Source organism: Lygodium microphyllum, chromosome 20 (genome assembly GCF_053477565.2).
Source record: "Lygodium microphyllum isolate KBCC chromosome 20, Lygodium_microphyllum_v1.1.10, whole genome shotgun sequence".
Classification (NCBI taxonomy): domain Eukaryota; kingdom Viridiplantae; phylum Streptophyta; class Polypodiopsida; order Schizaeales; family Lygodiaceae; genus Lygodium; species Lygodium microphyllum.
The window spans coordinates 42200977-42345155 of NC_141154.1; the positions used below are offsets into that span (position 1 = coordinate 42200977).

A 144179-nucleotide genomic window follows, 5' to 3' on the forward strand; every position below is an offset into this window, starting at 1 on the left:
ATGATGTCTCTTAACTCTTTGACAAACTAAACATTCAGAAACAAAGTTAGATACATCAGTGTCCATATGTGGCCAATAAAAATCTTCAGTCAATGTACGCAAAGTAGATATAATATCTTTATGACCTTGATATGGAGGACAATGAATCTCATTCAAAAAAAAAAGATCTAAATGGAACTGTAACACATAATCTCTTTTCATAAAACATGAATCCATCATTGTAAGACAGTGAATCAATAGGAATCTAGTTATTTGCAACTAATTTATTCCAATCAGCTTGAAAAGTAATATCCTGATGATAAGTATCTTTCATAGGGATAAGGGAATCAAATGATATGATAGAAATATTATGAATGATCGGTCTTCTACTTAAAGCATCAGCTACTACATTTTCTTTTCCTGGTTGATATTGGATAAGTGGATGAAAACTTTGAATGAAAGCTGCCCATTTGATATGTCGGTCAGAGATTTGGGGTTGACTAAGGAGATGTCTAATGCTTTGTTGGTCAGTCTTAATCATAAACTCAGAACCCATTAAGTAATGTTTCCATTGACGTAAAGCTTGTACAATAGCTAACAATTCTTTATCATATGTAGAATATTTAAGTTCAGATGGTTTCAGTTTACAGCTAGAGTAGGTATGGGATGATTATCTTGCATAAGTACGGCTCCTATTCCAGATCCGCTAGCATCAGTAACTACTAAAAAGAATGGTCTATTGAAATCAGGTAGTTGTAATACAGGAGCATGGGTTAATGCATGTTTCAATAAATCAAAAGATTTTTGTTGATTATTAGTCCATTTATAAACAATACCCTTCTTTAAAAGTTTAGTCAAAGGCAAAGCAAGTAATGTAAAAATTTCGCACAAACTTTCTATAAAAGCTAGCAAGACCTAGAAAAGTACGTAGCTCATACACATTTTTGGGTATGGGCCAATTCAATATTGCTTCTATCTTCTTAGGGTCAACCTTAATACCTTCTGATGACATAATATGACCTAGATATTCAATTTCTATTTGAAAGAATTCACTCTTTACAATTGATTATCTTTCAACAACTTGAAAACCAAAGACAGATGTTCATAATGCTCATTCTCATTTTTACTGAATAGCAAGATATCATCAAAGAATACTATAACACAATGCTGATATTTCAAAAATATGTGATTCATCATTCAACTAAATGTAGCAGGTGCATTAGTCAATCCAAAAGGCATCACTAGAAATTCATAATGCCCAAATTGTGTTCTAAATGCAGTTTTGAATATATCAGATTTATCTAATCTCACTTGATGATAACCAGATTTAAGATTTATCTTATTGAATATGGCAGAACCTTGTAGTTTATCCATAAGATCATCTACCCTAGAAATTGGATATCTATTCTTTACAATAATTTTATTCAGGGCACGATAATCGATGCACATGCAATAAGTATTCTTCTTCTTCTTAACCAGCAAAACAGATGCGCCAAATGGAGAACTACTAGGTCTAATTAATCCTCTGTTTAATAATTCTTCTACTTGATTTTGAATTTCTTTCTAGTCAATCTGGTTATGCCTATATGGTGATTTACATGGTGGTTGTGTACCAGGAATTAAATCTATTTTGTGATCTTCAGGACGTGAAGGAGATAGTCCGGGTGGTAAATCATCAACAAAACAATCTTTAAATTGAGCAAGGAATTGTTTATGCCTAGGATGCATATGTTTTTCTTTAGCTTGAAGTTCATTCACCCAAATTAAATAAGATTTTCTACTTTTACTTAATGAACGTTTAGCTTGAGTATGAGTAAGCAGTGGAAAATTATTGGATGCGTACATACCATGCAATGTAATTTGTTTTCCTTGAAAATAAATTTTAATTGAATGCGTGGAATAATCTATGTCAGGATTATACTGATGATGCCAAGGCATACCTAGGATAATATCACTAGACTGCAAAGGTACAACTAGGAAATTCCTTCATTCAGTGTATTCACCAATTTTAATTTCTAAGTCATGCACCTCTTGTGTTCCATTATATCTTGTGCCTAAGAATGCTGCTTTAATGCGATAATGTGTAGAAACAGTTTGTAATTTCAATTCTTTCACTAACTTTGCAGAAATAAAATCATGTGTACTACCATCATCATGCAAAATAATCTTTTCTTTACCATGCACTAAACATTTCATTGTCAACAAAGAATGTGGAGTTGGCATACCTGGTAAAGTATCTGAGAAGGAGTAGCAATGTTGACTTCATCTTCCTCACGTTCTTCATCTTCCATTGCTCCAAGATAATTGATATGGACAGGTGGTTTTTTCGATTGGCAATTGGCTGCTAGATGTCCAGGTTGGTGGCATTTAGATACATTGTTGGCAATGGCTGGAAGTCTAGGAATGTTAGGATTTGGCTGTGAGGATGGCTTAGGGTTTTGATTGGTATTTGATGGCAAAGCAGGTGGTTTTGTCCAAGACTTACGGAATGATGATGAAGGAAAATGACTTGGATTGAATCTTCTAAAATTTGAATTGAATTGCTTGGAACCATAGTTACCATTTGCTTGAAGTTGTTGTGGACGCTTGTCTCTTCCTCGAATCTTGTCTTCAGTGTCATGAGCCAAAGAAATTGCATCTTCAAGGGTTGTAGGCTTGAACGTATTGACTTCAGCATAGTAATGTCCAAGTAAGCCAGACATAAACTTGCGTTTGTGAGCCGCCTCAGGTACGTCTTCTAGCATTTGGAGTTGCAGTAGGGCATTCCAAAAATGTTCGGTGTATTGGGAAATAGGCTCACGATCTCTTTGATGTAGAAGATCCCATTGCTTTATGGCTTTTTCATGGAATTGAGGAGGAAGGAAATTCTGCAAAACTTCTTTTTGAAACTCTCCCAAGTAGTGGGACAATCAATGCTCTTGCGAACCACGGTCCACCAAAGAGATGCTCGATCGACTAAATGATTAATGGCACATTTAATTTTGTCTTTTTCAACGTATGTCTCTTCATGAAAGTAGTCATCAAACTGACTGATAAATGCAAGTACAGTCTTTCCATCTCGAGTTCCATTGAAAGTACGAAATTTGAAATTTCTTTTACTTATCTTTGTTTCTTTGCAGATGGATTGAGCTTCGAGCGTCGCATCGATGGTACATCGGATAAGATCTTCGGGTTGCGGTCCATCTTTGTCGGTAGCAGATCGTTGTAGATTGGCCAATTGAACTTGCAAAGCTTGTCGGGCTCTTCGTTCTTCATCAAGCTGCATCATAATTGAATCCAATTTTTGTTCCATCGTAGGTTCAGGAAGATCACCTTCAACCTAAATCATCCATGTTTTGTTCCGTCATCCTGTAAAAATCCAAAAGACCTCACACTCTCAAAATCCAATTAGCGGGATGAGCGTAGCTCAAAGTCGGGTATACAAGGCTTATAGATTTTTGTTTGGCTTTTATGGTCTTTGTCTTTTGCGATTGCGGGATTTGTAGTCTTTGTAAAAACTGTGTATGACCTTCTGCGTGTGCTGAAACTGGTTCAACAAGTCTACGTATGTGAACAGAGTCTTCTAGGGAGCAATTTTGTAGTTCTGTGCTTCTGCGCAGGAACAATCTTTATGGGAGTAATTGGAGTTCGTATGTTTTGACTTGTGGGAACTTACTGGACTTGCAAAGTTAAGTAAGTTAAAACTTGCAGTACTTGAATGATTAAGCTTGTTTAAAGCTTAGATAACTTAGGCTTAAGAAGACTTAAGCTAATGTTGACTGTCAACGAATCGAATTTAAGAGGGGGTAGCTATTTTTCATTGCCGAATCCGTCCAGGAGATGCCGCGATACCAGATGGAAGAATTTAGGCCCCTTAAGCTTTTTAAATAAGCTTATTAAGCTTACTTAAGCTTTTGACTTAAGCTTAAACTTTTTAAAGATATGGAGGCTTATCTGTTGACTGTGGAAAAACGACTTGATGAAGGAGATGTTGACGTGGTCCTTTGCCTCCTCAGACCGGTCCTTTGCGATCAGAGCTTGTAGACAGAGGTTCTTGACCGCCAGGAATCCACTCGTATTGACAGTTCGCGATGAAACTCACAATAGAGCTCGATCGTTCCAAGAGCTCCGCCTTCGCGCAAGATGGGTAGCGATTGGAAGCTCTCGATCTCAGCTTCGCTCTGATACCACTGGTGCACAGATCAGATGTCGTAAGCACGCGTAGTGAGCGTCAGAAGGCCCCCAAGAACAAAAGAACTCTACTTTTTGCATAAAACTCAATGTAGAAAGCATGCACGACATGAACAAGAGACCAATTGGGTGCAATCTCCCCCCATGCCTTGTGTAAGCGCTCCACAAAGCATGTATTTTATGTATTAATCATCTTCAAGATCAAATAATAGCCCAAATTACAAAATAGCACGATTTTGGCTTTTGAGTTTGCTTTAGTGCCAAATAGAAATAAAGCTAATGGGCAGGCGCCCAAGAAGTCAGGCATACCCAATACAATGTCCAAATACAAATATCATAATCGTGCGTCCATGCGCATACAAAAATAATAAATAAATATCCAACACCTTAATAAATAGGCGCGATAAAATATAGGCACCATGCCTAAGGTATGCGCCCATCAAAATATAGATGATAACTCGAATACATGCTATCCTCCAATGCTTTTCTCCACCACTGCTGATATCTCTACACATCAACTGAAGCATTCACAATCGTTAGTAAAATAATACAATTAAACCAACAAAAGTGAATACCTAGCAGTCTTCAGCTACATAAATAAATCAATTGGTTAGAAATCAATCCTAACCTTAATTTATCACGAGTGCACACTCTAAACTCATAAACGTTTATTAATTTAATATGTATTTTGCGGAATCACCCATGTACACACTAAATTAACGAAACGCCCGTAAAGGATAGGCATCCCCATCGACTTCTCGCACAAAGAATCCACTTTGTGTATGAGCCCCGATAATAAAAGTTTATGAAATCCACCGTAAAACCTCACGGAATCCACCGTGGCACGGAATCCACCGTGAAATATGCCTCCTGCCATCACATGATCAAGGAAAGAAGCTGATATAATCAAGGGATAGAGGCTGCTAGCCTTGGCACCTCCCGCAATCATAAGTCTACCACGAGTGATCTTCCATGCAGAGTCTCCAAAAGATACATGATAACATGTGTCATCAAGCTGTCCAGCTGACATGAGACTGCGTGTCAAAGCAGGTACATGATGTACATCCTGCATAACAAAACTGCTGCCAGAAGGAAACTGCATCCTAACATCACCAATGCCCACAATATCAAGAGAGCTGTCATCACCCAAGCGCACAGAACCCGAAACAGTATGGTATGAATGAAACCACTCTCGGTAAGGTGTCACATGAAAGGACGCACTTGAGTCCAAGAGCCAACACTGTGCATACATAGAGTGTATCTCTGTCATCTGCGAAGCACTAAAAGAAGCTGCAAGGATATAATCATCATCATCATCAACATCCTCAGGCTGCATAACATTGATCTCTTCAATTTTAATACTGGACTTTGCAGGCACTATGCTCTGATCAGAAGACTTATCCTGTACTTTGTCTTTTCCCTTATCTTTGCACCTTTCATTGCGCAGTTCATGGCATTGTGGCCTAATATGGCCCTTTTTTCCACAATGGTGACAAGTAACATCTGCATTCCTGCCACAGGATTTGCTACGTGACTTTCCACGAGACTTGGACTTAAAGCTCCCGATTGGCAAGACTGAGGAGCTCTATAGCCCCTTCTTTTATAGGTATTGGAGGGTGACTAAAGATCTTCTAGAATATTCCATGATGATATCATCGATGATTCAAACAATGGCATGGCATATCTTGTAGAAGGTGCTATGATGACATGGCAAGGGCGGGTTCCCATGGTTGGCTTGAGGATGTCCTGTTAAGGGTGCCTTCTTATGGGGTGGATTCATATGGCATGGGCAAGATTTAATCCGTACACTTGATCATGCCAAGTTCGTGACACTTAGTACATCAGTGGTCATTATGATTCTCATACGGCTACTAACTTATCACTTATTCTATTTAGTTTGTTGCATCTACCTATAACTGGCATAGTTATAGTACTAGTCAATTAGTATAGTTAGTTATGCACTATTTGACTTAGTTTGCTACTTTCCTTTATGTTGTATCTTATCTATACTTTGTGTACATTATATTATGGGTAGAAGAAGAAGAAGAAGAAACCAATAAGAAAACTTTTTGGGCCTCCATCTCTCTTCTTGTGTTCTTAAGTGAGTTTCCTCTTGTGTGTATAGTGTGTGTTTGGTGTAGCAACTCAAGCAAGTCCCCCCACCAAGAAATTCTTGATAGAAGGTTGTGGCATAATCATCACCATAGTTACAGCCATGACCTTGCTATGTAGGCCGAAGTACTTGCTGGACCTACCTTTGTCATCGTCAACACCATCGTATCATCACTTCTATCATATCATCACCATAATCACCCAGCCTCTCATACCCATCATCCCACCACTGCTACTCCATCCCTATCACCGCCATCATCTCAACCAAAGCATCGGTCAACCAGAGGTGTAGTTGTGGTAAAATCCTATACCCTTGTAGCCATTTGTTTGTATGGTGCGGGTGCGTTTGATGGTTTTCTGTTTTAGTGTTACATTGGATAGGTCTGAAAAAGTGCCTAGAGGGAGTCTCCTGCTGCACAAAAGCTTTTTGTGGCCAAGCCCAAGTGTTATTCTTCATTTCTTTTTACCCCTTAATCTAAATGTATATGTGTTTGTGGGAAATTTTCTTCTTTTAGGGACCAACAAGTCAAGGCATGAAGTCCCATGGTTTGGTTTGGTATATTTGGGGGAGGTCTAAGCAATTTTCCACTTCTTGTAAAGACATTATTGGGCACTCTAAGAGCTATTTTTGTGAGTAGTTCTAGTGAACATATCTTACTAGCCCGCTAGACGGCTGTTTCTAGAAACTTCTAGTGGTTATGAGGCAAATAGAGAAGCCTACCAAAAAAACAAACATAAGAAACAATGGATATATCTGTAAATATATGATATGAAGATGTGTAAAAAGGGATTCTAACCCCTAAAATAAGAAAATAAAGGAAACAAAAATCCAAGAGCATATGATCATTGCCTTGGAAAGGCCTGGTAGGTTCCTGGGGATGAGTCAAAGGACCTGATACCTTGTCTTTATGGGAATGGCATTTTCCTGAGAAAAAAATAAGGATAGTTGGAGTGAAAATAAAAGTGAGCAAAAGAAAAGGATTTAGTGTCGCCTTGCGAGAGCTTGGTAGGTTCTTGGATACTGAGACAGGACCTGAGACCGATGCCCTATTCTCCTTGGGTCACAATATGGTCAACTTCCTCCTTTTTACATGCTCGAGTATCAAGTCTTGAAGTATAAAAAAGTGATAAATTAAAAAGTATTTGGAAATAGAAGACCAGGCTATAGGAGTCCTCACCTAGTAGGAGTTCTTGTTGTCCTAGGTCTGATTGGCAGGTCAGGACTACTACTTAGGATGACTCCTTTGATAGTTCTTTTTAGTCGATGGTTAGTGACTAGCTCTAGATCTCTGTCAAGTTAGCCTTAGTCTATCCCTTGTGGCTCTTCATATTATGGTCTCGTAAGAGGGCAGGTTGAGAGCTATGTTGGTGTTTTGTTGCGTATTCTTCTTTGTAGCAACTTGATACTCTTTATGGTTCCTAAATGTATAGATCAATTCATGGATTCAATGGGCTAAGTTTCCCTATCCCATGGTCACCAATGAAAGTAGGATTTTAAGCCCAGAAAAGAGCCAGAAATGTGTCAAATTTTCTTAACTTGAGGTGGAAATAGAAGCTTGCTTAAAGCCGCTAGACCCGACAATTTTAAGCAGCTGTGGAATGCAAGATTTAAACGGGCTTTTGAAGACATCTCACAATAATCTTGAATTTTAGTAAATTTTCAAGTGTTGGAATGAAGTGGAACAAGTTCCAAGTAGTATGGGACTCCGAGAGGTCATGCCAAAATTTTCAGACTTTGATTTGCTCGACGAAAACTAGAGTTGCGGATGTCCAAGTGAGAAGGGTTTAAAAGAAGAATGTGAAGAGACATTGAAGGGATGTGACCCTTAGGACCTTCCCACCCCCAATTTTTTACACGACCCGGGGGGGCCGGGGGGGGGGGGAAGGGGGGCTAGATAGTCAAAGAACACTCATACCAACTGATTACGTTAGCCTATTCCCTCATTTTTTCACTTTGAATCACTGCCTCCGCCTTCGCAAATGATGAACTAATCAGGGAGATACAAAATGAGTCTTTCTCTCTCCTCCCTCTCTCTCCTCTTGTGGACTATTCATGTGGGAATTTTTATATGAGAAGATCGAGACGGAGATCGATTGTCCTGAACTGGATTGATGTGGGACTATGCCGATGCCAATGTGGTGATGACTAGTGCCATTCAAAGACTAATGGTAGGTCCTATCACTATTTGTAAAATTAATTCTTAAGACTCGAAACATGAAAAATAGCGGTAAGCCTATTTTTAATTTGAAATTTGGATTCTTTTTGGCATTTCATGGCTCAAATCATGTTCATATCTGATGAGATTTCATTTGAAACTTGATTGTGATGTATACGATGGCTGAAAACATGCAAAATTTGTCTTTGTAATTGTGAGTTATTAATTTTTAAAAATCCACAATGCGTGTTTTAAGAGAATAAATGATGTTTTTCTTGGTTTCGGGTGATCATGTTCATATGGGATGATATTAAAGGTGAGGATGGATCAAAGTTTGAATTGATTTCTTGAATCTAAAAAATTTAGAAAATGTAGCATTTTATATAAAGAAAATAAGAAAAAATACCCAAACTGGGATTTTGAGACAAAGAAAATTAGGAAAAAATAGTTTTTATGTGCGAAAATTTATGGAAATTTAGGATTACATTTGTGCAAGTATAATGGACATAAAGCATGAAGACTTGCCTTAGTTTACCCCCATTTATATGTTTTAGTGCATATTTATTGCTTACATTATATGAAGGAGCATATATGAAAACACCTCTTAACCTACCATCATAAATAAAACCCTAAATGGTACGGAGAGAGGGGGTTTTATATGCTGAATATGGTTCAAAAGCTGATTTATTTGCTACATTTTTCATATAGATTTTGATCTTATTTTAAGTATTAAGAGATATAATGGCACGGAGTAGTTCGACTACTCCCTTATCATCGCAGTAAAGCCATTAGTGAAGGAAAATCGTGGAAAGAATGTTTGAGCATAGTCACAATGCTAATTTCACTTCAGTACAATGTTTGTGCACTTAAAGTCATCCACTTTGCATTGCATTCCATCGACATGGTATAAAGAGAACTATCTTCTAAATGCATAGCACTTGGTTTCAAATTATTAACTCACAATGAGTGTGAGGCAACTCCCTATGCTATAGGTTAGTATAATCGTTTCCTTGGGGACCGATTTGGTGAGGAATATACTATCTCCTAAAATAAATATTGCCAAGAGTGGACTTTGTGCATATGTGTTATATGTTGAGATGACACATCCTTGGGCCAATCCCTGGGGTGTAGGAGAGTCATAATGGGGCCAACCAATAAGATGGGGGTGCTCCCTTTGTCTATGTTACGAGGTGCTAGCCACCTATATGTTTGGGTACCCTCTCTGCTTGGAGTCTGGAAGGCATCACATTGGACTACCATCTAGAGATTGTATCTACAAATGCATTCTTTTGATAAATCAATTCATAGTGTCTATACGCTCTTGACTGTGAGACCATGGGGTTTTTTGGGTGAGTATAGGAGCCTCGGCTAGAGCCCTAGAGCCAATGTTAGGTCTGTTTTAGGTCCCGACAGTGATAGAGGACAAGTCTATTGAACTTGTCAAGATCTCAACTAATAAAAATCCTACAAATTTGCTCACGAAAAGTCTCTCAACGGAATTTTTTGCCTTGCTTAGAAAGATTATGGTGGTGACATATATTTCTCACTCTATTGTACTTTATGTTCATTTGTACTTTGTCACGTTTTCTTCTTCTCTCCTTACTAGATATACATTTGCCTTTAAGTGGGTGGTTGTTGGGGGTAAAGGTACCTATATCTATGCCACCCTTTATTTACTTCACAAATTGTGACCACATACCTATACACTATAAGTGATCAAGGCCCATCATTGTCACTTTATACTTTATTCTTTCAATGACCATTAAAGAAGGGAAGATCGGCCATACATTATGATTGTCGAAGTTCCCACATATAGTGTGTCTCTCTCTCTTGCTCTCTTACTCCATCAGCCATAGCTCTTGCTTTGCTCTTACTTCTACTTGTGTGTACTTTCACTCGAGCTCTACCTTTCGCAAACATATTTATACCCTCTCAACCCACTCTTCCTATGCTAATCCATACGACATTTTGGAGTGCAAGCTCCTATTCTACCACTCAATGAAAAGAGTGTATGCCTTGTCAATTAATTTCGTCATTGGTTTTGGCACTAAAACCAAAATATAAAAGCTTTCTCAAGCTTGATATTGAACTTGACGAAATGCTTATTGCTTCAAGTGCTTTGATTGACATGTATGGTTACTTCTCACATAACCATTACACATTCTCATGCATACCATATCAAAATCATTGATTTACCTCCTCATTTTTATCTATCCATGAAGACTCCTTTGATAGCTCCACAACCCAAGTGATGCACCTCAAACACATTTCATCACTTTAGCTTTGATGGCTCCAAACTTGCTTTGTGAAGAAGAAGAATAAGAAGAAGAGAATAGGAAATGGAAAGAACTTCACACATTCGTTGTCAAGCATTTTCATGAAAACTCGATTCGACTTAAACATGTTGGAAATCTTCCCTAGATGAATAATTCAAGGTTATAGTGGCATGGCCTGAGAACTTTAAGATATAATTCTAACATCTACGGGAATGTCTATTTACCCATGCCTGAGGTTTCCATTTTTTAGGTTTTAAAAAAACTAATTGCAATTAAAATCAGGATAATAGTGTTTAAGCTTTTTATAAAACGTTGGCATTGGCAAAACTATGATTGCAAGGTTGTCTTTAACCGTTGGTTCTTTCTAGTATGATAGCTAGTGTGAAAGATAGGAGGCAATCTAGTAACTGTGTTGTTGTAGATTAAAGGAGGTGGTGGTTAATTCATCCTTTATGATGACGAGGGTTGCGGTTTCTAGAGAGCTCGATGGAGGGATAATTGTTTTCGAAAGAGGTTTTATATGTAAATCTCTAGATTTTATTATGTCAGATGTAGAGGTTGATATATCAGTGATCCAATTAAAGGATGATGATCACTGGGATAACACAAAATCTTCAACGATAGAGGGGGGTAGCATGTGTTTCATGAGATTCATCATCAAAAGAATCTAATGTTATAGTGGAGGAATATGGCGAATTTTGCATTACAAGGATTTGAAGAGATTCATGCATTACAATGATAGTGGGAGGTAGCACTTTATTTTGTTGTACTAGATGGCCTACGTATTTTTTTAGAGGAATAGTGGAGGAGCACTTTATTTTGTTGTACTAGATGGCCTACAAATTTTTTCAGAGGATCAAGAGGGTATGACTAAATTTTTTGTCAAATTTGGAAACTTGAATGACTATGATTGAGTTGGGCTTCATTATGTTTCAAAGGGTTGATGCCAATGGTACATAACAATTGTAAGCTTATGAGGAGCTTTGCCTCAGAGAAGATGAGACGTGGTTCTCTCAAAACACCACACAAGCAATTCTGATGAACAACCATGGCCATACCTTGACTTGTTTGTGGAGATTATAATTCATGTGGTGATTGCTAATTGCTGTGAAGTATTGAAGTTGATTTTCTAGCCCCTTAGAGTAGGACCTTATGTGCTTGTAAGAGATTACTCTAAGTATTGTATTTTTGTATGAAATAGGGGGGACAATTTGAGTTACGCTGAGTTTGTTTTTTTTGGAGATCATTGCTCGATTTATAATCCACTTTTAAGAAGGATTCACTTGAAGAATTGTCAAATGTGGAGGACATTATTGATCTATGATGTTGATGAATGGGTGGTGGTGTTCAAATGTCCTTTTTCCTATGGTTTTTTGTGTTCTTGAAGGTTGTTAGTGATGCCAGGAGGCATATTTCACGGTGGATTCCGTGCCACGGTGGATTCCGTGAGGTTTTACGGTGGATTCCGTAAACTTTGACGATTGGGGCTCATATACAAAGTGGATTCTTTGTGCGAGAAGTTGATGGGGACGCCTGTCCTTTTCAGGCGTTTCATTAATTTAGTGTGTACATGGGTGATTCCATAGCGGGTGATTCCACAAAATGCATATTAAATTAATAAACCTTTATGAGTTTAGAGTGCGCACTTGTAATAAATTAAGGTTATGATTGATTTCTAACCACTTGATTTATTTATGTAGCTGAAGACTGCTAGGTATTCACTTTTGTCGGTTTAATTGTATTATTTTACTAACGATTGTGAATGCTTCAGTTGATGTGTAGAGATAGCAGCAGTGGCGGAGGAAAGCATTGGAGGATAACGAGTATTTGATTTATTGATTATATTTTGATGGGCGCATACCTTAGGCATGGCGCCTATATTTTGTCACGCCTATTTATTGAGGCATTGGATATTTATTATTATTTTGTATGCGCATGGGCGCACGATTATGTTATTTCTATTTGGACATTGTATTGGGCATGCCAGACTCTTTGGGCACCGCCCACTAGCTTTATTCCTATTTTGTGTTAAAGCAAACTCAAAAGCTAAAAGCTTGCTATTTTGTAATTTGGGCTATTATTTGAGCTTGAAGATGATTAATACAAAAAAATACATGCTTTGTGGAGCGCTCACACAAGGCATGGGGGGAGATTGCACCCAATTGGTCTCTTGTTCATGTCGTTCATGCTTTTTACATTGAATTTTGTGCAAAAAGTAGAGTTCTATTGTTTGGGGACCTTCCGGCATTCGCTACGCAAGCGTACAGCATCCGATCTGCGCACTAGTGGTATCAGAGCGAAGCTGAGATCAAGAGCTTCCAATCGCTACCCATCTTGAGCGAAGGCGGAGCTCCTGGAACGATCAGGCTCTACGGCCAATCTCATCGCGAACGGTTGATACAGGCAGATTCCTGGCGATCAAGAACCCCTGTTTCCATCATCAGACTGCGAAGGACCAGCCTACAGAGGTGGAGGACCACTTCTATCTCTTCTTCATCAAGTCGTCAAAAACCAGAGAGATAAGTCTTCTAATCATAAGTTTAAAAGCTTGAGAAGCTTAGCTTAAGCTTAAAGAAGCTTTAAGCTTCACAAAATTGCATCGCGAGGTCTCTGAATGTGTCGCAAAATTTGCGCCGCCTGATTGAAAAACGGCCCACCCCCCCCACGATTTCGCCGTTTCTGATAGATTAAGCTTATAAGCTTAATCACTTAAGCTTCAATCAGTCAAGTCATATCAAAACTCCAGGTCACACACAACCAATCAGATTCTGCAAGTTCTTTCAAGTCAAGTTCTGCAAGTCACATAAAGCAACCAAGTTCTGCAAGTCTACAAACTCTGCAAGTCACATTAGTCTGGTACTCTGCAAGTCAGACAAGTCAACTGGAGTCAAAACTGACTTCTGTTCAAAACTCATAGAAGGGTTGTTCCTGCGCAAAAATTCCGAACTGCAAAGTTGTTCATTGGAAGGTACTCTACGCATACGCAGGTTTGCTGAAGCATTTTCAGCATACGAAGAAGGATAAAACGCAGATTTTTCGAAGATTGTGAAAGCCATACCCAAAAATATATAAGCCTTGTATTCCCGAACTTGAGCTACGCTCATCCCGCTAACTTGATTTTGAGAGTGAGAGGTCTTTTGAGTTTTACAGGATGACGGAACCACATATGGATGATTTAATGGCTGAAGGCGACCTACCTGAATCTACGATGGAGCAAAAGCTGGACTTAATTATGATGCAATTGGATGAAGAACGACGAGCTAGGCAAGCATTGCAAGTTCAATTGGCTAATTTACAAAGATCGTCTACCGACAAAGAAGAACCTCAATCTGAAGATCTTATCCGACGTACCATTGAGCAACTCTTGAAGCTCAAACCATCCGCAAGGAATCGAAGATAAGTAAAAGAAATTTCAAATTCCGTACTTTCAATGGCACTCGAGAGGGAAAAACTGTTCTTGCATTCATTAGTCAGTTTGATGACTATTTTCATGAGGAAACCTATGCAGAAAAAGATAAAATCAAGTGTGTCACTAATCATTTAGTGGATAGAGCATCTCTTTGGTGGACAGTGATTCGTAAAAGTATAGATTGTCCCACTACCTGGGAGAATTTCAAGAAGAAGTTTATGCAGAATTTCCTTCCTCCACAATTTCATGAAAAAGCCATAAAGCAATGGGATCTTCTTCAGCAACGGGATCGTGAGCTTATTCCTCAGTACACAGAACGCTTTTGGAATGTACTACTCCAGTTACGCATGCTTGAAGACGTACCTGAAGCGACACACAAGCGCAAGTATATGTCTGCACTCCTTGGGCATTACTACGCTGAAGATAATATGTTCAAGCCTGCTACTCTTGAAGACACAATTTCATTAGCTCATGACACTGAAGACAAGCTACGAGGTAGAGACAGACATCCATAGCAATTCCAAGCCAATAGTAACTATGGATCTAAACAATTCAACTCAAATTTTAGAAGATTTAATCAAGGTCGTTTCACTTCATCATCTTTCCGTAAGAATTGGGCAAAACCACCTGCTTTACCATCTAATGTCAATCAAAACCCTAAGCCTATTCCACAGCCAAATCCTAATGTCCCTAGACTTCCTCCCATTTCAAACAATGTAACCAAAGCCAAGCCTATAGTATGCTATAAATGCCACCAGACTGGACATCTAGCAGCAAATTGCCATTCAAAGAAGCCACCTATCCATATCAACTACCTTGGAGCAATGGAAGATGACGAACATGAAGATATGCATGATTTCACGGAAGATGAGGACGACACTAATACTCCTTCGGATACTTTACCGGTATGCCAACTCCACATTCTTTATTGACTATGAAATGTTTAGTGCATGGAAAGGAAAAGATTATTTTGCATGATGACGGTAGTACTCATGATTTTATTTCTGCCAAGCTAGTAAAGGAATTGAAGTTACAGACTGTACCTACGCATTATCACATCAAAGCAGCATTCTTAGGCACTAGGTATAATGGTACACAGGAAGTGCATGACTTAGAGATTCAAATTGGTCAATACACTGAAAGAATAAATTTTCTAGATGTTCCATTACAGTCGAGTGACATTATTTTAGGTATGCCTTGGTGTCATCAGCATAACCCAGATATAGATTATTCCATGCATTCAATTAATATTCAATTGCAAGGAAAACATATTACATTGTATGGTATGCATGCATCTAATGCTTTTCCACTGCTTTCGCATACTCAAGCTAAACGTGCATTACGCAAAATTAGTAAATCTTATCTCATTTGGGTGAATGAACTGCAAGTCAAAGAAAATTATATGCATCCTAGGCATAAAGAATTTCTTGCATATTTTAAAGACTATTTTGCCGAAGATCTACCACCTGGTTTACCTCCTTCACGTCCAGAAGACCATAAGATAGATTTGATTCCTGGTACCTAACCACCTTGTAAAGCACCATATAGGCATAACCAGATAGAGCAAAAAGAAATTCAAAGTCAAGTTGAGGAATTACTAAATAGAGGATTGATTAGACCTAGTAGTTCTCCATTTGGTGCACCTGTTCTATTAGTCAAGAAAAAGAATAATACCTATCGTATGTGCATTGACTATCGAGCTTCAAATAAGATCACCGTAAAGAATAGGTATCCAATTCCTAGAGTCGATGACCTTATGGACAAACTGCAAGGATCTGCTATATTTAGTAAAATAGACCTTAAGTCTGGTTATCATCAGGTGAGACTAGATAAGTCTGACATATTCAAGACTGCATTTAGGACATAGTTTGGTCATTATGAATTTTTAGTGATGCCATTTGGATTGACTAATGCACCTGCTACATTTAGTAGAATGATGAACCGTATATTTTTGAAGTATCAGTATTGTGTTATTGTCTTCTTTGATGATGTTTTGGTGTTTAGTCAAAATGAGAAAGAACATTATGAGCATTTGTCATTGGTTTTTCAGTTATTAAAAGATAATCAACTGTATGCAAATCCTGAAAAGAGTGAATTCTTTAAAACAGAAATTGAATATTTAGGTCATATTGTATCATCTGATGGTATTAAAGTTGACCCTAAGAAAATAGATGCAATATTGAATTGGCTTGTACCTAAAAATGTGCAGGAATTACGATCATTCCTTGGTCTTGCTAGTTTCTATAGGAAGTTTGTACGTAATTTTTCATTACTTGCTTTACCACTGACTAAACTTCTAAATAAAGGTATTGTCTATCATTGGTCCGATAATCAACAGAAATCCTTTGACTTATTGAAACATGCATTAACCCATGCTCCTGTATTACAGTTGCCTGATTTTAATAGACCATTATTTTTAGTAGTGACCGATGCTAGTGGATCAGGAATAGGAGCTGTACTTATGCAAGACAATCATCCTATAGCCTATTCTAGTTGTAAGCTGAAACCCTCTGAACTGAAATATTCCACATATGACAAAGAATTATTAGCTGTTGTACAAGCCTTAAGACAGTGGAAACACTACTTAATGGGCTCTGAATTTATGATTAAGACCGATCAGCAAAGTATTAGACATTTACTTAGCCAACCCCAAATATATGACCGACATATCAAATGGGCTGCCTTTATTCAAAGTTTTCATTCTATAATTCAATATCAACCCGGTAAAGAAAATGTAGTGACTGATACATTAAGTAGAAGACCTGCCATTCATAATATTTCTGTTATATCTTTTGATTCTTTGATTGCTATGAAAGATACTTATCATCAGGATATTACTTTTCATGCTGATTGGAATAAATTAGTTCAAAATAACTTGATTCCTATTGATTCATTATCTTATAATGATGGATTTATGTTTTATGAAAAGAGATTATGTGTTATAGTTCCATTCCGATCTTTTGTTTTGAATGAGATTCATTGTCCTCCATATCAAGGTCATAGAGGTATCATATCTACTTTACGTATATTAACTGAAGATTTTTATTGGCCACATATGGACACTGATGTATCTAACTTTATTTCTGAATGTTTGATTTGTCAAAGAGTTAAGAGACATCATGGTAAACAGTATGGATTACTTATGCCTTTGTCTATTCCATCAAGACCATGGGAACAAATTTCTATGGATTTTATTACTGGTTTACCTAATACTAAATCTAACCATGATATGATTTGGACAGTAGTAGATAGGTTTAGTAAACAAGCATATTTCATTCCATGTAAGAAAACTTTAACAGCATCACAGGCAGCACAATTGTTTTTGAAAACTGTTTTTACTAACCATGGATTACCAAAAGTTATTATTTCTGATTGTGATTCTAGATTTTGTAACAACTTTTGGATTACTCTGTTTACTAACCTAGGCACAAAAATTGATTTCTCATCTGCATTTCATCCTGAAACTAATGGACAAATAGAAGCCACTAATAGTACTATTTTAGATCTTTTACGTGCTTATACTATTTCTAAACCACAGACATGGGATACACATTTGCATTTATTACAGTTTGCATATAACAATATACCACACACATCTACAAAGAAAGCACCGTTTGAAGTGATTTATGGTTATAGATTGTCTACACCTGTTGCATCTTTGTCAAATAGAATTCAGAGTGCTGATGATATTGCTAGTATGCATAATACTATTTTTGATGAGGTTAAAGACATGATTGCCAAAGCCCAGCAATCATATACCAAGCAAGCCAATAAGAAAAGACAAGCAATGAATTTCAAAGTTGATGACTATGTTTGGTTGAGAATAGAAAAACGTAGATTACAAAGTGTAGATAGACACCCATTAATGACAATGCATTCAAGTTAGAATTACCACCTCACTGGAAAATTCACAACACATTTCACATTAGTTTATTACGACCATTTAGAGGCCAATTACCTGTACACCCTATTTATGAAAACCCACCTTTGTTAGAGGAAGAGACTGAAATACTTGAACCTGAAGCTATCATAGATACTAATTTTATGACCACTAGAACTGGCCGAAGATATTCTAGATATCTAGTTAAATTTAAAAACCATCCTGTAGAGGAAGCACAATGGATGCACGCTAGAGACTTAAATGCTTTCCCCACTCTGTTAGCTCCACATTGAGCTAATAGCAATTGAGGTCAATTGCTATCCCACCCTGGGGGTATGATGCCAGGAGGCATATTTCACGGTGGATTCCGTGCCACGGTGGATTCCGTGAGGTTTTACGGTGGATTCCGTAAATTTTGACGACTGGGGCTCATACACAAAGTGGATTCTTTGTGTGAGAAGTTGATGGGGACGCCTGTCCTTTTCGGGCGTTTCATTAATTTAGTGTGTACATGGGTGATTCCATAGCGGGTGATTCCACAAAATGCATATTAAATTAATAAACCTTTATGAGTTTAGAGTGCGCACTCGTAATAAATTAAGGTTAGGATTGATTTCTAACCACTTGATTTATTTATGTAGCTGAAGACTGCTAGGTATTCACTTTTGTCGGTTTAATTGTATTATTTTACTAACAATTGTGAATGCTTCAGTTGATGTGTAGAGATAGCAGCAGTGGCGGAGGAAAGCATTGGAGGATAGCGAGTATTTGATTTATTGATTATATTTTGATGGGCGCATACCTTAGGCATGGCGCCTATATTTTGTCACGCCTATTTATTGAGACATTGGATATTTATTATTATTTTGTATGCGCATGGGCGCACGATTATGTTATTTCTATTTGGACATTGTATTGGGCATGCCAGACTCTTTGGGCACCGCCCACTAGCTTTATTCCTATTTTGTGTTAAAGCAAACTCAAAAGCTAAAAGCTTGCTATTTTGTAATTTGGGCTATTATTTGAGCTTGAAGATGATTAATACAAAAAAATACATGCTTTGTGGAGCGCTCACACAAGGCATGGGGGGAGATTGCACCCAATTGGTCTCTTGTTCATGTCGTTCATGCTTTTTACATTGAATTTTGTGCAAAAAGTAGAGTTCTATTGTTCTTGGGGACCTTCCGGCATTCACTACGCAAGCGTACAGCATCCGATCTGTGCATCAGTTAGAAAGAGTGGTGTAGTCAAGAGTTGAGCAATTTCAGGCTTTGCACTAAGCCATGAAATTATACCGATGCTCCTTTTGTTTTTGTGTCTTGTGTTGTGAGAGGGTTATCCTCAATCATTGCTCGTGATACATCTTTTTTGGTGCCCCCATTGACGAGCACCAAAAAGTGGTTTGGCATTAATCTTTAGTAGCTATTGATCACTAGGGATGGTGACTTTCCATGGGAGATTGGATGAAGACATGTATGCTTGGGTTGAATATGTGGACTAGTGTATATACATGTTTCATATTGTGGATGATGAAAATATGGTGAATTTTGCATTACAAGGATTTGAAGACTATGCCTTGGAAGTTATCAGTTGTGTCCCAAATGATATTATCAGCAGTTGGGAAAGCTTCTCATTGTTTATACATAGTTTTTTCTTTGTTCATTCTACAAGTTTTGGTACGAGTGATCAAACACATAGGAAGTTTCAAGGATTATACCAGCTTTGACTCAAAGACATTAAAGTGATGGGATGCTATTACGAGGATTACATGAATGTGTTGGATCCAATTTTGCAAAAGGTACAAGATTTGGCATATGGGGTATATCAGCAAAGCAATGCTCAGTATGTTGAAGAGAAGGCATGCATGCATACATAAGAGAGGGAAAGAGGTATATCAATGGATTATTTTTTAGCTTTGGAGAAACCTCTTTTTTTTCCAAGTATGATAGTCTTTGAGAGTGATAACAGAGAAGAGGAGGAGGGCTTCTATGAGTCTCCTACATCTTATGGTGATACAGGAGGTGTTATGTCTACTTACTTTGGTTTGGACTCCTTGGTTGGCAATGAGGATCTTGATGTTTCTTTTGGATTTGGTGAAGTGTTGAGTGACGTTGTTAGTCATCATGATGAAGTGATCCATCATGATTGTAGTGATGTATCTAATATTGATGGTGATGAGTTGGTTGCTGAGATGGTAGATAAAGGAAGTAGACTAGAGCACCTATCTTGTATGCTAGAGGATGAGGGGATTCTTGATGAGTATTTCTTGAAGTTGGATGATGCTTCTAGTATTGAGAAGATGTTTTTGGATAGTTTGGGAAGTGATGATGATAATGAGCTTGTTGTATATCAAGAGCTGATGCAAAGTGATGTGCATGGAGCATAATTTCCACTTGCTATCTTTTCCTCTACTTGTGTGATGAAGATATGTTTTATGACTTGTACTTGCATGATATGCTGTTAGATGACTATATAGATGGTGGTTTTGGAAAAGAACTTGCTATGGATATTTATTGTGGAGGCTCTCATCTATTGGAGTATGTTCTTGAGAATGTTGAGTGGGATGATGGTACTATCATCTTGTTGGAAAAAGCAGCGCAGGATATGTCTATCAAAGGGGACCAAGTATGCTGATAGAAGAGGCTAGTCCCAGTTTTTGGCAAAGTATTTGTTGGATGTATGTAGAAATGTGCGGTGTTCAAAATATCAAGGAAGACTACATGGTGAACCCATTGAAATTGCTTCTTGATGAGGAAGTAATGTCAGATTTAAGGTGTGATCATGTCTATTGCTTTGTGGAGTCCAAGTCAAGGGAAGCAATTATACTGATTGGTATGTACATGCCTTCAAGGATGCACAAATTAGATAATAACTTCTTGAATTTCTTATTTGGATATATACATATATTTGCCAAGCTTGCAGGTTTTGAGAAAGAGGATATGAAGTTTGGAGGCAAGGATTGGAGTTAGCAAGATGATGAGGCAATTTTTGTGAACATGTGTTATATGAAGCATATTGCTTGGGATGCTAGATTGGAGTATTCATATGCATATGAGTTATATGTTTTTTCTTCAGGACTAGAAAAGTAGCTTGCATGGGATGAAAAGGATATAATCTATGTGTTTGATCCAAGAGTTTAGGTAGAATGCTTTATAGGGGAGTTTGATGAGAGCAGAATTATCTTTGTATTCGATCAAGGTACCTAAAAAATCATTCTTGTTGGTCAACATGGTGAGAGTCAGATTATTTTTTCTTTGATCTAGATGGAATGATTTAAGCTAAATCAAAATCCCAAAGTCATTGAGAGGGCAAAGCATGACTAAAATTTTCGTCAAATTTGGCAACTTGAATGACCATGACTGAGCTGGCCATCATTAGGTTTCAAAGGGCTGATGCCAATGATACATAACAATTGTAAGCTTATGAGGAGCTTCACTTCAGAGAAGACAAGACATGGTTCTACCAAAACACCACACGAGTAGTTTAGATGAACAACCATTGCCATACCTTGACTTGTTTGTGGAGATTATAATTCATGTGGTGATTGCCAATTGATGTGAACTATTGAAGCCGATCTACTAGCCCCTTAAAGTAGGACCTTATGTGCTTGCAAGAGATTACTCTAAGTATTGCATTTTTGTATGTGGTTGGGTGGTGGTGTTGGGATAGATTTTGTCCTTTGTCTTGTGTTTTTCGCATTCTTGAAGGTTGCTAGAAAGAGTGGTGTAGTCAAGAGTTGAGCAATTTCACGCTTTGCGCTAAGCCATGAAATTATACCGACACTCTTTTTGTTTTCGTGTCTTGGGTTGTGTGAGAGGGCTATACTTGATCACCACTTGCGATACATCATCTCTCTCTCACTCTCTCCACACAAGCAAGAAGGTGAAAGCAAGGAGCAAGAAGAGAGCTTTCTCAAGATTGCACACCACTAGAATGAGATTATCTATTCACCTCCAATTCTTATACATAATGTCAAATTAGGCACCCTACTCCTCTTTTTGGGCAAAAACTGGATCTCCTTTGATTTATGTATGCTTCTTAGTTTAATTGTTCTTTTTCAATCTAAAATAAGCAGAAGCTCAAATAGCCTCAACACCTCATGTCTATTATAGCGAATTGTCCTAAATTCAAAATATTTTACAATTTGCATAGGAGCAAGTTGCTCTCTTTAAAAATATAATTATAACATAATATTCTTCAAAATATAAGAAAATTCCAAAAATCTTGACTTGAAAAGTAATATTGGCATGGCTTAAAAATAATATACACTTACTTCTAGTACTTGTGCTTTTGTTTTCTTGACTTCTTGAATACCTTCATGAAAAGATGTTAATATCTTTGAAAGTAGAGAAATTGTATGCTAGAAGCCAATCACATGAAGAATTGGAGTACATATGCCAGATGTTGATTACATTAAGATCCTATGCTCTAGCCCCTTCATTGATGGTGATAATGTTAATGAACCACTTACATTCCAATTAAGGAATAGAAACATTTGACCTACTAATCACATAATCTCACTAGTTGTACACACATCTTAGAGAAATCTTTTGTTTCAAAAGCAAAGTTCTTTCATGCTACCAAGGAAGAAGATTTTCGTTTATCCATGGGGCCTTTACATGACATAATATGTAGTGTGGAAAAAATTTGTTGAATGAATTGGGCAAGATACTTCAAAAAGAAACAATCAAATTTTAGGAAATTTCGAAGCATGACATATAGAAGAAGATTAAATAAAAGTTGAAATGGTATAACAATGCAGATGAGGAAGAACAAGATATTGCCCTCATGCCTATATTTTACTCTTCTTGCCATGCTCCAAATTAGGCATGTGCACAACATCTTGCACATGCGCGCGCGCGCACAGAGAGAGAGAGAGAGAGAGAGAGAGAGAGAGAGAGAGAGAGAGAGAGAGAGAGAGAGAGAGATGCTTTACGTTGTCCATGTGCCCCTCTTTGAATCAAAATACACATGCCTAAGTTTATGTCAAGATTATAAGACTTCTTTTCAAAGTTGTGTCTTGCATTACCTTATGAAACCTCATTGTTGACTCAAGAAAGAGAGCAATATGTTGGTTACGATTTTTAAAATTCATAATTTAATCATTTTATAAATTTTCTTTACATGTGTAGCTAATGAGAATTCAAAAAAATATTTTTTCTCATCTTACAGTATATTTTGACATTTTCTTATCAATTTTGTTACTTTTCCCAAACAAAACTTTCAAAATGTAGACGTGCTGATCCACTTCTCACAAACAATGCACTAGACCCACTTTTTGAGGTCCACACCATCCTCAATATTCATGGCTAGAAAAGGGGAGTGCTCATGGGTGAAGCTAGAGTGGCAGGGGCTAGCGGAAGCCCCACCAACACCAATAGCAAAACACCATGAGGCCCTTCACCTCCAACAAGTAGTATTGGGTAATCTTGTCATTCACCAAAGCTTCCATCATAGTTATCATTGGAAAAGCATATCTCTATCTTGAAACATAGCCTTAAAAATGGTGGCTTTGCCTTAATAGCATGAAGAGAAGAATATGAAAAATCTTCTCGGCAATTAGTGATGGTACCACCATCATGTGAAAGAGAGAAGAATGATGGACAAGAGAGACATACAAAAATAAGAGAGCATCATCAACTCTTGAATTAGTTTTCAATTACTGTAGCTTGAAAGGATTGAAGTATTATGTTAGCATTGTAGCTCATGATGGAGGAGGAGGCAGTGATAGAGATGGATGTGTGGTGAAGATGAGAGGTTTCATTCAAAAGTGATGCTATACAAGGGGCATGACAACATGCAATCGAGAGGGTTGAGGTAAAGGTACATGTCGAATGAAGATGGCAAAGAAGCAATGGAGGGCACATGCTTGAGGATGTTTGGGTGCATGGACAACAACCTTTTTTAATGGTCATCCATGACATCTTGTTTAATACAAAGTTTATAACCTTATAAATGATAAAGCCTATAACCCTATTTCTTTAGAGACTTGTCACATGAGGGGTTGGGGCAGGTCCAAGGAAAGAACCCAATGTGCACGTCACAATGAGTGGTTTTGCAATGAAGAGCTTGAGCAAAAACAACATAAAATAATCGCTCTTATGTTAGATTACCCTCTTGGATTGGCTTCTCCATAGACCATTTGATGGTAACAAGGTAGAAGATGGGATGCTGTAGAGGGCCATGGAGGAATATGAGTTGTGCCATATCTGGAAAGGCCAAGACCCTATAATAGTTTTGGAAAGTGGGGCAAGCCATGATATCATGCTTCAAGTTGTAAGGTGTAATGTAGGTATTGTTACCAATGTTGGAGCACAAGAAGATATTGTGTTGGAACAAGAAGCTTGCAAGGTGAGGCTTTGGATGTAAGGAGGAATTAAAGTTGTTGAGTCCCATCCATGTCCTTGACAAGCTAAGAGACGTTGAATATGATTTGGTGGAGGTGGGTAGAAGCTACAAATGCAACACTACTATCACTAGTAGTGCTAGCTATGATAGCTCATGAACTCCTTGAGTCGATTGTAATAAAGGATGTAGACAAGATTGAAAAAGTCACAATGTAGGTTCAGAAACTTGGAGGGCTTCTCGAACCTATCTCCTTCTCTCTCTCTCTCCCTCTCCTCTTTCCCTAAGCCTTTCCTCTCTCTCAATCAAATCAAACATTTTTCAATTAACCTCTCTCTCTCTCTCTCTCTCTCCCATTAAACCCTCCCTCTCTCACATGTACTTTCTCTCTCTCTCTTTTAATTAAAGCAAACTTTTTACAAACTCTCTTTCTCCCCTTTCTAAATCAAAAGTTTCTCTCTCTATTAATTAAATATTTTAATTAAATTAAAATTTTTAATTTAAAATTTTCCCTCTCTTTTAATTAAATATTTTTAAAAACCTTAAAAAAAAATTCATCCCCTTTTAATCAAATCTCCCCTTTCATGTGTACTCTCTCTCTCTTTTAATTAAATCAAATATTTAAAAACATATATTTCTCTCCCTTTTTAAATCAAAAGCTCCTTTCTCTCTTCTCCCTCTCTTTTAATTAAACATTTTAAAAAGTACTTTTAATTTAATTTGTTTGACAGTTTTAAACATACTTTGAGAGAGAGAGAGAGAGAGAGAGAGAGAGAGAGAGAGAGAGAGAGAGAGAGAGAGAGAGAGAGAGAGAGAGAGAGAGAGAGAGAGAGAGAGAGAGAGAGAGAGAGAGAGAGATATTTGATTTGCGCTTCAAACTTTGAGGTTTAATTGGTATCAACTTTGTGTATGGACGAAATTTTATAAGTTTGATGCATAAAATAGATTGTATGTATATTTGGTGTTCTATATTACAAATTTTATAGATTTCTTTTAGGTTTAAGTTTGATGAGAGAGAGAGAGAGAGAGAGAGAGAGAGAGAGAGAGAGAGAGAGAGAGAGAGAGAGAGAGAGAGAGAGAGAGAGAGAGAGAGAGAGAGAGAGAGAGAGAGAGAGAGAGAGAGAGATTAAAGTTGCTGTGTTACCTTTGCTTGCCGCTTAAGGTGCCACGAAGCGGCTAGTTTAAGCAACATAGCTCTATGTTTTTATTCTCTTCTACTCTTGGTGTATGATTGTCACATGAAAATTACATTGTGATGTGAAAGTTATCGTTTTTTAGGCTCTAAGTAACATTTGTTTTCTCCTTTCTAGGTACTACTTATGAAGAGGATAACAATAGCTTCCATGTAACAATATATTCGAAATTTCTTCACTTCATTTTGTGGTCAGTGCTTTGCAGTCACTACAAATATAAACAAAATCAAAATTTATGCAAGTTATTTATCTTCAAGTATAAAATAGTAAAGTGAGCATAAATATCAATAAACATATTATAAAATCAAAATTTGTTAAAAGTTTGATTGCATGCGTCTTAATAGTTTCTAATTTATGTGCTAAGAAAAAGAAATAGTGTAGTCTCTTAATTTAAAGACAAAGAAAGTAAGAAAAGAAATGATGGAAGACAAGAAGCGCACTCAACCCTTACAAACACATATATACTCAGCATCATCGTCCAGAAGCAGACACACACACCCGATTCCCGAACTGGTCGTCTCAAACCCTAGGAGCGAGACGCATGCCAGCCGATTTCTTCTCTGCTGACAGTATCCCGTGAATTCTCTGCCACTCTACCCCATTCGTTTATCCACTGATCCATCATGAATCCTCAGGGCGGTGATCGATCGAATCAAGGGAGGAGGCGGACGGTGCATCCCTCAGGCTTTCCATCGGAATTCGGGCATCCTTTTGCAGGCATGGGGATGCCAATGATGGGCATGAGCATGTTCGGCAGTGGTGGAAGCGTCTTCGATGACTTCTTCACCCGAAACCCTTTCGATGATCCCTTCATCAACAGGCCCTTTGGCAGCATGTTTGGCTCCACGGGCGGGCTCTTTGGACCAGGTGGATTCATGGGCATGGGGGGTCTCTTCGATAATGGCAGCTTCTTCGACCGCCCGCAGAGTGGGAGCTTCTTCTTGGAGCAGCAGCAGCAGCAACAACAACGACAGCACCAGCACCGCATGCCTCACATCCAATCTGTTAGTTCCACTCATCTCCTCCTAGGAAATGTGCAAATCTGCATTGAATCAAGTTAACTGTTGTACAGGTCTTAACTAGTGCCTCCTAAAGCAGGGGCCATGTAGTTGCCAGGTTGAAAAAAATTTGTAACTTGTGCTAGAATAACTCAAAGGGAATTTTTTGCAATTGTTTGATAGCCCTTGATGGAGATGGCCCTATCCTCTCGCAGGTTATGCAGTCCACAACAAGGGTTCCAAAACCCTCATGAGAAATGTGATTGCCGCAAATGCAATATAAATATGAGTTGAAGTCAGTGAACGTGCTAACTGTCATGTTGGTTGAATGGCAAGAACGTAAGCAAGGGCAAGATCAGGACGAGTCTACTGCTAAAGCATTGTCCTTAGTAGGCGAAAAGCTGCTCTTCAATCGCTCTTCCATTGTTTACTTGTTACTTGTCCTCCGGTGGCCATTATGCCTAGAGCTGCTGCTGCTATTGCACCCATCTGAATACCATATTAGTGTCCCAATTGGGGTCCTAGAAAGGGCCATTTAGAGAGATTCCATAAAAAGTTTAATGTACTTGATATGGAGGAATCTTTGAATGAAAATGTTTAGAACATATGTGTTGCACTAGAAGGGGATAGAATCAATGGTTGCATGCTACAATGCCTTTGTTAATGGAACTTCAAATCCTCCAAATTAAGTTGCAACAATACCCAACATTAAGCAAGATTTAGGTAACAATGGTGTAGGGGACATGAGAGCTTGCTAACAGTACATAGGATAGGTGATGATTGCTAGCGGTTGTTAGGTAAGGTCTCTAGCTAAGGGTTATAGGTAACGTGAGAACTCTCTAGCAATAATATAGGTTAGGTGATGATTACTAGTAATTGTTAGGTAAGATCTCTAGCTAAGGGCTTCAAGGTGGCCTTGAGTGGATGTGTTGTACATGTACCCCTTGTGGATGGGTTGTAGTTGTACAAGTTGTACATGTATTGCTTGTATGTGCTCTATTATCTTGATTCCACTAGTTCAAGCATGCTTGTTATTCTTGTCTTAGTGTGAACTAGGGGTTAAATTTCATGTAGTGATTTTTACCTAGTTTTCTTTTGTACAATTGACAATTTTGTTGGTGATAAGGGTGGAGGATTTGTGTCTGTTGTCTAATAAACCATAAAGCTTCTTATTTGAATGGTGATTGAACGGGCATATTTGTTAGGCCTTTGATCTCATTGTGGTAACTCCTTTTGCGTGAATCGGATTATATAGAGATCATCAAGTACTTTGTGGTTGCTATATTTTGGCTTGCCTTTGTGAAGTTGTCGATATAAATATTATATGTATTGTGTTTTGTCAAGATGAATCTCATGTGTATGCTTAGAGGTATGGAAGACGAACCTATGTTGTTGGAACATTGTCTATTGCACATGGTGTAAAGAATGTAGAATCGGTTTATTCCTTAAAAGACAAAAAAGCCCTTTTTAAAGTAACTTGAAACCAGTCTTCCTTTTATGGATGGGTGGTAATTCCTTGAGTGCAACTTAATTACAGCAGCAACATACAAAACCAAGAAATGCAAATTAACTCACAATTTGGATAATGGACACCTTGTTGGTCCCAAAATTGGTACTTCTTTCGATATTACTTTAAATTAATTGAAGAATAAGTAGATGTACAATGGGATTTTCCCTATTTCTTTAGATATTCCAACTCCCCTTGCTGTTCAAAATGACCAGTAAGTCTTCAATCTGCCCCTTGATTCAGGCAGTCAATTGGTCTTTACCTGCCCTTGTCCCACTACCCATCCAATGCCTATAGGGCTCGTATTGACAATGAGGATGATAGGCCTTCCATCCGAATAATTCGTCTTCTTCAAGGTTGGTGTAGAATTCAACAACTTCTTTAGCTTTTAAATAGCCTTTGTATCTGTCTTTCCCCAACGAGTCTTTTGCCCCTTTCTTAATAATTGATAAAGGCTTTCAGCCACATGCGTGAAATGAGGGATCTGTATTATATAGAAGATGCATGTACCAAAAAACCTCTTGATTTTTGATACATTGGAGCATACCTCCTATATCTTGCTAATCCCATCAATCTTAAGTGGTGAAGGCTTTCGATTGTAGGGGATCACACATATGTTCTACAATTAGCACCTCTCCTTAACATCAAAGATAGATTTTACACCCGACAAAGTGAGATGCACTTTCTCTAATCAAGCCAAAATCTTCTCGCTATGAGTTATATGGTTAGCAAGAAACATCCTGTAATCCCTGTTATCCAACTTCTCATTTTTTTCTTGCACTTGATAGCCCTTAGTAGGAACATCGTCAAGAAAGGGTATCGTGAGTTGTGGGATATAGTCTCTCAAGATCTTATGCATCGAATTCATCATGTGGGCAATTGAGTTAGTCGCTGACAGAGATTTTGTTGAGCTGAGAGTGAATGTAACAAATAACACACACAGAGAGAGTAGAGAGCCATAGAGAGGAGAGTGAGCACAGCACACTTGATGTTCGGTACAAATACTAGCATACCACTTTTTAGGTTTTTATAATATATATAAAGTACAAGTGTAAGGGTGCATTCACATCCGAACACAGTAAAAGGCACGGTGAGCCTTTATTCCCAACAATCTCCCACCTAAAGGCAACGTGCCTAAAGGAAGAGAAAAGAATCAGCTAAGTCTATGTATGTACAAAGCTGAAACACACAGATACTATCCAACCTCCATCATTTGGCTGCAATGAGCAAACTGCTCGGCTGGGAGACCCTTCGTGAGGTCTACAGGATTATCATCTGTATGTACCTTGACAAGCTCAATGCCCTTGCTATCAAGTACATCCCTGATAAAGTGATACTTCACTTGTATATGCTTTACCTTTGCATGAAAGACATGGTTCCATGCTAGCATGATAGCACTCTGACTGTCACAGTGGAGGATAGGAACCTTTGTAATACCAAGCTCTCTCACCAGACGTGAAAGCCATAAAGCCTCTTTGCACGTCTCTATGGCAGCCACATATTCTGCCTATGTAGTAGACAATGCAACACACTTTTGCAGCCTAGATATCCAAGAGATTGTGAAACCAGCCTTCCTTCTGTGGATGGGTGGTAAATCCCTGATTACAACTTAATTATAGGAGCAAACAATAAATGCAAATTTGAAAAGACAATTTTACCAACTGATCTTGGACAATGCACACCCTATTGGCCCCAAAATTGGCGCCCCTTTCGGTATTTCTTTAGCTTTATTGAAAAAGAAGTTGATATCCCCTTCGTAATCCAAACTCCCCTTGTTGTCCAAAGTGACCAGCAAGTCTTCAATTTGATTTGCCCCTTAATTCAGGCACTTAATTGGCCTTCACCCACTTCATAGACGATGGAAATGACCCAAATTCAATGACTGGCTAGTTCTCCACCTGAATTTTGCTGAAATTCACCTTCAGCCCTGAAAAATCCAAGTCTTCGAGCTTCCAATTTTTTGCATGCTTCTCGAGGCTGCTGCTGAACCCTAATTTCTACTGTAAATTAGGGTTTACAGCAGAGGAATTTGTAATTTCTCAGCCTCCAAGGGTCCAAATGTTGAGATCTTTGAAGCAAGGCTATGAAATGGCTGGGAGATGAGAGAGAAAGCTGTAGAGAGAGAAAATTCATAGTTTTGTTGCAAAGAATGAATGAAAATCAGTCAAATGCAGCTGTTGCCTTGCTACCACAATATTAAATGCTATCGCCTACCTCTGAGACATCCAAATCAGCTGTCACCTTGTACCTGGATGCAATCACCCAGCTGCGGAAGGCTCGAATTTGGAATATCCTCCTCAAAACTCACTCGTGGTTGGTTGCAATGGCTGAAAATAGGCAAGCCATGGCTGCTCACAGCTCTTCCACATTTGCTAGAGCAAAATGATCTCGTTTTTCCTCTTCTTCAACCTTTTACCAGCCTGTATGGGCAAATTCGCCAAGTGGTAGCCTTCCCAACTGGTTTTTCCAACATTATCCATCATTAAATATTAATTTTCAGCCTTTAATTACTGAAAATTAATCTAATAATTATTTTGGTGTCTAGAAAAATAATGTGATTGGCCAATAATTAAATTGGCTAGGCATCTTCCACTCTCGAGTCTCTTTGTGCCATCTTTGAACGTTAGATCAGCGTTAGGTACCATTAAACGCTACATTTCTAGTGTCACCAATTGACACTTATGGCCAAATGAATGACCTAGGCCAATAATTGACACCAGATACCACTAAGTACACTCGTACAAGTATATGTGCAACATAACTTATAGCAACTTTTGCCTTTGACATCCCATGATTTTCTCGGGTCCGGGGCTCGCAAATTTACTCTAATCCCAGTTGCACCTCACATGTGCAATATTTACTTAATCATGTGATTAAAAATTAATCCACATGTTAAGTGAGGTTTCAAAAATACATGTCCTCATGACCCCCCTGTGAACATGAACACATATCCTGAAGTAGACTTCCTGCAGTCAAGATGGCCGGCATAGTCTGCATCTATGAAACCAACAACAGATGACTTCAGCTTACCAAAATAGATACACAAATCCTTTGTGCCCTTAAGGTTTTTATGATACCCTTCACTACTTCCCAATGCTTTTTGCCAGGATATGCCATGTATCTGCTAACCACTCCCACCACAAATGCAATGTCAGGACACGTAGCAACCATAGCATACATCAAGCTACCAACAACCGAAGCGTAGGGTATCTTGGCCATTTCAGCCTTTCCATCATCTGATGTAGGGCTATTATTTGCACTAAGTTTCACATATGGAGGTAATGGTACACTAATGGCTTCCCCCCCCTCCATATTGAAACGGTGTAGAACTTTCGTGACATACTCCTGTTGTGATAGATAAAGAAGACCCTTTGATTTGTCTATGAGTATACGCATGCCAAGAATGTGATTTGCCTCACCAAGATCTTTCAAATTAAAGCTATTGTATAGACTTTGTTGTCAGAGTGCAGTGATGCGGAAGCGTAGGACAAAGACTGAGAGAGTGAATACAGAGAGAAGAGAGAGAGAGAGAGAGAGAAATGAAATGATATATTAACGTCTACGAAAGACCAAAATGACCTATGAGACCATGAGTTACAATCATGTGTATGATGGTACAACTATCTGGGCAAAATATGTATGTATCCCAAAGCAAAATAAGAAAGGAAACTAACTATAGCTATGTGTAAAACATAGAGCTCTATCTAGTAACAATGATCTCCAAATGGTATAGTCTCATGTTGGTATGGAGGACCTAGCTCTAGCTCGAGCAATAATCCCCTGTATCCGCTTATGAAGGTGTCATCGGTGTCTGTGCCGAGGCCTAGGACGTCTGGATCGGCTAAGCTGAGCAGCTCGATCAATCAGTACTCCATGTTTGTGTGTGGACTATGGCGGTGAGAGAGGCTCTTGTGTGGACTGTGGCTGTAATTGTATTGAAGTATTCTGAGTCTCCTTTGCAAAGAAGTTTGTGAGCTGCCTCGATGTCCTTGGGCAGCTGTACTCTTGAGGCGCATGTCACGAAGCCGTCGTATCTCAAGAAGAAAAAGGCCAAGGCATCACTGATCGGTAAAATCCAGACTCTGAATAGTGGTCCAAATCCGTCTCTAAAGAGACAGTGGAAACGACTACGGACCTCATAATATGCAGTAGCAAATATAATGCTCCTCTGTCTTTGGCTCTAATTGGCATGTCTGGCATATTCGCTTCTCTGGTGGGATGGGTCTATATCTGCCAGTCTCAATCTCTAGCTGATGTGAGGAGGTGCGCAACCGGCCAATAGTACATCTGATCCCATGGGAAAGATGGGCGTTCATGTATCTCGGGCGAACAATAAATCCATCATCTGTAGTATGAAGGAAATGTATACGGTAGAAAGCCATCTTTGTCCCTAGTTCCTGCCCTGGCATCAACCATGTCCGCCTGATATCCAATTGGGTAAGATCCATCTTGATGATCTTGGGGATCTCCAACCTGCTTAGATCAAGAGATGGTGCATCAAGGGAGTACTTGAAGGGGGGTAACTTGTCCATGCTAAAGCCATGCAGCTCAAACCAGGCCGACATCTGTGCATACCAACATGAAGTATCACCCTCTCTGGCAAGCTACCTGGAGGATTCAAGGGCCAACCGTGCATATCTGTGTCTGGGTAAGTCCCATAGGCTATGTATGTATGCGACCCATCGGGTGAGGGTTTCTACCACAATCGGTGTAGCTGCTAGCTCGGCTCTGATGATCTCATGTGGCACTGAGGCCTTACATCTGATCATTCTGGATATCATGGACACTAGGGGTTTCTCCATCGACTTCCATCCGTCATAAGTGCGCCCTGCTCTGCTACGGTGGTCAAGACTAGGCCCCCATATCTGTACTCCATAAAGTAGTGTGGATGTGACCAGTGTATTGAAGAGCCATAGCTTGGTACGGGGTTCTTGGAATTGCACCTGTGAGCACATCCTCTCCAAACCACCTAGTGCTGTGTATCCGCGAGTCAGTTTAGTGTCTGTTGCCTCTCGCATAGAAAAGGTGGGCCTTGTGAATAAGACTCCTAGGTATGTATAAGAATCCACATACTCCAGCTCCTCAGATCCATATGTGAATTTAGGTGCTGATCTCCTGACCCATTGTGGTGTAGTATTAAATATCATCACCTTGGTTTTACCAAGGTTCACTGAAAGCCCACTGTCCAAAGTATAGGAGTGCAGTGCATCCAAGTGTCTCTGTAGACCCTCTGGAGAGTCAACTATCAATACAATGTCATTTGCATACAGTAGGAGAGTATCCAAGTGCCAGCTAGTGGAGCTCCTCTATCTCCTTCCTGTGAAATGTAGCCAGCAATCAAATAATGTCGAAGAGAGGGGGCATCCCTGCTTCACCCCAATGGTGGAGTAAATAGGTGCCGAAAGGCCCTCAGGTGTCCGGACTCTGCCCACAACTCTCTCATACAGTGCCAAAATACCCCCAACTGAGCTCTTTCGGTACTCCCATGGTATGTAATTTATTTATCAGCCTGTCTCTCGGTACTGTGTCAAAGGCTTTGCGGAAGTCCACAAATCAGCAGTAGGTCCGTCGGCCATGGGCCCTTCCCTCCTCAATGATTACTCCGAGTGTGAGGATGTGATCCAATGTGGAGAAGCCTCTCCTAAAGCCAGCGTGTCCCTAGGCTCTAAGATCCCACATCTCTGCCCACCTGCTTAATTCATGCTCAAGGATGAAAGCATATAACTTAGTCAATGTATGCCCAACCATGATAGTCCGATAGTGTTACTGGGTAGAGGTCCCCTGACTTGAGGATAGGCACAATAGTGTTCGTGCTCCAGCTTTCTGGTAGGCCTTCACACATGGCTCTGTTAAACATGTAAGCTAGGAATCCTGCCACCAAATCTCTAGCATGGATCAAGTGCTCGGCTACTAATCCATCGTGATCTTGTGCCTTTCCTCTGCTAAGTCTATTAATGGCCTCTCGGACCCTACTTTCTGTAAAGAAAGTGGTGGCCTTTGGACAAGGCTCAAGTGGGTCAAGAAGAGGTGGCTGACCCTCCACAGTATAAAGACTAGCTGCATACTCCTCCTAGACAACGGTGGACATAATAGGTGTGGTCGGGCAATGCTCTCTGAAAAGCCTCCAAGCCTCTCTAGAGTCATGGCTCAAGAATAGCTGATATAGGTCTCGCTCCAGCTGGGCCAAGAATGTTCTTTTCTTCCACCGTGTGAGGCGTCTAAAGAGTATCTGTGCCTGTCTGTGGGTAGTGGACCCCAGTGCTATCTCTCTCTGTAGCCGTGCTCTGGTCTCACGGCACTCATCATCATACCAGCTGTTCCGAGGTGTCACCCGGGTGGACGCTCTCTGTGTGGGTCGTGAGTGTGGGAAGGCTACACCTGTAGCGGTGTGTAGGGCCTCATTGAAGCTGAGTCAGCTCTTGTAATGGAACGTCGGGGTTTGCATCATGTAACAATCTAAGGATCTCCGCCTCATAGGTATCCTCTGTCTCTCTGGAAAAGAGGTATCTCAGGTGCCGATGAGTTGCATGATGGGTCTGCGTGTCAATGAATTGGAGGCCAATGGTGAATGATAGGTAGGCATGATCCACTGCAACTCCGAGAAGGCGTGGGGATACTGAGAGGTCTTGGATGTGAGATATTAGCATCGGTGGGGCAAGAACATAGTTTACTATGTTGGTACCATGTCGGTGAGGATAACATGTGAAGGCGTCGGAAAGGGGGTATCTAGCTAGGCCATTAAGAATGGCCAACCTGTGTGCTGTGCCCATCTCCACCAGGTATCTCCCATATTCGGTGACTTCTCCCATATCCTGAGATGTCCTCTCTAGCTGTAGCTCTGACACGTCCTGTTCCCGTAGCATCTCCTCAGATGCATCAAAGAAAGACACCTGATGGGAGGCTGTCCTAGCATTAAAGTCTCCTAGTAAGATAACCTCTCCCTCCTTCGAGAACTCCCAAATATCCTCATCCAAAGCCACATATGGTGATTGCCCCTTGGGTGGGGCATATCGGGACATCATAGGGGGAAAATAGCATATGGCAACATACAAAGTGCGTTCCTCACCACGCACTCTCACCCACATGTATCTGGCCTGCTCATCTCTGCGGACTACTTGGATCATCTGCTGTAGCTCCTCCCTGAATAACACTGCCACTCCTCCCGACCCGCGATTGCTGTGGTCTGTGCGTGTCTCCTTCTTGCAAGCTGACTCCCACCTATAGCCTGTCACCCGTGGAAGTGTAGTATGTGGTCCTTGACGTGTCTCTGAGTAGAAATACTATATCTCTCCCTCTGAATGTCTCCTCAAAAGCTCCCACATCCAATCGGAGGGCTCCGTTACAGTTCCAGACTGCCACTGCAAGGTTGGTCCCATAGGTCTCACGCTGTCATTTGTGGCGCCTCTCCATGACTACCACTCTCCCTCCTCTGTAGAAGGCGAGTTTGCCCTCCTCCTTGGCTGCCTTAATTTTTGGCATGCACTCCCTCATGTGGGCTAGTTGGGTTGGCGTGAGATTGTCACCCAAAAACACACTGGTCCCCTTCAATGTACGGCGTTGAGCTAGGAAGTCTCTCCTAGCCTCCATGATGGGGAAGCGGAGAATGAGTGCACGCTCTTTTGAGCTCTCCCTTTCTGTGCTTTTCTTGCCCACTCTCCAAGCGGAGACATGCGTGTCTTTCTTAATATTCATTAATGTGTATAGCACCTTGGTGTCTTCATCCACTTTTTCATGCATCTTCAGCCCCGTCACCCAAACATGGAGTGCTTGTATTTTCCTTTTTTGTTCCTCCTCCAATGTGTCATTGATTATGGTTGTTGTAGGTGCGTGTGCTAGGTGTTTCCCCTCCTTTTAATTTGAATCCGTTGCTCTACCTCCTCTACTTGCTGTTGGGTTTTCTTGAGCATCTCTGCCCAAGAAATAGCCTCCTTCGTCGTCTCCTTTTTTTGGAGTTGTTGTACTTCCTCTTTAATGCGGGTGAGCTCCTCGGTCATGCTAGGTTGAATTTCTCCTTCCTCTAGCTTGGGGCTGAGCTGAATGTCAGTAAGTAGCTGCCTAAGTGATTGAATCTCCCCATCTGGGGCTTCTATCTTCAATTCCAGCTTTTTAATCTTATCGTGCAGCTGCCTGCTCACTATGCTCAGTCCGTTGTCATACTCCTTGACTTTGTTGATGGCATTGGTAATCATCTGCACTATCTGGACCTTCTCCATTTTGGGGGCGAACTCCGTCTTGTTGTGTCGGGCACAAGTTGATTACGACATATTGCTCCATCGGTGTGAACACAATTGAGGGCCTTCGAATATAATTCCAGCTTGGAGTGACGTGATTGATTGACGGGTAGTGGCGGCAGACGGGAGAGCGCATAGGATGGGGTAGCGACGGGAGAACGGACGGGGAGAAGAACGAACGGACGATCAAATGGGAGAACAGAGGGAGAGAGAGTAGGTATAACGGACGGGGCAGCGATAGGAGAACGGACGGGGAGAACGGGAGAACAGACGAGAGACGAACGAACGGACGGGAGAGAGAATGAGCTAACGGATGGGGGGGGGAGAGAGAGAGAGAGAGAGAGAGAGAGAGAGAGAGAGAGAGAGAGAGAGAGAGAGGACGGGGAGAACGACGGGACGAACATGAGAGTACGGGAGAGAACGGACGGGGAGAACGGGAGAACGGACGGGGAGAACGACGGGAGACGAACGAACGGACGTGAGAGAACGGGAGAATGATGGGAGAGAATGAACGACGGGACGCACAGAGAGAGAGAGAGAGAGAGAGAGAGAGAGAGAGAGAGAGAGAGAGAGAGAGAGAGAGAGAGAGGAGACAATGAAACACAGAAAATCTGCAGTGTAGTATGCTGCATAGGAATGCAGAAATATACACGGGTGTAGAGAAAATATCTGGGTGTGTCTCCACCTTGAGAACCTCGATCTTCGTCAGTCCGTGCACTGTCAGTCTCAGCAGGCTGTCTCTGTCAAATGTCAGATCAGAATGTGATCAAAATGCTGGACTGAAACTGCTATAAATAGCAGTGGAAAAATGCCACAAAAATGATAAAATCGGGTCGGCTGCATAAAACAGTTCGACTGCTCTTGCCTCTGTCCGATTGTGCTGACGTGGCACTTGTCCGATTGTACTGCTTGCTGACGTGGCACTCTGCGCTGTCCAGGAAATGACTCTCCAACACCCCCTCTCAGAGCTTGGACAAGTCAAAAGATTGAGGGATCTAGCATGTCTCCGAAGAAGAGCCTGGGAAAGCACCTTCGTGAACAAATCTGCAAGATTATTCTCCGTCTTGTAGTACTCCACATCAATGGTCCCATCCAGAAGCTTCTCCTGAATGAAGTGATACTGGATCTTAATGTGCTTCGTCCGGGCATGGACTATAGGATTCTGGACCAAGGCAATGCAACTCTTATTATTGCACCGCAGAAGAGTAGGACGAATCTGGGGGCATCCAAGCTCCTCCAACAATCTCCGAAGCCACACAACCTCACATGTGGTGGAAGAGGCGGCTTGATATTCCGCCTCAGTAGAAGAAAGGGCTACCGTGGGCTGCTTCTTGCTACTCCAAGAGATAGCACCTGTACCCAAGGTAAAACAATAGCCGGTAGTAGACCACTGGTGGTCCACATTGCCAGCCCAATCTGAGTCGCTTCAACTTGCAAGAACAAGATCGGAAGCATCGGTACGTGTGGGATACGAAATCTCTAAGTTTGAGGTCCCCCTCAAATATTGAAGAATCCTCAGGGCAGCCTGCCAATGCACCTGTTTGGGTTCACTCATGAACACTGCCAAAAGACCCACGTCAAAACAAAGATCAACACGAGTGTTGAGTAGCCAAATCAAGGATCCAATCAACTGACGGTAGCGGGAAGCATTCGTCAAGGGAGAATCTGAGTATGAAGCGTCCTTCCAATTCGGATCCATAGGAGTAGAAATGGTCCGACAAGTCTCCATCTCAAAAGTCACCAAGAGCTCTTTAATGTATCTTTGCTGAGAGAGGAAAATCCCCCTTGGAGACTGATAAATCTCATGACCCAAGAAGAAATAATGAAGCCCCAAATCCGTCATCGTGAACGTTTGATTTAAAGGTGTCTTGGTCTCTTGGACCTTCTGTGCATGAGCCCTTGTCAGAATCAAATCATCAACATACAACACAAACAACACACGACTAGCTGCGGAAGTGTGCACATAAAGCTGCGGATCGGCCTTGGAGCGCCGATATCCCAATTTTGACTGAAGAAACGAGTTAATCTTCTCGTTCTATGCACGCGGTGCTTGCTTGAGGCCATACAAGGCCTTCTTTATAAACTTTCCCATCCGAGGATCCAAAGCCAGGAGACTGCTCAACATAGATCTCCTCCTGCAAGTCACCATTGAGAAAGGCCGACTTCACATCCAATTGATAGACAGGTCATCTCCTACGGCCAGCCAAGGCAAGAACAGCTCGAATAGTCGCCATATGAGCAGTGGGAGCAAAAGCATCACGGAAGTCAATGCCTGGGCTTTGAGCAAAACCTTTAGTAACAAGGCGAGCCTTGTGCTTGTCCAAAGAAGCATCACTAAGGTACTTGGTCTTGAAGACCCACTTGATGCCAATCACCTTCTTGTGAGAGGGACGAGGCACAAGAGACCAAGTGCCATTCCTCTCAATAGCCTCCAGCTTGGCTTCCATAGCCGTCCGCCAATGGTCAGACTGCAAAGCTTCCTTCATGGAAGTGGGCTCTTGATCTTGCATAACACGGGTCATCAAACAATAGTTAGAGCAAACAAGCTCCGTAGAATGTGCATGGTTCCTCCTTGACCTCTGCTGTCCATCCTGCAGTTCCCACTTCTTAGGGACCCCCTCGATCCTTGAATCTTGGAGTGTGTCACGGGCCCAATGAGGAGGAGGCCGCGGACCTCTCCCTGGTGCTCTCCATCTGCTTAAGACTTGGGAACATCCACCAGCGGAAGCTCCACTGGGGTGGCCGGTGGAAGAGAAGACTCTGAATTAGAAGAAGAATCTCCATCAAGAGGCTTTGGCTCCAAAGGAATTGTTTCAGGAGCCCAACTCTCCCCGGGATCTCCAAGGACAGGGTGCTCCTCACCCCCCTATGTGGCCAGAACTTCCACGAACCGTACATCTCGGTTCGTGTAGACATTCCGCTTGACAGGATCAAACAGGTGATAACCTTGGGATTGGGAGCTATAGCCAACAAAACCTATCTTTAGAAAGCCGCCTCGAACTTGTTAGGCTGCGTCTTCGGGACGTGCACATAAGCGTCACATCCAAAGATCTGAAAATAAGAGACATCTGGCTTAGTCCCAAAGTAAAAGCTTCAAAAGGTGTCATCTTGTCAACGGCCAAAGTGGGAGATCGATTGAGGATGTGAACTGCAGTAGCCACGGCCTCGGCCCACAGAAACTGAGGTGTTTGTCGGTGCTCCATCATGTTGCGCGCCATCTTAATCACACTTCTATTCTTCCGTTCCAAAATGCCATTCCCTTGAGGAGTATTGGTGTTAGCAAACTCCTGGTGAATGCCCCTATTTGCACAAAAACGAGCAAACTCATTAGACATAAATTCAGCGCCCTTGTTTGAACGCAAGGTCTTTAGTGTCGTCAGCCAGATCGGTTCTTCTCAAAGAGAAGCCAATCCTTGAAGTGGGAGAAAGCCTCCGACTTCAATGTCAAGAAATAGGCCCATGTCATCCTGCTGTAGTCATCTACGATCAACATGAAGTACAAGTTTCCCTTTAGGGACTCCGTCCTTATCGGGCCACAAAGATCCATAGATACAAGCTCCATAGGTGAAGTAGACCGCCGCAAAGCTTTGTTGGGAATCACATCCCGATGTAGTTTTCCATGAATGCAGGAGACACATTGTTGATGGGTCACCACTATGTCCGGCAAACCTTGGACAAACGATCATTCGATGTTTTCTGAAGGTACTCATAGTTCAGGTGGCCAAACTGAGCATGCCATAGCTCGGATTGTGTCTGAGAAGTAAGAAGAAGAGAGTTAAGAGCTGTAGAAGACTTCAATTTGTAGATGCCATTCTCCTCATAACCTGCAGAGAGAACCTTCCTCGATCCACAATCAAGGACTTGAACAGCATCACTACCAAACTCCACCAAGAGGCGAAGCGAAGAGAACAAATGTTATGGACCGAAAGCAAATGATACCCTAAGCTTGGCACATGCAACACTTCGGAAGTGTAGGTACCACCATGTCCATCTGGAATCAACTGCATCTCACCCCGCGCAGCAATAGATATAGGAGAGCTGTCTCCAATGAGAATCTGCCCACGCGAAGGTCGCAAATGGGCAATACCAATGGAAGGAGTCATGTGTCATGAGGCACCAGTGTCCACGATTGACTCTTGAGCGCAGGGAGTTGTCATTGGAGCATTAGAAGTCTTCGGTGTAGAGTTCTCAATGACTGCTAAGTGTAGAAAAGCAGCTGATGAGGGTGCAGCCACTGTTTCAAAATCCTTCGTGTCCTTCTTGTCTTTGTCAGGGAAATCCTTCTTCCAATGATCGGTCTTACCACAAATATGGCAAGTCGATTCCTTCTCCTTGTCCTTCTGGGATTTGTTGTCCTCCTTCTTCTTTTGGTCCTTCCCCTTCTTCTGAGAGGCTTGACCAACCAAAGCCTTTGATTTGGAAGCATTTGGTCCCTTCAACTGTTCCTCTTGGTCCAAGACCATAGGAACCAACTCTTCCCACCGAAGAGTCGACTCCCGCCTTGATGCAATAAGAGCGGAATAAAAGGTACCGAATCGTGGCGGTAATTGGGACAACAAAGTGATTGCCATGTCTTCGGAGGAAATAGGCTTCCCCGCATTTTGAACTTGCATCTGAAGCTACCGAAGCTTGTTGATGTGTTCCCAAAGCGAAGAAGACTTATTCATGGACAAGGTCCGCATCTGCACTTCCAAAGAAACCCTCTTCATCAGGGTCATCTGGTTATACATCTGGTCGAGCTCCAGACATATCTCTCGAGCCACCATCAAGTGCTCGATGTGAGCTATCACAGCTGTAGTGCAAGACAAAAAGAAAAGAACGAATCCTGGCATTCAGTTTGTCCTAATGAGACTTGGCCTTCGTCAACTCTGCATGAGCAATGGAAGAGAGTTTGGACTCATCTCTTACTGAGGGCTTGTTAATCTCCTCCATCACAAGCTCTGCCAAATCATAAGACTCCAGAATGGCCATCATCATCACCTGCCAGATGTGGTAATTGTCACCATCAAGCTTCTGATTCGATGGAAGAGCCGGTAGGACAGGCACTTGCCTGCTGTCCATGATCACCCGGAACTCCAAATCAGCCTTTGTAGACATGTTCACATGCAATGCTTGCACATGCAAAATCAGTCCCCTCTGATTGTGTAAACGCAGCATGTTAGGGCTGTTTCCTTCGCTTCCCGAACCTTCTTCAACCGCCAAAGGTGATGAAAAGGTAAAATCTGCAATGGAAGGCCTAAAACACAGCCTTCTCCCCTTCGAACAGCAATAACCTGCAGCAAATTCACCAGCTGGACTCCTTTCCCGCACGCCCACACTTGCTTCAGCCTTGTTCCGATGTGCAGCCCTCCCGCTCGCCCTTGAATGCTGAAAACGCAACCTTGTGTCGCACTGAAATCTCCTCTTTAGGTAGGTTCTTCAATTAGTTAGTCCGATTTCAACACTCTGATACCAAGTCAGAGTGCAACGATGCAGAAGTGTAGGACAAAGATTGAGAGAGAGTGAACATAGAGAGAAGAGAGAGAGAGAGGAGACAGTGAAACACAAAATCTGCAGTGTAGTATGCTGTATAGGAGTGTAGAAATACATATGGGTGCAGAGAAAATATCTGCGTGTGTCTCGGCCTTGAGAACCTTGATCTTCGTCAGCCCCCGCGCTGTTAGTCTCAGTAGGCCGTCTTTGTCAGATGTCAGATCAGAATGTGATCAAAATGCTGGACTGAAACTGCTATAAATAGCAGTGGAAAAATGCCACGAAAATGATAAAAAATAGGTCAGCTGCATAAAATAGTTCGACTGCTGTTGCCCATGTCCGACTGTGCTGACGTGGCATCTATCCGACTGTACTGCCTGCTGACCTGGCACTCTGCGCTGTCCAGGAAATGACTCTAACATCTGCTTCAAAGAGTCCAAGGTATGAACATCCTTGCTTGCAATCAGCATGTCATCCACATACAAAACCAAGAGAATAAGGCTGTCATCTGTTGCCTTTTTGGTGTATAAGCAGCGATCATAGTTGCCTTCATACGTGGTACGGACTGGTTCGTACGGTATGAACCGTATGGCACGTATCCATATGAATTCGTACAAGATTTTGGGCCTGCTTCGGCCATGTCGTCTGCAGCACCTGGATCCTGCGTCCTGCGTTTTCTGCGTCCCCGCTTTTACTCAGCTTGCCTTTGTGGCACTTTTTGGGGGGTGGGAAGCCTTGGATACCTCACCCCACCCCCTTTTCCAGCCATGCACTTCCCTCCCCAACCCTCTTTGGATTCCTTCTAGCTGGCAGTCCTCTCTTTGACCGTTGACCCCTCTTTGATTGTTTGAACTTTGACCCTTCTCTCATCTACAAAAGGTGCTCCTCTTCTCCATGCTTCCACACCAATTCAGCAAGCACTTGTGACTTACCATTCTCATCTTTCTCTCTTGGATCTCGTCGCTCGATTCTTGAATGAACGTGTGATTTGTCATTCTCGAATCCCACCTCCCATCTCCTCTTTCCCGCACCCTATCGAAGCATTTGCCACTCTCAAATCTCATCTCCCATCCCCTCTATCCCACACCCTATCAAAGCATTTGCCATTCTCATCTCCCATCCCCTCTCTCTCACTCTTGCTCTTTCAACTTTACCTTAACCCTCAGGCCTCTCAAGTCTCTCTCTCAACTTTTGAGAGTCGAGACTTAAGCATCTCTCTCTCTCTCTCTCTCCCCCTCGGGCCGCTTTATCCATCATCGGCACCATGACTCCTGAGAAGCAGGAGGCCTTTAATTTGCATGCGATCCATGTGGAGAGGGACACAAAGAAGTCCAATGCCCACCATTGGACATGGAAGTATTGCGGGAAGCGCTATACAAGTGGTGCAACTCAGCTTCTCCAACATCTTTCTAAGACGGGGGGACAAGTTGCTCCATGCAAGGAGATCCCTCAAAACATTGCGGAGGAGATTCTCGCCAAGATGGGAGGGGGATCCACAAGAGGAGGAGGAAGTGGCTTATCTGCATCAACTTCTATGTCTACTAACGAGGAAGCATCCAATGTGGGCGTATCTTCAACCGATGCGGGAGAGGCCTCTACCATTGGTGGTGGGGGCTCCACATTTGCATACGGCTCTGCTAAAAGACAGAGTGGAGGCTCATGCGATGCCAGAGAGACAATTGTCTCTTTCTCAAGCTCCCGGTCATGTGCGTGGATTGGTTGCTTTTCTTAGAGAAAGGCAACAACTTGTGAACATTGAAATTGCAGGCATGGTGATTGAGTGCAATCTTGCATTCAATGTCCTAAAGCAAGAGCAATGAAAGAAGATGGTAAAAGCCATTGCCAATGTGGGTCCATGTGAAGGATGGACCGATGTCACATACAAGGACATGAGGATGAGAAAGATTGATGAAGAGAAGGAGAGGATTGATAGAGCCCTTGATCCTATTCGGGCCACATGGATAAAATATGGTTGCTCCATTCTCACCGATAGATGGAGTGATCGTAAGAAACGGGGCATCATCAACATACTCGTCTCATGTCCACTCGGCAGTTACTTTTTGCGGGCCGTAGATACCCGCAAGAGGGGGAGAAAAACGACAGGTGCATTCATCTACCGCCACATTTGACAAGCTATCATTGAGGTATACATTGCAATTTGCGTTTTAAATTTGTTTCACTTTCTTTCATTATGATAATATCATGATTCATTATTGAAATTTGATTTATACATAACTTGTAATTTGTAAATTGTGGTTGTAGGTGGGCCCCTCAAATGTGGTGCAAGTTGTTATCGACAATGCATCGAATTGTCAGCTCATGGGCCGTTTGCTTGAGGCCGAGTTCCTTACGATTGTGTGGACTCCATGTGTAAGTCATTATTTGGACTTGCTCATGGAGGTCATTGGGAAGCTGAAGTGGGTGAAGAGGGTGGTCTGCAAAGCTACATCAATTGTCACATTCTTCACAGTAAAGATAAAGGTGCTTGCGATGTATCGTGAGCATAGCACACTGGAGTTGAAGAAGTCTTCTTCAACTCGCTTTGCTTACATGTGGTTATTGCTAGAGCGTCTTTATGAGGTGCGGTCCGCCTTGTGCCAGACAATGGTGTCCACTATATGGAATGAGTGGGATGAGCATGAGACAGAGGAGGCCAAAGCCATGCAGCGCTTATGCCTTAATGAGCAGTTTTGGCAAAAAGTCCTTTAATGTTGTTATTGTCGGGACTCCCTTTTATATGGTGTTATGTATGAGTGATTGTGAGGGGTCCATCATGGGCCTTCTCGTTCACTTCTTTAGAGCGGCGTTGGCGGAGGCATGTGCTTGTACAGTGATCACAGAGACACAACGTGCACATGTTTTAGAGATAGCAGAGAGGAGATGGACGTGGATGCATAAGCCCATCCATGGTTTTGCCGCATTGGTACATCCGGCCTACAAGTCACTGGCGGTCATGGATGATAGAGAGTTGTGTTCAGATCAGCTTGCTTATTTAACTCGTGTGGTCCCTGTGGGTGACCACAATGCAGTGCTAGAGAAGCTAGGATGCTATGCAGATCAGAGAGTGCATGTGGCTTTTGCTTCTTCCACTTGTTGGAGGAGAGAGTCACTTGTGAAGCCTTTATTTTGGTGGCAAAACTTTGGATATGCACTAGAGACCCTTCAGCCCTTAGCCATGAGGGTCCTTGCCCAGGATTGCTCTTCGGGTGCATGTGAGAGAAATTGGAGTGCTTATTTTCTCATTCACACAAAGATTCGTAATCGGCTTAGCACACGACAGTTAGAGCGGCTAGTCTACTACCGCACTAACTTACGCATGATGAGGATTATGATGAGCATGGGTAGTCCAAAGCAGGTAAAGTTTAGACACTTAACCATAACATTTAAAATTTGTTGTTTTAACTTTTTAAACTTTGAACTTTGAAGTTGAAACTTTATTCTTTACAATTTAGACTTTAACATTTACAATGATTAATCTTACATGCATCACTGCATTGTGAGGTGAATGTTGATACATTTAAGTTAACGGGCGACACTCTTTCGAGTATACATAAGGAGGTGGATGAGGAGGAGGAGATGATTTTTGCAGAGCTCTATAGAGAGCTTATAGCAGCAGATACTCGTGACACTCGCAGTCAGCGTGCTCGTGACGAGGAGTTCGAGTAGGTGGTAGCAAGGGCATGGTCATTCGACGTCCTCCATCATCGAGGAGGGGTGGTTCGAGTGGCTTGCAGACATATGTAAGGCGGGGCTCTAGTAGCTCGCATCCTATGCCTCAAGAGGACATCCCCTCCTTGCCTACACAGGAATACAACCCTTTTGACCTCCTTTGTTCTTTCGTGCTGTTTGTGCATGCGATCTTCCCGGAAGATGACATCATTGCTGCGTACTACTTTCTTTTCTTGGGATCCCATAATCGATACCCCATCTTGCCTTCATCACCATATTCTAGGAAAATACATTTACAGGACTTTGGCTCAAGTTTGCTGCGTTCTTCCTTGTGAATGTGCACAAATGCCTCATAGCTAAATACTCTCAAGTGAGCATACGAAGGTGGCTTGTCCAACCACTCTTCTTGAGAGACTTGCAGCATGTGACAGCATTGTAGAGACCTTGTCTTGAATGGTCTTGTTCATACGCTCCGCAACACCATTTTGGGGGGGATTATGAGGGGCAGTAAGCTCCCTTTTAATCCCTTTGTTGTCACAAAAGTTTTGAAAGGCTTTGGACACATATTCCCCACCATTGTGAGAGTGAAGGCATTTTAATGTCTTGCTGGTTTGATTTTCAGCAAGTGGCAGGAATTTTTAAAATTTATCCAAGGCCTCATCTTTCCTACGGATTGGATAAACCCAGACTTTGTGTGTGGCATCATTGACAAAGATAATGAAATACTTTCCCCCCCAAAAGATAATCTTGGCATTTGACATACATCTGAATGTACCAACTCTAAGGGTGAAGACTTTAGAGAGATTTTTTGGGACGTTTGAGCATGTTTACCATAAATTCAATGATCGCACTGTTCAAAATCAGCATACCTCAAAGACGGTAAATAACCCAAACGAGAGAGCACTTTCATTCTAGATTGACTCATGTGTCCCAATCGGCTATGCAACAAAGAAACACTTGGCTGCTCAGTTATGGCGACTATATGGTCACACCCACTAGATACATGCAAAGGATACAATGTATCACTTTTGGATCCCTTGGTAACAATGTAAGAACCCTTACAAATTTTCCATTTGCTATCCCCAAAGATGGTGTGATAGCCTTCATTATCTAGTTGCCCTGTGCTTATCAAGCTCTTCTTGAGTTGAGCTACATGTCTCACTTTATGCAAAACAAAGAGGGAGCCATGCTGAAATTCTAGTTTCACATTGCCAATGCCTGCAATTTTACATGCATAGTTATCCCCCAAGTGGACAACACCATGTACACCACCACTGTAGTCAGAGAACCACTCATGATGTGGTGTGATATGAAAGGACGTAGTTGAATGAAGTATCCAGGTGTGTATATCATCCTAAGAATGTGCAATCAATGCATGTGCACTCAAAGAAGAGGCAAGAAGTACATCACCATCATTGTCATTATCCTCTTCTATTTTCACATTTCTCTTTTTGGCAGGCTAGCTGTCCTTTTTTTCAGCCTTGTTGGCTTCAATGTTTTTGTTTTTGCCCTTCTCTTTTCTCAATTGCAAGCAATCCCATTTGTAGTGCCCTTTTTTGCCACAATGATGGCACTCCACATTTTTTCCACGAGATTCGTTGCGGGCAAAGAATTCTCCACATCAGAGTATAACAGCTAAGCATTTGAATTACTCAAAGTTGTCTTGAAAGTATCCAAACTTTCAGGCAAAGTGTATAGCAAGAAAGTAGCTTTGAACTCTTCATCAATATGGAAATCCAAAGCAATTAATTGATTGAAAATTGAGTTAAACTCATTCAAATGTACAGACATGGTTGTACCTTCTTTCATGCGAAAGTCCATCAGTTTTTTCAGCCAATAGACCTTGTTGGCTGCACTTTTCTGAGCATACAATTCTTCAAGCCTTTGCCACATTGCATATGCTGAATTCAGCTTCTCAATGTTAAAGAGCAAGTTGCCAGACACTGAGAGCTCAATGGTAGAGCGAGCAAGCTCGTCCAAGTCATCCCACTCGTCTTGTTGTTCCATGTTTGCTGGTTTGATTCCCTTTGTTTTGATGGGCTTTACATGTTTCTTTTGCACCAAGACATTGTAGCATTGTTTTTGCCAAATTGCATCACCCTCAAGCTTCTTAATGTGCAAAAGATTACTGCTGTCACTGTTTCCTGCCATAATTTGCAGTCCCAAATTGACTAACCAGTCACCAAAGGCAAGCCCAAATGTGACACAAGTAACCACGGTACACAAAAGTACCAACCAGCAATGAAAATCCTAAGATTGCAGAAATTTCAGATTTGCAAATAGATTTTCGAAATTAAAAGGTGTCTTTTGGCGCACTCCTCAAGCAATTTTTGACACATTTAGAGACCAAGCCACGAGTTACATGTGAAATCCCCAAAATGTTAATGCAATTTGTGCTTCAAAGGCATTCTCGAGCACAAATTTGATAATTTTGATCAAAAACCCCAAAATTTGACGATAATCTGTTCAGATTGCATCAACAACATGTACCCCAGTGCATATACCAGGCAATTCTTGCACAAATTGATGAAATTTTGCAAAACCCCTAGTTTTCTTGGGTCCGATGTGCACAAATTCCAGTGAAATTGAATTTTTTTTTACTAAAATGTGAAAAGCCCCAAACTTTCCTGGGCAAATGTGCACCGATTTTGCAATTTCTGAGTCAGATTGTCTAGTTTTGCATTAAAGTTTCCAAATCCGGGAAAAGCCCCAAATTTTCAGGTTAGGCTTGCACATTGTGTATGTGTGCGTAAACACCCGGTTGTGGTAGGGGAACAAATTTGAAATATTAAAAAAAAGACACCGTTGATTGCCAAATCATGACCCGTGGCCCGTTTGTCACGGGTGACTTGTCGAATAGGTCACCGCCTATCCCGTTGGAGCGCCTGTAGAGCTCATCTCGTCCATGTTGAGCTCATCTCGTTTGCCGCCTTGTCCTGGTCGCGTGCAGGTCCCGTTTGGCTTGTGTCGACCTGTCGCTTGCAGTAGGCATTGACAAAGCTGCTGCTCGTCCCCTGCTCACTACGCCTGTTGGTCCGATTGCCTCTCCTGCCCTTGCTGAATGCTAACTACTGCTACTGATACCTCTCACTAAAAGTTGCCTGACTAACTTGACCATCTTTGAGAAGCGTGCACTCGAGCTCTGATACCAGTTTGATGGAGATTTTACTGAGCTGAGAGTGAATGCGATGGATAACACACACACACAGAGTAGAGAGCAGTAGAGAGGAGAGTGAGCACGACACACTGGATGTTTGGTACAAAGACTAGTGTACCACTTTTCAGGTTTTGATAATATATATAAAGTACAAGAAGTGTAAGGGTGTGTTCACACCCGAACACGGTAAAAGGCACGGTGAGTCTTTATTCCCAACAGTCACCCCTTGTGGAAGGGTACACTTGTACACCAAGCCAAGTGGTGATTTCATAGTAGTGATATCTTGGCTCTCTATTGCAAGCTGAAATTGATCATAGCCAAAGTACAAATCCCCCATGGAATAAATAGCCTTCCTAGCAAAGGCTTTTGTAAACTCATCTATAATAGGCATAGAAACATGAAACGGGGAATGGGAACGGGGACGGAGACGGAAACGCCAAACCTAGGGAACGGGGACGTGGGAACGGGAACGGCATTTAAAAAATCAAAATTCATGAAAAAAAATTAATATTTCACTAATAATCCATGTGGACTCTGGGAGTCTGGAGTGTTAAAACTTAAAACCAAGGTATATAATCCACAAGGACAAATCATTTTAAGTTTTAACTTTAAGATATCATGCATTATTCTAAAACTACTCATTAGAAATTGAATTGCAACTTACAAGGCTCAAGAGGTAAGCTATTCAATTATAAATAATAAAATCCATAATACATATGCCAAAAATCATAAATGATAAAACAATGAACAATGAACTAAACTTAAAAGTCTAAGCTTAAAGAACATGCCTATGGTACCATTGCCAAAAAACTTAAAAGATTACAAATATGAAATTGAAGTCTAATCTTTGAAAGAACATGCTCATTGCCCCAAAAAAGACTGTAAATATAAAGTCTAATCTCTAGACTAAAGCAAAATGCGGCATGCCGCATGCCAAAATAGCCCAAAGGGCAACTGCAAGACTGCAAGACTCAAGTACAAGTATAATATCGACATGGCACAACTGTCAACAACCCAAGTGTCATAGTGTCATCAATGATCATAATATCATATATAATGTAAATGTGTCATGTATCATGAGACTCGTGATAAGTAAGCTAAATCAAAGATCATGATGGGGCTCTGAGGCTGCTCTAACCACTCCTGAAGTGCCAGCCTCATCATCATGTGTACCATGAATTGCTGCATCTCCCTCAACATCAGCATGTGTCTCCTCTTCTTGCTGCATCTTCCACTCTGTGAATGGATCAGGCTTTGTTGTCATACTGTTACATAACATCCTCAAATTAGCACTAACGAATACTAGATCGTTTATCCTCTCCACACCAAGACGGTTCCTCTTCTTTGAAGCAATGTGAGCGTAGGTACTCCACAATTGCTCCAAACAAGAGGAGCTAACTGACTGACTCAAAATACGGATGGCTAGTTGCTACAACTCAGGACCATCCGAACCATAGTCCTCCCACCACAAAGCTGCCCCAATCTTACAGCGATCCTCCTGTGCATCCCCACAACCAAAAGAACCCCGAAAGGTCCTATAACATGAAAGCTGATCTCTGATCTTTCGTCTAGTGCCATGATCAGGCACTAGACGAGACAATATAAGTCTCCATGCATCCATAACCTCACTGTCATTCTCTTGACCCTTGCCCTGGAACTCAGGATCCACAACAAATGCAGCTGCATGCATGGGTGAGCTATAGGAGTTCCACCTCGTCACAACTAAATGGTGTATTTCCTCATACGCCTCATCATTTGGTGCAAACTCCTGCAACTTTTCATTCAACCTGTCCATAGCCTCATATACCTTGCCAATGCAAGGTTGCATAGCATCCATAACTCTCAATAAATGTACAATGGGTGATACCATAGCATCTATCAGCTTTATATCATCCCAAAAAGTGGAGTTATTTGCTTTCTCCAAGCATAAGATACCTGTAGGAGTATCTGCCAATGTTGATGAGGTAAACTCATCACTAAGAAATAACTGCCTCAAGGCACCACTGCATTCTCTTAACCTGCCTAGCATCAAGAAGTTAAAGGCAAATCTGGTATCAGAGTATTTTAAAAGTGTCTTCTTCGACCGCAAAGAAAAGTGATGGCGAAGAAATTGGTGATTCAAAACAAAGCTAACCATTTGAGCTCCTTGCTCTATGACAGGTGCAATCCATGACAGGTTACCAATATCCTTTAGTAGGTTGTTCAAGCAATGAGCCATACAATATGAAACTGTGATATGTGGATAATATCCCTGAATAATAGCACCTGCTGGCCTATTTGCAGGCTCTCCATCTGCAACAAATCCCACAACATGCTCTGGGCCAATAAGCTCAACACCTGTAACCCACTCTGCTGCAAGTACATCTGCTGACTTTCCTGTCCTCGATGCATCATGTGAAGATATAAAATACATTTCCCCACGAGAATAAGCAACCATACCATGAATGGATCGCTTGCGTGTATCACTCCAACCATCAGCAATCAAGGAAACTCCATTTTTAGCCCACATGCTCTTTCTAGTCACTGCTGCTTGCTCAACAAGGTGCTTTTCCTTGTCGAGCAAAGTGGTGCGTAAGGTCTCTGATGATGGAGGTACATACGAAGGGCCATACTCACCAATCTTCTTGCACATCAATTTAAAATACTCTGACCTGGCTGCACGAAATTGAATGTGGTCATGATAAAAAAAGCGTGCCACTGATGTATCCACCTCTTCCTTCTTCTTGGGATCCCAACTAGCATCAAGTGTGCTTTGTCTACGTGCAACATGTGGCGTTGTTGATGCCATGGCCGATGCAATACCTGTAGTAGGTGTGGAGGTAGCACTTCCTGATACTGACCCTGCTCTAGATACATCTGATGGGGATGGTGTCACAAAAGTTGCAGGGTCAACTGCAACACGTCGTGGTCTAGATGCAAGATAAGCTTGTTGACCTGCTACACGGTCACGAAGCTCCCTTTGCTTCTCCAAGGTCACATTTGGACAAAACTGCATCTCTGAATTTGGCTCATGTAGGAGATGAGCTCGGACCTGATTATGCATAAATATTAAAATTTAAAATGGAACAAGTGGCAATTGGTAGTCCATATTCTAATATTTAAGTAACTTTGAAAAATTAAAATCAATAAAAATTTGAAATACAAGTGCTCGGCTCAATGGATTACCTTGTTTGCTCCACTAGTTCGCTTGTATGGGCAAAGCTTGCAAGTCCATGGTCGAGATCCTCCACCACTCAAAGGGCGGTCAGCATTTACTTCTTCCCACCATGACCAATCATCAGACCTTCTTCCTCGACCACCAACCCGACGAGCGGGGCGGGAAGATGAAGCCATTTATGATTTCAGGCTGAAAATTGAAGGCCTTAGGTTCAAGAGTCGAGAGAAGGAAAATTTGAAGGCTGAAAATTGATTATTGAAGGCTCGAGAGAAGGGAGAAGGCTCAAGAGTCAAGACTCACTCAAGAGTTGAGAGAGAAGGGAAAGGGAGAGAAGGGAGAAGAAGAAGAAGTTTCATGGAAGAAGGAAGAAGAGAAGGGAGAAGTGAAGAGAAGGTAGAAGGAAGAAGAGAAGGTAGAAGGAAGAAGAGAAGGAAGAGAAGAAAGAATAAGAAGAGAAAGAAAAAGAAGGAAGAGGTTGGAGGTGGGAGGAGAAAGAAGAGAAAGAAGAAGAAGGAAGAGAGGGAAGAGAAGGAAGAAGGTGACTGGGCCTAGGGGCAGGAGAACTGGGCCAGGCTGAGGCGGGAGCAGGAGAAATGGGCCAGGCGGGTGCAGGCGGGAGCAGGCGGGACGCAGGCGGGAGCAGGCGGAACGAAACAGAACAGGGCGCAGGCGAAAACTGGGCGCGGGCGAAAACTGGGCGCAGGTCACTTGCCACGAACCACCTTATAAGCTAAGTGAAACACAACACCAAGAAGTTGAAAGACAAATTAAGGATTACCTTGATAAAGGGTTTATACAACCCAGCAATTCACCTTGGGCTTCGCCAATTTTATTGGTAAAGAAAAAAGACGGTTCTATGCGACTTTGTATTGATTATAGAGCACTTAATAAAATAACGGTGAAGAATAAGTTTCCTATGCTCAGAATGGAAGATCTTTTTGATCAATTACAAGGGGCAAAATTTTTCACAAAGATTGACTTAAGATCAGGCTATCACCAAGTAAGAATTAAGACCTAGTATGTTCTGAAGACGGCATTTCGTACTAGATAAGGGCATTATGATTTTTTGGTGATGCCTTTTGGCCTCATAATGTACCAACTACTTTTATGAAGTTGATGAATAGTGTGTTATGGCCCTATCTAGGACACTTTGTAGTAGTCTTCTTGGATGATATCTTGATCTTTAGTAAATCAAGAGAAGAACATTTGGAACACTTACGATTAGTATTCCAATTGTTAAGAACCCATTCCCTTTATGCGAAAAAAACTAAATGTGAATTCTTCGCACAAGAGGTCAAATATTTTGGGCAAGAGGGAATCAAGATGGATCCAGAGAAAGTAAGGGCAATTATTGAATGGCCATCTCCAAGGAACCTGGAAGAGCTGCAGATCTTCCTAGGTTTATCTGGATTTTATCGTAGATTCATTCGAGATTATACCAGGATAGCTGTTCCAATGATGGACCAACTTAAAGGGAAAGGGAAGAGCTTTAATTGGTGAACAGACCAAAATGAAAGTTTTCAAAAACTTAAGATAGCAATTGCTACAGCTTCAGTATTATTAATTGTGGATCCCAATAAACCATTCGTGGTTGAAGCTGATGCTAGTGATAGGACAGTAGGCACGGTCTTATTACAAGAGGATCGACCGGTTACTCTTGAAAGCAAGAAATTAGACCGTGCAAAATGGAATTATTTTGTTTATGAGAGGGAGTTGTATGCAATAGTACATGCAATGAAGAAATGGAGGCACTATCTGTACGGTGCCAAACTTTTGATCTTGTCGGATCATGAAAGCATTAAGTGGCTTAATGACCAATCGGATCTACAAGGGCGTAAAGCCAGATGGGCCGAACTCCTCCAAGAGTTCGACTATGAAATAAGGTATAGAAAGGGAAAGTACAATATAGTGGCCGATGCACTCAGCAGAAGGCCCATCATAAACGAATTGAGTTTTACTCAGTTCACTTCCAATTTGCTTGAGTCCTTAAAAGGGAAATGCCAGGTTGATCCGGCATATTCCAACATATGGGAAGCAATAGAAAATGGGGATCCAAATGGAAGAGCCTCCACTGAGGAAGGAATATTTGAGGATGTTCAACAAGGAAATGGAGTATGAGGGGTTGCTCAAATGGGATTCAAGTGGAAGAATTTTACCATTGATAATGGTTATTTACTCTAAAAGGGTAGGGTATGTGTCCTGAAAGATGAAGAAATAAGGTGCCAGATACTCTTTGAGTGTCACGATACCCCTAGTGTGGGATATCCAGGAGTTAATAAGACTTATAGTCTTATTAAAAGGTAGTCTTATGGGTACGATACCCCTAGTGCGGGATATCCAGTTTTCCATGTAAGCAAGCTAAAAAAGAAGTTGGGTGATATAGATAATCTAATCTTAAATGATAACATTGAGGAGCTATTAGATGACCAATCTAATCCACATGAACCAGAAAGAATTTTAAATGTTCGTAATAGACGAACAAGAAATACTGTTTATCAAGAATATTTGTTCAAATGGAAAGATTGTTTAAAAGAAAGCTCAACATGGGAGCGAGTAAGTACTTTAAGGAAAAGGTGTCCCAATCTACAGTTGGACCTTCCAAGTATCGTTTTTGAGGACGAAACCGATTCTTAAGGGGAAGGAAATGTTACATTAATAAATGTAACTTATGGGGAGACAAGCGCGAGGGAATCGTCTAGGGGTCAAGGGGAGCCTAGAAAGTAAGTGAGTTTAAAGATAGTATTACTCACTTGAAGTTGACGGTTGGCAGTCGGATCATGATCAAGGAGCCAACAATCTTCTAGGCGTGGCTGGGAGGAGAAACAGAGATGACTCTCTTGTGCTTTATGCTGGAACTAATTTGGGGGGGGAGGGAGGCACCTTATGTGAAGTCTCCTGCACTTAATAGTGTTTGAGTAGGTTCTCCTACAAATTGCCTTTTCTGCTTAATGATATTTGGAATTTATGCTTAGCAGTGCCAAGAATCTTATCAAGCATAAATTCAACCTTGCTTCCAAGAATACATTCCTCAAGCACTTTCCATATGTTGGTTGCTGTCTCTATGCCAGATTGCATTTTGTAACCAGGTTGCTCGCCTCTCTTTTTTCCCTCTTGCTTTTTTCAATGTAAGACATTTGTCATTACATGTTCTAGATTAGCTTTTTCAGCGGCTTTTTATTACTCCATGTTGCTTTGTGTCATGCGCTTTGAAGGACCTGTAGTGGAAGGATCTACATCCTCATTCCTTCTTCTCTTTTTGTCGACAATAGCATCCATATTATGTGCCTAAGCCAAATATGCGTAGGTAGTAAATGAATCAACGGGAGCGTCCTCAACAATAGCATCCATTTTACGCACCTTAGCCAAATATGTATAGATAGTAAATAAATCAATGGGAGTATCCCATCTAGTTTTGTCCTGTATACTCTGACTAGTATTTGTCAATTCAGCCCTATTCGTCTTTCCTTCTTTGCACAAGTCAAAGCACATGACCATACTATAGATTTTACATCAGCTTTATATGCATGCAAAGAACCATATGATTTCTCAAGTTTCAATCTATATGTGGCAACATAAATGGCTGCAAATCAGTTCTTGTTGCCAAATTTTGCAACCGCTTTTGCATATCCCCTTTGCCAAAGTTTGGCTCAAGAGACAACCCTGTTTCAATTGCATGAATTTTTCCATCTTTCCAAAACACCAAGTTCTTTGCTTTTGTATCACAATAAGCCATGCATTCCCGCTTTTCATGCTACAAGCTATCACACCATGTACATTGTGTCATGAAGATATGTATTTTTGAAACCTCACTTAACATGTGGATTAATTTTTAATCACACGATAAGTAAATGATGCACATGTGAGATGCAACTGGGGTTAAAGTAAATTTACGAGCTCGGGACCCGAAGAAATCATGGGATGTCAAAGGCAAAAGTTGCTATAAGTTATGCCGCATAGGTACTTGGTGGTATCTGGTGCCAGTTGTTGGCCTAGGTCATCCATTTGGCCATAAGTATAAGTTGGTGACACTAGAGAAGTGGCGTTTAATGGTACCTAATGCCAATCTGATGGTCAAAGATGACGCAGAGACGCTCCGGAATGGAAGTTGTCTAGCCAATTTAATTATTGGCCAGCCAGATTATTTTTCAAGGCACCAAAATAATTATTAGATTAATTCTCAGTATTTTAAGACTGGAAATTAATATTTAATTATGGAAAATGTTGGAAAAACCATTTGGGAAGGTTGCCACTTGTGAAAAATGCCCATGCAAGACTGAAAAACGTCTTTAGAGGCTGGAGAGAGGCATTTCTATAAATTCAGTCTGCAAGAGAGAGGGAGAGGAGGTTGCTGGTTTGATTTGCAGCCATTGGAGGACCTTTTGAGGCAGCCAGGGGCAAAAGAAGACCAATCAACAGCAGGAGACAGCATCTACAGGCTTTTGAGGCAGGGCAGTAGCAGTAAATGATTGATTTTCTTCAGTTCTTTGCATCTACAAGCTGTTGTGGGAGGGCAGTGGCTGCACTTGACTGATTTTCAGTTCATTCTTCGCGACAAAACTCTGAATTTTCTCTCTCTACAGCTTTCCCTCTCATCTCCCGGCCATTTCATAGCCTTGCTCCGAAGATCTCAGCATTTGGAGCCTTGGAGACTGAGAAATTGCAAATTTCTCTGCTGTAAATCCTAATTTACAGCAGAAATTAGGGTTTACCAGCAGCCTTAGGAAGTGTACCAGAAATTGGAAGCTCCAAGACTTGGATTCAACAAGACTGAAGGTGAATTTCAGCTGAATTCAGGTGGAGGACTAGCCAGCCATTGAATTTGGGGCATTTCCATCGTCTATGAACTGGGTGAAGGCCAATTGAGGGCCCGAATCAAGGGGCAAAATAGATTGAAGACTTGCTGGTCACTTTGGACAGCAAGGGGAGTTGAAATATCGAAAGGAATTGGGAGAATCCCATTGCAACTTTTTCTTCAATAAAGCTAAAGAAATACCGAAAGGGCGCCAATTTTGGGGCCAATCAGGTGTGCGTTGTCCAAGATTAGTAGGTAAATTTGTATTTTCAGATTTGCATTTATTGTTTGCTGCTGTAATTAAGTTGTGATCAGGGATTTACCACCCTATCCGAGGAGGAAGGCTGGTTTCACATCGTCTCTTGAACCCTTCTCTAACAAGCCTTTTGGGCTGTTGCTCGCCTCTCCTCTTTCACTTTCTCATCCAATGTTACAACCTTTGAGTGAAGTCTGTCATATTTAAATGCAGGTCACACAAGCTTTTTATCAATTCATCTATAACGTCTCCTTTTTGGGTTAGACTAGTAGACATAATAGGTTTTTCAGCTAGTGATATAGATGGCTTTGCTGCAATTTTAGGACTTTTCATAGAAACTGTAGGCGTAGACCGTGTTTCCAATCTTAGTCTCATCCTTTCTCGCTTCACAACCATATTTACAGCATCGATGATATGTGTCCACTCAGATTTCAACCCAATTTTTGAGGTTTCATCTTCTAGGCGATTAGTCAATTCCTCCTGCAACACAAGGTCAACAACTTTCAAGAATAACTCAACTTTTTGACTTTATAGACGGTGTTTCCAATCTTAGTCTCATTCTTTCTCGTTTCACAACCATATTTACAGCGATGACGTGTGCCCGCTTAGATTTCAACCCAATTTTTGAGGTTTCATCTTCTAGGCAATCAATCAATTCCTCTTGCAGCTCAGGGTCAGCAGCTTTCAAGAATAACTCAACTTTTTGATTTTCCAATGATTGCGAGTCATCCACATCCAATCGAGCATAACGTCTTTCAAATTCACCCACAAGGCTGAAGCAGCAAGACCATTGTTAGGTCTTTCCACCCAATTTGTAAACGTCTTCCGTGTAACTAATCCTGTGTCTTGAAATGCATGCACAATAAGATAGAAAAAATATTAGTTGCATGCATACTAAAGAACCCCATGGAGAATCTTCTTGTGTGCATATACTCGTAGATAGGTTGATACTAAAGTATCTACTGGAGAGCTTTGGAAAAGATGAATTATACTCACAGGAATTAATGCATTCCGATCCATGTATCTTGTCTATAGTGTTGCCACCTATCATCTTCCATTAGCAGACATTCTTCAGCCATATCAAGAAGCTTTTCAGCTGAGGATTGCTGAATAAAAGCCAGAGGGCTGTCACAACTCTATAGAAACAGAATTTGTATCCTTTTTCATTAATTTGTCTATATAATGATTTATTAAATTTGTTTCCTTTGCACTAATTAGATATAAAGAAAAGTGCATTGGAGCTGGCCACTGATGAGTGGTCACAGGTTATGGTGGATCCACGCGGTGGGTTAGAGAAAAGATAGTTCACACTTCCACCTATATGGCCCGATTGGGCGCCTATGACCAGAACTCACGCATATCAGGGTTAGACTCGCACACAGAAAGGATTGATGCCCTGAAGTGTGGGCTAGATCCGCCAGAACAGACAGTTACAATCAACAAGATGGCATGATCATGAAATGCTTATACAATGTGCATGTGTGGGCTGAAAACTTGAAATGCACATTTCTTTGCATAGGAAAGTCACATGAAGATTCTGATATCCTTTTTGCGATGTACATGGAAAAAGCTTTTATATGACACCCATATTGGGGGGTCCCTAAATTTTAGGAGGTCCCTAAATTTTAAGAGCCTCGAATTAGCCTAAAAATGCTAGTCCTAAAAAATAGGGATGTCATTCTAAAAATAGTAAATTCTATACTCTGACTGTGCTTACAAAATTTGGTTGTTTCTATTCTTGACAGTATTCAGCCCAAAAAGGAAGGCCATAGAGAACAGACAAGTGTCAAGACACTTGTCACACAAGTTTCCAAGTGTCCCACCACTTGTCACATCTCATGACATGTGGCTGGACACTTGTCTTGTGCTACTCCACTTTCCCCTTTTGTACTAGCTCTTCCCTCTCCTATAAATAAGAGCTCGTTTTTCTTCATTCAGCATCATTTTTCTTTACTGTAAACTCATGTACAGCACCCATAGATAGCCAGAAACTGGCCCCATCCATCCCCATCATCATCCCCCACTTTTCCATTATCAAATTCCTCAATATTCCCTCTTCCATCACTGCTGTTTTACAGGACAGTAAGCCTGTAAATTCATTACAGCACCTCCTTCTCGAGCTCTTTCTTCCATTTTAGCAACAAGAAGCAAGCCCTATCCATGTACTGCTGATCAACGATGGAGAAAGGCTGTTTTCCCCTCTTTCTTCTCTCATACTGTAAAGAAATCAGTTCTTATCATTGCATAATAGATAATGCATGTGTGTTTGTACATCTTTGCATGATCTTGTGAGAGTGAGAATTACTTCTCCTCACTCTCAGGTTGATTGTAACTGAGCTCTTCCCTAAGAGACTTGGGTTGAGCAGAAATACATTCCTTCGGGGAGGGGGGGGGGGGTTTGCCCATCTTTAATCCACAATCTTTTGACCCTTACCTTGGAACTCAGTATCCACAACAAATGCATCTGCATGCATGGGTGAGCTATAGGAGTTCCACCTCGTCACAACTAAATGGCGTATCTCCTCATGCGTCTCATCATTTGGTGTCAACTCTTGCAACTTTTCATTCAGCCTATCCATAGCCTCATATACCTTGCCAATGCAAGGTTGCATAGCATCCATAACCCTTGATAAATGCACAATAGGTGATACCATAGCATTTATCCGCTCTACATCATCCCAAAAAGTGAAGTTATTTACTTTCTCCAAGCATAAGATACCTGTAGAAGTATCTGCCAATGTTGATGAGGTAAACTCATCACTAAGAAATAACTGCCTCAAGGCACCATTGCATTCTCATAATCTGCCTAGCATCAAGAAGTTAAAGGCAAATCTGGTATCAAAGTATTTTAAAAGTGTCTTCTTCGACCGCAAAGAGAAGTGATGGCGAAGAAACTGGTGATTCAAAACAAAGCTAACCATTTAAGCTTCTTGCTCTATGACAAGTGCAATCCATGATAGGTTACCAGTATCCTTTAGTAGGTTGTTCAAGCAATGAGCCATACAATATAAAATTGTGATATGCGGATAATATCCCTGGATAATAACACCTGCTGCCCTATTTGCGGGCTCTCCATTTGCAACAAATCCCATAATATGCCATGGGCCAATAAGCTCAATACTTGTAACCCTCTCTGCTACAAGTACATCTGTTGACTTTCCTGTCCCCAATGCATCATGTGAAGATATGAAATACATTTCCCCATGAGAATGAGCAACCATACTATGAATGGATCGCTTGCGTATATCACTCCAACCATCTTTCTAGTCACTCCTGCTTGCTCAACAAGGCGCTTTTTCTTGTTGAGCAAAGTGGTGTGTAAGGTCTTTGATGATGGAGGTACATACAAAGGGCCATACTCACCAATCTTCTTGCACATCAATTTAAAATACTTTGACATGGTCGCACAAAATTGAATGTGATCATGATAAAAAAAGCGTGTCATTGATGTATCCATCTCTTCCTTCTTCTTGGGATCCCAACGGGATCAAGTGTGCTCTGTCTACGTGCAACATGTGGCGTTGTTGATACCATGGCCGATGCAATGCTTGCAGTAGGTGTGGAGGTAGTATTTCCTGATATTGACCGTGCTCTAGATACATCTGATGGGGATGGTGTCACAAAAGTTGCAGGGTCAATTGCAACATGTCGTGGTTTAGATGCAAGATAAGCTTGCTGACTTGCTACATGGTCACGAAGCTCCCTTTGCTTCTCCAAGGTCACATTCGGACAAAATTGTACCTTTGAATTTTACTCATGTAGGAGATGAGCTCAGACTTGATTATGCATAAAATGGAACAAGTGGCAATCGGTATTCCATATTCTAATATTTAAGTAACTTTGAAAAATTAAAATCAATAAAAATTCGAAATACAAATGCTCGGTTCAATGGATTATCTTGTTTGCTCCACTAGTTCGCTTGTATGGGCAAAGCTTGCAAGTCGATGGTCGAGATTCTCCACCACTCAATGGGCAATCAGCATTTACTTCTTTCCACCATGACCAATCATCGGACCTTCTTCCTCGACCACCAGCTCGACGAGCAGGGCGGGAAGATGAAGCCATTTCAGGTTGAAAATTGAAATAAAAATGGCTCGAGAGAAGTGAGAACTCGAGTCTCGAGAGAAGGGAGAAGAGTCAAGAATCAAGAGTCGAGAGAGAAGAAAAAAGGAGAGAAGGGAGAAGAAGAAGAGAAGAGGAGAAGAATGGAGAACTTGGAACTTGGAGAAGAAGGAAGACTCAAGAGAAGAGGAGAAGAAGGAAGAGAAGGGAGAAGGTCCAAGGAAGAAGGAAGAAGAGAAGGGAGAAGTGAAGAGAAGGAAGAAGGACGAAGAGAAGGGAGAAGAAAGAGAAGAAAGAAGAAAGAAGAGAGGTTGGAGGCGGGAGGAGACGGGGGATTGGCGGCTGGCCCCACTGACAGGGCAACAGGGAACGGGCGTTGGGCGTTGTGCAGACTGGTCATAGGGGCGGGAACGGGCAGTCAATCTCGGGCGGGAGCAGCGGCAGGCCGAAGGTAAGTGGGTGCCACCTGGCATTTCCTGTCCCGTTTTAGACAGGGAGTGTTCCACCAATTCGCAACGCGTCCCACGACGACTTCGTACTGGGGACGGCGATTCCGCGTGCCGAGGGGCTGTTCCGGCCGTTTTTTTGTTTCTATGGATGCCACCCTTGTTTTGAGTTGCCTTCGCATCTTGAGAGTTCTTGCCACCTCCGATTTTTGCTTGCGAAGAACAGGTAACCAGACCCTTCTCTGAATAAGAATGTTGGGAGGACTTCTTGTGGACTTGATCATGTAGCCTCGCATAACACACAAACTCACATTCGAACTCATAAAAGGTTGGCAATTAGGGTAATAAGTTGATGTGCTAGATGAAGTGGAAGTAAAAATCTTGAAGCTCAAAATTAAGATTGATATGTGGAGTGCGATCCTGCACTACATTGTGGTCAATGAGATGACTACAATCCTCAAAGGCGAGGAAAAAATGCTGTAATTGAGAGTGAAAATCGGGAAGCAACCTTTGCATTAACTCAACATCTCACATGACCACTCAAACGTAGGGGTTTCCATGCTTCGCTTATGGTGCGTCTTCATACTCTCCTTGGGTTACACCTACGCAGGGATTTCCATCTTCTGCTCCCTGTGTTCCCATCCCATATCCTTGGGTTCCTCATGTGGCTACCATGCCTATGCCTAGTCAACCTATCCCTACCTATGGATCCACCTTGCTCACTACCCGCATGCTTGATGGGCACTCTGGGGCCCCTTCCCAAGTGTACTCCACTCCCCCATTCTACCCACACTATACTTTTTCACACTACCCATCTCCGAGCCCTACCACTCTTGTTGCAATGGCTAAGAATGCCGCCACGGATAAGACATGTTTTAATTGGTCAAATTTCACCACTTGGTCTAATTTCATGCAACAAGTGCTTAAGTCTTAGGGTCTTTGGAACCTCGTCATTGGTCTAGAGCTTATGCCGGACCCTCGATTAGCTCACCCTGACTACATCCGTCAGTGGAGAGCTCGCAATGCCACATCCAATGTTGAGCTGATGCAGGGATTGCTTTCTGAGTTTCACTCTCAGTTGCAGCACTTCTTGCTCGTGTTAGAGCTTTGTAGTTACCTTCTCGATCGCTATGCGGCTCGTGATCATACTTGGCGCATCAATCTCGACTTTGAGCTTCAGGAGTTCTCTATTAAGGAAGGGAATGAACTGAAAGTTAAGCTGGCTGAATATAGGTGGCTTGTCGAGTTCACCACTACTGGCTCTCGAAAGTCAGATGACAACCAGGTTACATTCTTCTTGAATAAGTTTCCCGAAAAGTACTTCAATTTCATTCAACACATCATCTCCCAACCTCGATTCTACGAGTTTGAGTGCCAGTTCTTGCGTTATGCAAGGCTGTATGATCAAGTCCACAAGAAATTCTCATCACAGCCTTATTCAAAGCAAAGGGGGTTGGTTGTCTCATCAGGAGAGAAAACCACTAGTGGCAAGAACTCACAAGATGCGAAGGCAAGCCAATCAAAGGGTGACTCCTCTTCCTCAGATGGAACCAAAGAATCTAGACCTATCTGGCAATAACTCCCTAAGGAAAACCAGTTTTACACACACTGCCAAAGAGCAAGCCATGTGGACGAGGAGTATCGCTCCAAGGCCCAGGGTCTTTCACCTAAAAAGTCTCTATAGACCCTTGCAACTGCATAATCCAGTGGGGCTACGCCTTTCGTTTCTGCTTCATCTGCTTCTTCAACACCTGTTGTTGCTGTTGGACATGTGGCTCGAGTACAGCCTCAGCAGCCCATCTCTTTCACTATCCCTGAGGGACTGGCTGATTGGTCTGAAGGTTCCGATCCCATTGCACTTCATGCATCCATCTCACCTTCCTCTCCACCTCGTCAAGCATTCCCTTGGCAGAGCTCTACTACTGGATGTACGCGATGGTGGCCACCTTCTTAGCCTAGCATGTCTCTAGGTCCTTTCGGATACCCTAGGTCAGTCTAGCATTCATTTTTCTCACTCTTAGAGTCGGGCGCCCATAGGATTCATTGTCCTTAGCTTTTCCATTCTTTTGTCTTCCGTTGCATTTATTCATACACATACACATTCATTGCATTTATTTTTAGTTAAATTTTCTTTTTGTTATGTTTTGCTTTTGAGCATCTCACCACTAACCTCTGTGTTTTCAGATTCTCATCTCTTTTGCAAGGTTTTGTCTTTCAGTGTAGGGCTAACTTGCAGATTGCTTTGGTCCTACTTGGGATGCGCACCGTTCCTTTCATGGTTTCATCATCCTAGGAGTACTTGCTCTTCTTCCAGCATGGCAATTTTTCCTCCCGAGGGTAGATCGTGCATCATCTCTCTCGATGCTATCATGGTGGTGACTTCTACCTTGCTCTTTTAGCGGAGTGCTTCATCCACTTCATCTTCTTTCATTCCATCTGGTTCTCGGCGCCATATGAATGTAGGGACCGGTTAGGCACGCAGATCGAGACAGACTGTCCTACGCGCAGTGAGAGACAGAGAGAGTGAGTGAGAGAGAGCAGAGTAGAGAGTGAGCACCTTTTCAAGTACAATGACGAGAGTGTACCTTTAGGTTTTTAGATAGATATATATATGTAAGTACAAGTGCTAAGTGTGTGTTCACACCCAAGCACATTTAAAAGGCACGAGGCTTTTATTCCCAACAACCTCCCACCTAAAGGCAATGTGCCTTAAGAGTAGAAAAGAATCAGCTAAGTCTAGGTATATACAAAGCTGAAATACATATATCTATCCAACTCCCATCATCTGTCGGCAATGAGCAAACCGCTTTGCTGGAAGACCCTTCGTGAGAAGGTCTGTAGGGTTATCATCTGTATGTACTTTGACAAGCTCAATGCTCTTGCTGTCAAGTACATCTCTAATGAAGTGGTACTTCACTTGTATATGCTTTGTCTTTGCATGAAAGACAGGATTCCGTGCTAGCATGATAATACTTTGACTATCACAATGGAGAACAAGTAACTTTGTGATGCCAAGCTCTCCCACCAGACGTGAAAGCCATAAAGCCTCCTTGCATGCCTCAGTGGCAGCCACATACTCTGCCTCTGTAGTAGACAATGCAACACACTTTTGTAGCCTAGAGATCCAAGAGTCTGCTCCTCCTATGAAAGTAAACACATACCCAGAAGTGGACTTCTTGCAGTCCGTATGACCAGCATAGTCTACATCCATAAAGCCAACAATAGATGCCTTCTGCTTTCCAAAGTAGATGCACAACTCCTTTGTGCCTTTGAGGTATCTCATAATACCTTTCACTGCATCCCAATGCTTCTTGCCAGGGGTTGCCATGTATCTGCTAACTACTCCCACTGCAAAGGCAATGTCAGGACGTGTAGCAACCATAGCATACATCAAACTGCCAACAGCTGAAGCATATGGTATCTTGGCCATTTCAGCCTTCTCATCATTAGATGTAGGGCTGTCCTCTGCACTAAGTTTCACATATGGAGGCAATGGAACCCCAATTGTTCCCCTCTTTTCCCCCCCCCCCCCCCCCCCCCCCCCACACAAATATTGAAATGCAGCAAAACTTTGGAGATATACTCCTGCTAAGATAGATAGAGTAAGCCTTTTGATCTATCTTTGAGTATTTGCATGCCAAGAATGTGATTTGCATCACTAAGATCGCTTTGACATGAAGACTTTGTTTCAATGAATCCAAGGCATGAGTATCCCTGCCAGTAATCAGCATGTCATCAACATACAAAACCAAGATAATTAGGCTGCCATCTGCTGCCTTCTTGGTGTACAAGCAATGATCCACTTGACTTCTATGAAAGCCTTGGGACTGCATGAATGTATCAAACTTATGATACCATTCTCTTAGTGCTTGTTTTCTGCCCTGCATCAAGTTCCAAGTGCCATTTTTTTCAAGAGATTCCATCTCTAATAGCATGGCTTTATACCATTTCTTGCTGTCTTGTCTGTCCATTGCTTCCTTGAAGCAAGACGGTTCACCACAATCTATCAACATGACATAATCAGCCACATCAATTGCACCCTGAACAAACCTATCAGGTTGTCTAGTAGCCCTAGATGATCTCCTAACCCAATGGTCATTGTTTGTTGGCTGTTCTTGCAAATTTCCATTTCCAGCATGCTGTCCTGGCAATTCAGCCTAGCAAATCAGCATTAACAGCTTGCTGTCCTGGTTGTTCCTGCACATGTAATGGCTCATTTTCATGGGCAATAGCTGGCTGATCATTTCCAGCATCATTTCCTGCATTTACATGTTCATTTACAGCAGGTATTTGCCGCTGTATAGCGGGCACATTTTGCTGTCCAAAAGGTATTTCTTCTTGGAATACAACCCTACGGACCTCCTCAGTCTTTTCGGGCTGTTTGTGCATGCGATCTTCCGGGAAGATAACGTCATTGCTGGATACTACTTTCCTTTTCTCGGGATCCCACAATCTATACCCCATTTCACCCTCGTCACCATATCTTAGGAAAAAGCATTTACAAGAATTTGGCTCAAGTTTGCTCCGTTTTTCTTTACGAATGTGCACAAAAGCCTCGTAGCCAAACACTTTCAGATGAGCATATGAAGGTGGCTTGCCTGACCACGCTTCTTGGGGAACTCCCCTCCCCAAAGACATGTTTGGTGACCGATTAATCAAGTGAACGGTTGTCATAACAGCCTCTGCCTAAAAACCATGGGGTAATGCAGTATGAGATAGCATCGTATGGACTTTATCTTGTATGGTCCGATTTATACGCTCTGCAACTCCATTTTGGGGCGGATTATGAGGGGCAGTGAGCTCCCTCTTTATCCCTTTGCTGTCACAAAATGCCTGAAAGGCCTTGGACACATATTCTCCACCATTGTCAGAGAGAAGACACTTAAGTGTCTTATCTGTCTGATTTTCAGCCAATGCCAAGAATTTTTTAAACTTGTCAAGCACTTCATCCTTGCTACGAATAGGGAAAACCCATACTTTTCGTGTAGCATCATCGACAAAGGTGACAAAATATTTCTTTTTCCCTAAAGATAATCCTTGGCTCTTGACATACATCCGAATGTACTAACTCTAGAGGAGAAGATTTCAAAGAAAGACTTTTTGTGAGATGTCTGTGCATGTTTGCCATAAATACAATGATCACAATACTCAAAATCAGCATAAAGAAGGCAAGGCAAGTAACCCAAACGAGAGAGCACTTTCATTCCTGTTTGACTCATGTGTCCCAATCGGCCATGCCACAAAGAAACGCTTGGCTGCTCGGTCACGGCAACAACATGGTCACGCACACTAGATACATGAAGTGGATATAACGTATCACTCTTGCAACCTCTGGCAATCACTCTTGATCCCTTACAGATCTTTCATTTTCCATCACCAAAAGGTGGTATGAAAACCATCATCATCTAGCCGTCATGTGCTAATCAAGCTCTTCTTGAGCTAAAGTACATGCCGTACATGCTGAATTGTAAAGACAGAGCCATGCTGAAACTATAATTGCATACTGCCAATACCTGCAATCTCACATGCATAGTTGTCCCCAAGATGGACAACACCATGTCGACCCGCTGTATAGGCGGAGAACCACTCACGATGAGGGGTGACATGAAAGGAGGCACTTGAATCAAGAATCCAGGTATGCATATCATCATCTGTATCTGCAAGTAAAGCATGTGCACCAAAGTGTGAAGAGACAAAGAGTACGTCACTCCCACTGTCACTGTCATGAGTGACTACATTTGCCTCTTCAATTTTTACATTGCTCTTCTTAGGCTGACTGTCCTTCTTCTCTTCCTTGCTATCATCTGTCTTCTTGCCTTTTCCTTTCTCTTTCTTCCATTTGTAGCAGTCATGTTTAAAGTGACTCTTCTTGCCACAATGATGGCATTCAACATCTTTGCCACGTGATTACTGCATCCCTTGCCATCATATTTACCCTTTTGCTGTGATTTGCCCCTAGTATGCAAAGCATTGGAAGACTTACTGGATGCATTGTTTTGCCGATTCATCTCTTCCATAAGTAGAGCACTCTCTACATAAGCATACAAAAGGATTACATTAGTATTGCTCATAGCAGTCATGAATGTATCCCAACTCTCTGGTAGAGTGCAAAGTAAGAAAGTAGCCTTAAATTCCTCATCAATCATGAACTTCAAGGGAACCAGTTGGTTGAAAATGGAGTTAAACTCACTCAATGAGTAGACGTTGCTGTATCCTCTTTCATACGCAAATCCATAAGCTTTTTCAGCCAATACACTTTGCTTGTAGCACTCTTTTGTGCATACAGTTCTTCCAGTCTAGTCCATATAGCATATGCAAAATCCAAACCTTCAATGTTGAAGAGCAAGGCATAAAAAATCGATAGCTCTATGGTTGAGCGTGCAAGCTCATTTAACTCATCCCAATCGTCCTGATCCATGTCCGTGGGCTTTGCCCCTTTGGTTTTGATCAGCTTTGCCTGCTTCTTTTGTAACAGGATATTGTAGCACTGCTTTTACCAAACTGCAAAGTTATGTGCGCCTTCAAGCTTCTTTATGTGCATCAGATTATTGCTGTCATTGTTGCCAGCCATGATTTTCAGCCCAAATGTGACAAAAAAACCAGCAAAATGCAGGTCCAAAACTGTCATCCAAGTGACCAAGGTACAAACAAGTACCAATCAGCAATAAATGACCACGCAGAAGTACAGATTTCAGATATGTAATTAAATTTTCAGAAGCACCAAACCAAGGTGCTACAGCATTATCCAACTGATTACAGTTGTTGCAAGGGCATATGCATCACATTACATGAGGAATCCCAAAATTTCAGCTGCAGTTTTTGTTGTACATGTACCCACGGGCATAACATTTGACACGAACGGTCAAAAGCCCCAAAATTTTGTGCTCAAAGCATCAAACACACATTTGCATTTCCTCTGTCATGCATAGGACAGGTAAGTTTTGCCAAAATAGAGCAATTTCAGCAAAACCCCCAAATTTTACGAAGTGTTGATGTCCAAATTGTGCGGAATTCAACCTGCATGTACATAAAATTTGTGCATGTACATTAAAAGCCCCAAATGTCGGGGATAAAATGTCACAAATTCCTGCAATTTCTGAGATAGATATCACTGTTGCATCTTGCTCGCACCAAATTTGGACAAATCCCAAAATTTTCCAAGTCCCGCGTGCACTAATTTCAATGAAATTAAAAGAATTTCACTAAAATGTAAAAAGCCCAAAAATTCCCAGGCAAATGTGCACTGACTTTGCAATTTCTGAGTTAGATAGGCCAATTCTGTGTTGAGATTCCCAAATTCGGGAAAAGCCCCAATTTTTTGGCTCAATTTTGCATAGATCTGTACACTGTGCTTGCGCACGCGAACACCCGGAGGAGAGGAGGTAAAACTAATCTCAAATGTTTTTGGAAAAAAACAAGAGGAGGAAAATTGCGGGCCAACGGGTCATTCACGTCCGCGACCTATCGTGCCTGCCAAGTTGTTGCCCGTTGGTCGCGCTCGTCAGCGCCCGCTGGTCCTGCCCCGCTGGAGTCATCCAGTCCATTGCGCGTCAGCTGCTGCCCGTCGCGCGCGTGGTCCACGCTTGCTCCAGTCGACTGTTGCTCTCGCTACCCACACGTCACGTCTGCTGGAGACACCTGTCAGTTGGTCGCCAATCCGCCACACTCTCCCCGTTGGAGCCTGGCCCTGTCGCCCGTGACTGGCAACATGATGCCTGTAGCTCACGCCTGTGACTCTCGTGCTCGCCTTTGAGCTGTCTCGTCACCACGCTGGTCTTCTGCCTCAGCCTGATGATCGTCTGCAGCACCTTACGCTCTGATATCAGTTTGTAGGGACCGGTTAGGCATGGAGATCGAGACAGACTGTCCTACGCGTAGTGAGAGACAGAGAGAGAGAGAGAGAGCAGAGCAGAAAGTGAGCACGTTTTCAGGTATAATGACGAGTGTACCTTTAGGTTTTTAGATAGATATATATGTGTAAGTACAAGTGCTAAGGGTGTGTTCAGACCTGAGCACATTTAAAAGGCACGAGGCCTTTATTCCCAACATTGAAGACCGACATCAAGCTCCTCTTCCTTCTTCGGTATCTACATGTAGGTTGAGAGGGGGTTTCTATCCTTCTTGGTATTCTATAGGCTTCAACACTTTGTCTTCGACATCGGTTTCTTTCCCCTGTTGTACCTTACCCTTTGCATTGCATGATTTCATAATCTTTGTACTAGGGCGCTTGGGCAAGTGAACAAATTTCCCACGAGGGAGATTGTCCAAGTGGAATCTACTGCATGAGCATTCTTCAGCATGTAGCATACTTTGCATCTCATTGTGCAGAGCACCACTTGAGCGGATCCTAAGATGTTTCCATCGGCAGTTGTTGTTATCACCACCACCATACTTTATCATCACATTCCTACTTTATCACCCTTTCCCTTGTCATCGACACCCTTGAGTGGTTGGGTATACTTGCTTGTTTTATGATTTGCTAGGGTTGACCATCCCTTGTCATTCTCCCGTATTGCCATTGTTACTTAATCGATTGCAAACCATCTCACAATCATTCACTTTCCACCACCCAAAAAAAAAAGTTCAACGTGGTTCCATCCACCTTTGTAAGACTTGGTAGGCCACTGGGCAGCCAACGTGCACCCTTTTGTCCGATGCCTTGGCTTCTTTGGGGTGACTACTGGACTCCCTTGGTAAGATAATCATCGCCTCTATAGTCTTGGTAGGCTACTAGGCAGCCACCATGCACCCTTTGTCCGATGCCCTGGCTGCTTTGGGGTAGGACGCCTTGGGGTAAAAATGATTGGCCTTCCTTTCGGCTCTATTTTGGGCTTGAGCGGGGGTGTTGAGCTAAAACATGAATTACTTGTTGATTAGCCTCTTAAACAGCCCCAAAACACACTAAAAATGCTCTTTTAGAGTAAAATCCCTAAAACGGGGATCGGTTCGAGAGAGTTCAATGTAAACCCTAATTTGGGAGGTTCCAATCCATATCTATAAATAGACAGACCGCCCACCATTTAGGCTCATCCTTGTTTGCAGGTTACACCGGCCCACACACACTCTGTTGCGGTTGGCGCCCAGTTTCCACCTCCATCTGCTGTCCAGCCACATTATCCTCAGCCTGCCCATTGCTATGGCGACAGCTCCCAGCTGTTGGCGATTGCTCCAGACTATCCCAGACTGGTGTTCTAGCCTGCCGCCCATCATTGCCATGGTCAGCCAACCCGTGTTTTCAGCATTGAAGGCCGTGACACTCTCCGACACAGTTTGCCTAGTTGTTGCCCTACTGTTTACAGCACCTGTGCGTGTTGGTGACGGGCCTGCTGCTATTCACTATTCTGCACTCCTACAACTCTAGCTGGTGGTTTCAGCACTCCGGATCCGTCTCTGGTGGACGTCACTCTCTGACACCTTTTAGCTCTACCCTTGATCACACTATACACTCTTACATTCATTTACAACATTCATTCACTTCAGAGTTGTGTTCTCTCTCTCCCTTCTTCTGTTTGTGTTTGAGTTTTGAGTTCTGCGTTTAGGGTTTGAGCTTTGCTCTCTGTGTCTGCGCCTGTCTCTTTGTGTTTCTGTCGTGGTCATACACTCTGTGTGTCGCAGTTTTCTTCACAACTAGAACATAGCAGCCTTTGGGGTTGGAACCGGTAAATGCAGCAATGTAAACACTTGAAGATGATTGTAGATGATCATGGACAACATTTGAAGGTTGGTTCCTCCAAGTGGAGGAAAGCAGTTGACGAGGGAGTAGCTACCGCTTCAGAATCCTTTGAAGATTTCTCCTTCTTCTTCTTTTCTTTCTTCTCCTTGTAGGGCAATCCTTCTTTAAGTGACCTATCTTGCCATAGATGTGACAAGTGGACTCCTTTTTTTAAAATCCTTCTTTGATTGGTCCTCCTCCTCCTTTTGGTTCTTCCTTTTCTTTTGAGAGGACTGACCAACCAAGGCCTCAGATTTAGAAGCATTGGTTCCTTTCAATTCCTCCTCTTGGTCCAAGGCTGTAGGAATCAACTCTTCCCAACTCAGACCACCCTGAAGCAATCAAGGCAGAATAAGAACCACTGAAACGGGGGGGTAACTGTGAAAGAAGAGTTATCGCCATGTCTTCAAAAGTGATTACCTACCTTGCATTTTGTACCTGCATTTGAAGTTGCCTCAGCTTGTTAATATACTTCCGCATAAAAGATGACTTGTGAACACTCATGGTCCTCATCTACACTTCCAAAGAAGCTCGTTTCATGACGGTCGTATGATTGTAAATCTGATCAAGCTCCAACCATATCTCGGGCAACCGTCGAATGCTTGATATGAGAAATAACAGCTGTAGTGCATGAGAGAAATAAAAATGAGCGAATGCGAGCATTGAGTTTGTCCCAATGTGCATGAGCCTTTGCCAACTCCAACTTATCATTGGAAGAGAGTTGATGAATAGCCTCCGTAACAAGCTCCGTCAAATCATAGGACTCTAAAATGGCAAGCATCATAACTCACCAGATGCGGTAGTTCTCGCCATCGAGCTTTTGATATGTTGGAAGAGCTGGTAACACGGTCATCTTTCGGTCTATGATCACTTTAAACTCTATCTTCGAATTAGAAGACATCTTCACCTACAATGCTTGCACAAAACACAAAAAGCAGCCCTCTCTGACCATGTGAATGCAGCCTACTAGGGCTCTTCACTGCTGCTGCTCCACCGGCTGGAGGTGATGAAAAGGTAAAATCTGCACTTGAAGGCCCAAAACACAGCTTCCTTTAATCTCTAACAGCAAAAATCAGAAGTAGCTTCAGCAAATTTGCTCCTTTCTCACATGCCCACACTCGTCTCAGTCTTGTTCTCATGGGCAGCCCTCTTACCTGTCCTTGAACGCTGAAAATGCAGCCTTGTTTCGCGCTGAAATCTCATCTTCAAGTAGGTCAGTCCTTCAATGCTCTGATACCATGTCAGAGTGAAGTAGTGCGGAAGCGTATGACCAAGACACACACACACACACACACACACACACAGAGAGAGAGAGAGAGAGAGAGAGAGAGAGAGAGAGAGAGAGAGAGAGAGAGCGTGCGTGCGTGCGTGCGTGTGTGTGTTTCACACAAAAAATCTGCCCTGAAGAATGTTGTATAAGGATGTAGATATGTACACGGGTGTAGAGAGTATTTCTGCGTATGTCTCCACCTCGAAGATCTCACACTTTGTGAACCCCGAGGGCAGTCTCCACGGTCAGCAGCCTGAAAACCTGAGAACACAACTGAAAAAGAGTGTGGAGACGGGGGTCAATAATTAGGCCACAAATTATACATGAAATAATGCAGGTTGGCTGCTGATTGGACAGAAATTGTCGGACTTGACATGCGTCACTTGCCTTGCTTGTCGCTTGCTGACGTTAGCTACCTGCCATGTGGACTGCGTGGTACACCTGCTGAAAACTGCTCAGATCTGAACCTGCCTGCTGTCCAGAGAATGCCAATCTCTAACTCTAACATGCTGTTGTCCATGGGACCAGCTGTAAACCATTGAAAACTGAGCATAATCTGATCATGAACTGATCACTTGCTGATCTGAGAATTGATCACACATTATTGAAAATGTTACCCCAAACTGATCACAAATTGATTAGTAACTAATGCAAAAATGATCCCATAAGTGACCATAAACAGATTTCAAATTGATCAAAAATTGAGCTGAAACTAATGAGAATTTGATTTCAAAACTGAGGCAAAAGCTCATACCAAACTGATTAGGAATTGATCTCAAACTGATGCAAAGTATAGTCTCAAAGCTGTGGTAATAACCATACTCATTCGCATACATCTCAAAGTGACTAGTACATTGAGTATGACCTCATGCAAGACATATTGTAAGCACAATACCTTGTGTTGAGAAACCCTTCACCCTTCACCCACTGTCTGTGTTTTTGTGTTTAGGGTTTGCGTTTAGGATTTGCAGCTCCAAAAAGGGGCGCCATCCTAGACTGATTGTGCCTATTTATAGGCCACTCTCTCATTCATTTCATTCAATCAGTCACTCTTCTCTCCAGCCTCTCCACTACCCTCACACCCCTTCAGGAGGACATTGCGGTTCGTGATTTGTAGCTGTCTTCATCATCTTCCTTGTGCTACGGCACCCTTGTTTCCTTGTATCACATTCACTCCATGATTCAGGTCTTCATCATTCCATTCATCCGAGTTTCTTATCTCTTTCCTTCTCTTCTCCATATTTGTCGAGTTCACTCTGTGTTCCTCCCTGTAAACTCTACTGTCTCGCTGGTATGTCATCTTTTGACATGGTATCAAAGCTGGATCTGCTCAAACAACGGCAAAGATCCTCCACTCCAATGAAGGCAAAGACTGGTGGCGAGTTCAGCATCCACTTCTCTTCTTCTTTTGCTGCGTTTTTACTGCGGCGTTCTACTGTGGCGTTTTTCCCGAACATTGATTGTTGATATTTTTGGTTTTTCTATAACCAATTGTTGTCTAAAGTGCAAATGTAGGTGCAACTCAAAAAGGAAGCAAAGATAAGATAAAAAACTCACACAATTTTTTAAAAATGTGATGGCATTGATGAAAAAGTTGCAATTAAAAGGGCTCCAATATGCGTAAATGTTGACGTACAAGGTATAATGACCTCAATGTTGATGATTTTGGGGAAATTTCGCAAAAGCCCCAAACTTGATCGATGAAATTTAGTGAAGTCAGAGCTTGAACGTGAAAAAATCTAAATTTCGGTGCAAGACCAAACAATTTTTGAGCATTGAGTGCAAAATTTCCAAAGTTTTTACAAGATTCAAGGTTTTCAGGGAAAAGTCTTAAAATTCTGAAAGAAATTTAGGGGAAATTGGGATTTACTACAAAATCCCTAAATTTTGTGCTTCATAGGGACATTGTGCACGAACATGAGTAATTTAAAGTGACTTGATGTTGATTAAGGATTGGGAACTGAATATTTTAATGAAAAATAATGTTGGGTGTCAGGCCGAAGATTTGCGAAGGTTGTCAAGACATTAAATGTCAAGTGTGATATGATGCAGGCTGTCGCCGCTGCTTGTCGACATGCCTATAGGTGTCGATGACAAAAAACGTGCTCTTGGTTGACTAGGCAAGGGACACATTGATTGTTCGTAGATGGAACAAGTTTGTTGGCACAAACTGGATTTGTCAAATCTGTCTTGAGCAATTTTGACGTGGCATAGGTTGGTAAATCTGGTCAACGCAGCATGTGATGGACCACATGCAAGATTTGATGAAAAATGTTGCGCAGCGCAGTGTGTTAGGCGATTGGGCAGGAGGTGGGATGGTAAGGAACTGGCTTGCGAGGCTAATATAAGGGCTGTAGGTGCAGATGCGACTTGTTGCAACAAGGTGCAGATTGTGCGCAGGTTGTCAATGAAGATTTGCAATACACAGCTGATTGAAAGTTGCATGTAGATTGAGAGGAAACAGAGCAGTCGACCTCGAGGCTCAGGCAGCTATGGCGGTGCGTGAGCAAGGTGGCGGTTGAGAGGTATGGCTCTAATACCAATGTTAGGTCAGGGTTTAACAATATGCATGCACTCACACATAGTCATAGTAAACAAGTGAATAGCAAGAGATAAGGGAATGCTAGAAGGTCACGTGCACTATGTGAGAATGAATGAAAGTACAATCCCTAAGGTATTAAGTATCACAACCACTGACGGGTGTTTACATGGGGAAAAAACCATTTTCCAGCTAGAAGGTAAAAAGTGCTAGTGAGATAAGGGAGTGTTCACACCAGAACATAGGAGGAACACGATAAGTGTAACGTGCATATCGTATGGTTTTACACATGTAGCTCTGAAACTATATATATGTATTAGTTTGCATTAGAGTACATTAGTTTGCATCAGTGTATGATCATCGGAGATTGATTATCAATGCTGGTTTTCAATGGACAATCATGGGTTCTCGGTGGTATTCCATTGATTTTGTGGGTAGCAGCATGTTTTTTGAATGCCATTGATAGTTCAACCATGGTTTGAGATTTGGTGTTGTGTCATGCATCCTTGGAATAAACCATTTATAGAAATTATGATTGTATTCTAATGAAGCATGCTCATCAAGAAGTTGTGGGTCATGGGTGAGACAATGAATATATCTAGTGACATCAATCATTATGTCTCATTGTCCTAATCGACTTGAAATGTGTAGCTCTTCCTCTGAAAGAGTTTTGTTACACAAGGAATCAAGTTTAGCCAATTTAGAAATGTTGAAACCACGGACAAGTGCAAGCACTTGGAGAGATGTACTAGACATGCTTTGCTATGGTTGTTTGACTATAACAATTGAGATATGCTAATGGAAAATGCATTCTATGAGGTAACGGTTTTGGATTCTTCATAAGCCTTATGTTATATCTATGTTAGTTGAAAAATTTCAGCAAGTATTTGGCATTAGCATGGTTAAGTAGCGATAGTCAATGTTGTTTACATTATGATGCCATTTGGAAAATTCCAGTGCAATATGCTTTGCTTTGGCACATTGCAATGCAATAGAGGACGATTGCAAGGATTTCAAGGGGGAGGTTTGTCATTTCGAGGACATGAAATTTTAATGCTTTGTTGAATATTTGATTAAAAGTGAATCAAATGTACAAAGGTGTCTTACACATATGAGATGCAAGTTAATTAGTTCATCATGTGGGACCTAGACCTCGAGATATCAGTTGGTGCCAAAGGCAAGAGTTGTAAGAAGTCATGCTTGACAAGTACTAGGTGGCACTTGGTGCCAGCTTTGGGCCTAGACCAATTTAAATATTAGTAGTAATATTAGAGACTAGGCATTTATTAATTAATTAATGCATGTCTAAGAGTCAATGACTGCTTAGGGATACGTGGGAGACAAATTGTCCTAGCCAATTTAATTATTGGTAATAATTATTGAATTAATTAAAAAAAATTAATTTAATAAGTTGGATAATGCTAGAAAATGGGATTAGAAGGTTGCTACTTGGCAAAACTTGCCCATATCCTTGGAAAAAACGTTTTTGAGGCTGAGAGAGAGAGGGAGAGATTTGAACCTGGCTTAGCGGGTTAATAAAACAAGTGGCGTACCCCTAGGGTTGCCATTAAATTACAAAAGAAGAGAGAGAAGGTTGCCTTTTTTGCTGCAACAGTTAACAAGCCACTCTCTAGGAGTTGATGAGAAAAGAGACTAGAGTAGTAGATGATAGCGGTTTGAGGGTTGTTTTAGCTAGGCGACATCATATTTGGGGTGCTCCATCAATGGAGACAACTTTCATGGTTGTCTAGACAGGGGAACAACTGATTTTTTCCATTTTCTCGTGATGAAAGTCCAAATCTTCTCTCTCTTTAGCATTCTCTCATCCTCCAGCCATCTCCCAATTTATCTCAGCAAAATCCAACCATTTGAGTCATTAGAGCTGGATATTTTGGTTAATCTTTGTTCTAAATCTTAATTTATGACAAGTTCGACAGTTGCTTTTTGAGGTTGTAGAACTTGAATTCCAATAGTTGAAATTGAAGAATTTTAGGGAGATTCAAGATGCAGCCAGTCAATATTAAATTTGGGGTTAAATTTGTCTCGCAAAGACTAAGATAAAGGCCAATCCCTGAGCAAACCAAGGGGCAAATTGGTTACACTAGTTCTCCCTTTCTTTTGAGAGGTGTGTCAAAAGATGACGTACCAGCGAGACAATAGGGTTTGCGGGGAGGAACACGGAGTGAACTCGGTAAACATGGAGAAGAGAAGAGAAGAGAGAAGAAACTCTGATGAATGGAATGATGTTCTGAATCATGGAGTGAATGTGATACAAGGGAACAAGAGTGCCGTAGCACAAGGAAGATGATAAAGACAGCCACGAACCACGAACCGCAATGTCCTCCTGAAGGGGTATGAGGGTAGTGGAGAGGTTGGAGAGAAGAGGTGACAAACTGAATGAATCAGTTGTAAGGAATGAATGAGAGAGTGGCCTATAAATAGACACAATTAGTCTAGGATGGTGCCCCTTTTTGGGACTGCAAACCCTAAACGCAAAATGTAGAAATGCAAAAACGCAAACTGCAGGTGAAGAGTGAAGGGTTTCTCAACACCCCCTCTTAGGTCCAAAAAGGGGAACAAGAGGAGTGAGATGGAGATGCAATGCTACATGCTGAAGAATGCTCATGCAGCAGGTGTCACTTGGACAGTGTCCCTCGTGGGAAAATTGTGCACTTGCCCAAGCGCCCTAGTACAAAGATGATGAAAACATGCAATGCATAGGAAGAATGTCGAACTTTGTGTGGTGCCGAGAAACATAAGAATATGCTTGTACTCGATCTCGGGAGGTGGCTCCATGTTGACCAAGTGACCAAGGCAAAAAGAGAAGAGGAGGAAGATGTAGAGGATCCCTAAGATCCAAGATTTCCATCGGAAAGGGAACCTGCAGTAAAGACTAGTAGATAGAGTGAATTGAAGAACTCGAAACACAACCTTAGGAGAGAAGCCACTAGCTCTGTGCATCCATGCTGGAAGGAATACGAAGGTCTCGTCACCAAGTCGCGGTTGAACCTCCGAGGTCCCGATCTAGGTGGTACTTGAAGATCCTAGGTATCAATAGAAGAGATGACTGGTCGAAGACAGCCACCCCCAAGAAAGTAGAGGATAGGTGAAGAACGTCATGTGATTGGTCGAAGACAGTCACCCCCAAGAAAGTAGAGGATAGGTGAAGAACGTCATGTGGAGTAGGTTCCCCCTTTGAGGTGGGAGGTGGAGGGGCCCCCGCTGAAGTCGAAGAAGAAGTAGATGCCCCTTCTGAGGGCAAAGAAATAACATCCCCCTTTGAATCCCCCTATGAAGTAGATAGGGAATCCAAAAACTCATGGATCACGGACTTCGAAATGTATGATGATGAAGGAAGTGCCGCCGGTCGTGTTGAAGAAGGTAGCTAGGGTGTTGAAGAGCTCGCAGAGGTAGCCTCTCGAACATGAGTAGTTGAGGGTGGGGCTGAGAATGAGCAAGAGGTGGGCAACAGTTGTTGTTTCACAGTGGAGTAGACTGGGTAGCCGAAGAAGCGGAAGGAGTCGAGCAGCCACTGTCTCTTGAAGGAGTAGAGCGACGAGGAGACGGTATCAAAGGATCATTGTCTCTCGATGGAGCGGATTGTAGATCCGTAGTTCGTAGAAGACACTGTACCTGAAAATAAGTGGGAGAAGATTGCTGCTGGCATTGTGACGATGTCCAGGAGGTTGTAGCGCCAATTGATCCTCCATGTGCTTGAAAGGACTTAGTGCGCATCAGATGCGTCTTATTCATAGAAACAGGGAACGGCCGTTCCGGCCTGTAGGAACGGCCTAACGCGTTCCAAACCCTCCAAGGAGGTGAAACGGCCAGGGAACGTTCCCTGCCGTTCCCCCTGCCGTTCCCTGCCGTTCCCTGCCGTTCCCCCTGACGTTCCCTGTTTGGAACGGCCGTTCCAGGCCTGTTTACTGCTGAAAATTGACGTTTTTTCTTGTTTTTTTTAAAAACTTGGGTCATAGTCCTTCTACCACATATTCACCCATCTCCATTGTTTAATGTGCATACACTAATCTCTCTCTCTCTCTCTCTCTCTCTCTCTCTCTCTCTCTCTCTCTCTCTCTCTTTCTCTCTCGGGTTGAAGATTCAAAGTGTCAAGACAACCCACAATCTAATTAGGAGTCTATGCAAAGTTCAAATTTGATGCATTATCAACTCTTGCAAATCAGAATCAAATTTCAGCCGATCCTCAATTCCAAGGTATTCATCCATTTATATTGTCTAATTTCAAGGGAAATTGGGATAATTGGGGCAATTCAAGGCAATTTGGAGCTATGGGGTTAATCGAGTAAATGTTGGGACATTTGGGTCAATTTCATGCATTGACGGGTATTGGGGCAATTAGAGGGACATTCTTTGGGGCAGTTTGGGTCATGCAGGGCATATTTGGGGCACTTAAGACATGTGCCATTCCCCCCGTTCCCGTTCCCCGACCTTGGACGTTCCCCCCGTTCCAGGGGGTCCCGTTCCTTGTTCCAGGTAACTATGGTCTTATTGCCTTGAGCATAGTACTCTGATAGCCGATGCAGAACAAACTCTGTGGCCTACAAAGGAGAGGTGGGACAAGGAGTGCCTGGTGGAAGACGCATATACTCCGGGGGGGGTGGGGAGCAAAGGTCGAAGTCGGCAAGCATGGGTGGTGTGTCCCGTGATGCCACAGTAGGAGAACCCAGTAGTCTGGTCATCTGTTGGTAAAGAAGCCATGGATACTAGTGTGCCTTGCTGAAGAAGGAAGAGGTTAGCCACCATGAACTACGAACTGCAATGTCCGCCTCAAGGGGTGTGAGGGTAGTGTAAAGCACGAACCGCAATGTCTGCCTCAAGGGGTGGGAGGGTAGTGGAAGGGCTGGAAGTGAGCTGCCAGTGGAAGGAGGATGTGAGCAGCAGTAAGAGATTGCAACCAGTAGAAAAACGCAGGTGAGGAGAGAGAAAGAAGGCAGCACAGCCTGTAGGAGAGAGAGAGACTAAAAACGGAGGCAACAGGAGAGAGACAAAAAACGCAGGCATGACAGCTTGTAGGAGAGAGAAAGACTAAAAACGCAGGCAGGAGAGCTTGCAAGAGAGAGAAAGACTAAAAATGCAGGCAGTAGGAGAGAGAAAGACTAAAAACGCAGGAAAAAAACAGCAGTAGCAGTCAATATGCTGAAATCAGCTCCGAACAGTGTGTGATAGGCTGGAAACATGTGCTAGACTGTAGATAACAGCAAGGGACAGCTAAAGTTGCGATATCCTCCGCGAAAGGGGTGTGGGCAACAAGCTGAAAGCACTTGAAATCTGCAAAGACGAGATTGTTTTCTAAATGGAGAGTGATCAGCAATAGTTGTTCTGCTGTAAACCGCTGCAAACTGCGGTTGGAAGGCTGGAAAGGTCATTGCCTTCACTGGAGTGGAGGATCTTTGCCATTGTTTGAGCAGATCGAGCTCTGATACCATGGCAAAAGATGTACCAGCGAGACAGTAGGGTTTGCGGGGAGGAACACGGAGTGAACTCGGCAAACATGGAGAAGAGAAGAGAAGAGAGAAGAAACTCTGATGAATGGAATGATGAAGTTCCGAATCATGGAGTGAATGTGATACAAGGGAACAAGGGTGCCGTAGCACAAGGAAGATGATAAAGATAGCCACGAACCACGAACCGCAATGTCCTCCTGAAGGGGTGTGAGGGTAGTGGAAAGGCTGGAGAGAAGAGGTGACGGACTGAATGAATCAGCAGTAAGGAATGAATGAGAGTGTGGCCTATAAATAGGCACAGTCAGTTTAGGATGGCGCCCATTTTTGGGGCTGCAAACCCTAAACGCAAACCCTAAATGCAAAACGCAGAAATGCAAAAACGCAAACTGCGGGTGAAGGGTTTCTCAACAAGGTGGGCCCTTCCCACTTTAGTGTGTGTGTCTACTAGTCAATGTTTTTCCTTTCAGTTCTGTGTGATCAATAAAAAGGGGTTGAAAGTCTTAAATATCTATTGCAAAACCCTGCAAGCTTCCTTTCCTGTGAGTGGTGGGCCCTTCCACTTTCGTGCCTTGTTCTTGTGTGTCTACTAGTCAATCTTTGCCTTTCAGTTCTGTGTGATTGATAAAAAGGGGTTGAAAGTCTTAAATACCTATTGTGAAACCCTGCAAGCTTTCTTTCGATACTATTTCACCTTAGGTGATAGTGATCACAGGTTGAAATCTTGCTATTTTGATTTATAATGGATTAGTATTTCTATTTATGTCAAGTGTGATAATCTGTTCCCTGAACTTGTGGCTTATGTTTCGTGTAAAGTGAAAGGGGATATTGACAAACATGTAGTCATTGTATGTTTGGCCTTGGACTGCAGTGCCTTATTTGTTTTCAGGTTTTTTTAGCATCACCACACACAAGTTGAAAGCTCTGTTTTTGTATTATTCAACAGGAAGGTAGAAGGGGTCCAGTCATAGAAGAGCTTCCAGATGATCACGAAGAAGCACCCGAGGAAAAATCTCAAAGCAGTCAGAAGCCAATCATCGAACATCCGGATGATGATACAGGGCCAGGTATGGAAGCGAATCAGTTCAGGAAGAAGCTAAATTGATGAAGTTGGATATTGTGGAGGCTAATTTACTGTTGTCAATGCTTGAAGGTCCTGCGCATCAAGCAAGAGAAGAGGTACGGCAGATTCGCTCTCTTCAAGCTCCTTCAAATAGTCGCCACGAGACAACTAGCAACTTTCAAAGTTTTTCCTTCCAGAGTTCTTCAGTATCATATGGTGGTGGTGGTGGAGGATCATACTACTGTTCATCGTCATCAAGGAGAGTGGGACCTGATGGGGTATGTGGTTCTACTTTTGAATGAAGTTGAAGCTTATGTAATTTTGTTCTGTAATGAGCAATTTCCAGGAATGTGTTTCTTCAGGTTAGGGAAGAAGAGCACTTTGAGAAAGATTCTTCTGGTAATCAGAGCAGGATGACAGCAAGGGGAATGCGTGATAAGGTGTCTTTTTTTTTTGTGTGGATATAGACAGTTTGTCTCATAAGACTTTCTCATGTCTTGCATGCTGAACCAAAAACTTTTTGATAATGAATCAATCAGGTACATGCTTTTACCACAAAACGCCAGTCATCTGGTCCAGAATCGACCCTGGAAACACTCCACAACTTGACTCCAGGTACATGTTTGTGTAGAAAGTTTACAGTATCTTGTTGTCAAGACTGTCTCAACACTTTCTTCCTTCTATTTGCAGAGGAGGCACCACAATTTGATACGGAATGGGAAGCTCGGGCACAATATAGTCTTCCTGGTCGTGGTCAAGGTCGTTCAATGACACTAGAAGGCAACAGAAGCAGTAAGTTTGTGGTGCTTGTTTGCATGCAGCCTGTTTGCATGGGTGTGTAGGATTTAAGTGAACTTGCCACTTTCATTCAACTGCAGGAGTGACTCGGCAAGTACCACAAGCGCTGCCGTACAACAATGATGAAGGTCGTCAACATGCATGGCCTGGCGCCAAACGTGCTTGAAGAACTTTTAACAGTTGTGTCCAGTGTGCGTACAGTGCAGATACATGTGCTGGTGTTGTGAGCATCAGGCTAAATCTTCTATTATGTTTTTATTGTTGCATTTTTGTGCAGGCTGCTCTGATGGAAATCAACCGCCAAGGAAGCAGTTAAAGATCTCTAATTAGAAAATGTATCGGGCAGTGACACACATTTACTGTACAGATTTTTCTCTCTATGCAAAATCTTTGGGCTCAACATGTGTAATATGTTGGGGCAAACTGACAACTACGAGTATGCTGTTCAGAGCTCCAGTGCAAAATAAAGTTTGAACCAAACAAGTAGAATGAGATGTCAAAGATTGTCCCCGGTTATGCATAAGTCTAGAGATAAAAAACAGAGGGAAAAGCCGTTATAGTTTGCAAGGACCCATAATGTATAGCAGGTACAATAGTGGAAACTCTGCCATTGTGTGCTTTAGTCTAATTAACTTACATGGGCAGCAGTGTTGGATGTCTTCAGTTAGATCTCCCCGTACTTGTACTGATATAGAGATGTGGTGATTTTGTCTATGCTGAATGAATACTTTTATCGTATTTGAATGAAAGAACTTGAGTTTTTGGGCTAAAGTCTCTTGATCCATATTCTTTGGATTTGTCAGGACACCGTCAATGAAGTTCAGAGCAGTGCTATTAGCCATGATTGAATCTGTGTAGATGAGCTTCAAGTCAAATGTATGTGGATCTTATATTTCACCCTCAGGACTCTGTCAATGAAGTTCAGAGGAGTATGATTAGCCATGATTAAATCTGTGTATATAAGTTAAGTGAAATGTTTGTGGATCTTATATTTCACCTTGAGAGTGAGATGCTCTAAAGTAGGACTGTCTGTTAAGGTGGTACCATGTAAGATGTCTTCCAACTATTGTCCTGCTTCTCAGTATGGCTTACATAGCCATTGATGAATTCAATATGTTCATGAGCTTGCTGCTTTTTTGCGTGGAACTGGTTATAAGAGGAGTTTACTGAGTGATGTAGCAATCGCCAGGTGGTTTGACTTTTTACTACATTTTGAAGGTGGCTGAAATGGGAGTGACAAAATTGTGTGTGGTCTCTTAGTAGCGTCTGGGCAATGGGTTGAAGTGTGCTCCCGAAAAAAATGAGGTTATGAATTTTTGAAGCCATGATAAATCTAGATGCCAAAACTGAAGTAGTGCTCAGGGCTATTGAGTATACAGGCCCACCACGAGGTCTTTGGCTAAAAGCAAAATGAGAATACCACTAGGGTCTATTTGTAGAAAACCCTTAAAAAGGGCACACTCAAATGTTTGGGTGGAATGAAACTGTTCAGCCACAGCACAATTGGCCTCGATATACTTGAAAAGGACAAAGTTGATAATGAAAGGATTGAAAATGTTAGGGCTCTATAATATTCCCCATTAACTTAATTTAATGATGGGGATCACAAATAGACACCCTTTCTTACATTTTGGATGGTGCAATGAGTGTTTGTAATTTGGTGTAGAAGTTCTGGACATCATCTCTTGGGAGATCCACCGAGGATTGGTATTCCACCTCCAAAGAGGCATTGTAGCTTGTCTAGTGACATTGTTATAGCTCCCAAGAAACATATTTGATCGATAAATTTTTGTAATATTTGGATATAGAAGTAGAAAAGTTGGATATCAAGAATATGTTGATTGATTTCACCCTTGTGCTTGATTGTTGGAAGGTAACCGGCATGAAGAAAACCTTAGAAAAGAGCTCCCAATGTAAACTACTTGATAGCTCTTTGAATGAAGACTTCAATTTGTTATCCTCTCGGGTGGTTGAAAATATACCAAATAAATGATGGGGATGAATACTTTGATCATGTGATTGGGATATGAGCTCCACTTATAGAGATGCTTGGGGATGTGCCCTTCTTTGGATATGCCACAAACCTTGGGAGGATAGAGATGATGAAGACTTTAGGTGTGTAATTCTAGCTCAGTATTGCAGGACAACTATACTCCAAGAAAGATTTCTCTCTTCTTTGGTTACTAGCACATGGGAGTTTAGTATTTGACACATGACTTGGCTATGGTAGAGCCCTTATCTCTTGTGCTAGATGCGGGAGTATGAGGGGAGAAGAGGCATTGCATATGGGATTGCCTCAAGGGCACAGGAAGTTTGGAGGAGAGCCCTTATGATGGTGTTTCATGGCATTGTAAGCTCTATGAATGGTAGGTGGGGAATGGTTGCTTGGGTCACAGATGGAGGTTTAGCTTGTGGATATGATATGTACAAGGGTGTCATGCTTATCTTGTTATGACAACTTGCAAGTAGGATTAATATGCTACACTTCTTACATAGTGTGGACATGGGGGGCTTTGTCACAAGTAGAAGCTCATAGCTAGCATTATTGCTTGGGATATATGGACAACTAGATGTAGTTCAAGTGTTGATGTTTCGGGCATATCTACTCCAAAGAGTCTCTCCAAAATTTAGATAGATTGTACACTTTGCGTGGTAGATGGGAGGGGATACAGGGTAGTTCGGGAGGTTGAGAGGAGGAAGAGATGCTTTTCTTAGAACACGAGATTCTAACACTGTTTCTTTGCCAAGCCACATGGTTTGGTACCATCATAGATCTCCCTCAATTGGCTAATCGTTCAAGCTTTTGCACTAGACTTTCACTTATGTATATTTTGATGTGAAAGTCTTACAGATTTGCTTTGGGCTACTTGTTCCTAGGAGTCTTACTAATAGAAGTTTCTCTTTAAAAAAATGGCCATAGGAGAGCCACAAAGCCACAACAATAAGTCCCAAGCACTAATGACTAACCCTCCTTGCACTAAAGAGGCAACTCTTTGTTGTGAAAAGAAATGTAAGAATTCCATTTCAAGGGATAAGTGTAATGCTCAAACATGCTATGTTGCAAAATAGATGCCTCAATTATCCAATGCTACAACAAATGATGGTGACAATCTTCCAAAACTATCCAATCATGTATCCTCATGGGCTCCTAAATTTTACAATATTTGAAAGTGGAAAAGTCCCCTTTGAAGTACCTTCTTTTCAACTTCCAAAAGTGAAGGCTATGACATACACATCGATGATGATTGTTGGTGAAGGAGGCAATGGAAATAAGTTGAGGGTGGAACTCGTATGGCAAGAAGTAGAAGCAAAAGAAGAAGAATAGGAAGAAGAAGAGGAAGAGGAAAAGAGGAAGAAGAGCAAGAGGAGGAGGAAGACGACCCATGTACCTCAAGAGTTAACCTATTAATATTTAGGAATAGTTTCTCAATATCTATCTTGTTTGTGTTTGTATCTTGAATTGACTTAGTTCTTTTTCTTTCTCTTTGATTTTGATGAGACTTTGACCATGGTCAATGCCGGTGGTTATGCAAGCGGTTTAAGCAACCGGATCAATTGATTTCTTATGTAAAGCTCTTGAGCATGTGATAACTCTTTTGGGATCCATTGTGACATTGTGTTAACTCTTTGTCAATGCTTTCGATTATATACCTTGCGCTTCTTCTTTCTTCTACATACAATGCTCCTCTTGATATAGCTTTAGAAGTTGTTATAATGTTTCTAGCATATTATATGTTTCCTCTTGACTTGGAGGATTCTTATTGAGTCGTTCTCTTGTCCTCTTACGCCTTGAGTAGCTCTTTCAAAATTATTTGAATGTCCTCACTAGAGCTCTAGTTTGACTCTATATGCTTGCCCTTCCCTAGAAAGAGACAAGGGTACCTTTATTGAAAGCGATGACAATCTTGATGCTTCACAAGCTCAAGTCTATGTGGTGTGCTACATAGTCCACTTTGCATTGATTTGCATACTTTAAAGGTCTTCCAAGTAGGAGTTTCTTTCCCATATCTTTTGGATTTGGGAGCACATTGAACATGAGGGACATGCTTTCAAAATCTGCAATCATAAGAGTTTTGCATTGCCCTAGGAGGAAATATGGTACTCCTTCATATGTTTGATAGTGGTATTTATCAAGATAAGTTTAAGATAAGTTTAGATTGTCTACCTTGGCCAATACATCACAAGGTAATATGTTATAATCTAATCTTTGTTAATGAGAGTCTCGTGAGAGTATCAATGATGAGCTCTTGCTTGTTGGTAGTTATTTTGACCCTAAGATATGTAGTAGCTATGAGCTCTTTGTCTTTTGAGTCAATATTTGTGGCTTTGACCTTTCAAATGTTAGGCTATGTCGACTTGGTGAGGATACTACTGAACATTGCATGTTGAACAATTGTAATAAATGTGAATGAATTTGTCCTCAATGTATCTAACGTTAACCTTTTGGGATGCATTGGTCTCCATCCAATCCACTAGATATAGTCATGGCTCTCATTTTGCTAGCTCAATTATATTGTCAATGGATAGTTGGATGGGAACATTCTCTTTTTGTTATTAACTCATAAGGATTCAAGACTCGTAGACCACATTGTCTAGTCCACGGACTGAGCATGCCAATAGAGCATAGGGCTAGCCAAATGGCAAACTCTATAGTTGATCTTGCAATGTCAATTCCATGCATGGTCATGACTCATGTGTGTGCTTCTTCTTCTTCAAATTTTCAAGGTTTGTCAATTTCTCTATAATTACTCATTTTTATATTTTCAAGTTCTTGGATTTCAGTTGTGACTCCTTGAGTTATTGATTTAGTGTCCTCCTTCGATCTCACTGTAAGTGCAATTATTCTTGGCCTTACTTTGTGGCTTCAATTGTGTTTGAAGAATCAATATCCTTGAATTTGTTGTGGTTGTGGCCACTTTGGACTTGCTAAACTATTGCTCTTATAAGCTTGGATGTATGTGTGCTTGGCCCTTTGCGACATTCAACTTTCTAAGAGATTAGCCTTCTAATCAAAATGGTCAATGAGCCACAAAGTGTGGTCCTTGAAGTTGTTACGAGGTCAAGTATTAGTTTCTTAGGCAAGCTAAGTGAGTAACACTCACTTGAGTTCAAACAAGGTAAAATTAATTGGACTTCAGCTTGAAATTTGTAGTCCAACACTTGGAACTTAAGCTTAGGCCTGGGCAAGCTACTCTACAAGTCTTGGTCAATGAAGCGAGCAAAACTCACTTGAGTTCAAACTAGGTAAAATTAATTGGACTAAACTTGGAATTTGTAGTTCAACATTGGGATCTCAAGCTTTGGCTTGGCCTTAGTGCACTCTTGAATGTTGCTTGACAATCATTTGAACTCCACTCAATGCTCTTAGCCACTCACTCAACAACAACGGGCCTTGGAGTTCAATACTTGGTGTGGCAGCTTAGTTCGAAGACTTCCTTTGCCTCCTTGGCTTGCAATGGATCATGTGCTTAAATGCCTAAGCGCTTTCGGGCCACTTAAGTGTATATTGCATAGGTGCTAAGTGAGTAAGTTCTTTATTGTCTAACCTAAGAATGTTGTGTCTTGGGCTAGGCCTAAGGGTGAGTGGACTCTAAGCATATGATGCCTAAACCTAGGGGTTACCCTAGTAATGACCATGTGCAGCTAATATGATAATAATCCTTATCTATGGAAACTTGTGGTTAGGAAGATGGCCTACACTATATTAGAGAATTTGGGAATCTCCCAAGTTCCACTCTCAATTAGAAATAAAGATTCGACCATATGGCTAATTCTTAATCCCTTTTTTGAAGATGGAACTTGGTACTATCATCTATATAGTATCTAGAAAAAGTTTCACCTTCAAGGAAGGGGTGACAATTTGACCATGTGACCAAATATTAACCATCTTATAAATTCCCAAACTCCCTAATATAGTGTTCAGTAGTAAGATAAATGTACTTGCACACTTTAGCAAGAAATGTCAACTCAAAATAGGTGTTGAGTATCCTAGGGTTAATTGAGTGTGAATGTGGTATTTTGTGTGTGTGAGCATAAGTGTGTGAGTGCACTAAAGTGGATGCATGTTCATTAGTTGGGTAGTGCATAAGTAGGATAGGGTACAAAAGTGTGATGGTGTATGCTAGCAAGTGGGTAGCTAAGTGTGAATGTTTGAGGGATAGTGAGGTTTAGGGTTGGATAAGTGCGTGCAAGTGAGAGTGTGTGTGATGCGGGCATTTGTGTATGGAAGTTGGGTGCGTGTGAAGGTGGTGCATTTGTGGGAGCTAGGTGTGGGTGAATGAGAGTGAGTGCAATGGTGCATGTGTGCAATGGGTGTGAGTGTGTAATAACTAAGCAGAGCAGGCAAGTGAACTATTGGGAGAGTGTGTGGGGGCTAGGTGATATGTGTGTGCATTAGTGTACAATTGTAGTGCGTGGGACTAAGTGTGCTAGAGTGAACTAGGTATTAAGTGTTAAAATGGATGTGTGTGCGTGTGTGTGAACTAGGGTGAGTTGATAAGTGTGTGCATAAGGGTGTAGGGCTTGAATGTGTACTAGTTTGTGTGAGGTACTATGATGCATGAGAGTAAGGGATGGGTGGGGTGAGAGTGTGCACGAGAGGGGGGTTTGCATGTGCATGAGTGATAGTGAGGGTGTGCACATGTCGAAATCAGTGTAGAAAAATCAATCAACCATGTGCACAAGAGAGCTCTCCATTATGGGAATGAATCATCACATGCTCTACTTGATTGTTGCGGCAAAATCACGCTCCTTAGGGGTGAGTTGACAGAGATGAGAAGTCAAGTATAAGGATTGAGCATGTTCTCATCCTTGTTGATGCCACTAGTTTGAGGCAATCAACCTGCAACCCATCACCTCCAACGTGGACCCTCCACTCAAGATGATGGCACATGACACACTAATTGAAACTTTAGCTAACCATTTGAGACAACTAATTGCATGTTGCTTGGAATGATAGCTTGTCAATGAGATGATATAGCTAGTGTGTGCTACATGTAGTGTTCATTTTTGAAGGGCTAGTCTGTATTTTCTCTTGAAGGTCTATCTACAACTTTTCCCTTTGACTTGAAGGTCTATCTTAAACATATGGCCTTCAAAATCTAAAATTTGCACAATCAAGATTTATTTACAACATTTTTGGCATAGACATGTGCTTAAAATCTTAGTAATTATTGATGACAAAGAGAGAGACATACATGGATCGGTGAGCAATTGTTAAGCATGGTTGATTTAGTCTCTAGCCTGTACGACGTATAGAATCAAATCTATTTCCATGTTTTTCTAGAAAGGAACTTCAAAGTAATATGTGGCATATAAATTTCCACATTATTTCAAGCTTGAAAAATGATGTTTCTATTTATTTATTTGAAATTTATGCTAAAATGATAACTTTCAAATCTCAAGTCAACAAAGAAAACAAAATAGATAGCATGGTTAGAGCATAACCATCTAAGTTATGGTGTAGGTATCAATATCTCGATAAGGCTTCAAGTTGTCCCAAGTAGAGTAGATTGCATCCCAAGCTACCTCTCTTGGATCTCTTATGCCATTATAAGAAAGAAACATAAGCTTACTAACATTCTCTAATCTCAATCGATTGCAGTCATTTGACTTGATACGATTCATCTTGGAGAATCCTCATTCACAATTGATAGTGCTTGCAACAACGACCAAGCATGCACACAAAATCAAACTGAGTTTTCCTTTCTCCCTCTCTATCTATCATAGTTACATGTATATTAGCTCATTGAATCCACACTCAATGACAACACATTATTTATCAATAAGATAATTCTAATTTTCTCAATATATAAAACAATACTTGATTTACAAAATAAAAAATAAAAAATAAAAAAAATTTTAACATACATAACGAAATACACCACCTTATAATGTAGATTTCATACTATACAATTATAAAATAAAGCGCATGAAGTAATCAATTTACTCAAAGCATTTGATCATAGTACCTAGCATTTATAAACAAAAGCTCATTGCTAAGAATCACAAAATGATAGCTCTACTGAATTTAATATATACAAAATTTTAACTTTACTTTCTATGCATTTTATATAATATAAAAACGAATGAATATAGAAAACATGTTGAAATTTATCCATATAAGTAAAAGATGTAAGAACTTGCTTGTTGAGTGTTATAAAGCTTGAATATAAAAGAGATTTGGATCATATATTGCTCAAAGTTTTCCAAATAGTATGGTCGTATGCGATTCTTACTCTTCTTCTCCAGACTAATTTTGAGATTCAATACTCCATGAAACATAATATAACAATAATCATATAATAAACAATCCTCGTAAATTGATGTATTATTCATTAGTTCTCTCATCCAAAGAAGAGTTACAAATCTAAAGGTTTTACCATCTAAGGTCCATATGAGATTTAAATAAACGAATTCTATTAAATCCATGAAATTAAAAAGATAAACTGATAAGTTGTAACAAAAGAGATTAGATACCTCTCTTTGTCCCTCATGCTATTTCTACAATTAATATGATTATAGCACACATTCTACGCAAAAACTAATTCTATAAAATAAAATAATTTCTTAGTAGTAAAAGTCTATTCACTTTAAAGAAGCTTTTAAAAAATAAGGATCACATCACTCTCAGATCAAGCCTTCACTAAATTCAAGAAAATAATTACGTTATCTTGTAATACTCAAATTGGAAACTCATAATAAAACATTAAAAAAACTTTGCTTATATAATCAAGTATTGTTATGAAATTTATATCTAATTTTTTCTAAAAATAAAATTCAAATAATTAAAAAATATTTTGTTTTTTGGTGAAATATTTAAATTATGATATCAAGCATTTTTATGCTTTATTTTCTTTTAATACCATTATTAAATTCACCATTATCTTTCTTTTTAAAAGAATTCTCTTTGAAGAAATCTAAAAAGAGATTTCTTACAAGAATAAGACTTCAATATTCTAAACAAAGCTAAAGAGATCTAAAAATTATGTTTCAAAAAGATAAAAAGCATTTGCTATAATCATACAGACAATGAATAGAAAAATATAATTACACCTCAACCACTATAGATTAAGTACAATAACTATATTCTTAATAGAGATTATATCTCTTTTTTCCACTCTATGAGTAGAGTAATTTTCAAATATACCCAAGCATAATGGATATATATATTTTCAAAGAAACTATTTTTAAGAGTTAGAGCAAAAAATACAAATTATACTATCTAACCAATGTAAAAATATGCATGATAATATTTTAAAAAAGGGCAAATAAAAGAGAACAATTTATTTATCCATTCTAATTGTTGTGACAAATTGTAGATAACATATTAAATCCAAAGACTGTAGAATCTCAAATAATCCTTGCGCTACTATTTTGTTTCATATGGATACTCTTTTATTGTTTATTTCCATCACTTCCTTGTTGACTGTTTGTCTTCACTCTCCCAAATAGAAGCTTCATAGTCAAATCTTCCTTCCATCTTCAAAGACGATAAGAAAATCATCCTATTTAAAAGTAGATACTCTAACATCATCCTTAAAAGATATTTCTCATCTCTATGCTTGTTATTATGGCCTAGATTGTGGAGGCAGCTTTTCAGTCGACCCGTCCATACGAGTCATATTTCCCACACCTCATAGATCCACGATGATTTTTGATATCTTTGTAGCTTCCTTGTCAACTTGCTCTCTTCTCATATCACTAAGAAGATTTTGAATAAATTCTTTTTACTCCTTGATTCTTTGCTCTAAGCTTTCCATCTTCACAGATGAGAACTACTCTGATAGCACTTGCAACATGACTCCTTTATAATCATAATAAATCACATAGCCAATCAAACTGAATAAAGATATATACAAAAAAAATAGAGAAGAAGAGAAATTGATATAATATATGATTAAGTCTATAAAGTAGAAAGAATAAAACATCACAACATGCACTCCAATATGACAATCATAACCTCGAATTGTCACATGAAGATGAAGAATAAAAATTGCCTCAATGAGCTGTCTTCTATATGAATCCATGAATTGCATATATTCTTGAACGATATATTTCTCAAGAAAAACCCATTTCAAACTGTATGATATACCAAGTTAGATATGTATACATGACTCTTAATCCTACTTTTGATCTCAATTCTCATAACCAAATTCAACAACATAAGAGAAAATAATCATACATGACTCAAAAAGAAAAGAAGTAAGGAACATGAACTCCATGTATTTATGTAGTCTATCGTTAAACAACGTCTGCAAATTGTTTCTGTCATAAGTTGTTTCTAGAAACTTAGAATATAAATGTTTGGATACTCAAATAGATGGTAAGATACTTGCTTGACAAGATAGCTTGGGCAGATTTGCAAAAGTAGGCTTCTTGTAAGAGAAAATGAATTGCAACATTATGCTTCTTGTAAGAGAAAACGATGATTTTAGGTCGATTATTATTATAAAGAGCACGTTTTCCATTTTTCACAACTCATGCATAGTATTTGAATTTTTATCTATTTTATTTTAAATAAATAATAATAATATATTTTAAAATTATCACATATATAATTTGCAATCAATATGACTATATTTAAACACAATATTAATGTGTTTGGGAATCTCCTAATTCCCATTTTTTGAATACTAAAAAGGTGGCATATGAATAACATACCCATAAGTTTCTCAAAACCATATGATGTGACCTATCATTGGAAAGCGCTTGAAAAATGGAATCTATTGAGCTATAGAGCGCTCGATTTGGAGTTATAGTGCTCAAGTTATGACAAATCCAAAGATTTGACTACGTGTCCCAAACTTATGGGAAATTCCCATATTCCCCAATATGGTATTTTTAACTTGCGTAGAGTATATAATCTAAAATATACTACCTATTCACAAGCACATTGATATATATTTTGATGATAGTACTCTTTCTTTATTATATTATAATCGATTAGATAATACTATATGCATAAGTTTTCACATGGATAGAGAATAAAATGAATATGCTTGGTAGTTTTATCGAAATGTTCATTACATTCAATCTCTCTTCAAAAGCTTTGTACTCAAAGCTTAGCTACATACATATATTATTATGAAAGATAAATGACATTTGATCTCTTTTCAATTTTTTTTTCTAAATCTCATTTATTATTGCCAAATGAAATTTAGACTCATTAAGCTAAAATATCAAAGAAAAAAAGTTAAAAAAGCTTATCCTTTGCATTGTCTCCATATTTGTTATTGTATCTTGAATATGGTCATAGATCTTGAGCATCACTTGCATGAATATTCATGTCCAAATCTATATATATCTTCATAAGAGTAGAGTCTTGAAATCAAAGACTCGCTTACAATTTACCCACGAGAGTCTTTCCAATAGCTCGCATCATCTTTATAAAGTCTTCATAAAAGAGTTTTCTGGTGGGTAGCTAGACATCTTCTTCATGGTCCTTCATATTTAGTATTCATAAAGTAATTATCATGATCTCATGTCATTCCTTTTGGTTTCTTAAAAAATCTATTTTATAGTAGAGTCGAGTCCAATCATATTTGGTTTAAATTAATCTCACTCTCCCTGGGAGATTATATCTAACATGGCAATATTTTTTTTCTCATTCAGATTCTCATGCTCATTCTTAATTAGAATTGTGTCTTTTGCAAGACATTTATATGATCTCCCCTCCAAAGAGGCTCAACCATCTTAATATCTCTCAAAAGAAGTATTCAATCACTATCCATAATATAATATCACAAATATGTCCCATTCATAAGAGGAAGATTCTCATCCCTCTCTTTCCATAGTATCCATTATAATATTTACATATGAGAGGATATCATAGAATATCAATCAATACATCCAAAATACCAATGTTTCACAGATCTCCATCACAATATGTATTGTGTTTGTATCTATAGAATGAAGTATATTTGATATTCCATAGTAAGAGAATAGAGATTCTTGTAAAATACATCACACTTGCAAACTCAAAATCAAATTGAGTTTTCCTTCCTCCCTCTCTATCTAATGTAATTACATGTAGATTAGATCATTGAATCCACACTCAAAAGCTACACATTATTTATCAATAAGATGATTCTAATTTTTACTATGTATATAATAATAATAATTGATAAAACAATAAAATAAAATAAAAAACATTTAAACATACATAGCTAAATACACCATGTTACAATATAGATTTCATACTATCTAATTACAAACTAAAGCTTATGAAGCAATCAATTTACTCAAAGAATTTGATTGTAATACCTAGTATTTATAAACAAAAGCTCATTCTAAGAATCACATAATGATAACTCTATTGAATTTAATATACTTTAATATATACCATTTATTTACTTTACTTTCTATGTAATTTATATAATTTCCAAAAGAATGAATATAGAAAAACATGTTGAAATTTATTCGTATAAGTAAAAGAGGTAAGAACTTGCTTGTTGAGTTCATAAAGCTTGAATATTTTAAAGAGCATTGGATCATATATTGCTCAAAGTTGTCCAAATAGTATGGTTGTATGTGATTCTTACTTTTCTTCTCCAGATGAGTTTTGAGATTCAATACTCCATGAAACATAATATAAAATTAATCATATAATAAATAATCTTGATAAATTGATTTATTATTCATCAGTTCTCTTATCCAAAGAAGAGTTACAAATCTAAAGGTTTTGCCATCCAAGCTTCATATGAGATTTAAATATATCAATTCTATTGAATCCATGAAATTAAAAAGATAAACTGATGAGTTGCAACAAAAGAGATTACATAACTTTCTTTGTCCCTCCTGCTACTTCTACAATTAATTTGATTGTAACATGCATTCTATGCAAAAACTAGTTCTATAAAATAAAACAATTTCTTAGTAATAAAACTCTATTGACTTTAAGGAAAAGTAAAAAAATTTGATCATATCACTCTCAAATCAAGCCTTCACTAAATTCAAGAAAATAATTACGTTAAGCTTGTAATCCTTAAACTTGAACTCTTAATAAATATTTTAAAAATATGTTTTATATATAAGTAAGTATTATTTTGAAATTTATATCTATTTTTTAAAAAATAAAAATAAAAATAATTAAATAATATTTTACTTTTACTTTTTTATGAAATATTTAAATTATGATATTAAGCATTTGTTATGTTTTGTTTTCTTTTAAAATCATTATTAAAATAACAATCTCTTTGAAGAAATTTGAAAAGAGATTCCTTACGGGAATAAAACTTCAATATTCTAAACAAAGCTTAAGAGATTAAAAAATTATCTTTCAAAAAGATAAAAAGTATTTGCTATAATCATAGAGATAAAGAATAGAAAAATATAATCACACCCCAATCACCATAGATTAAGTACAAAAATACACACAGTTCTATCTATCATAGCATTAGGGGACATCACAAGAAAGGGAATTGTGGACATAGGAACAGGAGTAAGTGTACTTAGCCATGCAATCCTACTGGCTTGGGGTAACCCACTAGTGGAGACTGCAAGGTTTAATGTCACATTGGCCAATGGAATGAAAGTTAGGCCATTTGGGATACTCAAAGATTGGCCCTTGAAGATAGCTGGAGTCCAGTTCCCAGTGAACTTCATACTCATGAAGGGAGTGGACTAGGATATCCTACTAGATTGACCTTGGATGTGAAATGCACGAGTGATAGAAGATTGGGACAATGGTCTCATATTCTTGGGCAATAGATCGGAGGCTCTAAGAGTCGAGATGGATACCTAGGAGACCACGTCGATTGACCTAGACACCATCACCGCTATCTTGAAAGGAGACTCACATGTTAGGAACTCTTCCGGGCCACTAACGAAGTATATTCCTTGCTCGGAGATTGAGCAGGATTGGATGCATATGCTAGCCACCATCGACTTGCCATTTTGAGATGATGAAGAGGATTATAAGAAAGCTACAAGGATAGCCAGTGAGTCCCATGAAGCCACAACCTCTCAACTGCCAAAGGGTAGGACCCAGCTATCAACTTCACTTTGCATGATGACCAGAAGCTCTAACAGACAACCAACACATGTCCCTTTCCACATTCCATCTAATAAACTTGAGCTGTAGGGGATTCTTGAATACTTGATAAGAGAGCCAGTAGGTAACCCAGTTGCCAATCTCAAACCCCTCAAGGATATCATGGACGAGCCGAAGTGGCAGTGAACCAAAGTGCATGACACTTGAACCTAATGTACCATTGGACATTCATCATGGATGAGAAGAGGAGTGACCGATAGAAACCTAGGGGAAGGTGAGCATTCAAAAGGTAACAATTCAGACAACGAGTATGAAGACTGTTACTCTCTGAATGAGGAAAGTGAGAAAGAGGCCGAGACAATAGAGTATGACATGGACGGCCGAGTGATTGAACAGATACGAGTAGACTCCAAGCCACAGAAAGCCAATGTCTCTAGGATCGAAGGAGGAGTCTTCAAGATAGGATGCAAATGTACTTGGTGGACCATGTAGGAGTGATAGATTACGAGAAAGCTAGATTAGTTCAACCAAGTATTGTACAACTCCTCAGAAGAGAATCAACTTCAGAGTTACAACCACCGGAGGGGGGGGGGGGGGGGGGGGGAACTCCTCCTTCTAACAAAGGTTGTGAGTTTGACTTTGAGTTAGAAGTGAGCTCTGAGAGTGACCCAGAAATACCATGACTACCTAAGATCAAACGTACCAAAGGGGACCCGCCAGTCCACCTAAGGTGCAGGAAGTTGAAGGAAGAAAAGAGAAAGCGACTAAAGGGGATGGAAGCCGAAGGACAACGGAATCCCCAAGTCCCATGTAAGCACTTTACGAAGTTGAAAAAAGGTGATAGGGTAGCGATCCTTCAGTTTTGTCGAGTGGTCCTTCAGCTACGTCGTTTCATCTTCTCTTTTGTTGTTGTAGTAGCTTCTTCAAGTGCAGGTCTTTGTCTTTGCCACCTTCAACATTTGTCTTCCTCCTTTTTTCCCCTCTTTTTGCAATCGGTTGAATATGTAGAATCAGTCTTGCTCCAGTTCACAACTTAATCTGTGTCAATTGTAATATATGCAAGGCTGCTTAATTGTTGTTCTGGTGCAAGGAAGAAGGGTAGCACGTATCGATAGGGAGGACCGTTGTCCTGGCCATGGAAGCAGAGGGAAACGGTAGCTTTGGTCATAGACGGCCATAGATGCTCCATCTCTAGAGCCGTCTTCTGCAGTCCACACCTTGCCAGCAAAGATCACTGACACTTTGAAGATGCACAAACGGAATCTTCCGCCATAGCCGTGTTAACTGACTTGTGACTCATCAACAAGCAGGCTTCATCTTTGTTGTAAGGGAACATTTTTTGCCTATCTTTGCTTTTTCTTCTACTTCGTTTGTCTCAGCTTCGCTTCTATCACCTTTGTCTTCAGCTCCTTCTTCGTCTTCGGATTTGTCTCCTCCTTCGACGTCGTCTGCAGGTCACCGACTGTAATTTCCTTTTCGTCGTCTTCTCATCACCTTTCTTGTCCGTCCCTTCATTTTTGAGTGTTCCGCTTCTCTTGGACTTTGCTGCGGCCTTGCTGTTCTTCTGCCATTCGCACCTTCCGTCGCTCCCAGCTCTTCTTCCTTGTCGTCACCTTCTTATTGTCTTTGCCTTCATCGGCAGCTTCATCTTCGACGTCTTCATAGGTAGAGCTCGTTCCCCACCCTCCCCCCCATCTAGTCCTTTTCTTTGTCACCCCTTTCTCACCCAACCATCCATTCTCAACAAAATTGAAACAAGAACCTCCACTGAAGCTAGCTTCCATCATATAATGTGTTTCAAATCCTTCTCATTCCCACATTGCATTGTCAGCATCCCCATCATCAACAATAGACGTTAACGTACTTACAATGCCATTCGTTGTGTCCAAAACACTTGAATTAAGGTCTGCATTAGAGACCACTACCCCTTTCAACATCAACACATTTGAATTCCTATTGTTTGCAAAATCCTCTCTATGTTGCAATTCTTGGAGTTGAGTCCTCCTCAAGATAATCTAGAGTGCTAGCACTCAGCTCCATGACATCAATCCCAACATTAGTATAATGCTTTGAACTTCAGGCCATTAACAAAATATCCAGCTTCCTTTAAAATACTTGGATGTAGCAGTACTCCACTTAAATGTCCATAATATGAGCAGATAACTTTTAGCTTTTGTAGGCTGCTAAATGTTAACATATTATCTGTGCTATCAACATTCGGATTATAAGTTACATGGGAAAAGGCCATCAACATTGCATTTTTTTCCTCAAGTCCTTAAGACTTGAAAACAAAAACCCTTATGTGAATCAAATTTCCCATGTATTGTGCCCTATCAAGAACATGTTTTGGAGAAGAACTTTGTGCCCAATCACTCATGCAGTTTGCAAATTAGAGTCCATGTTATACAATCAATTGAGCGATGCTTCCACAAAAAAAAAGATTTGAATACATTGAAGAAATCATGCCTAGCCTAACTACATGTGCTCATGCATCATGCAATTGCAAACAAAGAGACACACACAACGGAAAATGAATCCCTAAAGATGTTGACTAATATTTTCAAATTCTTGGCAGAAAACTCTGCCCTCAGATTTGTAGTGATGGACGTGCAACGTCACGACATCTACCCCCTCCAAACGTGCACATTCTCCAGAGATGGGCCACAGCTTCCCATCCTCATCACCGCCTAGCTTGATGGTCAATGTGATCTTCTCATCTTTTGTAAAAGCATCTGCAATATCCATATCTTCATCTTCATTATCTCCTGGCTTAAGTCCATCATAAGTCGCATCATTCAACTCCTCAACTGCATAGGCTGCATGATCTCTTCTTTTGAATAGTTTGATTCTCTTCCCTACAATCAGAATCCGCAAGACCATACCATTAAGTTGTGCCAAATAATATTTAGTATTGTCATGGACATGCTGCACTCAATAGGGCCCAAATCATCATCTGGAAACCTTGCGGATAGCACTATACTGGTTGTCTAGAATGCTATCATAGACCAACACCCAATCTCCTTCCTTAATTTCTTTTGGTCTCAATTTGTATCTGTTATCAAAGTGGTCTTTGTTGCGAATCTTGGCCTCTTTGAGTCTTCGAATGGATCTCTTAATATCTTTAACTGACGAATACAAAGAGTCAAAAGATCTTCTCTAGTCATCTCTTCTTACTGCCACGGTAAAGCACTCCAAGTAAGTGTGCAAGTCTCTATAGGCATGATTGGCTTTTGTCCATACATAAACTTAGTTGGCATATAACCTATAGTTACATTGTGAGTAGTGTGATCAGCCTATAAGGGATAAGTGATGGGACCTAAAACGGGCCGGCACTGGCTCATGCATTAGTCGGACCTCTATCATGCGCTCAACAACCCCACGGCCTCGCGGCCAGGAGCGTGGATGACACATACATCATCTTCCTAAACATCTTGCGTTTGTATCACGTCTCTAGTCCAACTCTAACCCAATTAACACTCCTCAGAGGGAGTCCCTAGCACATTGCCAAATAGTACGAAGCACAAACATAGGAGGTCCTCCAACGGCTGAATGCCACTACCTCACTGCGACTCTCCTACACCTTGGGGATTGGCCCCTCGATGCGTCACTAAACATATATAACATACGCACACAAACTTCTCTCTTTTATGATCCACGTATTTCCAGGAAATATACCATGCTTCCTCACTTGCCTTCCCCTTAGACCCAACGCCTAGCCTATAGCTTAGGACAACCTTACTCACTCAATGTTGGTCATATTCCTCTAGAAAGCAATTGCTATGCATCCAGGAGATATTGTCTGATACCTTTTAAATTTTATGCTTCATGCAAATTGTGAATGTCCACGTGCTCAAACAATTAAGACAATCAGCATTGTGCACATGTGGAAAACATTTCTTTCAATGGATTTGACTATTGCTCGTATGCGGCGTTGCATGAACCTAGCACCGAGAAACCCTCGTGCTACTAGGTCCTTAATTTTTTAATTATCGACCAACCTAAATGGTATGCATAAAACCAGCAAGCTTTTCATAGTTTCATTCAGCATTTAAACACCTTTTATACACTCTACTCCCTCACCCGTTTAGGTTGTGCATGGTGCATAAGTTTAGGGTTCATTTTCCACATTTTTATTGTATAAAAAGCCATAAAAACTCACTAAAACATAAAGGTAGGGCTGAACTGAGGCTAAACCTCATACTTCAAACCCCCGATACATCCACAAACATAATCTTATTTTTCCTTAATTTTCGGCACTCAAAATCTATTTTTTCCCTATTTTTTCTCATTTTTCCTATTTTTCTTGTATTTTTTGCAATATTAAATGACTGAAAATTCAAAATGAGTTGTGGGATGTGGCCCTTAGGTTCATTTGCAGCAAAAAGACAAATTTAGTTGGTGTGTCTTATTATATTTTCCATTTATATATCAAAAACACCCAATTTTTCCATATTTCGCGTGTTTTACGGGTTTTACACTATTAATTTCATCCACAACACTTATGATTTTTTGATTTTCTGAGCATAAATAGTTGGAAGACATTGCAAACAAGATTATAATGCATAATCATCTCATGGGAACAAGTATTCATGAAGCAAATTGCATAAAAACACCATTTTCCTTTGTAAAAATGAGATTACCGTTCTTTGCGGGTTGCGGGTTTTTATTTGCCATATCTCGGGACTGATTTCCAGCCACCATTAATGCTCATGACAGTCCACAATCAGCAATCTTCAATCTTCTTGCACCATGGAGCAATCCGGTCTTCATTGGACAAGCATCCATCATCCATTCTTCTTCCTCTTCTTCACCACATGAATCTGCCTTTAGGGGAGAGAGAGGGAGGAGAGAGAAAGACTGAAATCAGAATTCTTCATAGAGACCACCATTTGACGGGCGAGAGGTGGCGATATGATCAGCAGGGAGAAGGTAGACAAGGCCAATGATGATTTGTATAGGTTGTGTGTAGCAGGCATGTTGCCTCTCATCCTCCCATGGCGTGATTTTCGGCGCCATGTTTCCTCACGTTTTCTTCTTCTTCTCATGCCCACAATTCCTCTTCTTGCATGCCTTTTGGTTGGGGGGTTAAAATTCCCCCAAAGGCCACCCTTTCAAATCTTGACCATTTCTTGGCCTTTTCCCTGTCCGGACTCGGAATTGAGCTCTGAAAAATCCTGGGTGTCCGGCTTGGCATCCCACATTGGCCAATAGCTCTTGTCAACCCGCACAACTATCTGAAAAATTATGAAAAATCACCAAGTGTCGCTCGGGCGTCTTTAAAGCACTTTGGCGCTTAAAATCGTCCTAGATCGAGCTGCCGCTTTCGACGTTGAATATTTTTCCATTGATATTCATAATTTTTAGCTATTTTTAAGCACTTCTCAGCACCAAAATTCCGCTCTCAATAAGGCAACAATTTAGGTCACTCCCGAACCCGTCCACCGCATGCTTTGGCCAAGGCTTTCACGATCGGGAGATGGCCTCTTTCGCTCTTCCCGTTGCCTTCTAGATTATATGCCGAAGTCAAAGCAAGTTTAATGCCAAGGAAAGAGAAAAACTCCCTAGCGTCATCAACATCCAACTCACCTCTATTTGCAGTAACTTTTTCAATACATCCATACCTACAAATAACATCCTCCAATAGAAACTTACAAACCACTGAAGTAGGCTTCGTTCGTAATGCTCTTCCTTTCACTTGATTTGTGAGATCTTCTTGTGCCAAAAAAATATAGCGCATCTACCCATAAACCAATAGGCATAGTAATCAAATCAAGAACCCACTTGTAATGAAGACATAGCAGGTAGGTAGGATGAAGCTCATCTCTATGCCTTACTGAAGAGAACAACTAACAATCAGGGCATGTCTAAACAAACTGTGAGATATCTCTATACATGCCTCTCCACCAATAGCACTCTTTGATCTTTTCATAGGTTACCCAAACAACTCGATGGCTAGCCCAAAGATTTTCATGGAATTCTTTCATGATCCGCACCTGTGAAGCTCTATCACAGACAACTCTCAATGACTGTCCTCCTCACTTTTGTGGATGCTTCCAAAGTAGCCCACTTCGCAAGAAGAAACCATAAGCTTTTCTCCTGATTTTCTTAAAGTCTGCATCAGTCCATGCATACTGTCTAGACATAGTACTCAAATAATGACCAATTTGCAAATACTCTAATGTATACAAAGTCTCATCAAAGCTTTCCAAAGCAGACACATGACAATTATGATCAGCATGCATGGTTGAAAAATTAGACCCATCATCAGCATCATCAATGCAAGAAAAATCCATATCATCATACTTTGCTTGTGAAAGCATATCGGCTACTGGGTTGTCTTTACATGCTATGTGCATGTACTCAAGATTCATGGATTTTATGTACCCAATCTACCTAAGCATGGAACTATTTGGAGTAGAACAATTCGTGATCATACCTAGAAGAGGCAAACAATCAGTCTCAACCACCATAGCAGCTCCAGTGAAGTACTCTTTGTCATTCTTGAGAGCCGTAAAAACTCCCAAGAGCTCTCTTTTAACTTGTGAATACCTTCGTTGCCGTTCATTTAGGACCTTCACCCCAAATCGAATAGCATACCTATTTCCATCTACATCGTCTTGGCCAACAGCCCATCCAAAGCCAATAGGAATAGTATCAACAGTAAGAACAATAGGTCTCCCACACTCATAATCTACCTTTCGAAGACTCGAAGCAACTCTCAATAATTTCTTTAGTTTCTGCATTGCTTTAGTATGTTTTATCTCCCAAGAAAAACGTTACCCTTTCCTCAAGAGATGGTAGAGATCATCTACAATATGAGCAAAATGAGGAATCCAAATAAGATAAAACACACAAGCTCCAAGAAATTTGTGAACCTCCGAAGTAGAAGAACAAGTTTTTGCAATCTTCTCTATGGCATCAACCTTCGCAGGAGAAGACTTCCTGCCATAATATCTAGACATATGTCCAACAATCAAAACTTCTCTAGCACCAAAAATAGACTTCAATCCTCACAAGGTCAAATTTACTTCCTCTAGTATGCAAAGAATCCTCTCAACATCTCTAATGTGTGAAGCAACAAAGAACCTGCATCCACGATCGTCTAAAGAATCAACTTTTCGTTCTTCCAAGCCACCCTTGATAGGTAAATCATCAATGAAAGGCATAATAAACTCAGGAATAAAATCTCGTAGAATCTTGTTCATTCCATTCATCATATGGGCAATCGACTTAATAGCTCCTTGCGGAAGCATACACATTTGGACAAGACCCAAAGGTGTTTTTGTTGCAGTCAAATCTCTGCTCTCAAGGGCAAGCTAGAATTGATCATCTCCGGAATAAATATTCGGCTACCCCATTAAGCTAGTTAGTGATCAAGGCAACACTCACTTCATTAATGAAGTGATTGCCCATTTACTATCCATATTCTTGATCATCCATATAAAATCATCACCATACTACCCTTAAGCTAATGATTAAGCGCAATCCATGAATAAGATCCTAGTTGATATTCTAACTAAGGTAATCTTTGCCTCACGTAGTGACTGAGATAATAAACTCATGGTAGCATTATGGGCCTGTAAGGGACCAAAGTGATCCTACTAGTGGATTTTTTTGTTCCAAGCTTAAGAGTGGTAGTGCAAGAAAGATGGGATGGAAAGGAGATTTGGACAGAATTCGTGGTAGAGCTAGAATGCCTTTTTGAGACCCTTAGCTATCCATGCACTAATCTACGAAAAGGAAAGATGCAAAAGCTGGTTTGACAAACATGTCAAACAATGTGACTTTGAACAAGGTGACCTAGTACTATTGTACTCTATAAAGGGTCGTAAGCAAAAGATGAAGTTTAGAGGATCGGGGCCTTTCAAAGTCTGCAACATTAGTCAAACTGGCAATGTGGAGATTGACCCTAGAGGGAGAGGGCGTAGGCCTCTTCAATGGCAGTCACCTCAAGAAGTACTACCCTTCAACACATCCATGACATGAGCCTCCAATGCTAGAACCACCTGTGAACATAAGAGTAGCCACCATCACAAAGATAGAGGATGAGGATGAGAATGAGGATGAGGAAGCAATAACACCTGTGCCTACCTATGCATATTAGTGAGTGACTACCCAAAAGATACACGCCTTTGACGTACTTATTGACAAGGGAGCTAACTTTAATATCCTTACACATGATCATTGGACCCTCATTGGTCAACCCCAATTGCAGCCTACTAACACTAAGCTCCACCCATTTGGGGGAGAGGCCTACTTACTGCTCGAAAATTGAAAATTAGCAATCTCTATCGAGATTGAATGCCTGCCTAATGATCTTTTATGTGTTGCCTAACACTAAGGCCACCAGAAAGGAATTGTTGCTTGCTAGGATACCATTCAAGAAACAAGTACACTAAAATATTGACTATGACCAACTTGCAGTGCACTCACCTCACCATTGGTGATGTTTGGATAGTGATTGCTTTCAATAAGGGCAGTACAGCTCCACCAAAGCCTATAGTGCCATCGATAGATGAATATAGTGTAAGGTCTAAGGAGGGGGGTCATGACTTGTCCCAGCTTGCCAAGAGAAACCGGATGCAAGCCAAAGGAGACACACCCAAGACCACTAAGGAGCAACTCAAATGGGTGCCTAAACGACAATTGCAATCCCCTAGCAGCCAAACCACACAAACTTGTAACCATAGAACTTCATACCCTAGGCCTAGGAGACAAAGCGAGGACTACAGAAGTAGAAAAATGGTCAAGACGTGATGGGTATCCAAAGACCTGTTGCACACTCAAGGCTACTATGAAGGCAACAACTGGATTTGGTTGCCTAAGACTATGAGCAACACACATGCCCCTCAATCCAGGCCCTCTAGCCCATCTCAACAAAATGGTAAGCTAGCAAGGAATAAAAAACCAATTGACTTAAAAAACACAAAACCCATAGAATCTCAAGGAGTGTATCAACCAAAACCACAACCAGCTGCCTCTAAACCAACTCAACCTACCACTTCTAGTGTCCCAAGTTCTCCACAAGTGCATAAAGCATCATGTCACCTGAGCCTCAAGACCAACCCATTGCACAGGTGGCCACTAAGCACCCTACTAGCCAATCCACAAAGCATGCATCGGTTTCCTAAGTTTTCTAGCCCAGCCAAACCCCAATCTTCTGTAGGCCACTGACCCTCCTGTGAGCATAGATCTATTCTTATCTTGGCTTTGGATGACCACAAATATGAGGATGACTTAGTCACTTGCATTAGACGATTAGATGCCACCTTCACTATGCTGACTACTAGGAGCTATGAACCGCTGGATTTACGCCTCCTAGATGAGCCATTTAGCAGAGCATATGCATGCTCCTTGCCTTGCATCTAGAAAGAATTTGAAATCATGTTTGTCAAGATTTCCATGGTAGAGAGGAATTGATTGCCATTGAGATCTCTCAAGAGGGAGCTCGCAAAAACAATGGCTGATCACATCTTCAATGGGAATAAGAGGGTTGCCAAATTATGACAAATGCTGCCAAGTAGAGATGGGTGCTCAAAAAGTCCGAGTATGATCCAACCTATGTGGCTCCTACCTCATTCCAGAATGTTACCATCGGTCACAATTGACCGTTAGAGGACCACATCATGGCCCACCCCTGTTTCAATCGAATCTTGATTGAGGAAAAACTGCACATTTCTAGGAAGATGAACTCTGGTGACTTCCTCACTAATATTTAAATGTACATTACACACGTAGGCATTAGACCTCATGACATAGACCATCACACTCACGATTGGATCATGACAAAGTAAAACATAGTAATCATATGCTTACTGCCCTTAATCCTTCATCCTCCAATCCTAGGAGGGATTTTTATCACTCTTGGGGGAGAGGGGGTAAGGCAGAAAAGAAGACACGACTCGAACCTTAAACCAAATTTAAAAAATCAAAAAGGACAAATAAAAGTCTTTATACTTAAGAAAAATTTTCATGAAATTCTTGGTTGGATTATGTAGACTGCTTGAAGAAAAAAATTTCAATATGTACTTGAGCACTTCATCTTTCCATAGCATATATTCATGATCCTCTCATCTTTTTGCAAATATTCATTTCAAGTGAACTAATAGTAAGCTATTGCATCATGATAGAAACCTGAGATGGCCAAGCATGACAAAGGAGGCCGCAAGCTTCCATTCATGGAAGAAGAGCATGCCAAATATAGCTTAGCAATGGAAACAAGGGCCTTTAATCAACTTAAGTTTGGAAGCATCCAGAACTTAGAAAACATGGCAATGAAAGAGCAAGTGGTAAAACAGATTGTTGACCCCAAGGTAATCTTAGTATATATATGAAGAAAGTCGTCCAAGCCATTGACTACATCAAGTATGCAGAGTTCATGTGAAGTTTCAATGTGAACGGGAATAGTGGCACCATGACAATGAGACAAGGAGGATAGACTCTTAGAGTATAACTGACCTTGGAATGGTGGAAAGAGCTCTAAAGTTGGTCAACAAGCATGAGAGGTGGCCCAAAATAGATGTTTAGAGTATGCTAGGGATGGACAAGGCCCAAGTATACATGAATGATGAAGTTAAATTAGCTGACATCCCTGACCCCAACATCAAGTTGCATGTAAAGACAGTCTATGCTCTATTCTTTGGCCAAAGATACAATGTCTTGATGAGCAGGATTGGAGTACCATTGCTCAAAAACCTCATGGTTAAGTCTCTAGATTAAATCAATTGGAATAACAACATGCATAAGACTATTGAATCTTTAGCAAAAGCTCTAGCCACAGGAACCAGAGTAGCAGGTGGGGAGTCTCCAACTTCCACAATAGAGATGGTAAGGAAAAAGCCATCAGCTAAGGCCTCCAATATAGGTTTTGGAGATGTGCTCACCGCCATCATCTAGGAGGCCGTTGGAGACTTAGAAATACAAGAAGTGATGGAAGAAACCCCCGAGCGCTCACCAACCCATAGATTGCCTATGCAGTCACCCAAAAAGAAGAAAGCTCCACTCCAAGTCCAACAACAACAAGAGGCTTCGAGTGAGAGAACCATTAGTGGGGAAGGAAAGAAGGGCTCAGTCCCATCGAGCCAAGGCGAAAAAAAGAAAAATCAAGTTAAACATCCCAGGGTAGAAGAAGAAAACCATAGCACAAGGAGATAAGGAATTAGAAGTCCCATAAAAAAAGTCGAGGGAATTAGAAGATGAATGGAAAAAGAAGCAAGAAGAAGAGGAGGAGTGACTAAGAAGGATGGAAGAGAAGTCATGAAGGGCGGAAGAGGAATAAAAAAGGAAGCAAATAGAGGACAAGGAAAGGTTGAAAAGAGAAGAAGACGAGAAAATGGTCCTAGCCTTGTGGTTGTTGATAGAGCAAGCCTTGTGCCCTGAGAAGAGCTCACAAAGAGAAGCCCAAGTGGCCTTTGTACGTGGAACGAAGATGGACGGGTACCTCAGGAATCTACTATATAGCTGCCCACCGGTTTGCATACCTTCAAACCAACCTAAAGAGGATCAAGTGGTTGGAAGACCTGAAAGTTGTGAAGCTGTTCATTTTTGTGGAGGCTCATGTAAATTCAACTTTACATATTTGAGGTCGGAGGGTTGAGCTGAACTCATATGTATATGAGGAAGTGACCTGTGTAATCCCCACCGACAGAATCAAGGTGTTGGGGTGCCATGAGAAGAATGGGTTCCAAAGAAAAGGATACCCTGATCTTCTAATGACTTATCGATTCGTGAAGATCCATGACCCGAAACCATACTATTATCCAGTTCCTGTAGATAAATGTAATACAACATTATTCTCCCCAAACTAAATATAAACATTTGGCTTATCATCACAAGAAATGTTGTATTCCGAAAGGGCTATGCCCATATAAATACAATAAGACTTCTTTTTATCAATGTCTGTTTTGTCGATGAGAATTGATAAAAAGTTAAGAGGTTAGGATTCTTTCTTGATAGCTGAATTTGAAATGAAATATAAATCATAGCGTTTATCGTGTAATAACATTAAGAAACCTTTATCCAGGCACAACCCTAGAGTACAGATCCCCAGTTCGCCTCCTATGTCAAGTACTGCTGTAATACAAGAGAAGAAGTTTCTTCTCAAGAAGATTAAGCCGCCCGAATTTGACGGGCGAGGCAGGTCCGTCCAAGCAGATGTTGAAATTTGGATTGAATCCATGGAGGATTACTTTGAAGCAGCCGGTACTGCACCCGCCAACCAGGCTATGCTCGCCAAGCTGAATCTCACCGGCGAAGCCAGGCTTTGGTGGAAGCAATGGTGTAGAGATCAAGGGATCGCGAAAGGATCCATTACCTGGGAGAAGCTAAAGAAAGCCGTGCAGGGAAGATACTTACCACCTGCGAATCACATGTAGAAAATGAATGAGTTCTACGAGCTAAAACAGTTGGGACTCACTCTTGACGCATACTACTCTAAATTCGTCTCACTTCTTAAGTATGCGCCACAGATGGACATGACACAACAAGTGTCAAAATTTTGTGCTGGTTTAAACCCACCAGTGAATACCCATCTTGAATCTATTCACCCATCAGACTGCCTATAATTCAGGAGGTGCAGGTCAGGCCAAGAGGTAATAAAACTTGGTCTTATAATGACCCGAACAGAGGAGCATTTAGGCCTCAAATGAAGAGTGTTCAAGGTCAGAATCAGGGACAAAGAAAGGAAGCAAGGACTAATAATGTCAACAATTTTGTCCCTACTCAAAGCAATGGCCAAAACCTCAGTTGTTTCCACGGCAACGAGCCCGGTCATTTCAAGATGCAATGTCCCAAGCTTGGAGGAGGACATCGCCAAGCACCTTTCCAAGGAACTGACCGTGGACAGGGAGCCACTACCCGAGGCAGAGGAAGAATCGCCTGTGTTGCCAACAGGAAAATGTGCGAAGAAGAAGAAGATCTGACCATGGAAGTAGAGTTTGAAAGGGTGACAGTCCATGCCGCTCTTCACAAGAAAGGGCCGAATCGCCAGTTCTCGGTGATTCAGACACCGTCGGACTATCAAGGTAAAGGTTTCAAGACCTTGATTGATTGTGGCAGTACACATTCCTTTATCTCACCAGTTTGTGCAAAAAGATTAGGAATAGCCACAGTAGAAGCACCTATCTTGCTTGTGGAATTGGCAAATGGTCATGAGGTTACTTGTACCAGGCAAACTGCTAAGGTGGAATTCTTTCTGGGAGGAAAGACGACTTCGGTCAAATTCAGAGTCATGAATTTGGGCATCCATGAGTGTCTACTCGGAATGGATTGGCTTAAACCTAATGATGCCCACATTCATTGTGGAAAGGGCCAAATTTCCTTTCGGAACTCTGAAGGGGATTTAGTCACAACTCAAGGTAAGGCTGGAGTGCCAAAAATCCAATTGGCCAAGGCATCTCGGATTATAAAGGGAGTCAGAAAAGGACTACCTGTCTACTTGATTAAGCTCAATAAATTAGATCAGAAGCAGGAGTCTAGTGAACGACCTTCATGGCTAAAGGAATACGCAGACTTATTTCCTAAAGAGTTAACAGAACTCCCACCTCAAAGAGAAGTGGATCATGAGATCAAGCTAGTACCAGGAGCTGCGCCAATTGCGAAGAGACCTTATAGAATGTCCATCCCAGAAGCAATTGAGCTGAAGGAACAACTCAAGCAACTGCTAGATCAGGGCTACATCCATCCTAGCAGTTCACCATGGGGAGCTCCAGTACTGTTCCAGAAAAAGAAAGATGGAACGCTTCGACTATATATTGATTACAGAGGGTTGAATCAATCAACTGTCAAGAACAAGTACCCTATTCCTAGAATAGATGAACTTCTTGATCGTCTTCAGGGTGCAAAGATCTTCTCAAAGATTGATCTCAGGTCTGGTTACTATCAGATAAGGATCAAGGAAGAAGATATCCCAAAAACGGCCTTCAACACAAGATATGGACACTTTGAGTTCCTAGTTATGTCATTTGGGCTTATGAATGCGCCTGCCACCTTCAACAGGTTAATGCAGGATATCTTTAGGCCATATCCTAATGACTTCGTACTCGTCTTCTTCGACGACACTTTAGTCTATTCCAAACAAGAGGAAGATCATGAAACCCAACTTCGGATTGTCCTTGAGACAATGAGGTCACATAAGCTGTATGCTAAGATGAAGAAGTGTGCATTCTTCAAACGTCAGATTGAATATCTGGGATTCATCGTATTAGCAGAAGGAATCTCAGTGGACCCAGCCAAGGTCAGAGATGTGCTAGAATGGTCAATACCAACAACTATCAAAGAAATAAGCAGTTTTCTTGGATTGACAGGATAGTATAGGGTCTTCATCAAAAACTATGCTTTGATTGCAACACCTTTGAAGGACTTACTGAAGAAGCAAACATCCATTGCATGGTCAACTCCCGAACAAATCAACTTTGATAAATTGAAGCAAAGTTTGGTATCAGCACCTATCCTAAAACTTCCAGACCTCAGTAAGGAGTTCGAGGTAGTAACTGATGCTAGCACACTTGCCTTAGGATGTGTGCTCATGCAGGAAGGTCATCCTGTAGCATACTCTTCAAGGAAACTGAAGAGTCATGAGAAGAATTATGCTACCCATGATCTAGAATTGTTAGCTGTCATCCATGCTCTAAAGCTTTGGAGACACTATCTGTTGGGTAACAAGTTTACTCTAGTGATTGACCATAAGAGTCTCAAGTGGATCTTTACCCAAAACGAGCTCAACATGAGGCAACGTCGGTGGATTGAAGTGCTGGAGGAGTATGACTTTGAAATCAAGTACGGACCTGGAAAGGAGAATGTAGTTGCTGATGGACTCAGTCGCAAGGCATTCCTTAATTCTCTAATCTTGCAAAATCCATCAACAGCTAGATCTCTAGCTACAAAGGTATCCATACCAAACAACCCAATACTTGAGCTAGCTAGAGAGGAAGCATGCCATGATCCAGCCTATCAAAAGATGCTAAGGGAAATCTCTATCAAGGACCAAGGCCAAAAGCTACATGCTAAGTATCATGAATTCTCTATCAATAGTGGACTTGTCTACTATAGAACAAGGCTATGTATACCGACAAGCCAGTCACTTAAGTAGAAGATATTGTGGGAAGCTCATGATTCCCCTTTCTCAGGACATCCTGGCTATGCCAAGACTCTCAATGCAGTTAGGAAGAGCTACTATTGAAAGAGGCTTAAAGGTGACGTGCTCAAATGTGTCACTGAGTGTTTGTCTTGTCAACGTATCAAAGCCGAACATGTCAAGATGCCAGAGAAGTTGCAACCACTTGACATTTCCCAAATGAAATGGGAATTCATCAGTATGGACTTTGTTGTCGGCCTACCCCAAGCTCAGGGAGGATACAACTCCATCATGGTTGTGGTTGACATGCTTACTAAGTTTGCACACCTTATTCCAATAAAGAAAAACTATAAAGCCTCAGACATTGCAAGGTTGTTTATCAAGGAGATATTCAAGCTACATGGGCTACCTAGAAGAATCATTAGTGATCGTGATTCTCTCTTCACATCACACTTCTAGAGAGCTATCTTTGAAGCCATTGGGACACAACTCTGTTTTAGCACAGCTTACCATCCCCAAACCGATGGTCAAACAGAGCGAGTCAATCAAGTTATCGAGGATATGCTTATGGCACATTGCTGTCGTGAGCCAAAAAGGTGGATTCAATACTTGCCTTTGGTTGAATTTTCCTACAATGCTTCTTACCAACAAAGCATTCAGATGACCCCTTTCCAAGCATTGTATGGTCATGACTGTCGAAGTCCCCTAAACTTCTTAGATCCAAGCTTGAGGGTTGAAGCTTCAAGGAAGATGTTGGAAGAGATGGATGACCAAATAAAGTCAATAAGACATGACATCCAAGCCGCCAAGGATAGACAGAAGGCATACGCGGATTTGAAGCGTCAAGATAGAATCTTCGAGGAAGGAAACATGGTCTTCATTCGCGTACGCCCAAAGAAGAGTTCTCTATCCTTAGGAGATTGCAAGAAGTTAAGTCCAAGGTATTGTGGACCATACAATATCCTCAAGTGCCTAGGACCTAATGCCTATAGACTGCAACTCCCGGAGAACCTAAAGGTTCATAATGTATTCCATATCAGCCTATTGAAGAAGTATGTATCTAATCCTAACCATGTTCTTGATGACCAACAAGTTGTAATGCCTAGTCAAGGAGTCCTTGAACTAAGGCCTGATAGGATCTTAGATGTTAGAGAGAGACAATTGAGATCCAGAACCTTGAGAGAATGCCTCGTCCAGTGGAAAGATTATCCCGAGGAGGATGCCACTTGGATAGATGAAAGCACTCTCAACCACCAATATCCCCAGTTTATCGCGAGATGAGGACATCTCGATTCCTCCAAGGGGGAGAGAATGTAACATTCCCGATTTCTAAGCACACGTTCTTCGCATGAACCTCCTCTTAATAGGAGGTCATGAGGATAATTAATTGAAAATTATGGCAATTTTTTTTAAATTATTTCCCTTTTTTTCCCCAGCCGACTGTTGGGCTGGAGGAAAGGGGAATAGCAAGAGTGAATAAGCTCCTTGCTGGAGCTTGCAAGGGGGGTGAACCCATGCAGGATGCCGCGTGGGCGAGGGAGGATCCCCTCCCCTCACCTATATAAACCGTGTGGGGGGACGTGAGGAGAGGAGGAGGATAGTGGGAGCTGTCACTATGACGATTGACAGAGAGGAGGAGGCGATAATCTTCGTGTGACGGATGCCCCCGTTGAGAATGGAGGGAAGAAGACGCTGAAGGTCACCATCTCTGTCGAGCAGGAAGCTGCCGCTGCCATTTGCCAGTTTGCCTTTCCGCCATCGAACTGCTAGCTGCCGCCATACTCCTTCCACGTGCTTGTTGGAAGCTTCTTGAAGCTTCTAAGGGGGCTGTCATAAGCCCCCTTTCATATTGCAAACCCCCCCCTTCCCCCCCCCCCCCCCCCCCCCCCCCCCCCACATTCCTTCTTGTGGGCTTCCCCCTAGCCCTTGTTCATGCGGGTTTGATAAACCCCCCCGAAATCCAAAGGCCCTATTGTGATTCTTATACCCCTCTGCCCCCGGGATTTTTCCATCCATCCCCTTGCAAATTCCACCTAACCCCCTTCTAGTAAGGTTTCCAGACAAGTCCTCAAATCCACACAAAAAAAAACCCCTCTTTAAGCTCTTTTACACCCCTTTTCCCCCCCTTTCCTTTCCACCAAGATCATTTTTAAACCACCCTCCTCTCTAGGATTTAAAACCCTCCCCGTGGGGTTTTCCCCCCCAAAGTACTTTAGGGTCCTTTAAGCTCCTTTTTTTTAATTGCAAGTCCCTCAAAGGTTCATCTTAACCTCGCGGTCCCTTAGAACCCCCTTTCTATTGGCCTTCACAAAGGGAAAATTCATAAGTTCCATTTCTAAGGTTCGATTCTGAAGGACGGTGGAATCACAAAGGGAGTTTCATGTGCAAAAGAGATGGCCAACATCATAAACCTGCGTCCAAGGCAGAAAGGCCGAATTCGCGATGGCTCCTAAGAAAGCACAAGGCACAATCGCAGGAGGATCGTCTCCTAACATCCATGTGGACATTTCACCACAAGTCCAGGTTTCTCTTCCTAAATTTGATTAACGTCGCAATATTTCAATTATGCATGGATCATTTGAGGAATAAGGATGCATGTTTTTTCGATTGAAAATACTTTGGCTAATAGATCACAATTGAGGGATTCGATCATTAGTATTTTTCAATAAAACGAACAAAATAAAGTGAGCATAAGATTTCTATGCATTTCTAGCAAGTGGGTTTTATGCATTAATTAGATTAATTAATGCCCATCTTTACAAAATGGAATTATGATAGTACACTTCAGCATGGAAGGAATAAACCGCATATCGCATTATTGAACATCTTTTTCGAAATTATTCTTAAAGTAAGTAGAAAAAGGCTGCATGTTTAAACATAAAATCCTAAAGCTTAGTAGCATGAATCTTGTTTGCATGTTATAGGATGATCAATTGGAATTATGCTATAACTTAACCTATCCTTTGATCTTAACCCAAAAAGTTAGGGTTTGTAAATCAAACTTATACGTAGACAATTGAATCATGTGGTTACGGAAATGGTAGCGTAATTATCTTCAAGAATAGACAAGTTAAATTAGTTTAAACCTGAACACCTAAAAACGTGAGGTACTCGTTTAGGAAGGGTTAATTCAATGCAACATATCCCAAAGAGCTAACTAGGATTTAACATGTTGTGGATGTGATCTAGTCGCTCTTATTGCCAAAGCTAAAACTTCAATACCCTAAAGACTTGCCCACATTCGTGGAATGTAGGGACAGTAGGACATACTTGCAAGAAAAGATCTAGGGTTTCTACCCTAAGGATCGCTCGCTAAAAAGATGAAACTCGGATTGAACTTGGAACCCTAGGACCGCAACAATGTCGGCCTAATGCAATTAGGAACGGATTGTTATATCTAATCATGATACTGTGATTAGAAGACACCGTTGATGGGTAGAATAGTCCCATAGTTTGATGCCACACTTGTGCAACAAGTTGTAGAGTCACATGATCTTGTGATTTGATCACAAGGGAATGTCCAATTCCTCAGAATGAGATTGGCAGATTTTTACGCAAGTTTACCTTGCAAGAGGATGAATAATTATCCTGATATAGTACCTTTCTTGGGTAAAGTGACCAAGATACGGGGACTAGATATTTGCTTGGAAGCAAAAGACCAATCAATAAATTGGAATAATATATGAACTTAAGGTATTGACTAAGTCGGGTTAATAGGGTACATCCCTAACCCAGGATATAGGGTTAACAAATAAACCCTTAGGGATCTTGCCAAGTTATAATTGATCCCGGATCAAGTGCTGGATGCATTCAGAAAGAAGGATTTGCTCCTTAGCAGTTGGCAAAAAATAACGACCAATGGAAATGATTGTGCTTGTAACAGTTTTAAGAGCATTGTTTTGCTTTGTTTGCTCAAAGAAATTAAAGGATGAAAAGATATCTAATGCTTTAGGCTGAAGGCCTAAAGGGAGAGGCAACTTCAGTTACCCCCGGCTGCCTGCCTGACCCTAACCAAGGGGGTTGTTAACTGCACCAGGAAGGTGGACCGAACTCGCCATGAGAGGTCTCTCGGTTGAGCGCTACTTGGAGCAAGAGGATGCTTGGGTGCCAGAGGGGGCTCTGGCCGTAAATCCCTCACCTTTCGGGCCCTATACAAGAGGCAAACGTTACTCGGGATTGGATCTTGAGGCCCGCATACTAGTCTACGGGTGGAATCTTGGATTAGTAATCCCTGTAGATTGCTGGATAGCCTTCGGGTGGATTATGGATAAGCCTACGGGCTTGACTTTATTTATTTCAAAGATAAATATGATAACATGTTGAAAAGGAACTTGTTTGACATTGCTTTTCTATGTCAAGTGCTATGATTACGTGAAGGAACCAGTGCCTAACGGGCTAATTAAGGAAGCTGACTGATACATGACCAACTAAATGTGTTAGGTAATTAAATAACTAAAAAAACTTGAGGAAAGTGCGGTGGATGTGGCCATGGGTCCCCGTCCTACGGATGGGTGGTCTCGGTTGGCCGGGAACTTTTCTCAATCATGATGGACAGCAAGAAGATCGTTCAAAGAACACGAACAACAAGAGCATTGACCTAAATCTAAGTTACAATAATCCCAATTTACGCTATTTTAGGGGAACAGAATGGGACTATGCCTTATGGCAGAGAGGTCGAGCCTTGCATCCCTCTCGTTTCCCATTCTCCTTGAACTAAGTGTAGCGTGAATCCGCTTGGGACCTGGTGTTTCTGCGTAAAGTAGTTCGCTCGGGTTCGACGCTAGTTGCCGTTTAGGAAATGACCAATAGGAAAAACCCCGATTCAGGTCGGTCCTAAGTGGGAACGGCCAGAATACTTCCGCTACGTGGCAGACGCGGAAAGTCCTAGATCGCAATCCCCGTAACATTCCATGGGAGTGTCGGGTGGAGCTTTCTAGACATCCTTTCCGATGGATTGCTAAGACGTTGTCGAAGGGTTTCGAAAGCAATGTCGCAACTTAAGAAGTCCTTGATAAATTTCAGGTTAGAAGATCAAGCAAGAGAATGAAGTCAAATCTGTTAGAAGTCGATGGATCAATCTCTGAATTATCAATGATCTCTTATGAATTCAATCCTTCTTATTTATCACATACATTCTTATAAGGTCACAAATCTGAATCCTCAATCGTAGACTGTTTAAGTTTCTTTGGGTATGAAATACAAGCTCTGTCTCAATGCTACTGTCATCACTATCGTAGCTACGAGACTTTGCATGATGAAGGAAAGGTAACAACCTAATCAATTCCCAATTGTAGCAAGAGTATGGATACCCAAAGAAGAAGTGATTATGAAAGTATTCCTTGTCTTTCAGATATACTAAGATTCCATCAATGAAGACAGACTTGGATTTCTCTTCAGATTACTGAACATTATTTATAAGGTACTCCAAAAGATCATCAAAATCAATGCTTCCACTTGTTTCTGATGCATTTAGAACAACAGTACTTCATCTTCTCCTGTTTACATGTGTAAAGCAGAAATTGCCTTGCATAGGTCCATGGCACATGGCGGAAATAACAGAAATGGCCAAAATCCAATCTAAAAACCTGTCTTCTTGAAAGTCAATCAGCTGAACCTTCTAATAGAAGCTTCGGGAGCACTAGGATTTCAACAAGAGGACCCATCAACAAGATGGAATTGAGCCAACTGCCAGAGATCTTCTTGTTAATCTTGTGAGGAAGATCCTTTCACAGCCTGCTCAAAACATGAACTTGGTTAGGGGAGAAGGTGTAGACCACCTCCTTCATACGCACAAGAACCTTCCCTATCGCTCCCGAGATGCCCTGCGCTGCCTCAGATCACCCTGGCCCGAGAGTCGGTTGCTTCCTTTTGTCTCGCGCAGTTTCTTCTGCAACACGGTCTTCCATTTATTTCTCATCATCTTCTTCAGCTACAGTTACTCGCCCTTCTGAAGAGCTCGTCAGTTCGTCAACTTCAATTTGGCCTCGTTCTTGTCTTTTGCGGCTCCTTCTGTCTGTCTTGTCTACGAGCTTCCTCCTTCATCATTCGTTGATTTAGTCTTCTGCAGGCTGTATCACCGATCTTTAACTTCGCAGTAGCTCGCTAAACTTCTCTTTGTCATCGTCTTCTGTTACGTCTACAAGCTTCGTTTTCCAAAGCTTTGTTTTCCAAAGCTCTCTGTATGCCAAACTCACCTACTCTGGATCACCTTCATCATTCATCCCTTCTTCAGCTGCATCACGGCCTCGTCTTCTCAGCTCGACATCCTCTTCGCATCAACTTCAATCATCTTCCGTTGCTCAGATTTAATGCCGACTTCCTCCTCTCCGTGCTACCTTAAATCGATCCTTCTCCTTCCTTCAAGTCGAAGAATTCTCCTCAAAAACCAGTCCCACTGTTGAACTCCAGAATGCTGTATATCGTTCATCGTCCTTGAAAAAGCTCCCTTCCCTGTTTTTTTGCGTGTTTTTCCCCTTCCTCCTTCCTCTATTTTCTTCATCATTCGTCTATTTTCCTCCTCTGTTCCCGTAATCGTCTCCTTTCGGGCTCTCCTCTGATTAGCCACAGAGTATCGTCTCTTTTCCTCCCTTTCCGATTCTCTATTCAAAAATAGTATTCTTTTTCCCCCCAAAAAGGCTCTTTCAAAATAGTTCTTTTTTTGCTTTTGCTTTTTCACGCCCCCTTTGTCCATCATATTCTTGATTTTCTTCCAATCAATTCCCAATCCTTTGAGTCCCCATCACTGTAGAAATGGCAGGGATTCCATGCTCAAAGGCAAGCTGCACATGAGCCTCATGTTCATCCTTCGGAGCAAAGAACGTGGTCAGCACATCCTTCTCTAACATGAGTCCTCCAAAACTTACAACACCACATTCCAACAGCAAGTAATGAATCCAAAGTTGGCATTTGTAAGAAAAACAGGTTTGAGGTTTCCAAATTAGAAACTTTACTGAAAATTCACTGGTCTTCTTAAACTCCCTTGTCGATACCATTTGTATCTTCAGCATAAGCAAACAACTTGGGAAGCTCGGAAAAACCATATTCATTGCAGATCTAAAACCCATTCTCCTTCTAATTTGTTTATACCAAATATCAGATTCAATCCCAAACAGCGCTTGTCTCTTCTGTAAAATTGAACATGAACCAACTGAAAGCAAAATGTTCAAGCAAAGCAAAGCACAACGTCTACGTCTAAGTATGTACAAAGTAACAAATCACACACACAACTTTTGGGTGGTTTTCACACCTCGAATGCGCAACAATACGACATCCACCCCCTCTAATCCTGTGCATCCTCCGGATGGGCCAACTACCCATGATCGTTATCATCAAGATCCACAAATAGTTCAATCTCTTCGTTATGCATTTCCGGTAGATCAACAAGATTATCTATCATATCATCTGTCTCTTCCATTGAAGTTTCTTCTCGTTGCTCTTCTCTTGCAAATTCTTCCAATGCATAATCCTCATCATCTCTTTTCTTGAAAATCTTGATTCTTTTTCCAGCAATAGGCACTCTAAGCACTGTCCCATCCAATTCTGTCAGCTCATATGTTGCATTATCAAAGACATGTCTGACTATGTACGGCCCAAACCATCTTTTCACCATCTTCCGAAGTGCAGTATGCTAATTTTCAAGGCTGCTATCAAAGACCAATACCCAATCTCCCTCTTCTATTGCTCTAGGCCGCAAGCGATGCCTGCTGTCAAACCTGTCCTTATTCCTTAGTCTAGCAACCTTTAACCTGTCAATAGCTAGCTGAATATCATCAAGTCTCCTCTCCAACTGTCGAATCCGAAGAGCTAAGAGCTCTTCTCTCGTCAAATCCTCCTGCCAAGGTAAAACTGACCAAGTCAAAGCACAAGTCTCAGTCGGCATAACCGGTTTCTGACCATATATCAACTCTGTAGGCATATATCCTGTGGTAACACTATGAGTCGTATGATCAGCCCACAAAGCAAATGGTAGAAGTCTCGGCCATTCTCCAATCCGTCCTCTGCATGCTTTGGCTAATGCTTTCACTATTGGCGGATGCCCTCTTTCACTCTTTCCATTTCCCTCTGGATTATATGCTGAGTTAGAGCCAACTTGATTCCTAGCTGAGAGAAAAACTCCCTAGCTTCATCTGCATCCAATTCACCACGATCCGCAGTGATCTTACCCACACAACCATACCTGTAAAAAATTTCCTCCAATAAGAACTTACACACTGCACTAGTGGTCTTCGTTCTCAAAGATCTGCCCTCAACATGATTGGTAAGATCCTCTCTAGCCAAAACAATGTATCTCATCTGCCGTAGACCCATAGGCATGGTAACCAAATCAACTACCCACTTATAATGAATGCATAGCGGATAGGTCGGATGAAGCTCATCTCGATGACGCACTACTGAATACATCTGGCAGTCTCTGCAAGTCTCAACAAAGTGAGAAACATCTCTATACATGCCTTTCCACCAATATTTCTCCTTGATTTTCTCATAAGTAGCCCATACTCCTCTATGACCAGCCCAAGGACTCTCACGAAACTCCCTCATCACCTGTAACTGTGACTCTCTATCGCAGACAACCCGCAAAGGTAATCCGCCTCTTTTCTTCGGATGCTTCCAAAGAAATCCGTCCTTGAGAAAATAACCATAAGCTTTCCTTCTGATCATCTTGAACTCTTCATCTGTCCATTCATCTCTTTTGCTTAATGTACTAAGGTACCTGCCAATCTGCAACCAATCTCCAACATAGAGTTCTTCTATGAAAGCCATAATATCATAGACATGACAAACATGATCAACCATAGTGGCTGAAATTTCTGCATCATCCTCTTCTGCAAGTAGAGTCTCCTCATCATCATATCTGACTCTAGACAACATATCTGCCACTGGATTATCCTTCCCCGCTATGTGTTTAAATTTCGGATTTAATGACTTGATGTATGCAATCCATCTCAACATGGCTATATCCGGAGTAGAGCAACTCGTGATCATACCAATCAATGGCAAGCAATCTGTCTCTACCACAACTGAAGCTCCAATAAAGTACTCCTTGCCACATTTGAGAGCTGTGACAATCCCCAATAACTCCCTCTTGATTTGCGGATATCTCCTCTGTCTCTCGTTTAGGACTTTCGCCCCAAACCGAATAGCATACCTATTTCCATCTGCATCATCTTGACCCACAGCCCAACCTATGCCAACCAACCTATGCCAATTGGACTAGTGTCAACTGTCAATACAATAGGCCTTTCACAATTATAATCCGCTTTCCTGAGAGTAGGAGCATTCTGCAATAACTTCTTCAATTTTCGCATGGCTCTAGTGTGACTCTCATCCCAATAAAATTTCTGCCCCTTTCGAAGCAGCTGATACAAACAATCTGCTATGTGTGCAAAATGAGGTATCCAAATCATATAAAACACACAAGCACCAATGAATCTCCGTACCTCTGAAGTAGTAGAATAATACTTTGCAATCTTGCCTATAGCATTCACCTTATCAGGTGAGGGTTTTCTGCCATAATATCCACACATATGCCCAACAATGACAACCTCATTCACTCCAAAAATAGATTTTTGCCCTGAAAATGTCAAGTTCACTTCTTCTAACCTGGCCAAAATCTTCTCACATGCTGAAATATGATCAGCCACAAAGTATCTGCATCCCTGCTCATTTAGACTCTCATTCTTCTCTTCTTCTGCACACCCCTTAATGGGCACATCATCCAAGAAAGGCATAGTAAGCTGAGGTATGTAATCACGAAGGACCTTATGCATGGCATTCATCATATGCGCAACAGAATTAGTGGCACCTTGAGGCAAGGTACACATCCTGACAAGCCCAATAGGAGTTCTCATGGTGGTTATGTCCCTGCTTTCCAAAGCCAGCTGAAACTGATCATACTTTCAACATTGACACATCTGAATCCCTATTGTTTGCAAAACCCTCTCTATGCTGCAATTCTTGGAGTTGAGTTCTCCTTAAGATAATCTAGGGTGCTAGCACTCAGCTCCACGACATCAATCCTAGCATTAGTATAATTCTTTGAACTTCAGGCCATTTTTAACAAAATATCCAGCTTCCTTCTCAATGTAGCAGTACTCCACTTAAATGTCCATAATATGAGCAGATAATTTTTAGCTTTTGTAGCCTAGTAAATGTTAACATATTATATGTGCTAGCATCATCCGGATTATAAGTTACATGGGAAAAGGACATCAACATTGCATTTGTTTCGTCATGTTCTTAAGACTTCAAAACAAAAAAACCCTTATGTGAATCAATTTTCCCATGCATTGTGCCCTATCAAGAACATGTTTTGGAGAAGAGCTTTGTGCCCAATCACTCATGCAGTTTGAAAATTAGAGTCCATGTTATGCAATCAATTGAGCGATGCTTCCACAAAGAAAAAATGAACGCATTGAAGAAATCGTGCCTAGCCTAACTACATGTACTCGTGCGTCATGCAATTGCAAACAAAGAGACACACACAATGGAAAATGAATCCCTAAAGATGATGACTAATGTTTTCAAATTCTTGGCGGAAAACTCCGCCCTCAGATTTGTAGTGATGGATGTGCAACATCACAACATCCACTCCCTCCAAACCTGCACATTCTCCAGTGGGCCATAGCTTCCCATCCTCATCACCACCTAGATCGACGATAAATGTGATCTCCTCATCTTTTGTAAAAGCATCTGCAATATCCATATCTTCATCTTCATTATCTCCTGGCTCAAGTCCATCATAAGTCGCATCATTCAACTCCTCAACTGCATAGGCTACATGATCTCTTCTTTTGAATAGTTTGATTCTCTTCCCTACAATCGGAATCCGCAAGACCATACCATCAAGTTGTGCCAAATAATATGTAGCATTGTCATGGACATGCTGCCCTCAATAGGGACCAAACCATCATCTGGAAACCTCGTGGATATCACTATACTAGTTGTCTAGAATGCTGTCATAGACCAACACCCAATCTCCTTCCTTAATTTCTTTTGGCCTCAATTTGTGTCTGTTATCAAAGTGGTCTTTGTTGTGAATATTGGCCTCTTTGAGTCTTCGAATTGATCTCTCAATATCTTTTGGTTTTCTCTCCAACTGACGAATACGAAGAGCCAAAAGATCTTCTCTAGTCATCTCTTCTTACTGCCACGGTAAAGCACTCCAAGTAAGTGTGCAAGTCTCTATAGGCATTGTCCATACATCAACTCAGCTGCCATATAACCTATAGTTACATTGTGAGTAGTGTGATCAGCCCATAAGGCATAAGGCAACAATCTAGGCCACTCCTGAATCCATCCACCGCATGCTTTGGCCAAGGCTTTCACGATCGTTAGATGGCCTCTTTTGCTCTTCCCATTGCCTTCTAGATTATATGCCGAAGTCAAAGCAAGTTTAATGCCAAGGCGAGAGAAAAACTCCCTAGCCTCATTAGCATCCAACTCACCTCTATTTGTAGTAACTTTTCCAATACATCCATACCTACAAATAACGTCCTCCAATAGAAACTTAAAAACCACTAAAGTAGACTTCATTCGTAATGCTCTTCCTTCCACTTGATTTGTGAGATCTTCTTGTGCCAAAAAAATATAGTGCATCTACCATAAACCAACAGCCATAGTAATCAAATCAAGAACCCACTTGTAATGAATACATAGTAGATAGGTAGGATGAAGCTCATCTCTATGCCTCATTGAAGAGAACAACTGACAATCAGGGCATGTCTCAACAAACTGTGAGATATCTCCATACATGCCTCTCCACCAATAGCACTCTTTGATCTTTTCATAGGTCACCCAAACAGCTCGATGCCTAGCCCAAATATTTTCATGGAATTCTTTCATGATCCACACATGTGAAGCTCTATCACAGACAACTCTCAATGGCTGTCCTCCTCGCTTTCGTGGATGCTTCCAAAGTAGCCCACTTCGCAAGCTTTTCTCCTGATTTTCTTAAAGTCTGCATTAGTCCAAGCATATTGTCTGGACATAGTACCCAAATAACGAACAATTTGCAAATACTCTCATGTATACAAAGTCTCATCAAAAGCTTTCCAAAGCATACACATGACAATTATGATCAGTATGCATCGTTGAAAAATTAGCCCCATCATCAGCATCATCAATGCAAGAAAAATCCATATCATCATACCTTGCTCGTGAAAGCATATCGACTATTGGGTTGTCTTTACCTGCTATGAGCCTGAACTCAGGATTCATGGATTTTATGTACCCAATCCACATAAGCATGGCAATATTTGGAGTTGAACAACTTGTGATCATACCTAGAAGAGGCACCATAGCAGCTCCAATGAAGTACTCTCTGTCATTCTTGAGAGCCGTGAAAACTCCCAAGAGCTCTCTTTTAACTTGCGAATACCTTCGTTGCCCTTCATTTAGGACCTTCACCCCAAACCGAATAGCATACCTATTTCCATCTATATCGTCTTGGCCAACAGCCCATCCAATTCCAATAGGAATAGTATCAACAGTAAGAACAATAGGTCTCCCACACTCATAATCCGCCTTTCGAAGAGTTGGAGCAGCTCTCAATAATTTCTTCAGTTTTTGCATGGCTTTAGTATGTTTTATCTCCCAAGAAAAACGTTACCCTTTCCTCAAGAGATGGTAGAGATCATCTACAATATGAGCAAAATGAGGAATCCAAATAAGATAAAACACACAAGCTCCAAGAAACTTGCAAACCTCCAAAGTAGAAGAACAAGTCTTTGCAATCTTGTCTATGGCATCAACCTTCGCAGGAGAAGACTTCCTGCCATAATATCCACACATATATCCAACAAGCAAACTTCTCTGGCACTAAAAATAGACTTCAACCCTGACAATGCCAAATTTACTTCCTCTAGTATGCAAAGAATCCTCTCAACATCTCTAATGTGTGAAGCAATAAAGAAACTACATCCATGGTCATCTAAAGAATCATCTTTTCCTTCTTCCAGGCCACCCTTGATAGGTAAATCATCAATGAAAGGCATAATAAGCTCAGGAATAAAATCTCATAGAATCTTGTTCATTCTATTCATCATATGGGCAACCGAATTAGTAGCTCCTTGTGGAAGCGTACACATTTGGACAAGGCCTAGAGGTGTCTTCATTGTAGTCAAATCTCTGCTCTCAAGGGCATCATATCCGGAATAAATATTCGGCTACCCCATTGAGCTACTTAGTGATCAAGGCAACACTCACTTCATTAATGAAGTGATTGCCCATTTACTATCCAAATTCTTGATCATCCATATAAAATCATTAGCATACTACCCTTAAGCTAATGATTAGGTGGAATCCATGAATAAGATCCTAGTTGATGTTCTAATTAAGATAATCTCTACCTCATGCAGTGACTGAGATAATAAACTCATGGTAGCACTATGGGCCTATAAGGGACCGAAGCAATCCTACCAATGGATTTTTTTGTTCCAAGCTTATGAGTGGTAGTGCAAGAAAGATGGGATGGAAAGGAGATTTGGACAGAATTCATGGTAGAGCTAGAATGCCTTTTTGAGACCCTTAGATATCCATGCACTACTCTATGAGAAGGAAAGATGCAAAAGCTGGTTTGACAAACATGTCAAACAATGTGACTTTGAATAAGGTGACCTAGTACTATTGTACTCTATAAATGGTCTTAAGCAAAAGATGAAGTTTAGAGGATCGAGGCCTTTCAAATTCTGCAACATTAGTCAAACTGGCAATGTAGAGATTGACCCTAGAGGGAGAGGGCGTAGGCTTCTTCAATGGCAGTCACCTCAAGAAGTACTACCCTTCAATGGCAGTCACCTCAAGAAGTACTACCCTTCAACACATCCATGACATGAGCCTCCAATGCTAGAACCTCCTGTGAACATAAGAGTAGCCACCATCACCAAGATAGAGGATGAGGATGAGGATGAGGAAGCAATAACACCTGTGCCTACCTATGCATATTATTGAGTGACTACCCAAAAGACACATGCCTTTGACGTACTTATTGATGAGGGAGCTGACTTTAATATCCTTACATGATCATTGGACCCTCATTGGTCAATCCCAATTGCAGCCTACTAACACTAAACTCCACCCGTTTGGGGGACAGCCCTACTTAGTGCTCGAAAAGTGAAAAGTAGCAATCTCTATCGAGATTGAATGCCTACCTAATGATCTTCTATGTGTTTCCTAACAGTAAGGCCACCGGAAAGGAATTTTTGTTTGCTAGGATGCCATTCAAGAAACAAGTACACTGCAATATTGACTATGACCAACTTGCAGTGCATTCACCTCACCATTGGCAATGTTTGGATAGTGACCACTTTCAATAAGGGTAGTGCGGCTCCATCAAAGCCTGTAGTGCCATCGATAGATGAATATAGTGTAAGGTCTAAGGAGGGGGGTCATGACTTGTCCCACCTTGCCACCAAGAGAAACCGGATGCAAGCCAAAGGAGACACACCCAAGACCACTAAGCAGCAACAAAAATGGGTGCCTAAACGACAACTACAACCCCCTAGCAGCCAAAGCGCACAAACTTGTAACCATAGAACTTCATGCCCTAGGCCTAGGAGACAAAGCTAGGACTATAGGAGTAGAAAAATGGTCAAGACATGATGGGTATCCAAAGACCTGTTGCACACTCAAGGCTACTATGAAGGCAAAAACTGGATTTGGTTGCCTAAGACTATGAGCAACACACATGCCCCTCAATCCAGGCCCTCTAGCCCATCTCGACAAAATGGTAAGCTAGCAAGGAATAAAAAACCAATTGACTTAAAAAGCACAAAACACATAGAATCTCAACGAGTCTATCAACCAAAACCACAACCAGCTGCCTCTAAACCAACTCAGCCTACCACTCCTAGTGTCCCAAGTTCTCCACAAGTGCATAAAGCATCATGTCACCTGAGCCTCAAGACCAACACATTGCATAAGTGGCCACTAAGCACCCTACTAGCCAATCCACAAAGCATGCATCGGTTTCCTAAGTTGTCTAGTAGCCCAGCCAAACCCCAATCTTCTGTAGGTCTCAGACCCTCCTATGAGCATAAATCTATTCTTACCTTGGCTTTGGATGACCACGAATATGAGGATGTCTTAGTCACTTGCATTAGACGATTAGATGCCACCTTCACCATGCTGACTACTAGGAGCTATGAACCACTGGATTTAGGCCTCCTAGATGAGCCATTTAGCAGAGCATATGCATGCTCCTTGCCTTGCATCTAGAAAGAATTTGAATTCATGTTTGTCAAGATTTCCATGGTAGCGATTAATTGATTGCCATTGATATCTCTCAAGAGGAAGCTCCAAAAACAATGGTTGATCACATCCTATAGCAGGAGCAAAGTCTCTACAACAACAAGCAAGGAGCTAGAAGAGCTGAAAAAGCTAGCCAACTTTGACTCTTCCTTTTTGTGTAAGTGGTACAATCTTCGTCTTCAATGGGAATAAGAGGGTTGCCAAATTATGACCAATGCTGCCAAGTAGAGATGGGTGCTCAAAAAATTAGAGTATGATCCAACCTATGTGGCTCCTACCTCGTTCCAGAGTGTTACCATCGATCACAATCGACCGTTAGAGGACCACGTCATGGCCCACCCTTGTTTCAATTGAATCTTGATCGAGGAACAACTACACATTGCTAGCAAGATGAACTCCGGTGACTTCCTCACTCATATCCAAATGTACATTACACACGTAGGCATTAGACCTCATGACATAGACCATCACACTCATGATTGGATCATGAAAAATTAAAACATAGTAATCATATGCTTAGTGCCCTTAATCCTTCATCCTACAATCCTAGGAGGGATTTTTATCACTCCTAGGGGAGAGGGGGTAAGGAAGAAAAGAAGACACAACTCGAACCTTAAACCAAATTCAAAAATATCAAAAAGGATAAATAAAAGTCTTTATACTTAAGAAAAAATTTCATGAAATTCTTGGTTGGATTATGTAGACTGCTTGAAGAAAATATTTTCAATATGTACTTGAGCACTTCATCTTTCCATAGCATATATTCATGATCCCCTCATCTTTTTGCAAAAAGTCATTTCAAATGAACTAATAGTAAGCTATTACATCATGACAGGAACCTGAGATGGCCAAGCATGACAAAGGCAGCAAGCTTCCATTCATGGAAGAAGAGCATGCCAATTATAGCCTAACAATGGAAACAAGGGCCTTTAATCAACTTAAGTTTGGAAGCATCCAAAACTTAGAAAACATGGCAATGAAAGAGAAAGTGGTAAAACAGATTGTCGACCCCAGGGTAATCTTGGTACATATGTGGAGAAAGTCGGCCAAAAGCCATTGACTACAGCAAATATACAGAGTTCATGTGAAGTTTCAATGCAAATGGGAATAGTTGCAACATGACAATGAGACAAGGAGGAGAGAGTTAGAGAGTAGAACTGAACCTTGGAATGGTGGAAAGAGTCCTAAAGTTGGTTAACAAGCCGGAGAGGTGGCCTAAAATAGATGTTTATAGTATGCTAGGGATGGACAAGGCCCAAGTATACATGAATGATGAAGTTAGATTAGCTGACATCCTTGACCCCAAAATCAAGCTGCTGGTAAAGACAGTCCATGCTCTATTCTTCGGCCAAAGATACAATGTCTTGATGAGCAGGATCCGAGTGCCATTGCTCAAAATCCTCGTGGTTAAGTCTCTAGATGAAATCAATTGGAATAACATTATGCATAAGTCTATTGAATCTTTAGCAAAAGCTCTAGCCACAGGAACCGAAGTAGCAGGTGGGGAGTCTCCAACTTCCACAGTAGAGATGGCAAGGAAAAAGCCATCAGCTAAGGCCTCCAATATAGGTTTTGAAGATGTGCTCACTGCCATCATCTAGGAGGCCGTTAGAGACTTAGAAATACAAGAAGTGGTGGAAGAAACCCCCGAGCACTCACCAACCCACAAATTGCCTATGCAATCACCCAAAAAGAAGGAAGCTCCACTCCAAGTCCAACAACAACAAGAGGCTTCGAGTGAGAGAATCATTGGAGGGGAAGGAAAGAAGGGCTCAGTCCCATCCAGCCAAGGCGAAAAAAGAAAAATCAAGTTAAACATTCCAGGGAAGAAGAAGAAAACCATAGCACAAGGAGATAAGGAATTAGAAGTCCCATCGAAAAAGTCAAGGGAATTAGAAGATGAACGGAAAAAGAAGCAAAAAGAAGAAGAGGAGCGACTAAGAAGGATGGAAGAGAAGTCATGAAGGGCAGCAGAGGAACAAAAAAGGAAGAAAATAGAGGAAAAGGAAAGGTTGAAAAGAGAAGAAGACGAGAAAATGGTCGATAGAGCAAGCCTTGTGCCCCGAGAAGAGCTCACAAAGAGAAGTCCAAGTGATGAGTCAGGCTCCGGCATTGTAGCAGAAGGAAGAGCTCAAGGGCCCATTGTGCTAGGCAAGGGAAAGGCCCCTATACAGCCACCACTGCCACCAGTCCCGATTGGTAAGGCCAACCACCACCCACTAGGAGACCTCAGAAGTGGGAGTGGACCAAAGAAATGTGGTGGCATGGGTGGAGTACCTGCTAAACTTGATGAAGTAGCTTGGCCCAGTGCCAAGTAGCAGAGCCTCAAATATAGGGACAAAGAGATGTGCTGCCATTTGGATATAGAATCTAGAAAATACCCAAAGAAGTCCAAGTTCAAATCATCAACAATGTCCATGGCATTGGCCGTACCAGCACCAACCAACTATAATGAGTATGTGCAAGAGCTCCTATGGTAACTTGAAAAGATGAAGGAAGACAAGAAGGCCACTATGGAGGAGTTAGAGATTGAGAAGGATGCATTCACTACCTACCAGCTAGAGAAGACAAAGCAGATAACCATGTATTAGAGGCAGGTGAAAGTGCAAAAGAGATACAAGTGGAGAAGGAAGAAGAAAGTGCAAAAGCGCTAGAAGTGGAGAAGGTACAGGGAGAAATGGGGCTGGAAATAGACTTCTCAAGCCTCATATAGGGGCAAAAGGACATGAAAGAGCAATTTGAACAACTAAAGAGCCTCAAAGAGGAGCTCAGATTATTGAGGAGCTAAAAAAGGCGAGGACACATGCCCACGCAGAGTTCCATAATGAGAGATGGCAAAAGGAATGACTGCCGAAGGAATTGCAAGAGGTTAGGGCCTAGAAAGATAGGGAGTCAACTCAAAAGCTGCTAGAGGCAGAAAACCGATGCCTTGGAACCCTCCAAGAGAAAGAACAACTGAAAGAAGAGTTGAATTGTCACAAACAAGACAACGAGAAGATGTTGGAAATTTGGAAAGAACAAGAGGAGGTTGTGACAGTGCTATCATAGGAGCTGAACCAAAGTTAGGGGAAGATGAAGGAGAAGGCTGAGGCATGGGAGGAGAGGAATCTTGGAAGGGTCAAAGACCTAGCTGAGTGCCTTGCCCTAGTAGAAAGTGCAAGAATCATGGTAGAAGCAAGGGCCAAAGCAGTGGTGTCAGGGCTAGAAATCTAGCAACATGCCTTCCTGAACACAGTGCTTCATGTAACTCAGGCTGGAGATGGCAACTCCATGGAGGGATAAAGAGGAAGTTGGAATCTCAAGGAGAGCCATAAGGTGGTATGGGCTCAATGAGCACAACCCTAGAACCAACACAAGCCCAAGTTTGATGCAATAGAGGCAACTTTTTTTTCAAGCGAGGCTCTCGACGGAAGGGTTAGAGAAGCTTGGAATTGGAGAGGAGGAGCGCCAAGAGTAGCCAACCATAGCAGCCCAAGCAGAACCACTAAGGGAAGAAGGACCTAACTTGGAGAAACTTGATGACACCAAGGCATAACTCGGTGAACAGAGCCCACCCCATTGTCCATCAACAAAAGTACGAGGCCAAGAAGAAGAAGATCTTGTCAACTGAGAAAAGAATGATCGAGGCGAAAAGGAAACACAGGGAGTTGGTTGAATTTACAAGAAGAAAGTGTAATGCTAGACCATAAGAAGTACCCCATGTCCAAATGCTACAGATTAAGGAATAACTACCTATCAACTGGGCATTGGAATTGAACCATTTGGAGCAATGGGAGAATGGGTGCAGGTCATTTGAATTTGAATTTTTCTATCCTTCTACCCTGAATCGACTGCTGCCCCCACAAGTGGTTGAAGGAGTCATTCAGGTCTCAAAGAGGCTAGGGAAGTAGTGGCTAAGAAGAGAGGGTTAAAAACCCCATGTTATGGAGAAGAGAGCGTACAAAGTACTGGGAGGATAAGGTCATGGAAGAGCCAAGAAAGGTCAAAGGCTATGAAGCTCAACCTAAATGGCATTGAAACATCTGGGGACACCAATTTTGAGGCATGGATGGCTTTTTGCAACACACTACCATATGAAAGGAATGACCCCACCTACATGGCTTACCCAAGGTGCTACGATGTGGATTTTGACAGGGGAAAGCATGGCACGTACGACTTTCCTTTGACCCTCCATCACTCATTTCTTGGACGAGTTCATAGCATGCCCCAATGCTACTTTCCTTTTACCACTTGTAATTACCTTTGCCACTTGCAAATCCTACTAAAATAAAAACCTGTAGCCCAAGAACAGTGCTTGCCACCCTTCTATTTTGATATCAATGTAGGGATAGATAGTTGTGCAATGACTTGCCTGATGTTAAGGACCGCTCTCTTGTAGAATTTTTGCATGAGCCTTTTGGAAGATATGAGTAATAGCAGGTTCTCAAAATGTAATCATCCTTTCCTCTCTACTATCCCTCTCAGTGTACAAATTAACCAAAAGGGCTACATGCAGAGCCATGCATTCCTTTTAGAAAATCTCTTAGGCCCCCTCGAAAAATATAGCTATTGAAGAGGGTTACTATGAGGCTAAGTGTGCTCACTCCCAATGTATCTCAAAAACAAAGAAAAAGGAAAAGAGAAACAAAGAAAAGATCCACATGAAGAAAAAGGAAAGGAATGAAGAGCTTTTGCATGTAACATTAGAGTGCCACAAAGGCCGCACATAGGGGCTCTCAAGTTAGGTGCATCTTGTGGTCTCAGTTAATCGGCTCCATGCCTAACCGCCTAGCCCTCCATATTCCCCCACTTGACACTTAGGGCACATTAAGGTTAGGACACACCTAGGGATTTTTACGTTAGACCTGTCTCCCTAAGTCACACCCACAACATCTCCTCTTGTACACAAACTGGGTCCTGAAGTATGGGACAATATCACATGCTTCCCTGAGGTTTGATCAAACTCCCAATTTCACTGGCATGGAAACCCTGCAATAACAACACAGTGAGGTAGGCACATCCTCCAAGTAGTGCACTTCCTTTTCCTTTTTAGGTACATTCGATAATCCGCGACCCACCACTGACTTTGGAGACCCCCCATCACTCACTCCACAACCTCACACAACCCACCCACTTTGGAGACCCCCCATCACTCACTCCACCACCAACTTTGGAGACCCCCTATCACTCACTCTACTCTCGGCCTCCACAACCTCACATCCTTTTGGTGATGCTTCTTCTCCACATCCAATCTCCATGAAGCCCCATCATCGACCCACCTGGCAACCCTTCAACCACTCAAGCCCTCATCAACAAGTGCCATGGGATTACTACTCGGCTAGGAGGGGGGTAATGTTAACCATGGTGCAAAGAAAACAAAAGAAAGAAAAAGAAAATAAAGAAGACATAGGAGAAAGTGAAAAAAGATGGCCCAACAAAAAAATAGGAGAAAAAGGGCCAAAAGAGCAAGAAGCATATTTAAAAGTCTAGGGCAAGTGCAAAAGGGAAAAGGCGTATCTTAAATATAAAAGCACACCCTAAATCCTTGTAAAAGAGTGCAATTTGTAAATGTAGACGGACATGGGTGAAGGAATAATATAAATAGGAAAGGAAGAGGGAAAGAGGACCTAGGCTAAAATGGCCGGTCATGTAAAAAAGGGATGGGCATCCAAGAAGAGTAGGGTATGTATAAGAGGCAAAAAGTGAATGAAGAAGGTTATTCTTGTGTGTGGCCAAAACTAGCTCTAGACTTCTTCTCTTCTTCTTCCTATTGTTCTCGCTTGTGCTTGTGCTTGAGAGAGGAAGTGTGAGGGAGTGAGTGTGAGGGTGAGGGACGTGGTGGAAAAGCTTTCTATCTTCTCCTCTCTTCTTCCTCTTTACTCTTCTCTTCTCTTGTCTCATGCATGTCAATGAAGCTTGGAGCTTGGAGCTTGAGGATCGAGCTTGCTTGAGCTTGCACCTTAGATCATGGAGCTATCAGAGAGCTTGTCGGAGGAAGTAACTCTATCAAGCATGAAGGTAAGCTCACTACACTTGTAAGTATGAGAGGGTGCACAAATATGTGAGAGAGGTAGCCATTGCACTTGGCTTGAAATGCTTGAAACAACAAGCGATTCGTGGGTCTTGGTAGTCAAGCGAGAAATCTCGCATGAAGAGTACACCTAATTTGAGAATAGTAAATTACATCAATGGAAGACTCATTTTCATCACAATATATATGATTCCAATTAGCATTAGTTGGACTATTAGTCAAGATGATGATGAGAAAAATAGGTATATAGTAAAGTTTGGAGCAAAAGTGTTGAATAAGAGACACAAAATATATCTGTAGATAAAGATGGAATCATGGGCAATTGTTATATCTGTGAAGTGTGATAAACAATACTCTATTGGAGCACCAATGATTGTGGAAACTAATTTTTTTCCTTTATTGGTGATGATTTCAAGTTGTTCTACTCTGGATATTGCTATGTTGAGATGGGTTGCACATATAAAGTCTATGACTCCTAGATTTTGAAACCCAATGGTGGTGGCAAGCATGCTATCTAAAGCCAAGAATGAGGAGGAGGATATGATGAATGAGGATGATAACGTTGAAATTGATTCCACTATACTTGTTCTTGATTCTCATATTTCTTCAGTATATAGCTGCTATACTTGTTTGTGATTGTCATGTTTCATCAATAGAAACTTTTGAGGCAACTTTTTCAGAGGAGCTTTATGATGGAGAGTGGCTACAAATTGGAAAGTATTTGAGGATCTTGATCAAGAGGGATGAATGAACTAATGATGAGTTTAAGAGAATCAAGAGAAAGTATGGCTACTTTTTAGAGAATATTTTTCTTTGGAAACACTCGAAGAACAAAAGAGGTTATGTACTGCAAGTTGTGTGTGACAAGGAGACTCATGACTATAGATTATGCAAGATTTCATGAGAGCTTATGGGCTGGTCACAAGGGTGTTTGGGCTACCTCTAAAAATATCCAAGAGAGATATTAGTGAAAAGCTATGTATAGGGATGTTTCATATTTTGTAGAGACTTGCAATACATGTCAAATGCATTCTTTTGTGAGACACAGATGGCTTGCATCCTATGTATTCTCTTTTGATGCATTATAAACGAGTTGTTGATGTGGTGACCATGCCTATCAAACTTTGGTAGATAAGATATATTGTACTTTCTCATGAGGATCATTTTAATTAGGTTGAAGGCCAAGATTTGCAAACAAGCCACAAGTGCTATATGTGTTTCTTCTAGAAGATATATTTTGCAATTGGAAAAAGTGAAAGAGGGCATCCTCTAATTATCAAGGCCTTAGCAAAGGCATGTAGGGATAAAATTTGAGATTGGCTAATGATTTCTTCCATATGGATTATGGGCTGATCACACTACTCGTGTAATGATGTGATAGGGTATATGCTAGCAAAGCAGATGTATGACTAGAAACTGATGGCTCTAAGATAAATAAATAGCTACTACATGGAGTGTCTTGCTATGGGAACAAGGGATGAGTAGGAAAGAACTACTAGCTCTCAAAATCTATCAATTGGAAAGAAGGCCAAAAGACGTAGATCTTGCATTGAAAAGATTAAAAGAATCTAGACTACAAAACAAAGATAGATTTGAAAAAAACTTAAACTTAGATCGAGATCTATAGAAGAGGGACACTAGGTACTTGTGTATGATAGTAGCTTGGATAATCAGCATAGCACTATCAAGAAATTCTCCAAGAGATGGTTTGGTCTGTATATTATGTTGCATGCTTATGGTAATGGCACATACTTGCTTTATGAGTTGGAAGGGATAGAGCTGAAAATACCCATAGTAGGAAAAATGATTAAATTATTAGGATAAGGGAATCCGATACTTATGAAAAAGAGGACCACGAGACTAAAAACATACAAAAAATCATTAAAGAGGATGATGAGAATGACATTATGGATTAAGAAGAGTACCTCAAAGAAAAATGATTAAGTTATTCAAGAGAAGGGAATCCGATACTTACAAAAAAGAGGACCACGAGACTAAAAACAATAAAGAGGATGATGAGAATGACATTATGGATGAAGAAGAAGACCTCAAACCCATTAAAGAGTTAGATATATGGAACACATAGGATGTGCAGGTTTAGGGGGGTGTATGTCACTTGATTCTATGTCTACACATTGAAACCTTATGAGATGATTGCTAGTGACTAGATTTCACTTGTCAAGACTATGGGACTCGTCTATTATTGTTTATGCTAAAATTCACTTTTTCTATGGTTAGATATCAATTTGTTTGAAGTCTGCTCACACCTCAATGTTCTTTACCAAGTGATATGATATTTTTTGAATAAGTGGTCATAACTAATAACCTTGGACAGTATCTATGTTAGTTGGGTATGCCTACTACTATGTGTTTTTTGATAGGAACTAGATACTCTTTGGATGGCTAATCACTAGGACATTACAAGGCATAACTAAACTTCACTCATGGAAGACTTATTGGGGTTGATTGATGCATGTGGAAGGACTAATTTGAGATCCATTTAAACTACTATGGATAGATCAAAACTAAGTTAATAGGTTATTAAATACTACTCACTATTTATTCAAGAGGTTCTACTATGATTTTGGGTGATTCTATTACTTATTGTGCTCTTGATCAAGGGCTTTTGTGTGACATATTTGGAATTTATCTTGCCTACCACCGTAGGTAATTGAATGTAGGGTTTTTATGCTTTAAAACTGATCTTTTGGTTGCAGTCTAATTTAGACATATGTGAAGCCTTATTTTGGGTCATAATTATGTTGTTTGAGCTTGGATTGAAGTATACTAGACTATAAATCTTTTGGACTATATCAAATTGGGTTTTTTTAAAGCTATAGTCTTAGATCAATTGTCTGGAAGGGATTGTATATATTTTATTGAATCTAAGTTCAAATACAATAAATACAGACTACAATTGGTTACTTGTCTACTCCCTATGTTCTAGTTGTTTCAATTGTTTCTTGTCTACTTCTTCTATGAATTCTCTTAATTTTTGTCGATAAGCTCTTCTTGCCAAAATCTTGGTGGTTTTAGGCCAAACATGACAAATCTATTGACAATATGCTTCTCTTTTTTTCAATTTAATAATTAGACTAAAAATAAGTGATTGCATTAGAGAAGGCACATTACTCAAGAAGTCACTTGAGTGTACGCTAAAAGCATCCTTTGCTAAGAAGGTACTTATTGAATAATTTATACAACTACAATGATGGCTAGAAGGGGTGTGTGTACATGAAAAACCTACTATCCATCATGTCATCTAGCAAGAATGTGCAAAATGTGGGTAGTAGTGTAGCAAAAATGTGAAGTTGAGACCGTTTCCACTCAACCAATATATGTATTTATGTCAAAGAATAGTGGTGGGAGTCTATCTTCATAAGTTGTCACTAGTGTTTGCAATAGCTTGATGAGGAGCCTATATAATTATAGGCGATGACAAAGGAGGGGTCCAGCTAGTTGGTAAACTCTTTTACAAAGTGACCACAAGAGAGCACTAGGTTTGCAACTAGAATAGGTAGCCTTATCAGCATGGATGGCTTATGTTGGGAGTATTTAAAATTTTTTATCTACCATGTTCATTCTCCTAGTACTCCTTGCCATGCCATCATGGGCCATAGAGTAGTTGTGACCATTCTTCCTCTTCTAAATAAAACCCATGCTCTCTTATTATTCTCTAGGATAGGATATTACCATTTTGGTAGACCTAGCCATGCTTCTTTGGGCTTCACTATATAGGTACCTATAAAAGTTTTAAACTTTTATGTAAGTTTGTTTTGGCTTTTTCTTAGATTAGTTGGAGGGAGACATTTTTGTATGAAAATACTCAACCCTAAACATGCCACTAAGTGTGGATAAACGGGGGATAAACAAGACAAGAAATGTAAAAGCCATTTGTTTGACTTCTCAATACTTGCCCTTAGCAAGAGTTGTATTAATGGATAGGAGTTTTAAGTCATAGCTTGGAAGTTTGCCACATGGTTTTGCCACTTGGATTTTAACTACATGCCTAGAGCAATATTTATAGCATGATCACATTTTTAAGTGGTTAGTAGTGTATTTTCCACTTGGAAAAGAGAGGTGGAGTTATTAGATAGCTTGATCTATAAACAAAGGAATGAGAAAAAATGTGAAGGAAAATGTTTTTTTAAAAAAATATTGTAACTAGAGAAGAGAAGAGACTTGGTAAGACTGAAGGGCTTTGTGTGCAAATAAAAGAAGAGGAGATAGAGACAAAGGGCCAATAGTTGTGGACTCTTCCTTTTGAAAATTGCAATTTGGAAAGAAAATAAAATCCATGGAACGAAATCTTTTTATTGTGATGATAGTGTCTATGGAAATGAGCTTCAAAATTGGGTTTGATGTTGCAATTCTTGCATTCCTTGCATGTGATTGAGATGGGTTGATTTCAACTTATTTTTCTTTTATAGTACTTTCGAAATTCCAATCATCATGATAGTTTCTTTTATGTATTGCTTTCCATGAGTGGGGCAGGAGGATAATTGTTGTGGGTTTGAGTTGGAAATGGTGTATGGTGATATTGATGGTTTTTTGTTTTGGTAAGAAAAGGAAACAAAAGGTTTTGATGGTTACAGGTCTATTACCTTGTAAAGATTACACAATGTGGTCATAAGCTAAATACAACATTTGAATTTATGGGAATATGAGGAGGTTGTAGCTACGTCAATTTGTAGACTACAAGCTTTTTCGAAAATCAAATTAAGGTTTTCTCTTATGGCCAGCTCAAAAGATTTTTTCCTACTACTTTGTAATATTCTTATTCAAGAATAGCATGATGGAATATGTACATATCCATATGTAAACACAAATCTAAATTTGAAAATAATTTGTTGCATGTAATTTTGTAGTACATGCAATTCCATAATTCTTGAATCATGTAGTCCTACAGATAGTATAAACCTGTAGATCTTGAAAATTTACACTACTAAAATTATTGAATCATGTAGTCCTACAGATCGTATACACCTGTAGATCGTATAAACTTGTAGATTATATAAACCTGTAGATCTTGAAAACCTACACTACTAAAATTTGAATTGCTAAAAACTTAATCAGAGTTCTATGAAAGGCATTGAAGATGGAGAAGATTTATTTGATGGATACAATGTTTGCTTAAGTAATTTGTTAATAAGGTATCCTCAATTTTGTTTTGTGGTATTGGGTTTGAGGCTAATAGAGGCCAACTAACAAATTAATGTACCAACATTTGCCAGTTTCTGATTCATTTCAAGCAACTTTCTACACATCTTGTCCATATCTCTTGACTTTGAGTGCTACAACTTTGTCTCAAAGCTCAAAGTCTTTTTTCTCAAGCTTTGAATCCTTTTTCTTAATCTATGTTTGGAGTTCCTACCCTTGGTCTCCAAACTCAAGAAGGAACCTCATGTATGCTTCCTGAGTTTCGTCCAATTGCTTTTAAAGATCCTACTTTGCTCTACTATTACTCCATCTTTGTCTCTTTTAAGCTCCTCAAATAGCATCTCTAGGCTTTTACTCTACTTGTTGCATTCTGGCCTCCCATAGGTGATTCATAGATGCTCTTGGACAATTCATCCAAACACACATGTTTTCCTAATTTATTGTCATGGTGTGTTTTGCCTTTGTGAGTTCACTAATTTGCACCTTCTTGCTTTCTAATTAATTCATTAGCTTACAAAGGATTTTTCCCTTATAGGACTCTGACTCCTTTGTTATTTGTTTCTTCTCCTTGAATGATTCTCCTTTTTCTACTAAAATCTTTGCCACCTACTAGGAGATGAATTAATTTTTCTTGTGAAATATCTCCTCAATGAAATCACTAATTGATCTTATATTCTTTTTGGCTTTTATTCATCTAGGCTTCCAATTTCTTCCACTCTTTTTTTGACCTCTTTTTGGAAATTGTGGCGATCATACACTGCTCTTCTATCTTGTGATCATTAGATGCTCCTGATGATGATGAGCTTAGGTCAACTTGTTCCCTTTGTTTCTTCTATTTTTCGGCTCAATAAGTGGGGTTTGGATTTTTTATTTCCTCTCTCCATCTCTTCTCTTTCTATTGGGTGATATGGAGTGCATGAAGAAGAAATATTTTTGAGCAAATTTTTTTTGTTGGAAAACTCTAATTCTATTTTACATAGACCACTTGGTTTTCCTAGTAGTTTTTTGGGCTTATATCAACAAGCACCAATTTTGCTCCTCCACTGCTGCCGCCACCACCTTTTCCTCCACCACTATCTCCACCGCCGCCACCACCACCACCACCACCACCACCACCACCACCACCACCACCACCACCACCACCACCACCACCACCACCACCACCACCACCACCACCACCACCACATCTTACTTTTCCCCTGCTCACATAAACACCACAACTAATGGTGCCACCAACACTTGGTCTCTTTGTCTCCCCATGTTAACTATTTGGAGTACCCATTCTCTCTCTCTCTCTCTCTCTCTCTCTCTCTCTCTCTCTCTCTCTCTCTCTCTCTCTCTCATATATATGTGTGTGTAAAATAACATCTATGTAGTTCTCTCTAATTCTTCACTTCACTAAATTAAGTTTGTGTGCTTACTCTTGATAGTATTATCATAATACTAGTGGTTGAATTATGCATACACAAGTGATATCACACTCATGTGTACATTTATGTTCCCCTTGCTCTCTCTTAATTACTTGCACACATTTGTTAATTACAACTTGATATATTAGTACTTCAATTGTGCACACATGAGTGAAACCATATATACAAGTAGTCATATTTACACATTTCTCTCTCTTTCTCTTGCTGTCTCTCATCCTCATTTGATTAGGATTACGTATGGATTGAAGTTATACATTTGTTTATAATAACCCTTGAAATTACTTCATAATCTCTTTAAAATGCAACTCTATATTACCTCGTTACATGTTTCAAATATTCCTTCCAAGACTACACCATTCAACACTCAAAACTTTCAACAATTAAATATTTTTATACACTAATATTTTTCATTATATTGCATGGACTTACTGCAAAAAGGTATACTAAATCCACAACTATATTGCAAGATGATGAACCACTATGTGCAAAGCAAATGTAGATATTCATTGTAAATATCAAATATTAATTGAGATTCATTATTGGAGCGTGGAATAGGTGATCGTTAACAAACTCCTGGACTCCCCCATGAAAATTTACTAGCTCAATCAAATAGGGAAGCATGTGTTCCAAGAGGATGGTATCCCTGGGATTTTCCTCAAATGAAGGTGTACATATAAAGGAGGTGGTTGAATTCCTTTGCATCTTCTCCATGCTATCATTCACAAACATTGTCATTGTTGGACTAAAGTATAGCCAATCAATTTCATCAAAACATTTTAGAAAATCTAGCTTTACAATACTCCTTAGAAGAAGTAGTTACGAGAGTTGATTTACACCTACCCTTGACCATATTGAACTACAAATTATAGTGCTTGCATTGTTTGATTTATACAATCACTTCTAATAAGTTGGAGTAACTCCCTCAAGTTGTCCTCCTTCATTGAGCTCCAAATGGTAATGTCAACAACATATATATTCCCTTCAAAGACTTAGCAAGTCCTAGCTATAAAATCATTGAATATCTACCTAGTTTCCTAGGGCTTCACTCACAATGATCCCTTTTGCCTTGTATGCCTATTTTGAAGCACCTCATTCACATCAAATACAATATGCTTCCAAGTTATGGAGCTATATATGAATAGTAGGGAATGTGAGCACATGTGTGTATTGGTATGACAAAAATAGAGCTATATTATGATCAAATATTATAGAGATGCTTGCCTTGTCATTGAAATCTAAGTGCATGTATGATAGAATACATATCCTATGTATGTGCATTTCATGAGAAATTTCTAATTTTAGTTATTGTAATTAGTAGATGGAGATTGATGCCTGAACATAAACTAGGATGATCATATCGTAATTAAACCTATCACCTCTTTGTCTTCAATGACACAAATAGACACCTCACCTATGAACAACTTGTGTCACTTGCAAGGCCCAATCATGACTCTATTTGTCAGTCCCTCCCATCCTCCATGATCTCCTTAATGAGTTCCACCATGGAGGGTGCTATAAAAATGAAAGTTAACGTCCTTGTGTCCTTGAGCATGTGATCAACTAGATGCATGTGTCAACTGACTTTGCCTCAATGAAAGTTAACATCCTTGTGTCCCTGAGCATGTGATCAACTAGATGCATATAGTGTCAATTGACTCTGTATGAAAGTTAAAATCCTTTTTTCCTTGATCATGTGATCAACTAGATGCATATAGTGTCAACTGACTCTGCCCCTCAATGTAGGAGTTCCATGATGGAATTCGATCCCCCAATCCATGCACAATACTATCATTGGTAGATGAACCACCATGATATCACATTCAAAGTTTATTGATTCTTAGTCAACCTCAACCATTTTGTGTTGGCTGACCTCCTCCAATACCTTTGCCAAAATCAAGAGAATGCCTCACTTGGATGATCACTTCGTAAAGTATTTCCTATCTTGAACAAATCGCAAAGAACAATATGCCACTCCACCTTTGCCATCATGGAGGTTTGGAAGACAATGTCTTGTGAGAGGGCTTCCATATGAATGTTTGTATGGCCCTCTACAAATAGAGCTAACTATTAGCTATACGTTTTCCTTTTTGAACATTGGCACACATAAAATTCATGATTCATATTTGTTTACCTATATGTATAAATGCCACATCCTCTATAATTGTAAATTCATGTTGTTGCGCAAGATAAAACATTCTTATTAACATTGTCAAGGAAAGAAATCTCAAAATCTTTTCACATAATATGATACTAAAAATAAAATTCATGAAGAGTAATGTTTGTTTACTTATATGTGCAGGTGTCAAGTCCTATGGCATTGTAAGTTCACATTATTACATTCTTCCCTTCTTTGCACATAATGAAACATTGCTATTGATATTATATAGAGGAATAAAATTCAAAAGCTTTCATATCATATGATCAAAATACATAAAATTTATGAGTCATGTTTGTTTACCTATATGGGTAAGTGCCACATTTACTAGCATTGCACGTTCATGCTCTATATTTTTCTTTCCCTTTGCACAATAGAAAACATTGTTATTAATATTACAAATAGAAAGAAGGTTCTAAAGCTTTCATATCTTAAGATTACAACACAATCAACCTTACTAAGTCATGCCCTAGATTATGCATTTGAGTGGGTTGTGATATTGTATCCTTGGTCCTCCCCTCTACACATTCCAATGTTGTTCTGCCTCTTTGTACAAAATAGTATGGAAGGGAAGTCTCTCTAATATAAGATTTGGAAAAACTTTATCTATCTTTCTATCCACACCAATGATATGGACTTCCTCAAATTACCTTTCCATTTCAATACAACTCCATTGAAAACAAGTCTTAATATGGAACAATAAAGAACCTTTATCACAATGTAGATGAATATACAATTGGTGGCAAACTTGTAATTTGAAACTTTCTACATGTATTTTTTCGTCTCTTGTGCTATTTCTTACATCGATGGAATTATGATCTACTTTTTAGTGGTCTCAGTCATAAGGTATATAGAAATGTAGTCATGTTGTTACATATGCAAGCCGTGATCAAGAGCAAGTCTCACTCATAACCCAATAACGAGACATTAAGGAGTGCTGGTTGGGGGAATTGACTTTGTCGGATACACAACACAACACAAAAAATTTAAATGTTTTGACAAACACCACAAGCCACACAAAAAACCAAACACCACAATATGTCTCTTGTAGCTCAGAAAAGACAAAGAAACTTAATTTCGGGTAGAGCATCACTCAAACACCCATGAAGTTCAAAAAAATACGAACACTCCGCATAAAGCTCAGAAAAGACAAAGAAACTTAATTTCGGGTAGAGAATCACTCAAACACCCACAAAGTTAAAAAAAACACCAACACTTTGCATAAAGTTTACAACAAACTTGAAAAATAAATCCAACATCATGGAAATTTCATACCTTGATAACCTTGGGTTGTCACTCAGCGCTTCGACATTCATATTCTCTGACTTCTCAACTAGCACGACAAGAGTTCACACTCCCGCATGCGTCCCTCCTCGCACCTCACTCACAAGATACAATTGGAATTGAGAGGGAAGGCCCCTTACTCTTCTCTTCCTCATCCTTATATAGTTTTCACAAGTTCTCTCACATACATTAGGCTTTTTACTTTCAAATTTAGGCTTTTTCTTTTCTACTGCTTTTTACTATTTTCGTTTTTTCTGCCCTATGCCTATTTTGTAACTTGTTTGGATCATAACTTCGTCATATGAACTCCGAATATAGTCATTCCCGTACTCAAAACGATTGGAACACAACTGGTTGACAAATTAGCGTGGGAAGAATTGCAAAAATCAATCGAAAATGAAAAAAATATTGATTTTCATAAATCACATCATTTTTCTCTATCTTTTATCTTGGACGACTTATTCCCTCCCTTGGCCTATTGTTCTTGTGGTTGCACATACTTTCATCACACATGTCCTCTTTTTCTTCAAGAAATACTCATTGACGATGTAAAACTTACAACATTTTTCTTTAATCCTTGAGTCTTCAAAATAAATATTCTCCAGATATGAACCTGTTTTTAATGCAGTGTGCCCTAGCAGGAATATGGTTTTTTGAAATGAACTCCATGCCCAATCATTCATGATTTGAAAAAATATGCAATGTTGGGTCGTGGTATGCAACCAATCAATCGCTGCTACACACAAAAATTGTATGCATTGAAGAAAATGTACCTAGCTTATCTACACATGATCGTGCGCCATGCTAAATGCAAACAAAGTTCTTTGATTATTTAAGATCCTTATCCTTACCTCTCAAAGCTCATAAAAAAGATATGTCATACTCCGCTCAAACCCACCATAATCTCACTATCACTCAAGAAAATGATGGTCCTCAAGATGTTGACCAGATAAGAACAACCCATTTCACAATTGGCGGCATCCTTCACGACCCTCTAATTGTACCATGTCGGAATGGGTGTTGACTTTTTGTGTGCTTACACCCATGCCCTTAAGTCCTTGTTTAGCTTGTCAAATATAGAAGCACCGTTGGCTTGCCCTAGCATTTTTGCTTGATATAGAAGGTATGGATACAAGGTACGGACAACCCGCTTTTTGAAAGGTGGAGCGAAAGTGAAAGCATAAGCGAAAGCAAGAAGAGAGTAAGAACTATGGAGATTCAAGAAAGAAGAGAGAGAATGGTGTGTGAGAAACTCTAATAGTCATAATGTGTGACCTATCTTTCCTTTTTCTATTTTGCCAATAAAAGAAGAAAGAATAAAGTGACAGTGATGGACACCCACCACCTATAATGTATAGGTTTGTGGGTACATTATACTAGTAAATGTAAGTAGCTAGGCACATGTGGCCTTTAACCCCCCAACAAACTCTCACTTAAAGAGAAATGTGTCTAAGTGTAGAGAAAACAAGAAAAGAGTAGCAAAGTACAAAGTGTATATAGAAGTACTACAAGATGAGGAAAGACATTATCTCATCCTATACTTATCATCTTCCTAAGAAAGGTATACCATTCCACTTTTTAATGAATAAATCTATAGGTTTCATATCTATATGAATCTTGACAATCTCAATGGACTTGTCCTCTACTACCTCTCTAATGAAATGATAGCGCATCTCAATGTACTTTGTCTATAAGAATGTTGTGTCTTGGGCTAGGC

General features: G+C 40.8%; 1 protein-coding gene and 2 pseudogenes across 5 annotated transcripts; 1 reads left to right on the forward strand and 2 right to left on the reverse strand.

The window, feature by feature from the left end:
• Positions 1 to 25935: 25935 nt before the first annotated feature.
• Positions 25936 to 82882, forward strand: LOC148018867 (uncharacterized). Of its 5 annotated transcripts, XM_087701128.1 has the most exons (9): positions 25936 to 26524; positions 81197 to 81317; positions 81404 to 81429; positions 81511 to 81591; positions 81676 to 81753; positions 81853 to 81928; positions 82004 to 82105; positions 82192 to 82239; positions 82389 to 82882. In XM_087701128.1, exons 1-9 carry the CDS (start codon positions 26144 to 26146, stop codon positions 82439 to 82441), a joined length of 966 nt encoding a protein of 321 aa, XP_087557254.1. In that variant the 5' UTR covers positions 25936 to 26143; the 3' UTR covers positions 82442 to 82882. The 5 variants fall into 5 exon arrangements, with proteins under 5 accessions (XP_087557254.1, XP_087557252.1, XP_087557253.1 ...); XM_087701126.1 differs by having other exon boundaries at positions 25938 to 26524; positions 81404 to 81591; positions 82192 to 82290; XM_087701125.1 differs by having other exon boundaries at positions 25939 to 26524; positions 81404 to 81591; positions 82192 to 82302.
• Positions 32162 to 36019, reverse strand: LOC148018868 (uncharacterized; annotated as a pseudogene).
• LOC148018869 (uncharacterized) lies at positions 49657 to 51699 on the reverse strand (annotated as a pseudogene).
• Positions 82883 to 144179: the final 61297 nt, after the last annotated feature.

What these genes read in the sequence shown, in the direction of transcription:
- LOC148018867 (XM_087701124.1), top strand. Translation starts at nt 26,144, where the DNA reads ATGAATCCTCAGGGCGGTGATCGATCGAATCAAGGGAGGAGGCGGACG. An exon ending in GGAGAGTGGGACCTGATGGG is followed by an intron (nt 81,592 to 81,675) that starts GTATGTGGTTCT and finishes GTGTTTCTTCAG; the next exon opens with GTTAGGGAAGAAGAGCACTT. An exon ending in GCCGTACAACAATGATGAAG is followed by an intron (nt 82,240 to 82,388) that starts GTCGTCAACATG and finishes ATTTTTGTGCAG; the next exon opens with GCTGCTCTGATGGAAATCAA.